Raw genomic sequence first — 144,179 nt, forward strand, 5'->3', positions numbered from 1 at the left:
CCTTTCTTGCATTGCCCAAACTGCAAAATGGTACTTAACTGGGAGTTCTAGGAAGTGGGTCTTGCTGCCCCAGATCTAGAAGAGAGGTCTATGCCTAGGAAAGTCGTGTCAGTTTTGTGAAAGTTTTAACGAGGGAACTTTGTAACATGCTGCAAAGGAAGATGGCATATCATATACATGAGCACACACAGCATTACACGTGTGAAAGCAGAAAATAATTATTCCTGGAAGATATTAACAATGAATTGGCAGCTCCAGGGTGACTACTTTATGCAAAATGCAGAACTTCAAGGCATAAGTCAGTGACGTGGAAAGCCACAGAAGGAATTACTGGTGCCATAGGATACTTATCACCAGATAACAGAATGGGCCATGTTGTGTTGCCCAAATACCTGCTGTTGTGGGACAGGTGGAAAAAGTAAACACATTAGAAATGTCCTGCTAGGTCAGACCTATATTCTGTTAAACCCAGTATTTTCTCACTGCCTGGTAGTGGAGACACTATTTAGTGAAAGCATGTGAGCTGGCCACTTCTGTGGGTGACTTCCTTAACTTCCGAAGTTGTTGTAGTAAGGATGCTGAAGGATTTGTCCTTCCTTATTCCTTTTGGTATCTGCTTTTATGGCTGTTCATGAAAGTATATAATCCCTTTTTGAACCCGTTAATACTGTTGCCTCCACTGTGATACTGTCTGCCTGCATGGCTGGTGACAGCCAAGTTCCAAAGTTCCCTATCCACTTTGTAAAGCTGTACTCTCTTTTAACTAGTTTAAACTCTTTATTTTAAAATACTCTCCCAGTAGTGTCATCAAGTTCCCCCTGTGTCTAGTGGTGTTGGATATGGTGAATAGCAGTTCTACATTTACCTTATCCATTACCTTCTTGATTTTGTTATTCTTCATCATACAACCTCTTCAAGTAAGGAGTCCCAGCCTTTTTGTAGCACCTCATAAGGCAACTGTTTTATTTCATGTTCTTTTCTCTGTATGTCTCTTAATTCCTGTAGATCCTCCTTGAAATGCACAGACCTGGACTGCCTACAGGTGGCTGCACCAAGGCGTTTACATAGCAGCAAAATTATGATGTCCTCTGTTCTTCTTGTTCTGACTATCTTTGCTGATGACACCCAGCATCTTGCTGCCTTTTTTGGCCAGTGCATTGATCCAATGATTTCAGGAAACTGTCAGTGACAACTCTAAGATCCTTTTCTTGGCTCATAACTGCCAGTTTTGAGTTCAGCATCATGTAGACATGGTTTAGATTTTTTTCCTTAGGTGCACTGCATTATATTTGTCTAAAGGGAAGCTTATCTGGCAGCCTTTTACCCATTCAGTTTTGTGAGCTCCTTCTGGAATTTGGTGCCATTAGCAAGGCATTTAACTACTTGAAAGAGCATAATGTCATCTGCACACTTTAAGAGATTTCACTGCAAACTTCGTTCTGCAGGGGATTGATAAAGGTGTTCAATAAAACTAGTCCCAGCACCACTTTCTGGGAGGACCCACTTTGGACACTTCTTCATCCTGAGAAATGTTAGCTAAGCCCTACCACTTGTTTCTTATCTTTTAACAAGCTTTAAATCCATAAAGGACCTCTCCTCCAGTCCATGGCAACTTATTTTCTATATTAACCCTTGGTGTAGGACATTGTCAATGGCTTTTTGAAAATCTAAATATATTGCATCCACTGGTTTCCTTACTAGTGCACTTACAGAAGTCCAGCAGGTCCATGAGGCAGGTTTTCGCTTTGCAGAAACTGTCAGCTCCTTTGCAATACCCTGCGTTTGTCCATGTGCTGAATGGGTTTCTGCTATTATCTTACCACGGCAGGAAGTCAGAATTGCTGCTCTGTAGTTTCCAGTATCTCCCCCAGCACCCTTTTACCCTTCCAGTACTGTCTCTCGTGTTCACAGCTGAGCTTTTATCTGGAGAGTGCTTTACCTACCAGACTAAAGTATACTGTGAAAAGTCATGATTTGAAAGGAAAGAAGGAACAAGCAAAGCTTGACTCTGTAATTTATTGATTACAGCTCTGAAATAGAAGAGCCACTTTGGGTTGGCAGTAAACAAAGTCCTGCCCGGGCTCCTGGAATTATTTTCACAATTTTAAAACTCTTCTCTATATTTTTAGCAGATGATGCATTTTTTGACAGTGGTGGATTTTCATGGTAGTTTGGTTGTTGCTAAACTGTGAAAGTCCTAGTGCAGTTTGACAAAGACATTAATTGACAGGAAGGTCAATATTTGCTGGAGTAGCTTTTGAGGGATTTTATTTCAGTAGGAGTCAGTATTACAAACGTAGGATTCAGTATTACAAACGTAGGATTCACTATTACAGACGTCAAATGTTCAAAATCATGAGTTGGGCCCTTTTAAGACTGACTTAAAAAAAATAATTTGGAGCTCTTTTTCTTTGCTTTGTGGTCCTTTATGTTTTTAGACAGCAATGAGGGCTGGAAATGTATTTTAAGACAATGTAAGCAAAATTCTCCTAATTCTGACTCTAGGAGTTTGCAATACAATACTTAGTACTACAAGAGTTGGCAGCACTGCTGGTTTGCAAAGGAAAAGCTCAGGCCCTGGCCAGATGCCACGTAGCGTTTGCTTCATGCAAGCAGAGAGCAGCCACATAGCTGGTGGATGTGGCCCTGGAAGATCTCACCTGACTCATCTGAATTCTGAATTAGTTCAGAGATTTTGAGGCAAATCATCAGCCCACCAGGAGGAAACACAAGGAAGAAAAGTGCAGTGCTCATGCTTTGTTTGTACTCTGCGGGGCTCTGTAACTTGTTGGCAGGTTAAAGCAGCTGAGTCGGGGAACTGGCCTGGGCCAGACTCTGTCTTAGGAGAAAGGAAATTTAAAAAGTCTTCTATGTTCCTCTCTTTGTCAGATATGCCAAATGCTCTTTGGCCACAGCTGACAGCCTGGATGATACTGTTTCCATTAGGTGTTAATCAACGGTTCCTGTAGAAAAACTAACATTTGGCCTGCCTCTCAAGTCCCTTCAAAATGCATTATGTCAATGTACTGTCCATATGCATCAACAGGCACAAGGTTTGGCAGGTATAGATTCCAAGTGTGCAAATCTGGCATTTTCATAGCACCTTGGGGGACATCAGATTACCAAGAGAAAGCCCCTTCAAAGAGAAACAATTGAGACTGGAAGAGAGATTAGTAACTGTGTGAAACTCCACTGTGTAAGCAATTAGTGTTAGCAAATTAGCCCATACACCACCATTCCCTCAGTATCTAAAAGAATGTTTCAGGAACTGTGGCACACATTCTCGCCAAGACACCTTCATCTTGCCTGAGAGATGCTCAGATAAAGCACGGACGAATGAACACACACATGAAAGAATCAATATAAGAATGAAGGTGTTCGCAGCTGAACTTCTTTAAGGTTGTGCTGAACAGAGGACAAAATGAATGAGTATATTCTTTATGTGAATAAATTGGATTATAATAATAATAACATTCTGCAGCTGAAGCAAACATTAAGTGTTGTGCTCAACTGTTCATCGGAGGATTTAACTTAATTTTTTTAATTGGAGGGAAAATGTTACTTGTAAAAAACATTTGCCACACGATGGCAGCATAATCCAAGCAGACAAAAATTTTGGCTGTCATTGCTGGGAAACACTGCAGTTTTTAGGAGGCTGATTGTTACAGAACCACAGTACATCTGAAAATGAAGTGTTGGCAGCATCTGAATAGCTCTTTTGCACTGTGGAGGCTAAGTGGCACAGTGGGTTAGTACTGTAGTCTTTTTCTTCTGGAGACTCGGCCTTACATCCTGGCTTAGCCCGTAAATGAAAGCAAGTTGGGTGGTCTTGTCCCAGTCCCCATTTGTGCATATCACAAAACCACCAGGCAATTTGGCATGGCCAGGAGTTGCTGCCTGGGAGAGGAGCAGGATTCGAATAGGAGAGGAACTGCAGGTCATGAGCAAGGTGAACCGGCAGATCTGTGAAGGGAGGTTTGTGTAGCACCTGCACAGACTGAGTGACAGTCACCATCTGTTATCAGTGCTAATTTTATTCTGAATATATTTGCACTGTAGTTTGTTCTCTGTGCGTGAAATCCAAGTCATATCTTTATTTTATCCTTCTCCGTATTGCTATTCATGGGAGTTTTGCCAGTGAAAGGAGCCAGCAAGCACCACAGGATTTGGCCTGGTTTTATGCACAATTACGATGAACAAATTCGTTTAAGTTTTGTTTTGAAGAGAAGGTGGTATAAATTCTTAAATACACCTTAAGTATCTACAGCACAGGAGATAATAGTACAAAGGTACTATGCACTACGAGCAAATCCTCAGGGTTTGGATGGTGCACGAGACATGACCCAGGTGTGTGTGTCAGCTCCATTTTATGGGCTCTCCACAATCTTCATTTCTCTGGAAAAGACCCTGGTGCTAGGGCAACGCTATTGTCCCCATTTCATTGGTGGGGAACCAGAACACAGAAAGGCTGAGTTGTGTCTAGGTTTATGAAGGAGACCAGGAATACTATTGAGACCTGAATCTGGGTTTATGAAGACCTGCTGCAGTGGAGTTCTTGGAGGAGAAGCTGTAACAATGAAGAGTAAAGCCAAGAGAGAAAGTGGGATAGATGGAGAGAGGAATATGGTACTGCAGAAAATGGGAAACTGGTTCAGGCATTGAAAAAAACCACGATGCAGGAAATGAACACAAGTTTAGGAGCAAGAGTAATAGCAACAACAGTGGAAAAATATGGGGAAGAGTTGGGTTTTATCAAATATCAAATATCAGGAGTTTTAAAAAGCTCTTAAAAAGCCAATAGTACAATGAAGAAAAAATCTAAACAATCTGGAAAAGCAGAAAAATGTGCAATGTCTGGAGAAAGGAAGTTGTAAAGAGCAAAGAAAAAGCATTAATATAAAAATATACTGCTGAAAAATGCAGTTTTGAGGCACGTACTTGTGAGGCTGTGCCAACTTCTGTAAATACAATTGGCTTTAAAGTGATGAGATATTATAGAAAAGCGGAAATATTTCATTTTGACATTTTCCTAGCAAAATGGTTCAATGTTTTATTTCTGAGTTACAGTTCATTTTACAGCTGAGTTTGTTTTAATTTAAAATAGAGTAAAAGTGATCTAGAAGTGAGATAGGATGTTTCAAGAAGTAGAGAATGAAACATTTCATTATACCTGAAAGAGACTCTTCTTTTTTTTTAGGCAATAAAAAAAATTGTTTCATGATGCCCTGGAAGAATTATTCTCCCCAGTTTTTCAGTTCTCTCACTGAAGTGAAAAATCAATTATTTGTGCAGCCCTAGTTGTGTAATGAGGCATGTTGAAGAAAAACTTTGGTTAGAGATGCAAGTGCTCCTGTACTAAAATTTTGGAATTTTAGATACCTCTGGGTATCTTAGAGACATCTGAGGAGCCAGGTGGGGGAAGAGGGGAAAGGAGAGGGCTCACCATGCAGGATTATATCATCTGACTACAGCTGTCTTTGTTATCAGAAGGAATCTTGCTGCCTCACTGATGTTGCAAGTCTGGGTTTTCAGTTTGGCATGGAGGTATACAAGTCTTTCTCCATCTTCCAAGAGTCTTTCTCCATCTTACTCTATGCTTCCAGTGTAAGCTGATCTCTTTAGAAAGATGACACAGAAATCCCAACAGAGAGTGATCTATCAGTTCATCTCAGATTTTTTATGCTGTTCTGGGAAATGGTTGATCACACCAGAAGCAAGTTGATCACACACTGTTGATCACAACTAGCACAACTAGCACACTGTTGATCACACTAGAAGCAAGATACACTCTTCTGTACCATTTCCACTGTAACTTTATTAAACCAAGCACATGTTACAGGGCTAGTTGAAAAAAAATGCCCTAATTTTCTTATCAGTTGTGCCTGCATTGGAACACAAATTTCACTTGTGCAAATTCAGTCCTTCAGAAGGGAAGACAGAAATACTTTCCTGTGCCAGTAGTTGATTTTCCACATGCATGATCACTTTGCTTTATACTGGCCACACACTGTTACAGAGACATAAATTCTTGCCTAAGAATGGCATGGCTGTTTTGTACCCCAACTTCCAAATGAAAACACTGCTGAAAAATTAGGGAATACCAGAGATATTTATTCTGCATGGGGGCACAGAAGAGTAAGCAAGGCCACTGTGCCAGTAATATCTCCAAGTGATACACGTAACCCTCTTTCTTTAGCTCTTCCCATCATGATACTAATTCTAGAAACACAAAGATATTTACCTGGATTCAGTGAATGAATGTGTAGATAACTAGAAGAAAATTGGGAAAGTTATGCTCATGCACTTTAGAACACCTCTGAAATTTTTTTTACAAAACTGATTGCATTATATATTGTTTTCACTCAAAATACCACAGACAAATTCATAGAGGTCATTGTCCAGTGGTTTGTTGGTGGTTCAGGAAGGCAGGACTTCTCCCTGCTGCCTCCATCTGCTCCAACCAACACAACTTTCTAGATGCAAGTGATTCAGCTCATGTCTTTTATACCTTCCCCGTCCTTCTGACAAGACATTCACTTCCATTAAATGATAACTGCTAGCTGAAGTTGTTGCCGAAATGAACCTGACACCATCACAAACCACTTCTGTGAGAAAAACAGTGGATTGTCTAGGATGGCTGTAACATTACGACGCTGTAATACCCCAGTCAGTGGGGGGTTTGGACCATCTAATTGTACATCCAAAACGAACTGGCAGCTTTGCAGTAGCTGAATAAATGAAAATGTAAATATTTATTTTTTTAGTATTTTGCAGATATCAGAATGAATTAATATACTTGAATTTGAATGAACTTAAGTAGGATGAACATTGGTTCTTTTAGTTTTTAATGTTCCTCCCTCCTCCCCTTTACTTACTTATTTTTAATCATGAAACTGTAAGCAGGTATTTGAAGTGAGGAAGCCCTGCTATATCAAAGCCCTGCTGCATAAAATGGCCTGGAATTCCTGAAATCCCATATTATGAGTTTGTCAGCTCTGAGTTTGTGCGAAGCTTCTATTACAGAGCCTTTGAAAGAAATTCTAAATCACAAAAAAGCAGTAATGTAAAACTATTTTTATTGAAAATACATCTACAAAGTAATGTTTCTCAATCCACCCTGGGTGCATACCAATGCAGAACCAGTAAGGGATGGGGAAAGGAATCTTTCTGTAATACCTGATTTCCATAAGAAACAAAGTTAGTATAAAAAAAGATCACATTCTTTGTGACACAATTCATTTTTCTCAGCTGATGTCATAGAAAGACAGCCATTTACATTGTCTTTGCAATGTATTTCCAAACAAAATCTTAACAAAAAATTAAATTGTTATGCCATAAATTCTACAGTTAATGTTTATACACACATTCTGAATACAGTATCTATATAAAAATATCTCTAATTACATATCAGAAAATGCCTGTCTGTATCCTAAATTTGCATTCTGTTAGCAAAAAAAACCCCCAATATTTGTTTTCTTTCAGTCAGAGATTCATTTAGAGCTTTGTTGGTTTGACTGCTCAATACTCTGTATTAAACACTGCTCACTACATTCACTGGAGGGTTCCTGCTCATATTGTCTGGGTCACTCAACTGGAGAAGATGGGCAGGAGTTTTCAGTCCTAAAAAAACCGGTCTTGCCTGGGAAAAGATGTGCCTTCAACCAGCATGCTGACATTTTCACTACAGTTACTTGTACACCGTATTTATGTCCTTTTGGTGACAGAAGCAACATCTTGAATGTTTTTTGAGTGGCAACTGGGACATTGCAAGGGAATCCTTCACTTCCATCATCAGAATTTTTTGGTAGGGGGAGGCAGAAAGAAGACAACCGAACATTTTAATAAAACAGATCACTCAATGCTATTGTGCCTGTCGATTAATATTTTTTTGTTCCCCCAACTGTAACTGCATTATAAGACGTTCCAGTTTAACCTCTATAATAATACAAGGCAGAAAGGAAAAAAATACATAATTTATATTTCTAGGAAAGGGTTTCATCAGGGGATAATCTTGAAAAGAACAAAAAAAAGCCACAGGATTACAAGTGCATTGTCTCCCTTTTTTCATTCTTTCCTTATCTATTCCCTGAAAGAAACCTACAATATTGCGCTTTAAAATCCTTTCTAATTAAATTTTCAACATTTATTATAGTATTTACTATTTTGCAATTTATATATTTTTCCTAGTAAAAAGTAAAAAAGCACCCATTAGTTTTACTTTCTAAAGGGGTTGGGGTTTTTTTTTTGAGATGCTACTGATAAACACACAAGGATTTCAAAATTTCACATTGAGATAGGGAGCCTTCTTCTCCAGATGGAAAAATGTAAATCCAGCTAATAGCTCTATAATTTATCAGTGGGATGACCAAGCATTTGGGAGGTTTCTAATCAGAACACCTCCTGTTGGTCTCAGGGATTCAGATTTAGAATCCAGCCCCTTTAGGATCTGAGCATCTCACCCTTCTGCACCTTCTGCAGAAGGCTGGCACTGCCTTCTATTCTTATTATTGCTTATTAAGTAAATAATTGGCATACCCAGAGCATGCTGGTTTTTTCCCAAACAGAGATGAAGATACATATTCTGTCCCAGAGTCAATACAGCCTAGGGCCTTGCTCTTACAAACACTTACACGCATAGAGTGTTGAACTGGGTTGTGATGTTGAAATTAAGGGGGCAAATCCAGATTGGAGGTACATACATACATATATAAATGTTTGCAAGTCAGTAGGAGCTGACTAGGCTCAGTTTTTGTCAAGATCAGCTGAGGCTAGTGGGAAAAACTGTGTCTAGATAAAATAACTTTCTCAGAAATATTTCAACTCAGCTGATAAAAGTGCTGATTTGGGGTATTTTTTTTTTCTTTATTTATATATCTTCCCCCTTTTTATCCTTTCAATTAATGTCCTTCTTTTTATTGTCCTGCTAGTATTTGAACAATGATATAACACTAGAGGAAAAAAAATCAGATAAAAACCAAAAATCCTGTTAATTTACTCAGCTGGATACAGTTATCAAGTTAGAAGTATTGATTGTGTGTTTATAGATGTTAGGAATTTTGCAACAGGTATTTAAAAAAATAAAACCATTTTCAGGCTCTCTTATCTGTTTTTACCTTCCAGTTGATAAAAAAAAAAAAAAAAAGGGTTCACAGGACTGAGTAACATATACACTGATTTTGTTTTTATTTAATTGATAATCTCTCTTTTTTTATCCTCAGTTAGCACATGTCTAGCAGGACCAGTGTTGTTGCCTGTTAATTTTTTTTTAAGTGGGAAGCCAACATATACCATGATCACTGCTAATTTGGAATATATTTTCTTTTTTTTTTCCAGTGCTAGCCTAAAGGGAGGAATCAAGGAATAAGTGAACTTGGTGAATTCAAGATATAAATGGCTGGAAAAAGTGTGTGTTTTTGACACTTGTAGTGTTGGACTCATGCTTTCTTTACCCTACATCTTGGTTTCACTATCTAATGGTTTCTCACTCTCATTTTCTTGTGAGATCAGTTGGTATGGTTTCTTCATTTCATTCTCTTCTATCACAGAATTGCCCATTTCAGCATCCCTGTTCTTCAGCTCATGCCGTGATAAATGTTCAACAATTCCTGCTCCAATGGAGTCTCCCAAGACATTGGTAGTGGTACGGAGACGATCCCTAAGGAGAAATAGTACGTTAGCCTTGATTTCACCACTTGTTCAAGGAAGCATGCAGACTAGCTGTTAAAATGGCCTTTAAGTAGCTATTAGATGATTCAGCTATTTTATGTATATTCATTTATCTGAACTGTTAATGCCATGATTTCTTCTACAGAATTTAACAAACATACCAGGATTTGGAGTCACGAAATGCGTTAATATTCTTGGCAACTTCACAGCAAGAAACAGCTGTATGGTGAGGTCAACAAAGTGAGCATATGGCAGATGCTTCTTGGAGGCATTTCTATACTCTGGTGGTTTGGGTTTATATCCTCTGAACATGTAAGCCAATGAGAATCTACCTTGTTAGGGTCATTTCTCTCCTGACCATAAAGTATGGTCAGTAATTTAGGGTGGAATTGTGCTGAAATAATTCAAAATAAACTACACAGTTCAGCCCTCTTAGAGGGCTCTGCCCAGAAGATGTAGGAGGCAGCTTGACGAGGAGTGACTGGCACTGTTACTTGATAAGCGTCCACCTACGTAAGGCTGTCAGCATGTGGTTAGATAATCATTTGAAGACATTATGTTCTGATAACAACATGGGCAACTTCTTGCAGGGATCACTTGAGAAGACTGAAGGGTAAAAGCCTCTGGAAACTATAACTGATAGGTGTTAGACAAAATAGAGGTCAGAGGAAACCTTCTGCCTTTGATTTAGTTCCTGGACCTAAGGGATTTCCCCATATACCTACAGGTGTCAGTCTTCTACAGACAAAGGAATGGGAAAACTGAGGGGCAATACATAGTGGTGGCTGGATAAGAGTTACACATGTTTTTCATTTCTGTGTCCATGGGGTAGACATATAAACCTTTCCTAGATTAGGAAGTCTAGTTGCAGGGCTGCAATGAACTGGGTCAGATCAGAGCCAGCTCTGAGCTTGATTGATGGAAAGGTTTTCATTGCCATCCTACAAAAACTAGAAGACTAAAGCAATTCTTTGCTAATTTATTTACAGTATGTCTGAAAGTTTTTGTAGTACCCTAAAGATCCAGGTTTCTAAGTAACCCTTTTGCATGCAAGAGGAACCATCATTAAGCAACACCCCTCACCATCTGCTCTAAGAAAATATCTTAATTGCAAGAAATTGTGATTCTTTTCAACACTTCTTTGTGTTGCCTTCCACAGCAAAAGAAGTACACCACTGATTGCAGTATTGCCAGAATGTCCCTGGCTATTGCACTTCTAAATATGGTCTAAGCCCTTACTGACTCCATAAAAGTACTTACAAGAACCAGTCCACTGCAATGATAAGAGTGATATCATCTGTAGGCAAACCTACTGATGTAAGCACAATGACCATGGTGACCAGTCCAGCTTGAGGAATGCCTGCAGCCCCAATACTGGCAGCTGTAGCTGTGATGCTGTGCAAAGAGATGGCAAGAGCAATTAATTGACTTCCCTAATAAACTCTCCTTATCATCTGGCAAACATTAAAAACAGATGTGAAGCAAGAAGGCATTTGCTCGGTAGTAAATAAAAAGATGAGCCCAGTCCCTTATCTGACCACTGCATAGCTGCAGGGGAGTGTGGATCTTAATCCAAGATGTTTACACTAAACCTTTATCCAGAACCCTCAAAACATGATTTTGTTAGGTGGTAAATCCCCTACTAGATGCTAAGGGCCAGACAAAACCATTATAGCTACATGTTCCCACCCACTGAACAAACTCACTCCACGAGCTCAAACATGTTAAAAGAAAAGCTGAGGAGGTAATTTTGTCCTGGCAGTTCTAATGCAAGAACTTTTATTCTCTGTCCATCTCACTATAACTTCATGCCAGGTGAAGTATCTGTCCTCCAGCAGTTGGCATTGTGCCATCAGAAAACAGAAAGCTGCCAGAAACCCTGAATCATACAGTCTAGTAAGTTGATAGAAATATGCTTGTTCACACCTGGTTTAGGAAGAATTTGTTCTGTCGGGTGATTTGGCAGGGAGCAGCTCTAGTACTAATGAATGTGGAACTATTGCCTCAGAGTGTGAGGGCAGAGTTTTGCCTTCTGTTGATGAATACTGAATTAAGCTGGTGGTTTTTATGGAGAGAAGCACTTCTGCTTGAAAATCTTCTACATTCCCAGTTCACCATATCTGAACCTTCAGTGTTCCTGAGTGATAAATAGTTGTCTCTCTGTCCTGCAGTGTCCCTCTCTCCCCTTGCTGACATTTCTTTCTTCTGCACATGTACCCATCACCCTTTTCTCTTAAACTGTTTGAGTAACGTAATGAAATGAATGCAGATTGCTTATCCTCGAGTGCTACTCAGTGGGTTGTTTGCTGTTCTATTTCAAACATGAAGGCTTGTGTGCTTGAAAACGTACCTATCTTCTCCACCTCTATCAGCTGGTGTAATAAAAGGTATTACTGCTCCTTACACAGCTTGCTCTACTTGTATCCTGAGATCATCAGGACTACGAAAACACTACCTCTCCTAGCATTAGCATTGTGATGCTTTTATGCTACTGCTTTGTACGCGCATTATAAACAACCTGGTACTGATTGTAAGTCTATAGCTCCCAACAGCTGCATAAGTCCTTAAGAAAGAAAATTTAAAAGTCATTAAAAACTGTTCTTGTTGAATCTACTAAATGCAGTGATAGGTGTGTCATGTTACAGTTTTTTAAAGGTTTACCTAATGGAGAGTATGTGCTGGGGGGCCTCTTCTGTGCAGAAGATGTAAATCATTACAGTTATTCAGCTACTGTAGCAGTTCTTGTTTTTAGCTCTAGACGCTTTTGTTTAATCCCACATATAACAGCAAGAAGGAGTCATCACAAAGGTGCTTTTATTAGATGTAGGTAATAATGGCTTCTGTACCTGATTGTGATAATCTGCCCAAAGTTCAGATCAAAGTTGTTAACCTGTGCAATGAAAATTGCAGCCAAAGCCTCATATAAAGCAGTTCCATCCATATTAATTGTAGCACCAACTGGGAGTACAAATCTTGTAACTCGTTTGTCCACTCCATTTATTTCTTCTAGACACTTAAATGTAACAGGTAGTGTTGCAGAACTGAAACAAAAAGAAAGAAGGTAATACATGATGTAAATTCTACAAAGAGGGAATGAAGTGTGTCATGCATTGTGATGACAAGAGAGATTGTTCTGTCTGTCTTAATTTTTATGTGATCTACCAGAATATTTTTTTTTTTAAATGAAAGGCTGGATTTAAACACTTCTAATGATGGAGGTTCTCCTAATGCTCTTGGAAACTTTTTCCAATGGTTAATTACTGTCACCCTCTATATAGTCCCTAGTCTGAATGTGTCTAACTTGAGTATTTTGTCACGAGATTCTTCTGCTAGGCAGAGGAGTCTATTTAAAAATTCCCGCTTCTCATTTTTTATGTCATGGAATTATGATTGAATCATCCCTAAGCATTGTTTTCCTAAATTTATACAAATTGAGCTATTCAAGCCTTCCGTAAACAGCATGTTTTCTCTTATTTATTTGCTGGCTCCCTTGGAAAGGGCATTTTGATTGACAGTTACATTACTTAACCACTTGTGGGTTAACACCACTAAGCAGCTGAGTACCACACAGCCACTTGCTTACTTGCCCCCACACCCTGAGTGGGACACGCAAAGAGGAAAGGAACAGTAAAAGCAAGAAAACACAGGGGTTGAGATTAAAAAAAAAAAAAAAATTAATAAGTGAAGGATAAGTGGAAGAAGAGAGAAAGAAAACAAAACAAAACAAGTGATGCAAAGGCAATCACTCACCACCTCCCACAGGCAGACCAATGGCCAGCCAGTTCCCAAGTAAAAGATGGCTAGCCTTGCTAAAATCCCATCTTTTCCTTTTTATTGCTGTGCATGATGCATATGGCATGGAATATCTCTTTGGTTAGTTCTGCCTGGTCGTGTGCCCTCCCAACCTATTGCGCACCCCTCAATCTACTCACTGGGGGGGCAGAGTGAGAAACAGAGAAGGCCTTGACACTGTGCAAATATTGTTCAGCAATAGCTAGAACATCAGTGCGTGATCAGTGTTGCTTTGGTCACAAATCTAAAACACAGCACCATACGAGCTGCTATGAAGAAAGTTGACTCTGTCCCAGCCAGGCCCTGTACACCACTTAATCTTATTCCCCTGCTGCTACATCCAAATATGATATAAATGATAATTTCATTTAAAGACCAACCCAACTGAACATTTTGGCTTCGTATGCTACAGGAGCGCCATTCAGCCCACATGACGCCAAGTTCCTTTTCAGAGACACTGCCTCAGAAGGAAGGATAAGGCGGCCATTTTATAAGAGCTGCCTGGGCCATTTGTTCTTAAAGATGGATCTCTACATCTGATCACACCAAAGTAAAGAGGTTTTTCAAGACCCAGCAATTCAGATTACTCTGTCTCAGTGACCTCTTCATTGCTAACTACTTAACAGACTTTCATGTCTTTGAAAACTTTGTCAATATTGATAGAATAAAATAATGATGAAATGTGAAGTAAAGAAGGGCTGTGGAAGATTGTGCTAGAAAAATCTCTTTGACGACAGTCAACTTACAGTTGAATTTTAAACAGCTTTTAAACCCACTCGCAGTATAGTATGTTCTCTTGCATCGATCTAGGTTCTTACTGAGAATCTTGAGCAGTGCCAAGTGGAATGTCTCACAGAAGCTGGAACATATTCTCTTAACACTATTATTGTTACCCACCAAAATTGTAGTTTCATTTTATTGTCTCTTAAACTATGTTGACTGGCATTAGTTTTATTATCTTCTTTTAAAAATCATTATTAATCAAATTCCCTCTTAAGCATTCCATAAATTTGCAAGGATTGACATCAAAATGTCAAATGTGAAATTAGTAATTGTCCCTCTCTACCCATTAATATACTGTCGTAATTTTTTTAAGTCCTCAAGAGCTTTTTCAGTGATACAAAATTTAATCAGATTCTACATTAATGGTCACAACAGCTTCTCATCCAGATCTTCAAAATAATCCCAAACACCAGGAACCTGAATGTAGTAATACAGAACTAAAACTGACTTAAAACATCTGTCTTTAGGAGACACTTTTAAATTCTATTAAAATGAAAGGTGTTTTATGAAAGGTCATATGGTATAGAAACATATATTTGATTACAATAATGTTTCCTTTCATCATAGATGCAAACAGGTTTTTTAGTCATATGATGTACCTATGACTTCATCAACAATGAGCAAAAGCGGCATTTCTGTTGCAGGTTGTATATCCATCACTGGCTATCAGGATTTTGAGCACAGAATGTCAGCTGCCAATAAGGGCTCTCAAGCTCTCTCAGAATCCCCTCTGAACTTTCCTGTTTGCTGCTCCATTTTTCTGTGTATATCCTTTGCCAGCTGCATCCTTTACCGGCAAGCCATTACAAACTAATTAAAAATCTCAAACACCAATGCTAATCAAAGTCACAAGGGTTTTGGCCATACAGTTTGCATCACCAAAGAGACTAATTTCATCTCTGTTCAGGGATTCTTATAGAAAATAGAGTTCAAGTCAATATAATGATAATAATTGTCTCTACCGGAGAGCAGCGGAACTGAAATAAAGTGCCCAAGTGAATACTTGAGTACAGAGTTAACAAATTACATTAGGCAAAATTGTTTCTCAAACCAGTAATATTATAAAAACAATATGGCCTTAAAATACTGTATTATACCTGGAAGACGTTCCCAAAGCTGTGACTAATGCCTGGATTAAGCCTCCAATAAATACCCAAGGGTTCTTACGAGTGATCAGGAAGTAGAGAAGAGGTAGGACAATGACAGCATGAATTAGCAAACCGATGATAACTGTTACAGTATACATAGCAAGCTGACCACCAATCACACCCATATCTTCCATCTCAACAATTTTTCCAGCAATCAAGAAGAGGATTCCAAGTGGAGCATACCTGCAAATAAGAAATCAAATCAGTATTGTACTGAACGAAGTAGAAATTCACTCCCCCATCCATACCTTTTGTGTTTATATGCATGCATGAATGTAGGATTTCACTGTTAGGATGACTGTAATTATTCAGAAGCAGTTCAAGAGTTTAACTCTTGAGCTCGTAACAGTTCAACCTGGATTAAACCACAGCAGTGAATGTTTCTGATAGGCTCCATTGGATTCAGGATCTGGTAAGGATTTCCAGATGTATAGCATGCCTTTCAAACATGTAAGGAGATGAGCCCCCTTTGGAATTCAAGTGTCATTTAAAAGCTAGTTTAGCCAATTCTGTTATAATTCTGTCTGTATGAACGGAGGCTCAGCCGACGCAGTTGTAGACTATGCCAAGCGCCCAGTTCTATTATATCACCAGTGCTGTTTCCCATGTTGTTAGGGAAGGAACCCACGCAGAAGGCTGATAACTTCTGATGATTTCAAGCTGCTTCTGGCCATGCCCCATTTTATCCAGTGGGGCGCTGCATAAATACTTTAGCATGAAGCCATCTGTATGATGGAGGTTAGCTGCATTGTGGGGCAGCAACAAAGGTGGTATGATCTGCTTTTTCCTATCAGTAAGCACAGCTACAGATGAAGAAAGAGCTAGTGCTGAGCATAAAATTATAACGTAATTCTGCTGCAGCTGGACTTTTGGTACAGCCTTATTTCTATAAATGTCAACTTGTCTTTTCACACTAAGTTACCACAGAAAAAAATTTATCTAGCATATCTCAATTGCACTTTAAGCCACCAAATCCATGTAGAAATTTCTCAGAAGTATCAATTCTCTTCCACTGCTTTATCATCTTAAGCGTGCTTGTAAAGAAGGAGAAAAGATTTTTGCTTTGTATAGATTTTTCCTGGCAGAATTTTAGTTACTGGAAAAAAAATATATATTTTTAGTTTTGTATCTAGTACTGAACATATGTGTGTGTGCTCTTAGGTAGGCTTTTGGAGCTGATTTGTTTGTTTGTTTGTTTGTTTGTTTTCTGTAGTAAAGAAGGCAACAAGACGTAATTTTTTTTCAAACTTAACCTTCTACCTGACAAATAATGAATCTTCATTGTTGAAAAGACTTCATACCTAAAGTTTGAGGGAAAAGGTATTGGTTTTATTTACCTATTGAACACAATAAAGAAAGTAGGAAAATTATGTGTATGTGTAAGCAGTGCAGCTACAATGCAAGGACATACGTATACACTACACAACTGCAGGAAGCAGTTGTGTTGGAAACTAATGATAACAAGGTCTTGCTATGTATAAATAAGATTATGGGAGAGGTTTGGCGGTTTCCTTTAGTGAAATCAGATTAGGATATAAGGAAACTTTGATAGCATACTGTTGTGATTGCTATCTTTATGAAGACGTAGAATGGCTCTGTATAAGCTTAGCAAGTTCTGCCATACACCCTGATTTTTCTCATGTCAAAAGCTAAACACACTGAAAGAGTAGGTATGTTTGGGCAAATTATTGACATACAGAATTACAGTTCTTGGGTTCATTTATGAAAAAAACTACAAGGTAGTTAAGTTCTTATTGTCTGACTTCCTGCCAAACAGACTCTTGCTATCCAGTGCCTGACTGTGATGAAAAAATATTGTTAGTAACTTAAAATGGAATTTATCAAAGAGGTACTTACCACATGATTAGAGCTACCAATCTCATGATAGCCTCATTAAGGCTATCAAAGAAGTCTTTTAATGCCTGACCTTGCTCCTTCATGCTTCCAATCACCAGGCCAAAGCTTATTGAGAAAACCACCAAGCCAAGGGCATTCACTCCATTTACAGAACCTGGAACAGGAACTATTTCCTCTTTCATTTGGGTGAGGGTTTCCATTGCTTCTGACACATTGCTTATTATGGAAGCCACTGTGGATGTGTCATTGGATGGAATATCTACTTTAAACATTCTCTTTTCATAGTTAGTTTTGAACTGTTAAAACAAAAATAAAAGAAAGATAGGAATTCTGTGAATTATAGCAAACAAAGGTAAAAATCACACATTAAATTATTAATTACTATTGTAGGACATTTGAATTCTTTGTGTAATACTTGATGGTAAAATGTACTGTGATGAAAACCTGGCTCTCCTGAAAGCAACAAAACCCCATATTAACTTCAAGAGCTAAATCTTCACCTTTAGCTTCCAAAGCTCATTTTCTCATAAATATGTGAAAATCAAAGTCGCAGATTTGTCATGCTCATGAGTTTTGTGACAAAACTCTTGATTCTTAGTTTGCATTTTTATAAATTGCTATTTTTCCCAACATATTTCCAACTGTTAAATAAGTAGGCTTTTTTGGCTAGTGAAAATATTTTCATGTGCTCTGGAGTTTCCTTACTTTTTCATCTTTTTGAATTATTAGAAAAAATTAGACTGAATGTAACTTAAATATAACATACCTCTTTTTTCTTTGCTATGGCAAAGCCATTGGTTTTCTATGCTTTGCAGTAACAAATCACCGCTTTTCTTAATTAAGAAAAGGGTTCTACCTTAAAAGGTTCCATTATGGAATGGGCAAATCAATTTCAAAACCTCGATATGCTCCTAAACGTCTACTCTGAAAACCAGTCTTTCACCACCTAATGCTTTTCCAAAGAGTATATGAATATTTGTGTCTGGGATCAAAAAGCGCTGCAGCCCTGTCCTCATTAAATTCTGCTGAACACAAAGAGTACTAAATATCACTAGTAAAATGTTTCTAATATATCTCAGGATGCTAAATACCCTATTAAAGCAATGGGATGCTGGTGTCAAGGTTATTCAGCAGCTTTGGATTTTTATTCCTTTGGGCCTGCCAACAAAAGACAAATATTAAGTTCAGGAGCTGTAGTATTATTAGTAATATCTGGAGACTGTTTGGCACTCCAAAAGTATTTGAGTGAAATGGAGTACTTATGACTAAGATGGGAAACCTGAATATCAGCATCTATCAACACTGACCTAATTTTCTGTTATTTTCCACACCTGAATAGTTTTATGCACTCTTTCCACATATTTGCTGTATCCCCCTGAAGGCTTTAAGTCTTTCAGAATTTCAAATAAAACTTGCTTACAGGAGATTTATGGAAAGTTTCTGGATAAGATGTAGCAGAACAAATCTCCATGGAGGTCAGATACTCTTGAGTTTTAAAGGAAATTTGCTAAAACATTTTAAGATTTGGGCTGTGGTTAGAGGAGACAGCTGAGCTGTTCAAACAGTTGGCTGAAATGGAAAAGCCCAGTTCCACTCCCTCATCCACTCACATCCAAGCTGTCATAATTTCTTCTCTGTGTCGGTTCTAGTCTGATCTCTCAGTGAGCCAATTCTACTTTTTAAATTGGCAGAAAACGTACCAAGCAAAAAAAGTGGCCATTTTCGGTTAAAGGCTATGGAGGTGAATCAGCTCACTGACTGATGAATGCCAGAGAGGGCAAACCACTGAGACTGGAACTACACAGCCAGGGAAGGAGGGATAGGATTGCCTCTTTAAGTGACAGAGAGGTATTAGAGTGGAAATGGAAAATTTCTAGAAGTTCTCACTAAAAGGTTTTTAATTCAGTCCTGACAGCAATGTTAAAATACTGCCTAACATTGTACATCAAACATTTCTAATTCTTTTTTTTTTTTTAACATGTACAGGTATGATAATTGTGTCATATGTATATTTTTATTACTGTTTTTCAGTATAAAAAAAATTTAGGTAAAAATTTCTTAATGCAAATATCTGAAGGGTGTAATTATGCTGGACTTGTGGGCATACAGATTAGACAAACATAAAAAAGAAAGTTGTTTAATGAGGACTGGAATTAAAGCCTAATTTCCTCCCAAATTTCCTATTCATTTCCTTCTTTCCCTAGACACATCATAACTGACTTTGTCCTGATTCTCCTCCATTACCCTCAGGTCCTTCTTTCATTCCTACCTATTTGACTAGGTCAAAAGCAACACGTGATACGGCTGTTAGACAGTGTTAGATGTGTGCTACCTGGCTGGTTGGCTGCTGCCTGTTGGAACAGGCAGCTAAGTCATAGACTGCTTTTCTTTCAGTGGCAGCACAGTCTTGATTAGTCTGAGAATTGCCCGCCTCATGTCAAATTAGGTTGGAATTGGCCATTGGGCTTAAAAATTACAACGGCAGCTACAGGGGAGAAAGCACAATCACATGAAGTTTCTTGCCTTTAAAAACCCCGGTTAGAAATCATTTTAGGTTGTAATAAGCATATTTCTTTTTTGTGCTGATTCTGGAATTATGTCCCAGCAGGAAGATGCCTTTAATTCTTTATTAGTTAACTCTCTTTAAGGGTATAATATGGATTTTAAGACCTCACTTAGCAAAGTCTGTTTCCATTTCAGCTACTAGACTGCTGCTCAGAGATGTAGATCTTATCTGTTGAGTCACCCTGTTGGTCAGACTTAAGTATTCAGAAATGTTACTAGGGAGAATAGTCTTTCTAGAACCCCTTCCAAAGCAGTGGAGAAATGGTTTAGAGTAAGATTCAAAATGGGAATCTGAGCAACAGGAATCAGAGCAACTTTATTTGCTCTGGGACAGTCACTTGAGCTAGCCTTTCTTTCATTATTGCTAAATGAGGTTAAGGATAACTCTGTGAATATGTCTGTCTTCTTATGCCCAAAGTTGTCTATCAAAGGTCACGAGAAGTTTTCTGGTGAAGCAAAAGAAATTAAGGAAAACCAAATAAAGGAAATGAAACGAAGATATCTACTAAGGGAAAAGTGTAGGTTGAGCTTTATTCTTGTTAGTGCTTTTTCAGATGACACTAAAGGGAGAATGCAAGATTGCATGACCACCACAAAACAAGTTTTCTGTGTGTGGAACAGTGAAAAAGCCAACTGTTTATAGGAAGTGACAGGATGAAAGACCACCTTCAAGATGACAGAAAATGTCAAAGGCTTTGAAATAGATGAGGTAATAGCAGAGTTGACTATTACTGCTCTGCAGAGAAACTGGTGATAAGAGATCATTTTGTGAGCTTTTATGAGATTCCTACTTTCAGGCAGATCTCTGTCTTGGTGGGAATCAGAGCTATCAGCTGTTCATGTAGCTCAAACTGACATTTTAATATCACACTGTGATTCTGCAGATCCTTGTTCTTTTGCAACATTCAGTAATGGAAGAAATTAGACAAAGAAAAACTGCTTATATAACGGATTGTAGGCTTAAGGGTCTCAGAAGAGCTGGTTATGTTTTACTAGAAGTCCACACACCTACACTCATAATCTGTGATGGGCTCGACAACATCACTGAAGTCCTGTCGTTTCTGAGGATGTTCGGTGCATTTTATCTCCAGGCAGAGGTGTTTTTGCCTGGTAAGATTTTAGATGCAAGATACTCATAATTTTACCTTAAGTTCATGTATAGAGAACAAATTAGGAGCAAGGTAAATATGTTTGGAACATATTAATACTAATCACTTTCTATGAACAACCTTATCTGCAAGTGAAATATAAAAATAATGGCATTTCTGGACTTTTCTACAAGACATGGTGCTAATGAACAGCTTTAAAATGAATTTTAATTATCTCATTATGAAATAGACAATGTAATTACTTTATTGCAAAATAGAATTAATTAGTTGTTTACACTTTTATTATTATTTTGTTTTCATTAGTGGTACAAATGCCCACAGTCATTTGACTTGTATATATTGCATGGCTTTTTGAGAAGCAACATTATAACACGGCAATAGCACATTCCAGTGGTTAACTTGCAGACAAGATAATTGCATGGGTAACTGCTCTGAAAACTCATAATTTACTGTCAGTACTCTGAGATAGTATAATTAGCACTGTCTGTGCTAAGTCTGTATGATGATGTAGTTTTTAGTGGATGATGATTTTAAAAGCAACAAGTTTGCTTAAATGCAAGCCGAAAAAAATGAAAATAAATGAAAATAAGGCAATGAGATCCCATCTTCCTAATTAATTTTTGCTTTCCTTTCCATATGGGCATGTGTGAAAGCATTCTAAATTGTCTGCAGAAGAGCTGATGACACAGGTTAAAATATATCTTAACTAGCCAAAATTATCATGAGGACTAGACAGCATATATTAGTTAGTATTCATGTCTGGATGTGTGATTAACACTTCCAATACCCTTGATAAGGATGAGTTCAGGAAAGAATATTTAATTAAAAATAGCTCAGAAGAAGTGCAGTTATCAGATTCACCTTTCCAGTTCTTTAAGCTTCAGCTGGCATCAAATTCCACCTATTCACAACAGAATGACCCCCCCCAAATTGTTAGACTGATTCTGTTTCTCTTGATGTCCCAAGTTCACTTGTGTTTCTTTTGTCTTTTGATATATCCCCAGAGCACAGCACAAAGAACAAGCAGTTAAAAAGCAGTATCTACTTAACAAGCAGACTACTTACAACTGCTTAGCCCCAGGCTAGATAGCATTTTTGAATTTAGCAAAGAAAGAGAAATGAAGAGATAATGGCCAGAGCTGAAAGATAAATCCAAAGATTTCTTTAGATATCCCTAAACTGGGGGTGAATATAGTGGTATAGAGAAAATACTGAACAAAGTAATCTAGTTTTAGGTAAGTGTGGAATATTTATCTGCAGTCAGTCTTTTCAGATTCTCCTGTTACTGATAAAAATCACAAAAGCCCCCAAATGATCACTGCATAGTGAAAGTAGCAACATATGTCATATGGAAATAACCAGCATCAGAAAGTATGCTGTTTGGATTAACAATCTGCTGTTTCCAGTGATCCCTACCTGCCACTGATTTAATTGGAGGAGGTCCTGATAGAGACAGGGTGCCAACAGGACTTTGGTCTTTCACAGGGAAAGAGGGAGTAACTAGTGAAGAACAGAGCAAAGCTAAAGCCCAACATTTCCAGATTATTTTTCTTAACTTGACCTGCTAGGCAAGGGTGGCTCTTTGTCCTCATAGACTTTCCTGGGGCATGGGGCTGAATGCCACCAGCTAAGCCTGAAATGGTTCTGCCAATTCTCAGCTGGAAGGTTTGAATGAAAGGATTTCCTTAGCTTTCCTGTGGGCTCTCTTTCTCTCCTACAGGGACTCCTCCTGGCTTCTGGGATCCACAATGGGGCGTCCTTTTTGGAGGGGAAGGGGCATTTTGTTCCACCACTCTTCCTGTTTCTGGGGAAGAAAATGTGCAAAGAAGGAGGAGGAGAAGAAGCAGCAGGAGGAGGCAGCTTTGTTTGCCTCACAGACTTGCTGGGAAAGAACAGGAAAGGGAATCCAAAGGACCAGAAGACTGAATGAGGAACAGTAGAAAATTTAGGAAGATCCTTCCTAAATAAGTCCTAAGGTCCCAGTCTTCCTTCATGACTTCTTCTCCCAGCAGCCATCCTATAAAAGCTTTTCCAACTCCATCTAGAAGCCCTCCCCACCTTGGTTACCCTTTCCACACAGCTCCATTTCATTTTGCAGGAGAGCAATTCCACATCCAGAAAACTAGCTTTACTTCACTAAAATTAATTATGCAAAGGAAAGTACAATTTTCCACGTCTTGGTGTCACAAAATTTTAGTAATAGTTGATCTTTTGAGGTTAAAAACTTTGGAAATGATAGCTGGTCCTGTGTGTTAGTGGAGCTGCTTTGGGAAATGCTTGCTATTGATGGGGAAAGTAACAGGTTCAAAACTTGCTGTGAGTACTAACACAGTCATTAGAGGACCTGTCTGCTGGCCATGGTGAAGAAGAAAGAAAAACTTTCCAGTGGGTTCCACTGCAGGTCTCTGTCAGGAAAGAAACCTGCCTAAGGACGCTATAAGACAGAAAGTGAGCACCTAATGTATCAAAAGATGTGATCTGAATGTGGAGTGCATATGCCAGTGATGGTTTCCAGGTGTGCAAAGCTGTGGATCAGTATTACGCCTTTGAGTGTGGACGACTATGAGTAGTAGTAGTCTGTCTTGTGTTTCGGCCAGCAAACACAGTGTTACAGACTGAGATTAGTGCCAGATGGATCATCCTTCTTCATAAATCTTCTGAGAAATGTATGAAAAACCTGACGTAAACTTTTGAAAAGAAAGTTATGGAGTCAGATGTACAAAGTCATCTGGATACCTATGAATCTCACACATACTTGTTTCTCCTGTAAAATGTTTTTAGTTTAACAAATCTGCTACAACAAAATAACATACCTAAAAATCTAGATTTTGGTACCTGATTCAAAAGGTAATAGTATCAGTACAACAGATTTAAAATCCTGGTGCTTCAGTAAGCATAGGTGCTGCTGAAAGTCAGAAAAAAACTTTCATTAAACATTTCCTGTTTTTTGAACCATTTTTCAGAAATCCCTTTAAGCTGTAAAGCACAGGAGAAATAAAATATACTTAATGTAAACAGAATCTACAGGTCAACTTTAATTAAGAACATAGATTTAGCACTGCCCGTCACTGAGTCAAGTTTCCTGTTGCTGTAGGACACTTTATTGAAAGAATTTTTCAAGCTATATCTTAGAATTGATGAAGTTGTTTGTTCCCACGACTCCTCATTGAAGATTTTTCCAGGACCTCACCTTTTAGGTAATGAAGGTTAAAAACCTTACTAATTCCCACTTTAAATAGTGATTTCCATTTCTTCTTGTAAACATTTTTCTTTATCATATACAGCTCTGTTCCCACTTTGGGTTTCGTACCTGAATAGTTTTTAAATCAAGCTTCTTTTTGCTTTATACATTGTGTTCCTTTGTTAATCCCAGCAACTCCTCTCTCATTGTGCATGAATCTTCCTATGAATGTAATGACCCGAATATACTCTGTATTCCAGACAGTCACATTCCTCTGGCTTTATTTCTTCTCATGGAGTTATGTTACCAAATATATCCTAGAGCTGAATTAGAGGGGTTTTAATTTTTTTTTCTTTCTGATGATAACTTTCCATCTCAAAGCAGAAATTACTGTTAATTTCTAAATGTTTATTTCACATGGGATGAAGAGCTACAAGGAGATAACCGAACATGCCAATGTCTGCAAGAGCCAATTCACTTTGTTGTTGTGGCTTTATAGTATTACAGTGTGCCAGGCACATACCACCTTCTTTGGCATTTGTTAGATACCTCGATACAAAGTGCTTGGACTTTCTTGTCATCTGTAAATTTCATTGTGTGCATCTAATGGCAATGTCATTCATAAAAATATCAACTGAGGTATGCCCAGTCCTTCAGCAACTTCCCTTGTTATCTCCACAAATTTTACAACTCTTACAATAATCTTATCCTCTGCTCAACTATTTCACTTCCCTCATAGTAAAAACTTTGTTTTACAGAAGTCCAAAGAGATTAGATCCATTGCACTTCTGTGGCACCAAAAAAAAAAAAAAAAAAAAAAGAAGAAAATGAGCAATCTTGTAGAATAAAGATGAAAGGTTATTCTGGTACAATCTATGTTTCAGAAACCTGTGTTATTCTTTGTCTTTTTTTTTTTTTTCATGTATTTTTCATTTTCATTTATTACCAAGTCTTTTCTCTTTCCTTCAGGGTACTTATATCCTTCACTACAACCGAGATCAAGCTAATGGGTTATTAACTGCTTGAATCAACTCCCAAATCTTTTTGAAATTGCAATTTGAAAGGCACTATGATTGTTTTCACCAGTTATAGATAATAACTTCCCAACTTGAGAGATTTATTAAAAATACTTGCTGCTAGATCTGTAACTTTATGCCCTAATTCTTTCATTATTTTGAGATAAAGATGATATAATTCCCTGACTTTATTACATTAAATTCTTTGAATTTTGTTTCTAGATTAGATATAGACTTTTGTAGTTCCATACTGCTCTTCTGCATCACTGTCCTGAGTTCATCATCATCCTTACTGAAAACAGAGGCATAGCATTTGTTGGTTTTGGAGCTGCGTCTAGTTTATCTTTAATCTTGACCAAATCTTTAATCCAGAAAGTCACTACTTTTTATTGGTCTCTGTTTATATAACTAAAGAAAATGTTACTGTTTCTTTTCAATTCTTCTGCAAGATGTAACTCAGCTGGACTTTGGAAAATTTCTGCTTTATCCTCTTGCTTCTTGACCTCCATATTTCAGCTTTTTTTTATTGCTACAGCAATAACTAGTAAATAGTATCAGTTCAAGATTGTCTGTGGGGTCAATATGAAGCAATTAGATTATGGAAATACACATTACAGGTTTCACTGAATCTATAACATCCTCCTTTTAAAAAAGGAATGTAACAACTTACTATTATTTTCTCTGTAGAACAGTTAAGGTTAAGACCAGGCTAATGATAGACAAATTTGGGAAGCAACATAGAAAGAACATTCCTATGCACTCCTACCATAGGTGACAGGAAGTCCCCTAGTTTGATTTTGTTATTGATGTCCACAAAATTGTTTCCTCTGTTTCGAACCTATGCACATTTCTCACATGAGATTCTTGAACATCTTCCAGTCTTTGTACAGATGGTGCATATCTCAGTATCTCCCAATTTAACATAACACTCTTTTTGAAAAGTAAATCTGTATTGACTTTAATGAAGCTTGCTGTAGACTTATGAATTTGACATTTTGAAAAAACTTATTTTTTGATTTGCTGTGCCAGGTGTGTTTTCTTCACTTCTCGTAGCAAATACTGAGACAACAATATGATTGAAAACAAACCACAGATCTTGTTGGTTTAGTTTGGGGTTTTTTGACAGCTGGCAGCATACATAAGATTTGTTTCTGCTGTAAGTACGAGTACGTGATATTCCTAAAGAAAATGCTATTACATTTCAATTGCTTACTTTGTTATGTTTTAGTTGGAAGTAACTAAACATTTTTACCTGTTTAAAGCAAGCTTCCACCAGATTTGGAGGGAACATATTTCTGTGAAAAAGAAAGAAAATAACATTAGAAGTAATAAGACTCTAGTAATATCTTAAGTAGGGGCACAGCTAATAAAAGAATTGACCAGCTAATTTTCAAAGGAATCCTAAGACAAATATGTAATTATGTATACAGTGAGTAGAGCTTTGCATATAGCATTGGCCTGGTTAGCTTTATCAGGACAAAATGTAGTAGGGTTGGACAGATCCTGGCAATTGCAATCTCTATATCCAATATTGTATAGCAGGTCTGGTTATGGAGCAGAACATTAGCTAAATTACCAAATGAACAAAGCTCTGTGGGTCAGTGCTGACTTTTAATTTTTTATTTATTAATGCTTTCTGAATCCAGATTAATAAAGAAGTTATTAATATTTAATGCATTTCCACTTCTCAAACAATTTTTGCAGTCACGTAGCCTAGTACATCATGACATTTATCACTCGATTTAGAGTCTTGCTGTGATTAAGAAATAAATATTTCTGAAGTTTGAGTATTCTTTAATAAAAACACATACACATATAATTTTATATGTGTGTGTATACTTGTTACATACGGGGGTTTGTTTCTTTGCTTTCCAGAATGGTGATATTTCTGAGGGAATTAGAAGCAGCCTAACTGAATAAATCTTGAGGAATCTGAGTGCAAACCTCTTCATGGGTCTTTCTGAAGTCCCCCTTCCTGGCAGCATGACTCTTGGAGGCCTTTCTCCATGTCTCTGGCTTCTCCAAATGGGTTAGTGGAACAGAAAATTTTGGTGGCTTTACCTGTGGAAAAGCTCCCGAGTTCAAAACCTCAGCTTCCCTACTCCCTGGAATACATCTGTGACATATTAGCTCTATAAAAGAGGCATTGCAGAGTCTCTAAGCAAGGAGAAAACAAGATTTTATATCTGTGCCCCTCTATTTCAAGCATTTTACTTGCCTGTTCCTGGAATTTATTTCCCATCCATACAATTTAACAGGTTGAGTAGATGCACCCAGATTGACAGCTACAATTCAAAATTAAGATGAATAGCTAAATCAGGGATTCAAGTGAAGTGAGAAAACTGTCGAAAGTTGGAAGTAAAGAAAAGCAGAGGAATTTGGTAATAAGGATTGTGCTATGGAAGGAGGGGAAAAGACCCATGCAGATAGCAGAACAGAAATCTTTCTTTTGTGTGTGAAAGAAAGAATCTTTCTTTGAATATTAAAAGCAGTTTCTTCCCTTGCAACAGCTTGATTTGAAAATAAATCCATGTATTCTTTTGTAGTGTTGTAGAGGTTAGAGATACTGGTGTCACATAGTTGAAAGAAATTTGGCTAGTTTATGCAGTCAAAGTCTAAAATTCTCTACTTTTGTTCTCATGTGAATCTCAGTATTACTGTCATTGCTATTGATACAGAAAATGTGCAATATTGTAGCCATACCTGATTAAATCAAGAAAGGCATCTGCTGCTGTCACTTGCACAATTTTGCCTTCTCTGTGCATGTTTTCTTTAGTACCTTTCCCAGGGTGGATGATGACCACAATGATTATACCAATCAGTACAGCAATGATCGTAGTACTCATGTAGTAGACTACTGCTCGGACTCCCATCTTCCCTGATGCTTTACTATCCAGGGCAGCAATTCCTAGTAAATTTAAGCACAAGGACATTCACCTCATATGGTTGTGAGTCAAGAGTGTAAACTCAGCATGATGAAAATGGTTTTGTGGGAAGAGTTTTGATGACCAGCACATTTAAAGCTACCCACGGTAAGTTGGCCCTCTTTCACAGCTCTTACTGCTACTGTCTTCCCATCCCACCCCCAATGCTTGTTATTACATAATTTTCTATTACAAGAGTTACAGCTTTCTGTGCTTCGTTAACACTTTGTTAAAAGCAAAGATTATTAGTCTGATGCAGTGTGCCACTCCCTGTATTCCAGTGAGCCAATTCATGTTTTTTGATTAGCATAGTCACCATAGTCTGAAAAATGTGCCCTAGAAATGTGCTGCACCTAATTTGTAATAGTAAGAAAGAAAACAGAGTACTCTCAAGTAATGTTGATAATGTTTGCTACAATTAATGTGTATGAAGAGTCTTCTTCAATCCGTAACGGAATGACCTCGGTTTACCTCTGTTCCAAGCCGTGGGAGTTTAAAACAGATTAAATGCTGTTAGCTTGTTTCAGAAAATCCTTACTATTGTATGAATAAGCATTTAGAGTCTTTTATAAGCTTTGCAAAACTTGCCACATTGATCCTAATTCTTGGCTCGTCTTAAAGCATCTGATCTAATGTGAATACTAGGGTGCTCACTATGGCATCTGCTAAAGTGTTTGTTCATCAGATTGCACCAACAGGGCTGCACTGTGTTTTTTAAATGAAGGTGCAGTTCTGCCAGGGAAGGAGCTCTGAATCTCTGAGAAGGAGTGTCTCATGAGGACTGTCAGAAATGGAAATGCTCTTTCTCTTTCCAAGCAGGTGCAGTTAGTGTTCTTCTCCTTAAAATGCCCCTTTGCTCCTTCTCCTTAAAATTTCAAGTAGTCAATAGCTTCCCCATACTTCATCTGGAGGGCTACACCATCTGTCTCAAAACAGTGCTGATGCTTCTTGTTGGAATCAAGCTTTCAAAGTGCAGAATGAAAAAAGAGGTTAGGAAAGGGTATCTTTGCTTTATTATCTCCTCCTATGGACACCTACATGGCACTTTCTAATCCAGACTTCCGTGAACTGCCCACACGTTTATCTAGATGCCATCTTTGAACATATAAAATATAATGAAAGTTGAACCACCTTCTGCTCTGGGTACCTGTCTCAGAGGAGAAAGCATTTAAAATAAGGCAACATGTCTGCATGAATATAAGTAATATGGAAACATAAAACTAGAATCATGACCTGGCAAAACTAAATGTTTTCTCAAATCATTGTAGATATATCGTACTTCCATCTGCTTTCTAAAGGAGAAAATATGTGCTACTGGAGTTACAGTGAAAGTACTCTAGTCACTGATGTAACTGAGATCAAGGCTATGTTCCAGGCTCTGATCAAATCTTCAAAGTATAAAACCAATCACATGCTTCATACTTACCCTTTCATTTCAGCTAGTGTTTGCCTGTCCTTTCGGCAAAAGCCGTTAGAGCCAGTAAGATCTGGACCCACAAAATGAATTGCAAAGGGAGATCACTAGATTTGCACCCTGTACATGTGCCACTGTAGTGCAAGAAGAAAGTGTTACTGGCACAGTAAGAACCTGAAAATGGAAATCCAACATTTGAAGCACTTGATCCTTCATTTCTCTGCACAGCTTTTCCATCTGTTAAACTGGATGATAATGCTTGTGGTAAGTTTACATTTATGTTTTTAAATTCTGTGAAGAAAATGGTAAATACTACCAAGTAATAAATAGTTTTCTTATCTTTACAAACAGGAAGTAAGTCCTGTAGCCCTCTTGTCAGTGGATGGAGGAGTGATTATTTTTTTAGAGTCCTCAAAATAATGCAAATGCAAAATAATGCAAATATAATTAACCAATGCATAAAAATAAAGTTAATAATTTTTGGAGAATTTCAGATCTGCTACTGAGTTGCACAATGTTTATATCAGACAGCATTTGTTACAAATTTTATTTTTAAAGTTTCAGTATATAACTTAAAGTGTAATTTTAAAAGTGAAAAATGAATGCATGTGTACTAGTCCAGTCAACTTTATCTTTGTATATTTTAATTGCTGCTTTATGTTCTTACTTGCTATTTCTAGAGTAGCAGCAATAGGCTGTGTATTTTTTCATTTTAGCTAAGATCAGCTTTAAACTTGGTTTACATCCTGAGCATGAAAAGGTTAACCTATATAGTTTGGTAGGAAGGTTTGGAAATGCACAGATTTTAAATCAGTCAGTTCCCAGTATCCTGCCCTTGCCAGGTAATAGATTCAGGACCAGACGCTGAGCACTGTCAGTCTAGAGCGTTTGCAGGCATACATGCTTACTGCTTTAACCAAGCCTGATTTTCTTTGTACTCCACAGTTGATACTAGGTTGAGTCTCCTACACTCCAAAAATAACTAGGAGTCAGTGTAGGGCATATCTTACCACTAAAGATTGCTGTGTTGAAGGATTAGAGCTCATGATCCTATTTCTTTCTTGGACTGATTCTGGGATTAAGTGGTGAACCATGTGCAAGCGATATGTCAGGAAGCAAAAGTCATGCTCTTTTCTTTATAAGCTGCTTTCGAGCTTGGTTTCCTATTATGCACTCTGGCTGTGACTACATGGACCCTTATTTTAGGTTGCTCAGTCTCATTCCTGCTCTTGCTATCATATAAATGACTACTCAGCTTGAAAGTAGGGAATAGCAATTCCTCTCTTCTTGAGCTCTAACCGCTTGTGGCATGTATAGCAGCAAGCATTCAAAGCAGAGGGATGACAGGCCTAAGTATGAACAAAAGCTATATGAGGAGGAAGCAAGTTCTCACCTCAGAGAGCCCTTACTGGGGAGCTGCTGGGCAGCTTTCCCTCCCACTGAAGTTAATAGGAACTGAGGGAACTCAGAAGAGGGACACTCGGTAATGTCTGGGGCCGAAACTGCAAAAGCTTCCAGCATACCAACAACAAGAATTATCTAAAAAGATATTTAAAATCTGTTTTTAAAACATGAGAAAATGAAGGGGTTTGTTTTCTTTACATTTTAAGATGTTGACAAGATTTCTTAGAGCTGAATGGGACTCTGGAAGGGTCCTTAATGGAGAAGCAATAAAGTTCACTCCAAAGCTTTCATGTGTCACAGACCATTGTATCCTCAGTGTGTCCTTTCACAGCCAGCCAGCAAAACTCCCATTGTCCCGCGGGAGATGTATGTGCCCCTTTCATCCTGCTTGCTGCTCTCCTCCACACGGCTGCTGGCTCCAGCACCTCTGCCTCCTCTCTTTCTCTCCCCTCCCCTTCCCCAGGGGGCCTGGGAAACTTTGCTGTGCCACCGGTCCCCACACACAGGGATGCCTTGAAGTTGTCAAGGCAACCTGGAGCAGAGCGCTTGTAATTTCTCCCAGCGTGTGCATGCACACAACGTGAATGGGAATGATTTTTTAAGTATTGATGGGGAGGGAGGGAGGCAGCGAGGGAGGAAGGGAACAGAAGAAAGAAGGGGGCAGGCGTAAGTCTGTAAAACTGCAAACAAACCCAAGCCCTTACCCCTGTCCTCTGCCTTCACCTACTCTTTCCCTGTCTTGAGAAGTAAGTGAGGAATCAGTCACACTGTGGGTGAAATAAAGGCATGACAAGGAGTTATCCAGAGTGTCAGGGCAAAAAGCAAAGCACTACATTGTTCTTTAACAAAGGTCTTAGGGAAGAAATGAAAATATTTTAGGATGTAGGAAAGGCAGCAAGCAAGTAAGTATGTAATTGCAAAAGAAGGAGAAAGAGAGAGAAAGGATGCAGGGAAAAGGAGAAAAAATCTAGTTAGGACAACCTGTTAAAAATTCTGAATTGTTAATCTGATAGTTCTGGTTGTTCACCTGACTTGATCATGGTTCTGCAAGTTAGCATGAACTAATGATGCAGTAACTTTCCTGAATAGCTACTATACTATGACTATACTTTTTTGTGTCAATTGTATTTTTTCATATTGTACTTATGATTCTAGATTATACAGAATTCTAGAATTTACAAATCCAGAGTTCCTTCTATTGTTTTTAATTTTCTTGACATTGAAAGCATGCTGCACATAATCTATGTGTAATCTTGGATTATACTAGGGCACACTAACGCAGAGGATGGTACTGTACTCCTCAGTAAGATCAAAGGTAAAATACACCGAGCATGTTTTCTTTAGATAACATTTAAGCCAATAATAGCTTAGAATCTTCTTGTTCAAAAATAAATTCCAAGGAATTATTTTAAAAGCCAAAAAGCAGAGCCTATGCTAAAAAGTTCTACAATTTCAGAACACTTTCTCCCTTTAATTAGCACAACTGCATCAACTCATTTTATGCAGAACAGTCCAATGTCCTCAAGTCGTAAGTTATGAGCTATTTCAGTCTGAGATTTGAGTTAAAGCACACACCTCATTTTCCTGTTACAGTACCTAAGAGTTTCTGCCTGTGGATTTTTTTAGAAAGAAGGAATACACATATTTACACAATTAGATGGAACATGTATATTTACCACAGTGATAACTTGGGTGGTATGACTGAGGCCCTATTTCTGCATGTAAACTCCTAGTCAGCAAAGCATTCATGGACTTACATTTGTCCTTAACGTTAATCACTAACTAACGTGGTTTGCCAAATCAGGGCCCATAACTAGCAGTTTTTAAATGGGATCTTTTTCTTTACACACAACAGTAAATAGTGCGCCACTGAAGAACTGGGCAAGTAGCAAGATTCATTTTCTTTTGCTTTTCCTAAAAAAACCCAGTCACTGCTTAGGACTGATCCTAGTACCTTCAGTGATTTTTTCATTTGTCAGAGCAAGCGAGACTCTGTCGCTGGGGGGAGGGGGTGTGCATGTGACTCTATGCATATATGCATGTGTATAATTTCAGTTTGAAAACAGTTAAAATGCTGAGCTACTGCTTTTCATGTTGAAAGTCCCTGTTTCTGAAATCTTTTTGCTGCCCTTTAAAAACTTTTGGAAAAAATAAGAAGTTTATGTGTTTGCTTTCCTATCCTAAAATTCTTGTAACAAGAGGATCAAACATTTTGCCCACATTATTTTTAACTTTTGGTTTCTTTAAAATTACTTTTTATGCATAATGATGAAAATTTTAAGTATAGAATAGAATATTTCAGTTGGAAGGGACCTACAATGATCATCTAGTCCCACTGCCTGAGCGCTTCAGGGCTGACCAAAAGTTAAAGCAAATTATTAAGGGCGTTGTCCAAATGCCTCTTAAACACTGACAGGCTTGGGGCATTGACCACCTCTCTAGGAAGCCTGTTCCAGTATCTGACCACCCTCTCGGTAAAGAAATGCTTCCTCATGTCCAGTCTAAACCTCCCCTGGCACAGCTTTGAGCCATTCCCACGTGTCTTGTCACTGGATCCCAGGGAGAAGAGACCAGCACCTCCCTCTCCACCTCCCCTCCTCAGGAAGCTGTAGAGAGCAATGAGGTCGCCCCTCAGCCTCCTGTTCTCCAAACTAGACAAGCCCAAAGTCCTTAGTTGCTTCTCACAGGATAGTAGTAATCCTGATCAGTACGAGAGGAACCACAGGTTCAGAGCCCTGGTGCGGGCACTTGGCTGAGGAGCCACTGGTGCGAGGCTACCATCTGTGGGCGCGTGACTGAAAGCCTCTAAGTCGGAATTCTGCTGCGACGTAGCGATATGTTGTTGCAAATATATAAAAAGATGAACCAGTTCTGAATGGGTTTGTAGAACAAACTGTGCATTCTGGTCCTCATACATATTGACTACTGGAAATAAAAACGAGGGGATTTCTATGATCATGATGAATTCTTTCCTTATTCAATGTATTAGAACTGAATTGATGGCACTTCCTTGCTAACATAGATTTTTATATAAATTTCCTTTAGATGTTTTGGACTCAGTCTTTAAAAACAAAACATTATGAACAGAGCATCTTTTTATTGCTAACTATTTTCCTGTTTATTTTTTACAGTCTCTTCATTAGGAAATTGCAGTTGCTTGTTAAGGACTCCTATGGTGGAACAGCAATAAAGGCAACTGTTGACTCAGGAGCGTTGTCCTAATTTTGTTTCTTTAAGGTTGTCTTTCACTCCTCTAATGAAGCAGTCTACTACTGACCCCCTACATCGACTAAGCAACTGTGTGATGAGTAAACTCTCAGTGTGAGACCATGAGAACAATCCCTTTTCTGTATGTTGATGAGGATTTGTGGAAATGAACAACACTGTGCAAGGTCACGGTAAAATATGCTGACAGTAAAATTGTAAGGAAAAGCAATAGTTAGATAAAGACAGTGGAAGTATTGCCCAGCTTTAATTAATGTGATTAAGCTCTAGAGCTTTATTCTGATAGCTGCTGAGCATGTCCTGACTGGTGCTGAGCATTCGCAGAAAACAAAAGTTAAATAATATTTAAAGCTTTGAAATTGAGCCCTTCAGAAGATCAGCTCCAAAATTAGTCCAAACTCTAGATTATTATTTTTAATAGCAGTAGCAGTAAAAGAATAAAATTGCAAAGACAAAAGTTAAATAACATTTTCAAAGAACTATATGTATTGCTGAAGTTAATTAATATTAAATCAATACAGTTAATGACTTCCTGAAGCCACATAAAATACATGTCTGAAATATAGCTCTGTATGCCTTTTTGCATGAATTGATGGGATAAGCTCCCCCAAATCTCAGTTCAACTTATTTGAATATGGAAATTTAAATAATGAAGTTAGATATTTTATTTATTTTTCCAGGTCCGTTAAGAACACTGGGAAAATATCTTATAGGAAATTAGCAGTTGTATTTGGTCCAAAATTACGTGACTGTGTTTAAGCCAAGCTGACTAATGAAACCAATGGCTGGGATATAGTAATGCAATTCAATGAGCCAATTAAATGGCTAAGAGTGGCTCCTAAAGGAATGGACCTGCCCCACAGCTTTGTAGTCCTGCCCCATCCCTTGCCACCAGAAAACAATTAACTTTGGGTTTTGTAGGGTTAGTTTTTCTTTTGGTTTGTCATTCTGAATCATCTCAGAATCGTGTCATGTGAACACCAGAACTTTTACAAGGGAAGCAGGAGAGCACATCTGGGGGCAGAAAACTAGCATTTTGGCAGCAGTTTGCCATTACTTCAAGTTGGCTGTATGGTTGAACTGCATCCTTTGCTCTTTGGTGGCAGTGCTGCTAAAGCAAGTTCAGCATTCCTTACTTCCCCCTGCTTATCTTTAAGCTCGCTCTGTTCTCACCAGGTAGCTGAGCAAACACCATCCACCATTTGATGATAAGGAGAGAACAAGGGTGTGTGAAAGAGCACCTGGGTGCAGGAGAGCTCTGGAGGGCCACAGCTACTCAAACCACCACTACCTTAAAAAAAAAAATCAGCATAAAAATACACTCTTATGAAGATACACACATGTTCCTGTTACATGTAAGAAAAAATCTCACTGCACAAGTGAATCAGAGAAATCTCAGACTTTAACAGAAAGGTGGGACTTAACAACATGTAGAAGAATCCACATAAGCACTTAAAGAAAGTGATCTACCCTTCTTTGTGGATTCTCCACTATCACAGTGAGGAGAAAGGTTGTTTATGATGAAAAAAGACCTTTTCTAGAGGATGCTAATGTAACCCTGCCATATATACTTATTTCTGATATTCATAGAGTGCTTGTTTTGAAATATCCTAAATGTGGATGCTGGATACATCTCAATGATTCTGAAAGCTTTTGCATGTGCAGAAGCGATGCAAACTGAACTTTGTACTCTTTCTGTTGGTCCCATACTTCTTGATGGAAACAGCATAAAAATATGCTAGCTCATAGGTGTAATGTGTGCTAGCTTCAAATATATCTCCTCCATCCCTTTCTAACTCTTGCTAAGGGAAAATACTTTGTAACTGACCACGTTTTTTCATCCTTCATCCTTTTGGCTGCACACACATGCTCTTCTAGCCACAGTTTATTCATTGGAAGGAAAATGTTTGTGAAACCATGGTAAGATAATGTCAGAACATCACTGAGTGGTGTAAATGGTAGAGGCCCAAATAATCTCTAGTGGCTTTACAGTGATTTTTACCTTTCAGTTAACCATGAATAATGAAGGACCATTTTGTTGTTATTCATCACTGATACTGCTCTTTCAGTGGAATAACTGCACTTCATGAAACTCTGCTTGGTTTCTGTGCATCAAGATTAGTTGTTATCTTATAAAAAAATATGACAGTTATCTATGCTGGAAAGTATTTCCTGGGCCATCAAGTACAGCATTCTGATACAGCAGGCAAATATATTATACAGTCTTGGTTAGAAATTTATTGAGCTTGAGGTTCAAATCAGTTGCTATTTTTACCCTAACTGTTTTCATGGTAGGGTATTCCACAGCCTTGCTCACTTCTTAGCTTGCTTTTTTCCATGCACAAATAACTTGACTGGTCAACAGTTCAATGTCCAGATGGAGATCAGTGACGAGTGGTGTCCCTCAGGGGTCTGTGTTGGGACCAGTACTGTTTAATGTCTTCATCAATGACATACACAGTGGAATCGAGTGCACCCTCAGCAAGTTTGCAGGCAACACCAAGCTGAGTGGTGCAGTTGACACACCTGAGGGATGGGATGCCATCCAGAGGGACCTGGACAAGCTCCAGAAGTGGGCCCATGTGAACTTCATGAGGTTCAACAAGGTCAAGTGTAAGGTCCTGCACTTGGGTTAGGGCAACCCCCGGTGTCAATAACAGCTGGGGGATGAAGGGATTGAGAGCAGCCCTGCCGAGAAGGACTTGGGGGTACTGGTGGATGAAAAGCTGGACATGAGACAGCAATGTGTGCTTGCAGCCCAGAAAGCCAACGGTACCCTGGGCTGCATCAAAAGAAGCGTGGCTAGCAGGTTGAGGGAGGTGATTCTGCCCATCTAGTCCACTCTCATGAGACCCCACCTGGAGTACTGCCTCCAGCTCTGGAGTCCTCAGCACAGGAAAGACATGGACCTGTTGGAGTGGGTCCAGAGGAGGGCCACAAAAATGATCAGAGGGATGGAACACCTCTCCTATGAGGACAGGCTGAGAGAGTTGGGGTTGCTCAGGCTGGAGAAGGCTCTGGGGAGACATTATTGTGGCCTTTCAGTACTTAAAGAGGGCTTATAAGAAAGATGGGGACAAACTTTTTACCAGGGCCTGTAGCGACAGGACAAGGGGTAATGGTTTTAAACTAAAAGAGGGTAGATTCAGACGAGATATAAGGAAGAAATTTTTTACAATGAGGGTTGTGAAACACTGGAACAGATTGCCCAGAGAGGCGGTAGATGCCCCATCCCTGGAAACATTCCAGGTCAGGTTGGACAGGCGTCTGAGCACCCTGATCTAGTTGCAGATGTCCCTGCTGATTGCAGGGGGGTTGGACTAGATGACCTTTAAAGGTCCCTTCCAACCCAAACTATTCTATGATTCTATGATTATTCCTTTAAAATGCTTCTCTGTGTCAGGACAGTGTCAGTCAGTGAGGGCAGGGAAGAATTCCATAAACCTCCCCAGACTGTGCTTGTTGTTGCTAAATAATTTATGGACACCAAAGTATTACACCTCCCAGTAAAATGAAATATGTAAATATGGTACACTTAGATGCTGCATTTATTGCGTGTCAGTGATATTAGCGTTACTACAAGAAAGCTTGCAGGAATATGCTCTACTGTTCTGAAAAGTATAGTTGATTTACTTTTTTGGTTTGCAATATAACAGAATACATTTGGAGAACCAGTAGGAAAGTACATTTCCTGAAACTCACATCTGCCTGAGAAGAACCCTGCTGTGGGGCTGTTTAGATACCCATTTAACTCTTCGCATTATTCCATCTTTTGCTCACAGTATTGGAATGTGCCAAACAATATGCTTTTTGAAGGGAAACTGGGGAGTAATTTATCTTCTTTATGTGTGCTAAGCAGAGCAGGAGGGAGAGGCAAGCATGGATTCACAGCAAGCCATGGAGCAGTGATTAGTAACAGCTGACAGTCTCAAACCAAGACTCTCTTTCTTTGGTTACCTCATTGTAATAACAGAGTACAAAGGACTGACTGTCTTCAAGCCAAGAATCAGAGACCCAGGAACACAGAAAATAGCAGCTCACAATTTTTTTGGTAACAAAACACTGCTGCTACCTGCACAGTGCAATTCTAAAAAGACATCCTTTTATGTCCAGACATTTGGACTAAGGTTTCCTGGAAATGGGATTCTTCTGTTGGGTAGAAAACTGCTTATTTCCTGTATCAGAAGTGAAAAAATGAGCACATTTGCTTAAGAAAAAGCATAATGTAACATGGTAAATTATTTCAGTTTAATTAGGAAAAAAGTTAATTGTGGTAGCTGATAAGCCAAAGCACATTAAATTAGCTTGAATCCTACAGGACATGTTGTTACAAGACTGAAATAAATACGCTAGTAGTTGTAAGACTTCTACCCTATTCCCCAAGGATGAAAATATTAATTTTCACTTATTCTGAACATGTTGCCAAAAAATATCTACTTGAAACATGAAATGCACTGCATCCTGGCAAGATACCACTGATAAAGATACCTTTGGCTTCTGGATGGTGTTAAGCACATTACTTAGTGCTCCATGAAAATCCATAATGCAATTTCTTAAAATACACATGGAAGCTTTTAATCTGCTAAAATGCTGGTCTGAGTTTTGGCAGACTGTGCCTGGAGTCCTTCACAGACATGTTTTTGTATGTGCAGCACTTATTAAACAACATTCCACAAATGTACAGTGCTTCTGTTATCTGACTGGCTGTATACCATGTGATGACGCTGTAAACTCTTTACTGTGCTAAATCACTCCTGATCCTGCTGCTACTGAAAAAAAAAAAAAAAAGACATACTTGGGAATACAGATGTGAGATTAGAGGTATCTGTAAAGGAACAGTAGCTAGTAATGCAGTCTAATGTAAAAATGCATTTGCTTTTACATCTTCAGTATGTAACAGATGTCTGAAGAGACATTTCTGTTGAATTGCTAGAAGAATGACGTGAACATAATTCTAGTCAGAGAGGTGCAAGATTTAAGGAATGGAAAATTAAGGTTGCCTGTCTAAAAAACCATAGAGACATATCTCTATCTGTGTGCAAAATGATATGGGATTTGGGGTTTGGGATTGTACTGATCTGTAACTTGTCACAGCTCTATGCTGGAGACATCACCTTCTCACTCAAAATGTGATCCGGTATTGTTGGCCAGCCAGTTCTTCGCTTCTTCACTAAAATTTCCAATAATAGACTCTATTGCAGTGATAGTGTCTTTTATTTGGATGATTGTCCACTAGGATCTGACACTAGTTAAGTTAATTTTATAGAGTTCATGCAGCAGCCATCATTTGGAAAGAAGCTTTGCCCAGTTGGATGTGACTCAACTAAGATTTGAACTAATGGTAGTGTGTTACTAATGCATCTGGTAACAACCTGGCCTTTGGATTTCTGCTTGGAATTTTAATTTTAGCACAATTTTTAAAACGCTGAGATCATCTTTGTTTGCTGATTCAGTAATATTAAGGTTATTTGGAAAAGAATGGTGTGACATTGGCTTTTGATATGTTCAACAAGACTTGACTTTTTTGAGTAATCTGAAGTTACTCTTATAACTGCCCACTTACTAAAGAATCCTGCATATTTTTTGTTGTTGCAGTAGCTAATATCTATTCTTGTACCAGGTTTACTAATAATCAAAATTGCTCTGTCTTTTTTTTTTTAGAAATCTTGTCAGTGACACAACACTGATTGGTGCATCTGTGTCCCACTTAAAAGTGGTAAATTTTCATTTTGCTTTCAAGCTAGCAGTTCATTCATCTGCTGATGTTTTATCCATTGATATTTCAGAGAATTTATCTGAGCTGCTCATGGAGCTGTCACTTTCCTTTTTGTCTATGTTACACACACCCTGCTGGTGTTTACATGTTCTTGTAATCCTTTTAGTTTATTACATTCCTTTCCATGTGCCACGCATTTTTTCAGTTTGTACTATTTTGCAACAGTATGTATGCTTCCATGGGCTGTTCTTGATGGATTCACACTTTGTTTGCTGACTTTTCTCCTCTCACACCTCAAGTATAATTTTAATTTCCGCCAAGTTGTAGTGCTATTTGCATTCATGTGCAACAACATAAATCACTTTGAATGGAGCTCCATGCTGCTGTTGCTATCCTGCTCCACATGTTAATATAAAATTAGCTCAGTTATCTGTCTATGACAGTGAAGTCAGCAATGTCGAGATAACATCTTCTCAATCTGGGGAAGTTTGTCGTGAAAGACATTACCCCCAGTACTGTACTGAATTTGGTGCAGGACTTCGTATAGTGGGGCCTCAGTCACTCTGATAGTTCAGGTACAAATAAGATGCGCCACTACATAGTATTATCTATCCGTGTCAACAGGAAATGCATGGAGCTCTTTCATGTCTCTAAGTCATTATTTGCATTAGACATTGCAGAACAGTAACTAATTTGACAATACAGAATACTTTTAGATTCTCATTTTTCAAAGAATCACATTAACTTGGATTTGATAAGAAAAATTCTGCATATAAAGTTTTATATGGCATCAAAAAATTATTCTTGTATTAATAAAGAATCTAGAAATAATCTGAGACTTCCTTTATCAAGTATAGCAAAGTCTATTTAAAGACTATGGGATCTGATGCAGACATAATTTGAAAAAAATTGCATAGACTTTTTTAAATTTAGGAACTAGCAGCATTTTAAAACACCACTTATAATCCATAAGTTAATATCTTAATAATAAATAAGAACATCCTAATGCATAACATCATAAGCATTTTTCCATTTTTTTCATGGACCATAGGAGTAAATCATAATTTAATTACACCCTAAATCCTCCCCAAGAATTTAATGGGTAACAATCAAATCAACTTTAGGGAAAAAATACTTCCTATTTGTGAATTTCAGGTCCTTTGGTAATATGCCATATGAATACTAAGGAGTCATTACTTTAGCTGCAACTAGTCTATTACGTTTTAAATTGTCGTTATAATTTGGGGTTTTTTCCACAATTCAGTAATGATGTTAAGGCTGTTCTGAGAACTCATTACAAAAGTGTGGAATTGGAGTTTCATGTGAACAGGCTTTTGTTTTTCTTCATTCCTCTCCTTTGTTTCAGTGACCTCTTGAACTTTGGGTCACTGATTCAGTTACAGCCTTGCAACATCAAAGCCGTACATTTTTTGCTTTGTCTTTCTCCACCTTACAGACTTGTAGGAGGCAATGGAAAGAAGTTAAGACTTCCTCTGGAATGCCTGACAGTAGCAATCAGTGCTTTTTAATAATATTATTTAGCTCTTTTCCAGGATGTTACAGTGCTAAGTACAGCTGAAAAATAGGTTTTGGCTTCCACAATTCAAGTGTTACACAGTTGCCATCTGGGCATCACCTGCTTGCAGGCAGGATTGAGGATATGAATTTCGATGAGAGGTCTGAGGTACCAAAGAAAATATCAGCTGATTTTAAACTAAACAGATGAAAGAGAAGACTGGTTTTTTTAGATCACTGTTATTATTGGACTGTGGTGTTCTGCAGAACAGAAGAGAAGCCCATTTACTTTTTAACAAACTATTAAGCATCCTATCTTGAATTTGAAATCTTTATTTCCTTTATGGATGTGGGCCCTTTGCACAGTTTCATTAGCCTTGAGACAAATATTAGCCAGGCTTAGTAAGCTAATGTTCTCTAACTTTGTTTTCAGGGTTTGGGGCGTTAAGACATACTGCAATTGTAAATATTGGACAAAGCTGATTTTCAGTGCAAGAATGTATTCCTTAATGAAGTAGCCATTCATTAGGTGAACTCTTGACCAAAACCTATTTTTTCTCCAGCTCTGAAAAGAAACTATATTCACTGGAGAATCTCTGATATTATCTAAGTATTCAGATCTAAGTTAGAAGTGGGTGGTGAAATGTCAGAATAAAGTAAGTATTTAGCTTTGCATACGAGTAGAGAGAAAATAAGAGAGCTGTTTGTGGAGGAAAGAATCAGCATCAGTATGTTAATTCTAGTGCAAATAGTGTACTTCCAGTACTATGCTGTACTTTTCTTTTTCTTATCTACCACCAGTAAGGAGCTAGCAGTATAGTTGTCTGAGGATGAAAAGGTGTAATTATCTGAAAAAAAGTTAAATCGGTTTAAGTATATAATTATTACAAACAAGCCTGATCCTGAAAACATGCTTAACTGAGGCATCTAAATAAATGTTTGTGTTAATGTACTTAGTCCAAAAAACTCTTCACAGCTTGTGATACACTTGAAGCCCTTCAAACTTTTCAGTGAAGTAGATACGATGAATATTGCTCAAAGATTAGTACCAGATCTGATAACTGTAACTACTCAGGAACTACAAGTCATGCTCTCCAAATACTGGAATACTCTAAAATCCAACATTTTTTCAAATAAGTGCTCTTTGTTGTGTGACTCTTAAGTTTTCAGAACATAGTCAGGATCTATTTTTGAACTTTTCTTCACAACCAAGGGGCCAGGAATTTAATTTGCGTCGATACTTGACTTCCAGAGATGATGGGTCTTTAAGAATAACATTAAGATCTGAAAGCTTCTATTGGCATGAGAGTTGAGCACTCGACTGTTTTCTTTATTTGAATGTTTCTTACTCAGTATTAAAACTGAATTGCTATTCAATTGTGTGAAACTGTAAAGAATTTTATCTTTTCATTCCCACATGATATGGCCCCATAAATAATGAGACTTTTTTTTGCACAAGTCTTTCTGTATCCTAGTAGTTTTTACTTCTCTTTGTAGATCAACATTGGTATATCTGGTTTTGATGGACTCCTGCAGAGAAAAAGGTCCTTTCAAGATACAATCAATTGAAGGAATACATGGAACTTTTGTACCTGATGAGCCAAGGAACCAAAATTTAAGAGCTTGCCATCCCAAGTGCTTTTCTTGCCATTTTGCTAGACATAACTGTCTTCACAGTAGCAGGAACTGAAAGTTTGTGGTGTACTAAACTGCCCTGTTTTGCTAAGTGTACAAAACTCTGAGGAATCTGTGTTTGTACTGATTGCACGTGTCCTTCTTTCAGATGAAAACACCGTGCTTTACAATGATGAACACTTGGCCAGGATCAAAAATGCTAAATATACAAACTTTGTTGACCTGAGAAACACTGAAACAGGTGACTCAAGAAAGGCCAACCTTCAGAACAGGTAGGGGCCTGTAGGAATTTCTTTTTCCCCATTTCTGGAATTCAGATGGTACTTGCTACCTTCCAGAGACACACAGATGGGCCTTTAGGTAAATTGAATTAACTTTGCTGTGGTATGTATCAGTGGCATCACTCAGTCAAACCTGGGAAGATCAAGTCCTAGAGAGAATCAAAGGAAAAAGGCCTTGAGTAAATGGGGAAAAGTGTCATCAGGGTGGCCCAAGTAAAATATCTGAGGCAGTGCATAGAAGTGGCAGAGTATGCCCAGACCTAGCCAAAACTGATGCTTTCTAGAATAAGCCATCACCACAAAACCCAGTCATTTCTGGGACTGGTGGTATGTTACAAGAGTTTTACATCAAACTTCAGCAGTATAACAGCACTCTGGACTCACTTGCATGAAGAAAACCAGATCTGACTGTGTGAGCCTGAAAAAGTTCACATCGAGAGACTTTCCACCCAATTAAAAAAGGCTGGCAATTCTGTAAGGAGATTCTAGGTTTCAGCAGACATTTTGCTGTGTTCATGGCTGCCTCAGGCACTCATCTGGAGACAACATTGCAACAAAGGAATAAGGAGAAGGTATTTTACCCTGTGCCAGCGACATCTCTGCAAAAAGTTATCAACTATGAAAAAGAACTATGACACAACTGGAAAGCAATTCCTAGCAACCAGGCAAGCTCTTAAATATTTGCAGTGATATCTTTTGAGACACTCTTCGTGCCGTTGTTTATAGTTTGTTGCATTAATTTCTCAAGGTCTGAACTGGAGGATACAGAATATATTCAGACACAGCCTGGAAGAGAAAGTAAAGAAAAAGTACGCACTGACAGGAGTGTCTGGATGAAAGGAATTGTAGCTGATGTAGGATCTGCTTTGTGACTCTCTAACATGCAGCTCAAATCCCAGATGTTGCTGATCCTTAGTTATATCTGTAGTCTCAACAAATCATTAGAGATTTTTGTCCTGAGTGTCTCTGTTTTCTCCTTCTTATCCTCCATCACCAGTGAGAGCTGTGTCATGCGTCCAGACACCAGGATGAACAATTAGGTGGGCAGCCTTCCACCTCTTCCAGACAATCCAACATCTTACTGGAACCCAGACCCAAGGCTTCAGTCCTGTAGCTCTTGTGGTGCACAGTGACTTTCTTTGTTCTCCATTGCTCAGAACTCAGGTGCGGTATCCAGCAGTGCTATCAAGAGACAAGTATTCAGTATGTCTGCCTCCAGTAACGATGATAATGATCGATCTGCCTTATAGGAGTTTATACTCCAAATACACGGCTGAAGGACAGCATGTAGGAAATCCAGCAATTAATTTTGAGAATTAAATGGAAATAATATATTATAAGTCAACACCTGCCCATTATCAAAACATGGAAAGAAATCAGGCGTGAAAACAAGGGTAGAGGACCTAATGATAGCATTACAATTTCCTGTTTCTGAAAGATGACAACCTTCTGCGTGTGGTTTGGTCTGCAGTTGGCCCTTCTGCAATGATCTGTGTAGCTGATGCAGTGATTCAGAAAGTAGTTTGTGTCTGTTAGATTTTACAGCACTGATGAAAGTGTTACTTCTGCTGGTGTGCAAGTACTCCCAGTAATGTTCCTGGTGTCCCCAAAATGCAGCCTCAGGAACTTTCTTGATTAGATTCTTCGGGTCTTCATGAGCAGTTATAGCAAAGACAAACTGACAAGGAAGCAAATACAATGGAGTTGTGCTACATTCACATGTAGGAAATGGGGATGCAGATCACAGCGTTCAGGCTGGAGGTAAAGAGGTGAAAGGAGTAGGAAAGTGAAAGCTGTTAAAGCCTGAATGAAGCCTCTGTGTACCTAACTATCTCTGGGTGTAACTCTTCACAAGTTTTCAGGCTGTTTTTTGTCATACTTTGATAATGGCTCTTACACTTATTTGTGAACTTCCCAAGAGTGGCATAATTAAGAGCTGCTGATATTGTTGTGCATAGTTCTTTCCTTCTTTCTTGACATATGGTTTGCCATATCTCTTTTATTTTTAAGTCTAACTTCGTGTCAATGGAGTGAGTTTACATTTGTTGAAGGTGAGATGATTCTCAGATTCTGCAAGAGTTTTTCCTTGGTTTTGAACTGGCTCTCAAAAGAGCTATGTGTGTCAGAAAGCTGAAACTGTTAACAGTAGTCATTGCCTTAGAGCATGAGAAATCTTAACAGGTGAAAACAGAGAGACCCCTTCAATCTGATATGAAATTCTATGGAATGCAACAATAACATAAACCTATGGGAAATTAGTTAGTCCGATGGTCAGCTGACCCATTTCTTTGTCTTCAGCTCTACCTGACAACAGATTCTTACTGAAAGACTATGAGAAACAGAAAAAGATAGTGTTCACTGCCCTTGCTTGCCCTCCCTGCATCTAGCCACCAGTGGGGGCTAGGGCCTTCCTAAATTGCTAGTTCCCCAAATTTAATAGTCAATGATGACTGTATCTGTGAACTCTCTAGTTTCAATTTGAAACTATTAACTTCTGGCTTGTGGCACTGTACAACACAATTTAATTGTGTGCTGTGTGAAAAAGTACTTCCTTTTCAGGTGCTCCCTAGTTATTTCATTGGACACCCCATATTTCCTTTATTATGAAAAATAACTGTGAGATATAATAATAAATAGTTACTCCATCTAAGCCTCTACAAATGATTCATGATTTCTGTGGAGTTTTGTGGTGATCTTCTATGGTTGCATCTTTTTCAAGCCAAAAAGTTGTAGTCTGTTTAATCCCTCCTTGCATTTCACTAGAAATCCATTCCACTAATAAGCCCGGTCACCTTCTTGGGACTGTTCACAGTCTGAGAACTCTTGCCTGTGTACTAAGGCCATCCGAGAGCTTTTGATTAAGTGTAGTATAGGTGTAGCATGTTCCCCTTTCCTGGGTGTATTACTTCGCACTTCTCACCATTCATCTGTCACATTATCACAGAGTCATTCATTATTGAAAACACCATTCTTTACAGTTTCAATCTTCAATATCCTGAATAAAATGTTTGCTCTCAGTGTCCTAATTCCCAAAATGCTGAGGAGACTTGGTTTTGCATTTTGGACATTTTGCTGTACAAAATACAAACCCAAGTCTTTTCCATTTACAATCTAATGTAGCTGATTTTACATTTCATAATATTTTTGAGGTTTTTAATTTTCAGGTGTGCTGTTTTTCTGTAACCAATTCATATTTGTTTGTATTAAACTAAAAAAATTCTTTTGAGTTGTCCCTAAGATATTTTTAGTCCTTCTGCCTTTGATTGAAATAGAAATGTTAATAAAGAGACAGTGTGGATTTACAATAGTCCCTCAGTGCTCAGGCGAGATCCTTTAACTGTTACTTGTTCTTCCAAGTAGTTTTTGCTTTTTGTTTTGCCAGTGACTTGCCTGTCAGCAAGTAAAATCTTGATGTTATGCATTTGAACTAAGATAAAAAATCAACACTAAGTCTTTGTAGATGGGAGGTTGTTATCTATTATCAACTTAGTTGGAATCCCATGCAGAATGCAAACTGAATAAAAGTGTGTAACAACCTGTTATTCAATACTTTGTGAAACAACTAAAAGTAGCCGTCCACTAAGAAAAGCTATATTTTGCAATGAAATTTAAATCAGCCTTTAATTAAGGGGTTCTAGGAAACTTGAATGACTTTAGAGGGTTTTTTTGGTTTTGCTGTCTTTCATTATTGCAGACTTTGTTCTGGAACACCCTTGCTGTTTGTGCATTACTGCTTGCAGAGACTAACACTTCAAAAACTACGCTGCTGTGTACTTTCTGCTTTTGGATGCTGTATATCATGCTTAGGTTTTCTTTTTTAGGGTATAATCAAATTTTATTTTATACAGCGTGTCATTATATGCAGGAATTTAATCTCTGCTCTTACTGCATTTTAATTTTTAGTGGGATCTGTGTTCACTTAGAATTGTTCTCTCAGGCTTTTGTGAAGATAGATTGCTGTGTATTTCCTATTGCAAAATTGTTTCAGAAATGGTTCAGAAGTGAGTTATATTTTCATTTTATGATCCTTTCTGTAGCTGCTTGGTTTTAGTATTTGCATAGATTAAGATATATAGCATTTTCTGAGTAAGAGGTTTCACCCAAAGATGTATTTGTTGTACAAATATGTATGACATTTCATTATGATTTTCTAACATCCATGCCTTGCACAATGCTTTCTGATTTCCAACTGGGTATAGTTTGTTTCGTCACGGCGCACTTCCTGTGTGAAAACTTGTTCAGGAAACATATTCAGGAAATCATAGTCAAACTGATTGCCAACACACACTGAATCTGCACATAGTTCTTTTTGTGTTTCAACTTGAAAATTGATGTTTCTAGGTGCTGAATAGTTTCCTACCTTTTTTTCTTATTCATTTTTCAAAATGTAGCTGTCTGCTATTTAAACTCATTTTTTAACTTTTAAAAGCTTTGTCCAAAATATTTTAGAATTACATGACATAATTATTAAACTTATCCTGTCCACGTTCCCTTAAAGACTGTGGAGGGGAACAGTATAAGAAGGTTCCAATTTTTTCATCTTTGAGTGCCTAATTAATGATTATTAGAGGCTATATGCCAGACTTGATAGACATTTGTTTTATACAGTAATATGGGCACTGAAGAGCAGGTGTTTAAAGTAATTAAGTGTATAAACATTCATGTTTGTATATTTTTAGCTGCTGTTGGCCCCAATCTACCATAAAGATACCAGCTTGAGATGAAATTGTTACAGAACATGGATCAACATTAGTAATATTTCTTCAATTGTTTCTTTATCCCTACAAGAAATCCCATTTACAAGATGATTGGATCTTTACAAACTTAGTAACTTGCATGCCCACATTTTTAGCCAGTCTTGGTTTTGGACACATACAAATCAAAGCATGAATTTTCCTTTATTTGTTTGTGGAAAAAAGTATTTGGATGTTCAAATTAAATAGCACTGTCTTCCAGTTATGCAAATTGCATATGTAAATACCTATATGAATGCATAAACTGATGTGTGCATGTCCAATGAAATTAAAGCTGCCATGCAATTCAGCTTTTACAGTGTTGACATGCTTATATAGTATTGGGTGGGGGAGAAAGAGGGAAGACTTGCCTGAAAAAGAAGGTAAGTTACTTTCTTAGTAACATTTTATGTATTAAAAGAAAGGCATAAGTAAAAAAATAACACACTCCTAGGATGTTCCTACGGATTGGTTACTCATAGCAGGCTTACTACTGTAGGAGATATCTACAGAGTTCCTCTGTAGAAAGCTTCCAATACAAATATACAGGCAGCTCAGATACACTGGCAATCCAAAAGGTGCTTCACTCATAGAGAATCTGTCAGTTCTCTTCTTTTGCCTGTAACTAGAGTCAACTGAGATTAGTATAAAACTTTCATTGATTTAATGGATTTTGATTATTTTAACTTCTAAAATAATTTCTTTAGGACATGCAAAAATAGAGAATTTTGGGGAAATCAGAAAATTTCCAATTTTTAGAATTTGGAAAATGGGTTCATTGCTCTGGTGACCAGCTAAATTGAGCAAACACTGCATAATTGTTTCTCAATTTTCATGTATGAACTATATGTACTGAATCAGGAATGCTTTATTTCTTAAACTGAAACACAGAAGAGTAAGATTGATTTTTGTTAATATCTTTGGCTTTCAACTTTACTGTGAGTACCTGTTGCACAGGCACTGGTTATAGATCTGTTCTGCCAGATTGAATTAAAGGGAACTACTGCTAGGCCCCTCCTTTTTTTTCCTGGGAGAAGGACAATGTTGGCTCCACAGCGTTTGTTCCCCTCTCTGGAATCCTGCTGAATGAGAGACTTTACATCAGTTGAAATTACCATAAACATTTGTGGCTGATATGAGACAGCACCTGCGACCTTGTAGTACGTGATAGCCTTTTTTCCACAATAGACTTGTCAGCAAGTAGACAGGAGAACACTGGAACTACTTAGAGCCTTCATGAAGTATGGCTCCTGCTTCCACAAACCTAGACACAGGATGAATTCCCAGCCTCTTTTTTGAAGAGGAGATGCACAGGTCTCTTTCTGAGACCTTCCTATTGTATGCTCTGTTGTGAGGGATTAGGATGAGCAAATTCAAAATTCTGGCCCTTTATGTTTACTGCTATTAATTTAATATGTTAATAAAGGACATTACAGTTGTCAAAATGAAAAATGCTAATAATTTACTAGAGGACAGGTGTTTTGATCAGATTTAATAGCATTTGCATCCAGCTACACTTGATGCATCATTTACTGCCTCATTCCAAATATCAGAAAGGCAAATATGAACCCTAATTTCTTAAATTTAATAACATGAGACTGTAGTATTTTCTAGAATTATGTCTTTACAGAAGGCTGGATACAGCTGCTATCTGGATGTGGGAGTCTGTGCCATTGTATCACAGTTGCCTGTCATACAACCTAGTTTAGGTCCACCACACCATATGCTAACTTCAGGAGAATTTTTTTTTTTACTTCATGGCTAACACATTCCTGTTAAACAGTTGTATCTAGTGAAATATGGTCCATTTATGCATATCTTATTATTGGTGATATCATCATAGCTAGCTGCAAGCAGTCACTAGGTAACTTTGGGTGTACTATTTCTACAGCAACTGTCTCAGTGGTGGCCCCATATACTATTGTGCTGTAATTATTTGCTTATTTCCATCTCTACAGAAATATAACTAAAATAGCTATATACTTCGTGTCTGGTGAGCTCTGAAAACTCAATCTACATGTCTGCATTAAAATTTCCATCATATACAGTCATCTTCTTTTCTGCCTAGTAGCTATAAAAAAACTTCACCAGCACTACACCTGAAAGGAGAAAGCAAGCAGAGATACAAAAGGGAAACATGATTTGCCTAAGGGTATGCAACATGTCACAGCATTAATTTTCCACATTTTACATCCATAAGTTGCTTTGGGCAAAATCTGGCTTTTCAGCAGTTGAATCTGTTCATATCCAGATGCTGCGTTTTTCCTGACTTACGTAAGGGAGTGGCTTGGAGACTATTTCAAGTTCAGTTGTTTCTTTGAATATTATCCTTGTTTCATTATAGGTAATTTCAAGCAACTGCTTCTGTAACTTGGCTGTTAATTGTGATCTCTACTTGTGGTTTTTTTTATTACTTGAGTCACTTTGTGTTCCTTTGTTTTTATCTCAGTGAGGGGATAGACCATATTCCTTACTACTTGTTTTTAACATTGTCACCATTCAGTGCACTCCTTTGATAGCTGAAATCAAAAGCATCATATGTACATCCGAGGTTAGTTAAGAGGCATCCACACATGGAAATTCCAGCTTTCTGCATTTTGTCAACACTTTCTGTAGTTTTTGTAGTGGTAAATACTATGAACATGTTGAAAAAGCCTGGGGACAAAACCTTGTGTCTCTGAGTCTACCCAAAGGAAAGTCACTTGTGTCTCCTGCACTTGTCAATGTTTTAGTCTGTTACTGAAAGGCTGCATCAGAGGCAGGGAAGTTTCTGCATCTTCCAGAATCCATGAAAGACAGTCATGTCATTATTTGAATTAGAACGGGGAGTGAATATAGACAAAGACATACTACAAACTACATACTACGATGTTTTTCTTCTTTGAGGTAAACCTTCCATACTCAGTCTTCTGAACTGTTTTACTATACAGCCTTCTTTTGTGTAAGAAGATTCACAGTTTTTGTGTTTGTACAGAATCTTGCACACAAAATCCCGGTGTGTGACCAGGATTCATTTGTACCATATTAATGTTACTCCCATTAACAGTTTGGACAAGCATTATCATCTAATGCACATTGCATTTTACTGGTATCCATGATTGGGATCTTGGCTTGATTCTATTACTGATGACCTGCTATATGATCTTTGGTGAGCCAGCAGACCTTGCTGTTTCACTGTTTCTACATTCCCTTTCTCTCTCGCCAGCTTGATTTATGTTAGTAAACAAACTATTTTCTTACTGTTTCTGCAATGCACAGCAAAAATTAGTCTCAGATCTTGACTGGGCTTTTTATGCTTTGCTTAAGAACAAAAATCTAGTAAAGTATCTTTACCAGACAAAGATATTTGAAAGAAATGCACAGAATTTAATCCTAGTTTACTTGTATTTAAAAGCAATGGTCCCTGTACAACTAAATTCCAAGCTTCCAAAATTTTGGGGAAGGAGAAGCAGCCTGTCTATTAAACTGAGCTATAACCAGAATTGTGCAAAATATTTGCAAATAACCCTTATAAAATTTCTCTAGCTTTAATATTTGTCACAAATGTTATGCTCCAACTATGCTTTTTATAAAGACTGGTCATGAATCATTTTCATGAATGTGATTTCAGGAAATGCATAGTTTGGTTAAGAAAAGGTACCTCGTTCTGATGCCCTTATATTCAGTGAATAACTGAAACACGCAAATAAAACTTGTGGGCCAGTTTTAAGGGCAGGAATTTCAATTTCATTATGATCTTGCTCTAACAGCTCAAAAAATATTAATGCATAGTGCTCTTAACGCTGGTGCAAATCTTGCAGTCTTTGCCTATTTCATAATGAGTTGAATTGTTATCATATGCATATATATTTATTTTATACACCTTTTAGGGACAATGCATATTTTAAAATAGTTATGTGAAGCAATTTGTTTATGTCAAATTCTTCAAGTTACAATGAAATAAGAAGGTATAAAATATTTTGAACTCCTATAACTGCAGCTAATTCAAAACAGAAAAGGAGCAAAATTGTCAGCCCTGTGTTTGTATAAGAATTCAGGTCAGATTTGGCCATAAAATAATCCAAATGGGAATTTAATCTATTTCTTTGGTTATTTATGCTGCTTCCCATATACTGTGCTTTAATTTTGCCTTTGACTTTGTAAGAGATACTGATTGGGAATGCTGACTTAGGAGTTCTCCCATTTGAAAGACTGTAGAGAATAAAGACCAGCACAGTCTGCAGTTGGATTTGTGTCTAAACCACAATAGATAAAGAATACAGATATTCGTATAATCATATTTTCCTATAAACAGTAAAAGATAGTGAAAGGTATGCAAATAACCTCTGTTTTCTCCCAAGCAGATGTTAGTACATGCCTGGTAACATACACATCAGAAGATAGAATCTCATGGAGAAAACTGCATACCTGTAAGTCATAAGGCAAATGTGAGTAAAAACCTCTGAATGTGATTCTGCATTGTTTCTTTCATGAAAGTACCAAAACAGGCTATAGAGTAATGCGACTGGGTTGACTTCACCATTTACAGTTTATTTTCCCAAGAGTCTGTGAATAACTGTCAGAACTGTTTACCTGTACAGCAGAAGTCTTCAGTTTCTCGATTTATCTTTCACTTACATAACAGCCCATAGCTTCTCTAATTATTACTTTGTTTTTATTGTTCCAATTTCTTTGACATTCACAAAATCTGTGAAGGAATGTAATCATCCCCAGCCTATTTGTAATACCTCAGAGATCATATGTTCTGATATTGTCATAATCAGTTATATTGAGCACACTTACATAAATACAAATGGGAACCCAGAACATCATATCTGGGAGACACTGTCATGCCTGCAAACATCAAAGATATTTATTCAGATCATTTACAATCAGAAGAAGCAATTACATTATCAGCATGCAAGACCCTGGAGGAATCTTTCTGAGGTTAGTTAAGAGGCATCCACTTTGCTTTGCCAAACAAAATACAGGAAATAAGAGATTTGGCTCATGGATGCCAAGAGTGGTCTTAAGACTGACTTGAGAAGCATAAGACTTTTATCCAATGAATTATCCTATAATGTGTAAAAAAAGAAACCAATAGCATCTATAAAATTGCACAGTAGTACATCCGTAAAGGTTATAGTTCATTATTACTTAGATATTCAATAACACCTGTGTATTTACTTGAGTATGAGAGTTCTGCAGCAAATATGTAAGACCATCTTTTTTTAAAAAAACAATCTGTACGCTAAATGAGGTATTGTCCAGTGTAGAAAACAGTTTTTCCACAGTTTTTAGCAATAAACTGGGAAATGTCATTGAATCCCATGAAAAAAGACATAGTCCTGTTGTATTTAACGATTTTTTAAAAAGAATGAAATCTGTCATTTGTGAATTGCATTGAGTTTTCTCAGATTGTTCCCTGCCCGACTAAAGAATTGTAAAATGTTATTCACCTTGAAAATTACTGTCTCTACTTCAAAGGGAAATTCTAGGAATAATCCAATTAATATTACAAGGCACTTGTATGATAATAAGACAAAACTCATAGATAGATAATATTTCTCTTTGCCAAAAGCCTTTATATAATAAAGGAAATGATTGTTATGAAAAAAGGGCATAAAAAAGGATAAAGGGCTCTAAAGAATTTAAAGGAAAAAAAGCCATCAAAAAGAAGTGTATTGTTTGAATCCAGAGATTGAAGATTCTTTTCAGAATAGAATTAGTTGGAAACTCATTGTTCTGGTATTTCACAGAATCTCTACTGAGACCTGGTGATACAGCAAATAAGCTTGTTTTATCACAAGGCCAGCTACTTGTGATGCTTGTGACTCTCTGAGGCAGATTTGCTGATCTTTACCTGAACAAAGTGTTTCTACTTAGAATTTTGAAAGTTAATTCAAATCCTTGTATAGGATGATCTACCCAATTTCCTCTTTTACCTTGAGCTCTCTCAGAGAACCAGTATGGACACAGTTACAAGGAGCTGAGCAGGTAAATTCTCCTGCAATAACTCATCCTACAAAATGGAGCAGTAGTGCCAGCCTCAGCTGACACTGAAAAAGGGTAAATGTCTCTCCTTTTCTACTTTTAATGGTTCTTCCATCAGTGTCCAGCCAACATGGGGAGTTCTACAGGTGAAAGGAACAAGAAGACAGCAAGAAGATATGACATGTAACAGATTTCTACACTGGTTGGGAAAAACCTGTCATTGTTTCCCCTATAAGATTTATAAATTTCTCTCTAGTTTCAGTGGTCATTAAGCTTTCAATATCCATATAATATGTGTGTATAGAAACAAGCATTACTTTCTCCTTGCAATATGTGAAGGCAAATGATTTTATAACTGTGAATACCCTAGTTTTCTGCTGTTGTATTAACAGCTTATATACATACATACTATCTTCGGTATCTGTGAAGATGGAGTCTATGCTCATTTGCATTTGTAAGAGGAGATCTTAATAGTAAAATATTTGAAAAGCAATGAAACAGAGAACAGCTTATAGTCTCTGGATCCTCTCACAATTAAGGTAGTGTATTAGATGTTTAGATCCTACAGCTGCACAGTGGGCAGCTTTGATTAAGTTCTGCAAGCTGTACCACTGATTTGCTGATAGACCAAAGTCCATTTCTTCAGATAATTAATAGGATAAATACATCACAGGTACATCCTGAACTTTCGTAAAATATCTGAGAGCTCTTCCATGAAACTTAGGTGGAATGACAAGGCATACATCATCGTAAGAAATTAATTATTATATCTCTAGCTCAAGGAACAACTTAATAAAGAGGGCTTGAAGCTTCATGGAGTTACTGACCAGAAGACAGGAAACCAGAAGTGATGGAATGAAGTTTCTTCCAAACTATCCAGTCTGTCCCATCTGTCACCTATTTTTTCTAATCGGTTGCTAAAAGATTAGGAGGTAGACAGATATTTTACAGATCTGGGTTTACAGGCATGGGTTATTGCCCATGATGGATAGTTTAAACTTTCTTGGGTCTTGGAACTATTTTTCTGAGATACATTATCTTTGATAACAATAGGACATTGTGGAGGAAATATCTGTTCAGAAAGTAAGAGAAGAAAGTGGAGTACAGAGTCAGCTTCATAGCAGCTACATATAGTAACTTGTACAGTTAGATTGTCTTGGAATTGGGAAAAGCATCTTTTAGTTTGTATATTAATTCAAACCTATTGTTACATTGTCTCTAAAATAGCCATAGCGAAGGTATCTCTGCAGGTTATATTATCTGCAGGTTATAACACTTCTAGGACATGGAATGTTCATTTTTTATGATTTGGTGTGTGCATCTTTATAAAATTATTTAAAAGAACAAAAAAAATGTTTCTTTTTTTTACCTGTGACTAAACTGGATACAATTAGTGGCAGGACCAGCATTTGCAGCATTCTCATGAGTAGTTCTCCTGGAAATGAAAAGTACTTGACTTCCCGATAGCTCATCTTATATGATCGGAGAGAAAATCCAAGGATTACACCTGAAGAGAGGGAAAAGATATTATGACTTACTCTTCTAAAGTAGTCGTAACATCTGAACATGAATATCTGTATAGTACTTACTTGACATATCTGATTGTAACATGCAGTTTTTATTATGCCCCAGATTGCACTCCTGATTTACTCTCTCAAATATCAACTACTATTATGAGTAGTCCTACTGAAGCCATTAAATTGTTTTCCACTGTAACAGATTCAGAAGGTTATTCGTGCTGCTATTTTTTAAAATCTGGATTAATGTAAAAGGTACATCTTGAATGAAAAGGAAACAGTCCCTGCTACTGCAACCAAGTGCTTTGAATTCTGGGATTTTAAGTGTAATCATATATGAAATGCATAAACATACTAGCTACCAACCTTCAGAAGTCTTGTCCATACCTGTTTACTCTGTGGGGCCTGATCCTGTAGATGTGTGTCAGATTGGATGAGATAACAGGACAGACGTATTTGAGAATCCCCTTGTGGTTAGGTCTTTACACAGCAAAACAGCATCAGGAGGTAAATAGCTTTACACATGCCTACCTTCAGAAACACAGGCACTTGTAAAAAAGCAGCTAATCGGGGTTGGAACGTCTTACTGGATGATTAAGCGGTGGGTTTCAATGCCTGAGGGAGTGGAGTAAGGGAGTGCCTGGATCTGTTTATCTTACCGGGAACAGATAAATGGTGCTTGAGATACATTTACAAATGGAAGCCATAGACGGGCTGACATGTGGCAACCTAAACTTCTCAACTAGAACTTTGTAGATTTTGTCCTGTACTTGGCACCAACTGCTTTATTTGCTTATTTGGTTAATTATTTGGTTAGTTGACATAACTAGTTACAATTTACGGAATGTTAAATGGTTTGGTGCCTAAATATAGGTCTTCTATATCCAGCCAGGCAACACATGGCTTTCTCTGGAATACCTTAACCATACAGATGGTGAAACTCAACTATCCCTCCTTCCCATTCCTAACTCCATGTTCTTCCCCACTGTCTAGTACTGGCATTTGTGCTAATTGTGGCTGTATAGAAAGTTGGATCAGAGAATTGATCCTGCTACAAAAAAGAATTTATTTTACTGGGTTAATTTTCAGCCAGGTCAATTCCCTGAGGTAATTTGTTTGCATAGCTGCACAAGTGTTGGTACCTTCACAAGGGAATAGGTAGAAATGTGCCTTAGAGAAGAGCGGGACTGCCCTTTTTGGCAGATAGGCAGACAGGTTTCCTAAGACTTTTCATGAAACTGCATCCTCAGTGATGTTAGGCAGCAGAGCATTCAAGCTCACTTCTAGATCATGTTAGAACTTGGGTACGTCCTGAAAATGCTGTTAACATTGAACAGTTCTGGGAACTGCTAGTTCCAATTCTTAATCACTTTCTTGTTTTGCTTTTTTTTAATCAGATTTTAGATGATTGGTACATCCATACAGCAGATAATATCTTCATGCCAGATTTTACTAGCTAAAATATGTTGTTATGCCTCCTACACTAGCTTATTGCCATCTGCTGATGTAAGGAAACAGCTGTAACTTTCATGTTAGTGACCTCTGTCTGTCTGATCATGCTGTTAGGGACTTCAGCAGGTTGGTTAAGTTAGAGGAGTCCAGAAATGTCTTGTGTAGGACAGAAAATCTCAGTGTTACAGGATGGGAGAAAAGTGATTAGAGCACAATTGGAACCAAACATGGAGTTCACGCTATGGAAGAGAGTGGTGGGACTAGAAGGCATTTGTTTTACTCTCATTCATGTTCTATAGACTCAGGTAGTCAAAGTACATTTTGCATAAATGATTTTTTAAGGTAAAAGTAGATCATAAAATGCATGGAGGAAGGGCCTCTGAATTACTCTTTATTAGAAGACTTGCCTTAGAGTTTCCGTTCTTTTCAATAAGGTTTTAAATTCCACTGCAGTGTTACTCATCATTTTCTTTCTATATGGGAAACACATTTCTCAAATATAAAGAATCCATCTGGACCCTTTGTTTCTGCACTTAATGAGTACTACATTTTGACAACTGGATAACAAGCAAATAGAGCTAGACCAGTTTCTTACTTAGGCTACAGTCCTGCAATTAGTTCCACATGAATTAATCTCTGCACTAGTACAAAGCCTCACTGAAGTTAGTAAGGGTTTCTGAGGCTGCTATAAGAACTAGTCCTTATGCTATATTATAAGGGCTCAATTATCTGGTCCATTACTGTCCAAGCAGTACAAGGTGGCCTAAGAGAGAATCAGGGCCTGAGTAGATGGCTGTTTGAATGAATATTATTTGTAGTGAGAGTAAGTTTCTGAAGTTCCATGTAAACCTGTTGAGCCAAAAATTATTGCTTTTTTGTCCTAAAGTGCTCTGGGCATAATTACAGGGTTGCCTATCACTGCAGTTTACAAAAATAATTTCTGCGATGCGGAAAAAATGTGCCCTGGTAGTGTATTCTGGTGAACTAGGTCAACACCCAATAGTTACTAATTCTTCAGCCTTAATCTTAGCACTGCTATTAATTTACATGCAGTCACGCCTAAGCCATAAGAACCTTTCTCTGACTCAATTTCCCTACTTGTAAAATAGGTATAGTAGTAGTTGCTTCACAGATGTTTCTGAAAATTGTGTTCCTATAGTGATCTTAGCAGTGCAAGAAGGAATTTAAGCAAATTATTTCCTCATTGTAGTGTGTGATAATGAAAGCAGAACAGCATGATTTTATCAGTCTCTCTTGATTTTAGAATATATGGAGATGAAACTTTATTTTCCATTCTGAGTTTAAATACCTAGATACTGGGTATTACATCCTGTCAGACAAAGTTTTATTAACAAAAATTATGAACTCAAAAGAGAAAAGTCAAATCTGGCAAGGTAGCTTTGACTTCTTTGAATTCACTTCTCAAAACCAACATTCACAGGTTTTAAATAGTGAGAGAAGAGCATACAATGATGATTTAAAGACAGATAGAATGACAAAGTATCAAAATAAAATTGGGAAGCAAGACCTGGTAGGAGGTACTAAACCTTTGGAAGGTGTGCAGCATTTCAACAACCATCCATGTCTTTGTGTGTGGTAAGAGTTGCAGTGCTTAGCACCCTCCACGATCAAGACTGAGAAGATTAAATACTGGAGCTGGCCTTTCTCAGTAAAAGTTTCAAGTTTCTGATTAATTCTGAAAATTGTAATGAAACAAAGCTTTGTGTGAAACAAGCTCCCACAACCTGTTGTGCAGGTTTCTGTCTACCCTTTGTAACAGAACAACTAATCAACTCTATCAGAGCCTGACTTCTCAAATGGTAAGTGGTGTACCACTTCTGCACTGCAGGGAAGAGTAGATTTCTCGACAGAATTTGTTAGGCTTTTTCTGGACAAAAATCTGTAGTGCCTGTTTAAGTTAAGGAGCTGAGTTCTATACACGTGTATAGTTGTATAACAGAACCATATTGCTGAATAATTTATACAGTTCATAATGAAGAAGCAAATCAGATTAGAGTTATAAAAAGATTTTTAAGGTGTTCTTGTCAGTGATGTAGTCAAATTTATGGAAAACTTGATTTGCAGATAATCCTGATGACAATCAGAACAATCCTTAAACTAAACCATTTTATTGCATTTTTATACCAATGTAGATGTTCAAAATAAATTTCAATCTGTATGAATACAGTGAAGAGAGGATTTAAAACTTGAAAGGAGCAGAAGGTGAAAATAATTCTTACAGTGATAGGAATGGGATGGAAATGGCAAAAATGGTAGATATCATTTGGGATTCCTTATTCCTAAGATAGGAAGACATTGATGAATGGCCTAGTGTTTTCACTTCTAGATGCTGCAGTACCAGAAAGGAAACAATAAAGTCTTCATGTCAGGCTTTAAAAACTATGGGTATACCTGTAATTGTTAAGAAACGTACAACCTTCTATATAAAATTTCTTAAATGGAGTAACATCGAAGTGTGATAAAGTAAGCATTAAAATCAGGGTCTGAAGCAGCAAGACAAACTTTAATACTTTTGTAATACTCAGGTTTTTAGGAATAGATTTGTTATGGAGATGGTTCTTCTTTTTTGTTGGGTTGTTTTTTACAAAAAAAAATTGTTGTAGTGATCTACCAGAGTATCATCAACTTATGTATACTTTCCTAAATTGAATTTGCAAATGAACTTTAAAATCCTCAACGGAGAAAATGAAGTCTTAATTGTATTACAAAATGCCTTGGTCTCACAATGGTAGAGAGCTGTTTCACATTATTATGTTGCATAGGTGAAACAGGTTGCACACCTACACATAGGTTTAAAAAAACACATCAGCAAAAAAAAAAAGAACCATAACTCTTACAAGATGAGAGATGGGGCTTTACGTAGATCTAAATGCTCATTCAAGAACTTTAGTGAAGCTTAAGTCTATCCTCCTCCTTGGCCCACTTGGAAGAATGAGATATAAAAAATTAATAAAGAGAGAGGATTGTTTTTTTCACTACTTCAAATAATTCATAATTTTAAGAGAATAAGGAAGCTCCTAATTGGCATGATGTTTTTAAGTGAACGATAGCAGCAGTTTTGCTAAATAAGTGAAGTCTCAGTTTTTACAATGAATCTTTATCAGCTTCTGGTCTCTATCTTATTTCAGAAACACACAGGAATTAAGACCATACCATTATTTGGAGTTAATATTTTTTACAATGTCCATGGTCTCTGCTGTATTTTCGTGCAGAAAGTAGAAAATCTAGCAGTTTTACTTTTTAATTGATCAAAAATCACTCAAGCATATTTCAAGAGGAAATTACAAGGTGGTATATTAATGACAGTGGAAAGCTGCCTTTTCTGTATCAGTGCTTGCCAGTTCAAACACACCAGCTTGCCAGAACACACCAATAAGAGTTACATACACTTCTGCTTTTTACCAGTTCATCTCAAAACATTGTTAAATGAGGTCCGTATCAATATCCTTTTCTTTAATAGATGAGGTACCAACTTACTTTTTCTTTTCCAGCAGGAAATAGAAAACTTCATAATAACTGGAAAAGAATACCTTAAACTACATAGAACGGTGCACGAAAGTAACAGCTGTTAATAGTGCTCTTCCAGAAAACCTTGTAACCAGCAAGCAAATAACATTCTGTTCTATAACAGAAATTGGGCTAGAGCCAGTAAGAGAATCAGGCTCCTACCAGTTTAATGGGAGATTGTATATTTTTGTTAGCTGCACAGCCATTTCATTCTTATGTTCCTGCAGAGCTCTGGAATGAATGCTTTTGTTCTTTGGGTCATTTGTTTCTGCTTAATTTACCATTTTGTTCTGACACCTTTTCTTCCAACAACCAGTTTCAGATAAGGCCGCAACTGTATTTACTTGAGACAAACAGGTAAATAACTTCTCTAGTGATAAGAAATACTTCAAGTTGCCGACAAAATCACAATTGTTCTTAATCTCTTTCTTTGCTTGCCACAAGAACCACAGACTCACCAATTCACTTGCATGCTTTTGATTTTCATCTTTTTTTTTCCATAATTTTATATTGAACCGTCCCCCCACCCTCACCCCCCTTGTGTATCACCCACTCCTTCCTTACTTTCTGGTTTTCCTTATGCAGGTGGGGAGGTATGTTCCCTTTGAAACCATTTTGTTGAACCTAAATACTAGGTACCTAACCTAAATATTCAATACCTAAATACTGCAGCAGTCGTCTTTTGTGATTTTTTGTTACTTTTACTGATTTTATCTTAAAAATTAGCTCTTATTATGCTGATTATTGTTTGGTAGCTAACTAGTTAGTTTTTTTACTCAATTCATTTAATTTAGGACTGCAGCAGAGCTACTGCTTTTAATCATTTGAGAATTACTTCTTGTATTATAGAGTCATCAGTGTTGCCTTATTACAGCTCTGACCATTTTTATCCTAAAGGTGTAAGATTATGACCCTCTTTAAAGGTCCTTCACACAAAGTATATTTGATGGGATAACCTAAAAAGCACTTTATGAGTCTTCATTCCAAAAAAGGAGAAATGCCCTTGGTTCAGGAGAGACAGTTACAGGCTCTTTTGTCCAAGTCCTGTGGCAGGCAAATAACTAATGGGCATGTATGGCATCAAACTGAGAGGAATAATGCTGTGGAGAGCACCAAATTGCTACAGCCAGGAAGAGACTACAATTTAAGCTGATCTTTTTCATAGAACAGAACAGAACAGAACAGAACAGAACAGAATAGAATAGAATAGAATAGAATAGAATATTTCAGTTGGAAGGAACCTACAATGATCATCTAGTCCAACTGCCTGACCACTTCAGGGCTGACCAAAAGTTAAAGCATGTTGTTAAGGGCATTGTCCAGATGCCTCTTAAACACTGACAGGCTTGGGGCATCGACCACCTCTCTAGGAAGCCTGTTCCAGCATTTGAGCACCCTCTCGGTAAAGAAATGCTTCCTAATGTCCAGTCTAAACCTCCCCTGATGCAGCTTTGAACCATTCCCACATACCCTGTCACTGGATACCAGGGAGAAGAGACCAGCACCTCCCTCTCCACTTCCCCTCCTCAGGAAGCTGTAGAGAGCAGTGAGATTGCCCCTCAGTCTCCTTTTGTCCAAACTAGACAAACCCAGAGTCCTTACTTCAATGCACTGGTCAGATACTGAGATGAGCTCATTTGGGGGCTAAATCAGGGAGGAACTACTTTTTACTGGGTTAGTTTTCTGCCAGATTAGTTCCCTGGACAGATTTACTGCTGTGCTAGATGATGGTGGTGCTGGTGTGATGGCAAGGGAGGAAAACAAACATTTGGGGGTCGAAATAGGCAGCCAGGGACAGAGGTAGGACTGGCTTAGTCAATCACAGAAACATACCCTTAAGCAACCTTATCAGTTACTCTTCCTATGGCAATCCAGAATTGGAGTTAATAGGTAGCTTAAAATGCCTTTAATTCTCTTCTTCTGAGGCTGAATTTAGAGCAAATGTTTTCCATGTGAACTTGCTTCTCTGTTTCAGACCTGAAGAAGACCAGGTATCAATTGGCTTAATAAACTAGCTGTTATTCCTCTACAGCTCTCATCTGACAGAGACCCAGCAGAGAATCTTACCTGTGTAGCTGTATATATTTTCGTGTGATATGTTCCTTCTCTTTTACCTGGATGATGCCAGTGCAGTAGAGAGCTTAAGGATTTGTCCTCCAAGTAGCTCTTACAGGTGGCTATATTGAAGTGGAATATGGGTTAATTTGGACACAGATAGCTACCTCTCCTCTTCTTGAGAGATATCATGACAGGAATCATGGGAGAAGTACCATAAAAGAGCTAGATATCCTAGACATGACTGGAATCCAGAAGATCCCACTGATACAATATATTGTGGTATGGGATGGTTCTAGCAGCGAACTTGTTGACAATTCTGTTGGGAAGAATGAACTACATGGTTTATCTGTATATAAAACACATATCTACTTTAGTCAGGATGCAGTATACTTACTGTGCACAAATGGACTACCTGTGGTAGTTCTGGATGGCACATACTGATTTGTGGCAGACCTGATACTTTCTGGGAGTGCTAAAGTCATTGCCCACATGCTACAGAGTCTACTGTGCACACATACATGCACCCTGGGGCTCTCTGAGACTTCCAGACACCAAGCAATTTGGCTGAAATTCCTACCTCAATTAAGCTGTGAAAGATCAGAAAATATCAGGCAAAAAAGCCTCCAATTCCACCTGGACAGAATTCCAAGGCTGTAAAAAGAGATGTCCAGAGAAAAGCAAATGTATAGTGAAGTAAGAGCTACATTGATGTCAAAGAGTTGTTTCCTGCATCAGAAGAGAAGTTAGTGTGTTACCTTTGCTCAGGGGTCACGAGAGTGCCATAATGCTCTCAGCTATACTGAAGAGAGATGGAGCTGCAGTGCTGCAGTCACTGTGTGTCAGGAACACCTGCCTCCGGAACTTGACCCTGAAGATTTGCTTTATCCAGTGAGAGCTATTACCTTCCAAAAAAATCACACCGGACTTCTAACATCACTATTCAGTTACAAATTGCAAAGATCCAGAGGCATTTTATAATATTAATGTCTTTTATGGGCATTTAGAGCTAGATTAACATAGATGCATAGGCACTTAATTCGCAGCTCAAAATGAAGACACTCAAAACCTCTGCCTGCCACTGCCTAACTCTGGAGGTGCCTGAACTCCTGAAACACCTTTATAGCTATGGCTGGGCACTTGCACATTGTCTTTAGTTGCAGACACAGCAGTTCCTCCTTGGATTTTGCAGACAGAAGGCATACGATTGGAATGGGGAGTCTGAAGCTGTAAAGAAGAACTCATGTAACTAAGGAATGAGTAAAATCACTGTTTTACGAGGTACTGCCTAAACCAGGATGCTTCTTATACCAATCTGAGGCTACAACAGCCTCTGAGTGCTGTTAAAAAGTTTTTTAAAAAATCACTGAAATCTGTCCTTTGCTACTTTACTTCTTGGTTCCAGTGTTACACTCATACATTTTTTCCCTTCTCTCTCTAGTTATTTGGTTCATTTGCCCTTCTTCCCCAATTAGGAGGTAATTTTCTTCCTTTGAGAACATGTCCAAAAGATCGTTCTCTTTTTATCCAACTTCTGCTTCTCTGTTTGCTTTCAAATTTTTTCTTAATGTTCTTCCTTGTTTTCCTTGAACTGTTTCTGTATTTATTTCTCATCTTTGATTTCACTTTTGTTGTTATTTATAAGACAAGCAATTGCAGGGCATTTGTAGAGGATTTGGAATGAAGAAGAGTTTTCACTGCTGGCACTGAAACAGACTGCTCTTTATGGAATAGGGACATTATTCCTGATTTCATCCTCAGACAAAAGACTTTATTGAAAGACAAACTACTCCTAGTTTATGTACTCTTATTAGTTTCTAAGCTATAGAAAAAATACTTTTGTTGCAACAAATAACAAATAATTCCATCAAAATTCAGGAATTCTCTCTTACTATGCATATAAAAAAGATCAGGCATTCACAATACCTGCCATATCATACTTTGTGAAGTATTATTTAGAATTATGGTACTACTCAGTGCTTTACAAAGTTACTGTAATAACTGGTTTTTTCATGCCTGGGTTTACTTTGCTGCTTCACCTTCTTGCTAATATTAATGTTTTTACTTCCATAAAGAATAGTTCTCAACAGATAAGAAAGCTGTTCTCTTGAAGTTTACATAGTTCCTTTCTTGCCTTTACATTGCTTGCTTTCCTGTTTTGCCTCAACTGGAAGCTGACATAGTCCTTAGCAGCACCGAATTCTGTTTTTCTCTACTACAGTTTCAGCTGCCCATCCGTATTATTTTGTCTTTTTTTACAGTATAGTAACACTGAGGAATCACAGTCAATGAGACTGAGATCCCTCAGTGCCAAGAACTTTGTGCAAACACGCTCAGAAAACAGAGCTCTACTCTGAAGAACTTCTAGTGTAGTTTAACAGAGAGCCTGAGGTTAGACCTTGATAGTTGTCTTTATTGGTTTTTTAATTCCACCTTAGACATACACTACAAAACAGTTCATTGTAGGCTTGGCTTCCTTGGTATGCAGTTTTACACCATCATTTGTGGGACATTCAATTTACACATTCATATCTCTGTGGAGCTAGCCCAACTTTTCATTCTTACAAAACCACCTGTTAATTTAGCTTAGTGCTGATAGTCTAAATCTGTAACTGAGATGTTTGCCAATGAGGAGTAAGTATTTTGTTGAATCAAGATATGCCTATGTCAGAACTGTTTGGGTCATGGAACATAACTCACATGGCAGACTTTGTTAAAAGACTTGAAAGAATCTTTTTTATCCAGTATTTTGCTGACACATCCACACAACCTTGATAGACTGAGAAGAAGCATTTCCTGTTGTAGAATACAAGACTTTTGCCATATCAGGTGTAAGCATTACCGGAATCCTTTATTTATGTTTGATTTATCGTTCAGTGAATTCTTTCGATAAGGAAATCAGGTTCATGACTGAAATTCATGGAATCATGTTACCACCTTTTTAAGAAGATAGCTAGGATGCTTTCAGTCCCTAGCTGTTTGATTTTGTTAGTTGAGCCACTTCATCCCTAAAAACCGCAATATGACTATGAAACTATTCATAACTAGAACCTTCCATGTATTTAGTTTACTGGTGAACAGACTCTTTCAACACATGAATTTCCAAAACTGTTTTGTTTCAGTTGATTAAAGAGGTCTCATGCCTAACTTCTTGTGAGTTAACTCATTTGAAGGATATGTTGTAGCATAGAGGACTAATTTAGATGTAGCCTCCATATGGGTTACGATACCTCTCTTCTCTCTGTTAGGTGTTATTCAGAATGGCAGAATTTCCGTTATCTTAAAGGTCACAAAAATGGCAAAGGGAAACTGGCACCTGGAACAATACTTAGTTACATAGTAAGTACCTGAGTCCAAATTGTGACCTTCGAAGTCCCTCTAGATAAAACACCTTAATTCTGAAAATCTATAAAGTTAATGGGCACTTCTCCAGTTGTTTTGGAAGACCACTCACTTCTCACCGTTCTGCTTGTGGTTTTCTCAGAATTGCCATGACCTAAACATCTATTTGCCTAATTCCAGACTAAGTCCTGGGGATCTAGAAACTGAACACAACCGACACATGTATGCAGAGAACCACCTGGATTTGAGATGCCCTCTATTCCTATCCTTGCTCAAAGGATTACTTCACAGCCTGGGGCTCCCTGTTATAGATGAGTGTTTTAGCCATTAGGTTAAAACATCATGCCGCCTTTTGCTCTCTTGGCATATGTATTTGCCTTTAGAAGTCTTGCATTTCCTTCTGCCTGATGACACAACTTTGAAAGGAATGGTGGAATTGCATCCTCCTGTAACTTGCCTTTTGAAAGGAAAAGAGTGAGCCAGTTCCTCAAGCGCTGCTGACACCATTCCCAAGGTGAGGGCTCTTGTGCTTCTGGATCTTGACTGGGTGAAAATATCTGGCATGGTCCTGACTGACTCAGAAAGGAGTGGGAGTAGGAATGCAAACCTGTTTGTTTGTTTGTTTGTTTGTTTGTTTTTCTCCTGGCAAGTTTTAGGCAGTTATATGCTTAGCTTGCGGACTTGTGGGGTTGCCCTTTTGAGTCTCCTAGCTCTCGCTCATGCACTAAAAAGACACCCAGGTCTGAGATTTGGATTCCATATGCACCTTCCTTTGCTTACGTTTTAGGCTTTGAAGGACTAGATTGTACCCATGTTTGTTTAATGTATGTATTTCCAAGTCAAAATTATTTTAAAAGACATCAAAATATATGCAGTAGCCTTATTTATCAACTGCCTTTGGTTAGTACTCCCAGGAATGCCCTGATTAATGGTCCTTTTATATATACATACAAAGGCAATTTTATTCTTTTTTTTATGTAGTCCTTGTGAATGGTAAAACCAGAGCATTTACTGGAGCCAGTTTGAGGACCAACTTATGTTTCAGAGTAAATAATGCTCAACACTTAAGCCCCATCTTCTATAGACTTTTTTTGAATAAATGAATTTTCAGTTATGCCAAGTTACAGTAAATTATGAAAACCAACCACACACTTTGTAACTGTCAAGCTGATTTCCATTTATGATCTTCTGTCCATGCCAATAGAAAATACATAGACATGTCAAATTTCAAGCAAGAAAATGCATTTCTTCAATGCACAGAATTGAACAAGAATTCAAAAGGCGAATATAACTGCTCCTAAAAGAAAGGACATGGGAGAACAACCAGAAAATATGAGTAACAGTAACACTTTGTTATGCTCCTGATTTTCCTGTTATCCTCGTTTTCTTTGCCTCTTTTCCTGCTTTTAACTGTTTTCCTTTTCACTGTTGTACAGTTCACTGGACCTATTATTTTCCTCTTTTGTTAAAAAATGCCTTATAAAATCTATTATTAAAAAAATTTCCTTTGTATGGATTTTAAAAAGTTAAATACCTGGTGGTTTCATCCTGTTGATTAAAAGTACAGTGTCAGTACAACTTCAAGTCTGATGAATTGACATAATAAATGGAATAATCCAGCTCTTAGCAAAATTTCTCTGGAATAATTTCCATTTGTTCTTTCCCTATTTTCCATAGTTTCTTCGCTATTCCATACCATCTATTTTTGTTGTATCAATGACTAATTTAAAACTCCTTAGTCAGGAGCCTAGTTGTTTTCTAATATACATTGTAGACACCATAGCATATTCTGTGAACAACACAGTTGGAGAAATTAGTATGGGAGGAAGAAATCTCTTAGCTCCTTACTGTTTTTTCTTATTTATCACTTGCATTGCCTTATTACTCCAAAGCTCCAGGTTGAACAGAGCTGTAATATGCTGAGAAAAAAATATACAACAAAATATACTAAATCCGAAAGAATCATAGAATCATAGAATCATTAGGTTGGAAAAGACCTTTATGATATCGAGTCCAACCATAAACCTAACACTGCCAAGTCCACCACTAAACCATGTCCCCAAGTGCCACATTTACACGTCTTTTAAATACCTCCAGGGACGGTGACTCAACCACTTCCCTGGGCAGCCTGTTCCAATGCTTGATAACCTTTTCGGTGAATAAATTTTTCCTGATACCAATCTAAACCTCCCCTGGCACAACTTAAGGCCATTTCCTCTTGTCCTATTGCTTGTTACTTGGGAGAAGAGACCGACACCCACCTCGCTACAGCCTCCTTTCAGGCAGTTGTGGAGAGCGATAAGGTCTCCCCTCAGCCTCCTTTTCTCCAGGCTAAACAACCCCAGTTCCCTCAGCCGCTCCTCATGAGACTTGTTCTCTAGACCCTTCACCAGCTTCGTTGCCCTTCTTTGGACACACTCCAGCACCTCAATGGCTGTCTTGTAGTGAGGGGATTACTGAGTTGTAATCTGAAACTGAATGAAATACAAAGTTTGAAGGGAATGGACAGTAAACCGAATTGGGAGGATGGACAGAGGATATACATAACTAATGTGACTGCATGGATTATTTTATGCAGTTGGTGGTTCCAGAACATCTGATTTTTTTAACACGGTGTGAAAAAATAAAAAAGTCAGTATCTCTCAGCTGCTGATATAAAGTCAATGCTACAGTACCAATTATCACAATGCCTGCATTTATATCTTACTTTTTTAGCAGCCTTATTAACATCCAGAAGATCTAATTTCTTTACCTCTCTTTAATATTGGATTTGTTTGTATAGTTTTTCAAATGCACTTTATCTTGATTCACCTAAAAAGATAAGTATTTTATAAAAATATTTTTTCTTCAGTATCATGAAATCCCTGGAAACTTTTAGATGCCTGGTTATTTCAAGAAATTGTGTGAGAAATTTAAGCCACATGAATGAAAGTTTCAGGAATTCATAAACAACTAAACATGCCATCTTCAGCTACACCTTCATTGAGGCCAACTCAAAAGCATTCCAGTGCAGATGACAACTCATTCTAGCTTTACAATAGCTAGGGTGCTAGTAAGGATCTAACAACGTTAAACATTTACTCAGCGTACAAATCATTGGCACCTTGCTTATGATTTTTTACTGCTTTACAATCACCATAGTGACTATAGTGCACACCTACTGAAAAGTGGAAAGGACTGGCAAGCCCTAATACTAGTTCATTTGATGCTCAACACAAAATTCTTTTTTACAGTCTTTGAGATGACCACTGTTTCTGTTGTAACATATCTTTTGATAGCATGATTGCCATATTCTACTGGCATTCAGAGAGTTTTCTTGTAAAATCTCTGAGAAACCACATAAACATCCTAAATGGCTCATGCAGTTACTGTCCTGAATTTCACCCAGGATAGCCTTGAAATATGCTTTGCAAGAAGTGGTATTACGTAAATAAATTTAAATTTAATTTCTAGAAAGAATTTTGAGAATCTCACTTTCCTTTTCACAAGCTGTATGAAGAGTGCAGTGAATGTATGCTTCTCTGGATTGTTCTATGACCACTCAGACATACTACTTTTGAGCACCACTTTGCAAGTCCACTGATTTGACAATTTAAAGCAAATAAGAAGGTAGTAAGTCTATATTTAGCACGTTTTGTATCTTTACTGTGCATATATGCACAGCTGCTGTCTCCAGAATGCACAGTGATTCAGAGTAGCCAAGTTTATTGTTGTTATTCTGTGCCACTTAAGGCAGTCCAACAACCAGTGCTGTTTCATTTCAGTAACACCAGAGTGTACAGTAAGAAATTATAAGATTGTGATAATAAATTAACCTAATTCTATTTTGCAAGTAACTGCTAAACTAGCATACTGTTCATATTTCGCAGTCTGACTTCTATTACTGACTACTTAATAGCAGCATTAAAGTTCTTTGTATTTCTATACTTTTTCTCCCTTTTGAAAAGGATCATCTCTTTTGAATTTTTAAGTGTTACTCTGGATCTTATGGTGTCTGTTTATGTTTTTTTCAAAAAATTATAACTATTTTTTAACTTCACAAAGAATTAAGGTTTTACTTGGCAATTTTTTTCAGAATTTCACTTAGGAAGGTCTTGTCACTCACTGAGAAAGCAGTTGTGCTGGGCAGGTTCTTTATGAGAGCACTGCGACAGAGGCAGCCTCTGAGTTCAGCATAAATAGAATTAATTTCTCCTTAGCTGTCCCCAAACTATCTTGATTTTCTTGTATACATCTTAATCTTTTCTCTGGTATCACATTTCTCTCTTTATGTTTTAACATACTCTCTCACCTCGGACTCACCTCCCACAGCTGTTTCTCCTATAGTGATGGATCTTTGCTTTGGTCTTATGCAAATTTTACCAAGGCTGCCTTAGGCACTGTCATCGTGTTCATTGTCAGTGTGTAATGGGGTCAAATACCCTTCTCTGGGTATGTCAGCCTCAGTCTTCAGTGGATACAGAGGATCTGCCAGTAGCGGAAAAGACGTTGCTTTAACACACAAGAGACTGTCTTTTTTGTGGGCGTTATCCAGGATTCTGTGTACCAGTGTATTACAGACTTGTACCTCTTAGGACTCATTTTAAACTATTGTTCAGACCAGGAGTGTGTTGAAATAGGAGAATCTGCTACTCTGCACAGCTTTTCACTGTTCAGGTATTTTAGGGGGTTTGTTGGTTTTTTTGCCTTCTGTTTTATGAAGGATCATCTGCAGGTTTTATTTAACTCTTCGCTTTTTTCAGGGACGTAGGGACATTGGCAATGCCTTCATCTCTCCTGTCTTCTTCCTGTACTTTTAACTAGGTTTTTTTATGAAGATGTTGGAAAGTTTTGGAATGTTACATATGGTGCATGCTGTTGTAGAACAGATGTTTTATGGGTCTATCTACATTTCACATCTATTGTGAGATTGCCTGCAATTACAGAAGACTGGGTTCAATGACACAGCCAGTCCTGTACTCCCTTCGGTGGACAGGTAGCCAGAAAACAAAAGTGGATCCATTTCCATCCCCCTTGAGTGTCCTAGTGGACAACTGCAGCGTATAACTTTGGCACTGTGAAGAGATTTTAGCTAACGATTTGGAGCTATAATGGCTTCATAACTACGCAGAAACTTTTTATAGTACTTGCTCCACAACCTCCCTCTACTTCGCTGAGCCCCTCAATTAAAACAGTATTTCTCTGTGAACAGCTTCTCAGGATCTCTGCTCAGCAGCTCAGTGTCTCGATCTTTCCTTCAGTACAAGTTCAGAATCCACAGGAGATTCTTTGGCATTTAGGAGTCCTGCCAGAGTAAAGTCTGGACTCCTGTGGCATTTTTGGAAAATGGGAGGTAAGTAGCAGAGAATCAAGACAGTCTGCTGAAGGAAGAGTATCTGAAAGGAAGGCGTTTTGGGGACAGGATGATGGAGCTAAGTAGCGTGGGAGAGAAGGCACTGCCTGAGATTTTGTCAGTAATTTGGCTAGCACTTCAAAGTTTGTAAGACTTCCTGCAGATTTTCTGTGAGCCACTATGACCCCTAGCCTACCTTAAATTGCTCCCGGTCATCGTGACACTCTGAATTTACCAGTGGTCAGCTTCCCAAATTGGCCTCACATAATTGTTCTCATCTATTTCTCTTGCCAAGATCCACTGCAGAAAACTAATTTAATATTTCTAGGTGTACCAGAAGAATCTGAAAAACTGCATCATAACTCACGTACTGACCATGCTTTTCCCGAAGTTTCTCAAAGGGCTTGAAAGCAGTTTAACTTTCACTAAAAATAGCAACAACAATGATAATGACGATGTGCTAGACAGACCCTACCTATGCAGAATGGGAAGTCAGAAGGACCTTTCATGAAGGGAAATGGAGAATAGTGCCATGTAATTCTCAACATGCATTATAACTTTTCACATCTTCATCATTAGATTTTTAAAGATTAATTGGTTTTGTATTGTAGCAGGTAGTGAATTCAGTTTAGAATTCAGTTCAGAATCAGAGAAACAGCAGAGGTTAGGGTAAATGGCTGTATTTCTCCTTATCACGTGAATGCCAGAAAATCTCTACCCTGTCTGCAAAATATCAGTATGCAACACAAACAAATGCATGTTGCAGCTACCCACTTCATAACAAAGTGCATGTTTCCACAGTCAAATTCAAGTGCCTATTATAAACTGTAGTCCTGAAACTGGGCTAAGACATATGATCCTATCCACTTAGCCTCTACCAACATCAGTCCTGCTCAGCAAAGAAATTGGAAATGCTCTATTAAATAGGCTTTTTCATGTCAGTCTCTTGACAAAGAGGCCTGAAAGAAACGTTTCTGAAGAAATGCTGCTCTCTTTAAAGCTAAAATTTTGCTTTTCCTGACTTTACTCTTTATGAAAATTGCTGGACTGACAGCCCTAAAAACTGATGTCATCTGTCTGTTTTGATTACTGAGAACTTTAAGCATCATTTCTTGTAAACGATTCAACCGTGGCCTGAGTATAGTTTGGTTTCCACCTACACTCACGTCCAAGCATCTCTGATGAGACAGCCAGTGGTGCTAATTGGTGGGTTAATTTCACAATGTTGATTACTGTCTGCTAGGAAAGGGATCAAGCCCACCATCTGATTTTCCACAGATCACCAAACAACAGAGAGATGACAACAATTTAGTCCTTGCCAAACTAGACAGATGGAGTTCAACCACTGAGTGTTTTCCAAACTCTTTAGCCAACTGTTCCCTACTTCTGAATATTTCCACAACAGCAAAAAACTCTCCAAAAACCCAAATCTTACCTTTTTATGAGCTATCAAGTGTGAACTTACTGTTCTCATCATATACGTGTATTGTCAAAATTACACCACAAATAACAAATGTGAGAAAATTTTGGAGTATTCCATCATAGTAATGAGAAGACTTTTTTCCACATATTACACCAGATATGTCTATAGCTTCATGAGCAGAATTGGAGCAGCTGGCTCATCTTTGGCTGCACATTTTCATCAGTTTTCCAACTTGTGTTCCAGCCTTACTGGTACTCTGCCATTGCTGTAGGTGGTAGTGGAGCTGTGGGCAGACGTTTGTCACTAGTCATGTAAAGCTAACTGGAACATGCCATAACAGTAAAAACACTTGTCCAGCCTACATTTCTGTTCCCACATTGCCAAATTTATGGGAGTCACACTGGAGCTAGATGACAGTGAAAAAATTGCAAGAGCACATTGGTCTTGTGCAGTATAGACAGGTGACAATCTAAGAACTGCATTCCTTTGAGGATGGACAGTGTTTCAAAACTGGCTTAATTTGTTCTGCCTTTCCTGACCATTGTAGACAAAATGCCTGAATTTTTTACCCCTGATATTAATGGGGTTTTTGCATTGAACAAATGCTTACTTAGGCATTAAAAGCACTTGTGATTAAATACTGTTGATAAATATGAGACACTGGCATTTCTGTTATAGCAACGAAGTACTTTATTGTACCAATATGCAAATTAATATAATTGTCTCCCAGAAAAAGACCATCAAACCTGAAATTAATTTAGAATAACTCTGCAGATGTGGTATCAAGCAACAATAATGGTAAAGCCCTAAAATTTCAATTCCTAAAAATGTTGTAGAAACATAGCAAACAGATTTATACAGAACAGCATTATCAAGGACATTAGGGCCTACATAGGTGTAGGATATATACCCTTATCTTTAAGTGCTAACATTTGGGTGTTCATGAGCAGATTCACAGTTTTATATTTTAAACTAATTAGAAAATAAAAATGAAAGTAGTACAGTAAAGCCATAATGTTCTTGTTCACACTATAAAGAATGGTATTTCATGAAACATATGGTGTCATTTAGAAAATCTGTAGTTAAAGGAGAATTACCAAAAGTGATCACGTAATTATATAAAGGAAAATGTGTTTAAAAAATTGTATGTTTTTCTCAGAAGATTATCTTCCTAATGTAAATTCTAAATGTGTAGCAATATTTTAAATTTACGTTTTGGTGCATTCCAAATCTAAATGCTGTTTGATGTTCTGGATTCCTCTCCATATACTCTAAAAAGGCATTTAATCAGGTCATATCTTGCAGTCCTTTGAATAAGTACCATTGCCATTGTTGCACCAATTGCAGCTGAAAGATGCATGTGTAAGATTGTGAGTGACTGAGAGAGCATAAGCTTGTACTTAGGTTTGATTGTTTTGCATTTATCAAGGGAAAACTGAAAAGATGGAGGCTCTAATATATACCTTTGCTTAGAAATGTCACTTCATTTCATTCATCGAGGACTTCTGTTTGTCATTGCAAGGTGTTATTTTTTGATAGATTAGGTAAATAAAAGTTACATCCGGAGCATTTTGCTGCAGCTGGCTTTGGTAGAAAAAGATTTCATTGCAAACATTCAATTCAGTTATTGTATCTGAGTCTTTAAGAGAAGAATCCATAAAACGGCTGATTTTTTTCACCCAAATTCTCCTTAGAAACACTAGAATAATTAAAATGGCTCTTCCCTAAACTTCAACATGCAGCTATCAAAGCTAAAACTCTCCAAGCCAGAACATTCTTATCAGTGCAGAAGAATTTGGGATCTCATTTGTAATGCAAATCGCCCAGGCAAATCGTCATTGTCAAATGCACTGGAGAACAGAATATTCCTGTTGAACAAATTACTCACCAAGAATCACAGCAACAACAGTGAAGAGCACGAAGGCATTCCTCAATAAATAACTTTTAACATCATCCTTTGTTATGCTCTGCACTTTTTTTTTTGCCAAAAGTGTACGTTTCCGGACTCCTTGTTGAATGCGTTCCATCCTACTTCCAGTTTTTGGATCTTCCCCGTTACCTTTAGTCATCTATCTTGCAGAAAGTTTTCTTTTATAATTAACTTCTGTCAATATCCCTTCAGAAAAGTGGAAGATTCTTTTCCATGGGAGGTACTGGAGAAACCTGCAAGACAAGAAATATCAAATATTGCAATAAGATTTTAGAGGAATGATTAGCCATATGTTTACATGGAAGCAAATATTCTTCCTGTTTCAGTAAAACTTGTATTATTTGTAATATCTAAATTGCTGATTGCAGTTTTTGATGCTTAGCCTCAATGACCGTTAAAGAACTCTTTGAAAGAAGGATTATATGGACTGATCAGATATGTGTCCTGTGTTTTCAGAAATTAAGCTGAATTGCTGTCATGCTGTAAAACCCAGGAGTAACATTTTTTTTGCAGTTGCTAGAGATACACTAATGTAAAATTAGTACAATTCATAGAAGCATAAGGTGCTATAATGTTTAAAACCATGTCAGACTTGCTTTTCCTCTGTTTAGCAGGCCCATATTACCTGAAAAAAATTCTAGCTCATCTTCACATTAACCATTGGAGAGAAATATTTTGCTTGAACTGGTGCGTTCAAAATGTTCTGCATTTCAGTTGTTTTTAAATGGTTGAATGCATTGGCTGAATTCCTCCTTTTCACGTGGCAAAACGCAGCAGGAATAGTTTATTTATCCCTCAACCACTATTTAGAAGATATGCCTTTGACAGTTTTATGTTGATAACATTAATCTTTGAAATGTATGAACTATTCAGAGCACATCTGTAAAACATCAGAAGATATATCCCACTTAGCTTGTCGCTTCAGACTGTAATACACGTTCATATTGCAAAGTAATGCTTAGCTTGGCCTGACAGCAATTATGGGGATATAATCTGATTTTAAGAAATCACACACTGAATCAACCTTAAAATGTTTTAATATTAATAGTCCTTCATTAGGACATTATTTTTCATCTTAAAATGAATTTTTTTGTGGCTGCTTGGTACAAATTTATTTAATAATGGAGCCTGCACAAAGGTATTTTCCAGACTGAGAATCCCATTTTCTGAAGTCTTAGTTAATACACTGGCATGTTTTTATGAAGAAATTCGAAATTAATAAATGGATAGAGTTAGTTGCTTCCATTGAAATCTCTCTCCATTTATACACAGTCCAACTCTAACATCTTACTTTTATTAAATCTGGTGCCTAAATACCTTTTTTTAAGAAGCACTTAGAATATAAATACACAAGGTTTTCAAACAGCATGTTTTAGAGGAAATACCACGTTGTAACAAATTTATTTTGATGGTATTTGATCGCTGCTTCTACCATATGTTTCAAGATTGGCACTTTAGTGCAGTGTCCTCTCTGAATTTTAACAGAATGCTATATGCTTTGCTTCTTTAGAGAATGCAAACATCCCGAGACTGAGCTAGATATTTAAATTAGTAAGTATTCTAGCTTGGACACGACTACTGTGTGCAAGCAGGATTTTTTTCAGAACAACTGATTTCATTATTTTGTAAAAAAAAAGATTCGTTCACAGTGCCTTTTCTTTCCAAGATGATTAATGCAGCTAATCTCTCCTTTATAACTTACATTAAGATCAAGAAAGAACATGGGTACAGCCAAAATGAGCATTACGTTAAGTAACACACAAAGGCAGAGTGAAAAATTAAGACTTTGTACTCAAAACCCCACCAAATGAAACGATCGGCTCACCTTTTCAGATCTTCAGTACTCTAGGAACACGGTGGTGGCAGATAAGGTAGGGGTTTCCCAACAAATACAGCAGAGCTGCAGAGCTGAGCGAGCGGGAGACAGAGAAAACTGACAATCTGCATGTGCTCTGGAGTACAGCAATTTACTATCACTGTAACTTAAGGAAAGGGGAGGAGACTGTTAGCCCAACTCTGAAAAAAATAAAAACGCATCAGAAGAGAGGGGAAAGCTGAGCTTCTGGCATATTGATTAGCCTTGGCACAGTGAAAGCAGGGTCACTTTCTTTGTTTTTCCTTTTAGACCACTTTCACGCTTTGTCAGTTCAGCTTCGTTAGAAATGCAAAATCAGAACCCAGGAAGAATTGAAGGATTGCACACACACACAGAGAGCAGGGGAGGCTGGAGCGCTTCTTCATTAGACATTCCAGACTGGAAATCTGAAAAGCCTAAACATAATTATATAACACTATTCCTGTGCTTTTTAAAATAAATGGTAAAATATGTGAGCATGCTGGTTTGTTCTGAAAAGAGAGATGGTGTGAGGCTATCGCGTATTTTCTAATTCATAAAGACAGTTATTCATGATCTACTCTTCCCAGGGTGGGGAACCAGACATATCTTTCAGAAGCAACTGGAGCATTATCAAGAATAGAGAAAAACGTAATCAGCTATAATTCTTTGTATGTTTCTTGTAGATATTCAAAACACATGATGAGACTTGCCTCTTGTATAGCAGTTTAAACTCACTGGTACTAAGCCCCATTCAGCCTGTTTCAATAGCATGGAATGAATGATGAAGGGAAAAGCATAAAACATCCACTTTTGAGAAATAAGTGGCCTTCAGTTTTTTTAGCATTTAAAAGTTTGTACTATTGAAAAGATATTTGCAGAGGAGAGTCAGGGGAATTCCCAAAGACCTTCTTTCACTTTTCAGAGGAACACTTTTGTTTTAAGTGTTGGTAAAATATTCAATAATTATATTTCAGTGCATCTTTCTTGAGATTTTTAAGTGTATTTCCTTATAAAATGAGCAAATACTGTAAATAGAAATTTATATAAATTTATGCTAAACATATAATATGAGAAGTTTCTTTATAGATGATGTGGCTTTTAATGTTTTTTTTCTGGAAAGTCATTTTAAGTGTACAGAAATAATCTTATTATTCCAAAATAGCTAGGTACAAAATAAATACATACAAAAACCAGTTAGGTACGAAATAAAATTAATAGCAGTGTTACTTCCACACAGTCACAGTAATGATTTTGCTGAAGTGTTCGCTAATTTAAATGTGCTTCAAATAATGATGTCTAATGTAGAGAAAAATAAACTTACAGTATAATGCAAACTTGCTCATGATTAATGTAGGTTTGAGATTGAACTGTGTACCACGGAATCTTGATCTTAGGTATCTAACCTAAGAAAGAAAGTATCTAAATTAACTTATTAATTAACTTAAAAAGCAGGAAAAATTGTTGACAGTTTGTGTTGCAAAGATAGAAACACATGCTGTATTTTCATATACCTGGCAGCTTAAAGATCTGTCTCATTCTTATTTTTCATGGTGCAGTTTTTAAATACTTTCACCATTTTGCCTGGAGATGGGAACTGACCTCTTAACTGACCTTTGGCCTTCAGTGATCTGCTTGTTTGATCTTTCTTTTTGGAGTATGGCATGCTTTCCATGAAACGTCCCAGATAAGGAGTTCATTCCGCCCTCTGTTCATATGAATAGTAATGTTCCAGTTGCCTTAATGGGACAAGGGTCAGGCCTCAAATGAGGTGATCCAGAAGTATGTCATAATTTAATACTTTCATTAATAGTGGAGTCTATGAGAAATGAGGATAATCCGGTGAGAGAATTAGCTATTCAGTGAGACAAAACGAAAATAGACAATAAGCAGTCGTACAGCTTAGCTTAACTTCAGCAGTGATACTTTTATTAGCTCTCAATGAGCAACAGATATTGTTACACAGTGCTTAGAAAAACAGAATATTAAGAGCTTTTTGGCAACATGTTTAAAATTTTCTTTCTATCTTTTTCCCTCTGTCTTTCATTTCCTGACACCCATTTCTTTTATTGATTTTAACTTTGATGGTGAAATAAGGAAACTATACTATATCAAGAGTATTATCCTTTGTATTACAATAAACATGTATTTTAGATATCCCTGGATAGCAATAAATGAGTCACAGTTCATAGTACAGTGTCACCCTGCAATACATGAAATTACAATGGACTGGAATTTCCTTTTACATATACAATAGATGTAACAGATTTAGTATACAGTATTTAATATTAGGACTAGGACAAATTTAAAATGTTACTGGTTAAGTGCCTCTATCTGTAATTTTCAGTAGTACTATTAGTTTCTAGGAAGAGCAACTTAAAACATAAAAGTTACAACAAACATGATTGACTTTAGATTGGATCAGCCAACACTAAGAATATACAAAAGCATTGGTATGTTTTCTAGAGTAACACAGAGCAGCAGTTGTTGGTGTTACCACCAATTTTACATTGACAAAATAATTTCTACATGCATCAGGGTTTTTTCCATAAAAATCGACAAGGAATGACCTTGATGAGCCTGTCGGTGTTGTCATATTAGCTCAGCACTCTAATTTGTGCTTTGGGTTTCAGTTTTAGCCCTTCTTTGACAATGCACCAGGTGGCTTGCAAAGCAGGGAAATGCAAGTGTAAGGTAAGGACTGGCTTTAACTTGAACCTTGTCCTCACAGGCAGTGTGGATTCAGCCAGCTGAAATCACGTGTTGTGGTAAACTCAAGCCCTGTTTGGTTGTGGCTAACAGAATCAGTCAGTAAATGTACTTTGCATGTCAGCAAAGTATCTGAGTGCCTTTGTAAAATAAGTAAAGGTGTTAGAGTGGAAGCTGCTACTCAGACATAAAGTATCGTTATTTTCAGCTGACTCCAGCTATCAAACAAAAACCCAGGGAAGTCAGTTGTAGCAAATGCAAGAAGTGGAAATAAAGCAACAAATTGTACAACCATTTCATTTCCCAGATAGTAATAAATCCAGTATGAGACTGCACGGATCCCGGCTGAAATAAGCTTTTTAACATTCAAAGTAACCCAGTCCTCACATTAATAAATCAGCACTATAAATTAGTACTGGCTGAATCTTTGAAGTTTTGGAGTTTTAGGTAGAAGCTCAGTGAAGTACTGTTGAAAGCACAATGGCAAAATTGGAATAAAATTCTTGTGAAAGAATATGTTTATTCATGGTAAATGGTATGTCGGTATGTCCCCAGTCTTCAATTAAGTTGGACAAAATAAGAATATATATGACTCCCTTGCAAGCTCCAATTCAGCTTAGAACTGTTAATTACCATTATACCCTGTTGTACCAATGAAGAAACTGAGTCTCTAAGAGGTCAAATTTAATCCATACAAGTTAGCAAATAGTTGGCAGAGCTAAGACACAGCCTTAGGCTCCTGAATATTTCCACAGGACCATGGCATGGTTTTTTTCCTGAGAAAAAACTTGGTTGGCTCTTGCTTTTTTGAGCATGCTAAAGTGAGTATAAGAAATTGAGGTTTGGTGTTTGTTTCTTTTCAGATCTATTTATCAGAGTGGGATTTGACAAATAGCTCAGTTTTGGCCAGCCAAATGTGAAAAATGTACTTTATTTTTTATTAAGATTTAATGCAATGGAAGTTATCACCTTGCTTTATTGAAGACAGTGGGAAGAGGTAGTGTGCTGTAGTTTATATACTTGCATGTCCTCTATGCTCTACACACATCAAAAAAGACATAGGTTTTGTTCTGTTAGCAAATACAAACAGCTGCAGGAAAAGATCTGTAGATCCATAGCTAATATTGAGGCCGTGACATTTGCAGTGTACGCACTGCAGGAGTGTTACTTTGGATTAGTTCTAACCTTGTTTTGTGGCCCAAACACCCGTTAATGCTTGGACTGTATGATCTGGTTTTGTTTCTCCTAAAGGAATCCAGTTCACACCTTGTAAGACCACTCCATGGTATGAATCAAAGCACGTTGCTGTTGGTCACTTTTAGTAGGAAACTTCCTCTACGGATTACGCTGAACTTGAGTTTATCTTTGATACATTGCAAATCATTCATTGGTCAAGCTCAATTATCAATAAAAATTATGTTGTAAAATGTTCTGTTGATGGTAAAGATTAAATGACTACTATAAAATGCTACTGTTCCATCAAAAGAACATTTCAAAAGCAGTGTTTTACCTGAGATTAGGCAGAATGCTTAGTAGTAATGGCCAATCTAATCAGCAGGACTCAGATTTTCAGTGATCTGTTTCTACATTTCTATTTAGTGTCCCATTACAGTCTTAACATTGCTCACTCAAGCCAGCCAACAAATCCTCTTGGTCATTTTTTTCCTACATTTTGAGGTCTTGTGCCATGAGAATAATTGTGATTTTATACTTTCAAGCTCTGTCAGTTGTCAGTCCAAAGTAGTACAACAAAAACGTGGCATTCCTTTTCTGCTCTGTGAAAATTCCCAGTAGAGAAACACGAACCTCTAGTATCTCCATTCAGCATCATGGGCTGTCTGGGCCTTAACACATACTGTATATCTGACTGCAGCTGAATAGACAACCTTGTTTCCTTTCAACACAGGGAGTCAGATCACCCACTCACTCTTGGGAGAAGGGGGAAGGGAAATGAAGTTATACCAGCTGAGGATGTGGCTCTTGAACTTTTCCCCTGACTGTCTTACCAAGAATGTGAATGTCTGTATGTACAATGGAGCAATTCTCACCAAAGAATAGGCAAAGTTGTCTAGGAATGATGGGAGATAGGATGGGATTGTGTCATTGTAAGAAATCTAATGGGATCCAATCAATAGCTGATAATGTTTCAGATCCAAACTGCTGTATAGTACGGCTTCGCTGGCTTTCCCACAGCTAGTGGCAACCACTTAAATGGGCGCCGAAAGACAGACAGGTTCATTTGAAAAGTTCATACAGCATTGTTGCTAGTTACAAAAGAGTGTGGCAGTGGAGCCAGAAACTTGCTACCCTCTTTCTCTCAGGTCCCTCTCTGTTTCCTCTTCCTGATTTCTTTTTTTTAAAACCTTTTCTCTGATCAGCTGTAAACTTCAGTAGCTTGTGAATCAACTGACCTACTGAGAGTCCCCTGGGGAAGCTCTGGCTGGAAGTACACACTGTCATGGGTATTCTAAATCGTGACCTCCAGTCCCTGCTGGTCACGGTAGCAACAGAGCAATGATCCCACATAGGTCCTGTTTTGGGATAACAGCACCGTCGGTGGGCGTCCCATTGGCTGAACTGTTTGCTGTCTTTATTCCCTACCAGACTGGTTGTTGAAGAAGCCCATTTCTTGGATCCTGTCATGCTCTTTATATTGGATGTTCCTTACACAGTGTGCAAGCTTATCACTAGTACATGTGCTGGCCTGTACAACAGACATGATCTCAGGTTCCTTTTTCTTTTTTCATCGCTTTATTTTCTTGACATGATCTCCTCAAACAAAGCAAGGGCAGATAGGTGAGAAACAAGACTAAAGAGAAATGCGCATTTCTGAATTAGAATCTGGTATTATCTGCATGAAACACATTTCATATAAAATATTAGTTTTCATTTGACATAGTTATTTTTATAATGAAACAATGGTTTATCAGCTGTTTAATACATCCTAGCATGTTGTTAGCATAGCAAGCAAGATAAATACAAAGAAAACCACTCATTTCTATGATGTTCCTTTAAGGAACCTCGTTTATTTGGAGCAGTAAGCTAATGTGACTTTTCAAATACACATTTACTACTGTGGAATCATAATTACTGCAATCAAGACATCTAAAAATCTTTTATAAAAATAATTATAATTTAAAAGCACACAGCTCAAAGTTGCTGTTATAATAATGACTATAATAGCAACTGTTTAGCATTTGGACATTTTTTTGGCAGGAGGGCTTTGCATTGTTTATTGTGAGAAAGAAACAGGCTCTGAGAAAACATGCAAATTTTCAGCAAGGGAAAAAGCAGCATCAGGTTTGGAAAACAGAATGGCAGAAAGTTGCCTTTGTTTCTATCTTTCCAGTCCACGTAGGCTGAGATGATTTAAAGTCATTAGGTTCTTCTGGATGATCTCTGTTTAATATTCCATGGAAGATGTCAAAATATTTCTGTTTCATATTATCCCTGGCATCCAGACACTCGGGCTGTGTGGTGGTCAGCATTTATTTTCTTGCTGTGTTTTTCATTCTGAAATTTCATTCTCTGTTGGGATACAGGGCCCACGGAACTCATTGGTAATCTGCGATTTACTTAAAAGAAAGTAGGAACAGTCCTTCAATATTTATTGCTCATTGTTTTTCTTGAAACGTGATCAAATGCCTGTCATCAGATCTATAGAAAAAGTAAGCGTTAGATAGCAGGGTGAACAAGTATGTTTCAAAGGAAAGGTGACATATAACTGGTGTGATATATTAGCTCAATTTGTTCTTTTCAGGAGGACTAGGTTCTTCAATCAGTGTCTAAGAGGATATGAATATTACTGTTGTACAAAAGAAATTCAGAAAATTGTAATTAAAAATTATGAAAAATCAAGAAACAAAAATGTCTTGAGTCCACATTTTAAAACTGTCTTTTCTGTAGCAACACAAAGGATTGACACACTGTACATTGTTTTTATTTAGATTTATTTGGTATACAATGAAGGCTCTTCTGACATACATTATAAATGCATCTGTAGAAAGAACACAAACAGTAGTCTTTTCATTCAGACCAGAAATTGTTAAATGAAAGTTATAAATCAAATATTTCAGCCATAGTATAGTATGCTATCCTTCATTTACAGATTTGCTATATAATATATATCAGGTTTGCTTTTTCATGCAGTCACTTACTCCATCCCTTCTGCTCCCTTCTGAACTTCTACCCCAAGAGAGCGCTACCTTCCCCTCTTGTCCTCTTTTCCTTGGCAGAGCAACTACTCCCCATGTTTTTGCAGGTTCATTGCTCTCCTTCTCCCTTTGCTTCCATTAAGTCTGTAGCCCACCACTACCTTCGAGTCAGAGAAAAATGATTAAGGACAGGTCTTGTTTTCATTTGAATCAGTGAGTCCAAGTTTTGAGAGAAGCTTAGATCTTGGCCCTATTTGGTTCTTATACACCTATTCCAAATGATCCCTTATTTTATGCTCCTGTGTGTAGTCTGTAATACTCCTTTTCTCTTTGTTCTTTCGTGTTCTCTTTTTCCTGTAGGCTTTCTTGTCCCGCTATTTTGTTCTTTTTCTTTACTTCATTCTATCTCCTTTTTCACCTTTAGCTTTTCCCTGTGTTCTGCTTATACCAACTCTCAGTTGTGTTGGGAAATGGGATTGAAGGTCTCACTCATACTGATGTGTTCATGGAGGAGTTTGTATCACAAATGTATATCTGGGAGTGTCTCTATGGATCAGTGGATATGCACTTACATAGCAGCATGCTGAGAACTGGTTAGTTAGAAATCTCTTCCTCATCCAACTAAACAACGATAGAGGGTATGGACAGCGGAACAGATTTCCGTTTTCAGCTGCAAGGATGTCAACTGTTCCCCTCCAAACAGGGATGTCTCTTCTGCCTACAGACTGCATGCAAAAAGGAAATTATTTTAATTGATTTGTTAAACCAAAGGGAATGTCAGAGTGAACAGCGAGATACCTTTCAAAACAAGGGGGAAATAACAGACAATACATTTGAAGTCCTGCTTTATACAAGTCTTTCACATGGCTCCAAAAATGTCTGTATTTCTTCCAGTTTTGTCTACCACCTAGTGTTAACTTCAAAATGGTGATGTATTGGGTGCTTTACTTTTAGCTACTCTGTGAATGGCTCCCATTCACTAGAAGTCCCAGCTCACTCCATATGCAGGCAAAACTCCCAGTGAAGACAATGGGAGTCCAGGTCTCCTGACTCACATTTTGCTCAGGCAAAACCCCCATTGTCCAGTGATTGCTTTGCTCAATGAGCAGTGATTCAGAAGTGCTGAATAGGAGCCCAGTCAGCTGTGCTTTGATATTAATTTCCTGATGATTCATTAATTCTGTAAAATCACTATCAGATTTTTCGTAGAATTAGCCAGGAATTTTGCTTTAGCCTAAACATTAAAAACACCTCACCTATGAGAATGTATCATCTTGGGAAAAGTATCCCTAAAGCAGTATTTCCTCTGAGATCTAATACTTCTTGAAAAGTATTTGCTACTCTTGACTTCCTCTAAGCCCAGGAATATGAAAGCATTTAATTCTTTGATCAGGTTCCTGGGAAGTTATTAAAGATTCAGTGACTCAAAATAGGAGAATAAAATGAGAGATGAATGAAATGAGACGATCGCATTCAGCTGCTTTTGTCATGCTGTATTCAAACAGCTTAAAACAAGATATGTGAACTTTGTATAGTCACAAGCTATTAAAGTCTACAATGGTACAGTAACAAATGAAACTCAGAATTCCTGTTTGCACACAAAATGTAGTTAGAACAGTTGAAATCTTGTTTGAACTGTGGGAATAATATTTTACTTTGATGGGCATATATGAATACCATGAAAATCAAACATGCTTTGCCTCAGATTAAAATTTTATATTTTGTATTTGCCCCATTTTATTAGGGATGTGTGAACAGCTTCATTCCTTTTTTTCCTCTGATAGCTAAAGGTTCTCTAAATGTAGTGCAAAAGAAGTGTAAAATGCTACCAATTTCACTTCCCACTAATTCCACTGATGTGAATGCTTGTGTAGGTTGTGTGTATTTAATGTTTATTCTGTAAACATTTTGATAAGAGGCTCTTTTTTACACATTCACAATGTACTACAAAATTATACTTTAAATAGATATGAAGCATAACCCTTAATATATTTAATTTGCATTACCAGAAACTCCAGGAACCATCTGTAACAATGAGTCCCATCTTCCACAGATAACACTGCTCTGTAAGGTGTGGGAGCAGTGATCCAGAAAGTGCAGCTCTCTGCCTACCACAGAATTTCCCTTGGATTACATTAAAAACGTAGATGCTTAGTACAAGCCCCTCAAAGCCTCAAAAATGACACCACAGTGTAGGAGTCATGAAGCACGTTGTTTGTGTATCAGATGAATGTGTTAGCAGGGAATTTATTAAATAGGAATCTTTAGATAATCCTGGAAATGCACTTCGCCCAGTATTCTGGGATGGACATCAGCTAGGTATCAGACTTCCATCGTCAGTAATCAATCAGGATTTTGCTTTCATTGGGATTCTGGTTCTTTCCTTTTCACCATTAGGTATCCTATCATCCTCTTGTATAAGATAATTTTTAGACTTAGCATTCATATAGAATATTCTAACACTTCTCATCCTTCAAGAGAAAGCTCTCTGCTGATGGTTCTTTTCCTTGTAGGGTTTTTACTTACTTTTAATGGCTTTTTGAAGTTTTTTTTTTTTTTCTACAGAGGTAACCTTTTCCTACCAGACTATGATGTTAGCTATTGTGGTTGATACAGGGTAATCACAGGCCTTCTTCCCATCCCAAATACTGGGCCTCTCAAGGTTCTTCCAGTAAACATCACAAACTAATCTCCATAAAAGCCAAAATTTCCATACAATCTTGACAGGTACGTATAAACACAGGTTTGGGGTTTTTTTTATTTCTGTGTCAGACAGTTTCCTGAACTGTTTTCATCTGAAATCACATTGGTAAATGTAAAAGGACCTATCACATCTCTTTTCATAAGTTATCAGTATGTTCTAACCTTTAAATTACTTTCTTTTTTCATTGTGATTATGTAGATTACAATAAGAAAGCTGTTTGAAGAGGCTTACAAGAGATCTTTTAGCTTCCTGTTGACTTTTTAATTTTTTAAAAATTCATTACTAAACTGCTTTCCAGAGGGAGGTTTCAGCTCTGGACTCCTAAGCACTGTTAGAACAATTTACAGTTCTGTTCATTTTCTGAGTGCTTCAGATAAGAGCTCTGGAGAAGGGACATATTCAGTTCCCACAGTAGGTCATCAGCACGTGATAACAGCCTCTCCCAGTATCAAGATCTCAGAACTATTCTCTTCATTCTGGTACTTTTAACACAGTACAATATAACAGGATTTTCAGAGTCCTCGTACATCACTACAGCTGAAGTCTCAGCACCCAGGATGCATAGCAATCTTCAAGGAGCAAGTTCATTTCTGTTACAATCTGTCTCTCTCTCTCTTTTTTTTTTCCCTCCCCCAGATTGCACACTTCAGTTCTTATTCAGCAGAACAGCTCTATAAAGAAAACTGGTTTTAGAGCATGTTATGTTTGTTTGGTTTCCTTGACATGCTCATGCTCTCTGAAAATAAATATATACACATATATAAAACTTGTTTGTAAGTAAGAGTACGAATGTGTATAGTGTGTGTGTAAAATAGAACCCCAGCAGTCATTTTGAAAATACTATTTGTAACAGACTATAAATGTTATTGTATATTATGGTACATCAGAGTATAGCAAAATGAACATAAATTTTCTGTTATTTTTTCATGATTTTTTATTTTTATTTGCTACAGACATTATAAGCAATAGTAATAATATTTTACTAAAAGTTAGTTTTAAATTTTAAAAAATGAAATTGCCATTTATGGCACTTTGCAATCTTTCGCTCTTAGCAAAACAGCATGTACACTTCACAGCTATCCATAGTAAAGTTGTCTATAAAATAGTCAGGTACATTTTGTCATAGTAGATCATTCTTGAAGACAGAGTAACATTCAGTAGGCTTTAGGTCTCATAATATATGTAAGTAAATATTATTGCCACAAAAGGAGCCCAACATGGGAAAATGGGTGTTTTTTTGGTTGATATTTTGTGCAATAGAACTATGAAAGTGCTATTAAAATTATAATGAACTGTGTGTTTCTTGGTGTTTTCTTTTTTCAGGTTTGAACCTTAAAACCTGTAGCAAGTTATGGCAGTTTGAGTTTAATAAAATAATGACTTTTAGAGTAATTACTGTAATAAAATAATGACTTTAGAGTAACTTCTAAAAAAGAAAACCAGTATAAAATTTCTGCTTAAGGTGATTAAAATCAAATAGTAAGATGAAATCTCGATTTACTGTGGAATTTTGGCAATGATATTCTATATATGATGCAACTGTTGTTCTTTACATGGAGAATGTTGTATGAACCAACCACACAGGTGTAATTCTGTCTGAATAATCATGCTCAGTCTGAAAATTCAAAGTAAGTTATCCATATATGCCACTATTTTGACAAGTTTCTGAACAAGAAGACATGAGACATACTCAACCAGGGGGCTAACTATTGAAACTGTTTAAACTATTTGTATGTATATTATTCAGCTCTTACACGGTATGAACTTTTCCTTTTTAAATGTAAAATGAGAGAAATTATTCTAGTGAATTCCACCAGATGCTAAATTAACTATGAGAGTTAGAAAGTTTTGAGGTAATTTTTAAGCATCATGAAAAATAGCAGAAACTGTCTATTCTTCCTAGTATAGATGAATCAACATCTTCCTACACTGTAATGTTAAGATCCCTTGTAGAGAAAAGCTTATGATTTTAGTTGGCATTAGTATAAGTCAGTATCTTTGACTGTGCTGAAGGCTAGATGTTTTGAAAAGGTGTCACTGTGGAGGATCCTGTGAAACTTCGGTTTAGGAGTTGAATTTTATCTTGTTCAGAAGATATTCTTCAGTCTGAGATAACATGTAAAGGTATCCACCAATTGCTTTGGATATTTCTGAAGAAAAGATCTTTAAAAAAGACCATCACCCTCATGAATATTCTATAGGTGGCCGTTTGATCACATTACTTGCTAGGAACAGTCCACAGAAGAGAAGACTTTTCTGACATCTGTATTTGCCTTTCATGAGCCTGCAAAATTTGCAATTTTATATTAAGAGCTATATGTGGCTTTTGAATGAATCCTTGACCAACAAGTGAGATTACTGGGATATAACCTGGGCTACAAAGTAATCTACAAATTGTTTAGGAACTTTCCTATTTCAAACCTCCTTATTTCCTTGTAACTTTGTAATGTGATTTGTAACCACATCACTAAAGGATCCAACAAGCATCAGAGCCAGGTAAGAATAAAAGACAGGAGAGTGCAGCTGGGAATAGAAAGGTGGGCAGAGTTGAGGGAAGATGACCCTTTGGAAGAGCTGTGGTCTTTGATGGTCTCACCCATCTTATGAAATTAACTGGCATAGGATATGCAAATATTTCCAGGGAAGCAAAGGAGCATGTTTAAGCATATGTTGTGTTTACTGACACTCACAGCACTGTTTTCCCATTGTTTATTCATTGTTTATTTGTGTATCAGTCCTTGACTACAATACTAAATGCTTTCATGCCAAAGACTTACCCTTAACAGTTCTCAAATGTCATTCATGTAATTTTTGAAATGCCTTTTTGTTCATTTCAAAAACAACTTTGGTGTCATGCATAAAGCAAATTCAATATATCTTTCAGAAAGCTGTAAACAGTTGATTATATGTATAAGTATTCCTTTATTATTTAATATCCTTAGCTAGTACAGGTTTTTATCATTTGGGCTGAAACTACAATGTTTGTAAATGCCAAGTGCTGACTTTTTTTTTGTCACAGACAAAATAATGTCTGTGTTTGCTATGATAATAATAGAAAATTTTAATGTCATAGATCTTGTTTTTTAAAAAGATGGTAAATGAAGGAATAGTCAGATTCTCCTTTATGAACCAACAGGAATTGCAGCCCAAAGCAATAGCTGAGATGGAAGAGCCAATGAGAAGCTACGTCGCATGGGCTGGCGCGTTACAAACACAAAGCTGCAGGATTGACAGGCTGTAGTTGTTGATGTGTGTGTTTGCCAGAAGCAGAGAGTAAGAGAATGCACAAACAGCAGTGGTGAGCACAATCCTATTAGGCAGCTGAGAGTCAGAGCTTCTTTGGAAAATGGTTGGCACTAGAAATGTATGCTTTTCTGAACAACTTGGAAATGACCTATTAGCTAATATGCTTAATACTTAGTGAAACAGGATCTTGCGCACATTTTTGAAAATAAAGAGGTACCTGGCTATCATCTTACTAGTCAACAATCCACTTCTGCTCCTGAAACTGGCTAAATGCTGAGGGCTCTACCTCTTTACTTACCCCTCTTTACCATTATCAACAGATCAAATAGCTCTTGAGTGAGAGAAATACTCAGTGAAATCTGGATGCTGCCATAGAGTGAATATGAACGCTGCGATTCTAAACCTAGGCTTGAATATTTAAATAAGCTATATGTTAATCTAAAAACTATTCTTCTCATGCTAAGATCTTTCACTCTCTGGACAGGAATGTTAGTTCTACCACAGGGCAGAGAAAGTAGACACAGTTTTACTTGGAATTCATAAGAGCAGCCAGACCTGAGTAGTTTATATCCTGCCTACCTTGCTGTCCTAATAATATCTTTCTCTTCCTGAATTTGATCACAAACAGCCTGGCCTTTCCTAAACAAACAAGCAAAAAGAGCCTCCTCCTTGCCAATAATGCTTTCTCCCTTTCTAACAATATATGTAAGATAATCCCCTGGCTTTTTTCTGTATTCGTACATGTGAAAGTCAGTACATGCATTGACTTTTGAATCCCAGGAGTTCTGTGCAAACTGCACAACTGGTCACCAAATATGCAAATAGAAAAGTTCTGGACTGATCGATTTGGGACAGAAAAGTCTTAAAAGGGATCCTCAAAGAATAAATGCATTAGGACCAGCTTTATATACTGTTTCTGTAGTTTTACTGCCACTATAGCTTATTCTGTTAAACTGACTTGATCATGTAATTTGGAAAATGTTTTTTACAGTATTTTGGGGGCACCAGTATAGCATTCTGTAGTATATTTGAACAAGAGTCTTGCAGACAGGAAAACATTAACTTCCTTCTCCCTGTAGGCACTTCTGCATTTTCTCATTGTAAATTCTACCAAGATTAAAACAAGAATGTTATTAGAAAAGTTTACTACTGCCATATTTTTGCCATAGGTGCTCTCAGAAAATTTTGAGGGAGACTGCTCCAAATAGCTATAGCATCACTTTTAAACCAGACATTCTTCTGGGTTCAGAAAAGCTTCCAAACCTCTCACTTCCAGCATGTTAATCTGTCACTGGTTATGTTACACACATATGAAACTTGAGGGACAAATCTCTTAGCTACATTTTTGCAACCTCATTAACACCATTCTGCCTTTCCTCTTTATGCCTGCCTCTCCCTTTTGTTCACAAATGTGGTAATGAGTGAAATCTTCTTGGTATGAATGTACAATGACTTTGTATAGTTGAAGTGGTTTCGTTTTCCTGTTCGTCATTGTTTTCTTGATAAATCTGCACTTTGATCTTGAAGCTGCCTTACCCCTGGCACAGCTCTTGTTCCGGTGGTGCTTGTGGATTCTTTGTGAATGAAGAGTAAAAAGTAGAGTCTCCAAGCACATGAGAATGTGAGAGTTGTGATTCAGATGAAGTATAGAAGTTTGCTGTTTTGTTTTCAGAAAAACATGCAGTCTCTGGGCAAACTCAGACAAAAAAAATGTCATTTCACATAGCTTACAGTAAGAGCTATGAATTCGTTCCCAGAGCTACTGTGAGAAGAGACAATTCAAATGATTAAAATTTCTTTTGTCACCGATGGTTTATCTGAAATTCTGTTCCTACAGTATGCACCTTCTCCGTAACCTGCTCAACTGCAGGAAGCTGGTGACTGAAGAGGCTGGGAGAGCTCTTGTCCTTAAACACTGCATTACAAGGGTACTGTTTGGATACACTTCAATAACTGACAGTGGTTTGAGATACACCGTAGTGAGAAAATAAAAACTGAAAAGGCAGTAAGAAAAAAAATAGACATTCTTAAACTAGATTTCTCGACGTAGGATCTTTTTCAAGTTCAAAAGTATTCTCATCAGCTGTTGTGGATTTAGAAATGTCTGATTTTGAAGGAGAATGACAGTGGAACCCCCACAAAGACCTTTTTATTCAGAGCATATACACTAGAATAATAAATACAGCACGTACCACTGGCATGATATAGTCTTGCTGCTTCTTATTTTTCATTCCATATTTGTGTTTACAAAGGTTGATATGTTGGCACAGTGGGAATCCTATGTTTGTGCTCTAGCCATATACACTTCTGTGTGATACAGGCAGCCACACTGGGAGCTCACTGGTACCCTGACAAAAACCTCAACCCTGCGTTCAAAAGCATTATTTTCTTCATGGACAAGAGGTGATTCAGTCTCTGCGCCTGTTCAGTTTGGGCCTAGCATGATGAGCAGTTTAGAAAACACCTTTTGTATTTGCATGGTGATTTCATAACTCCATATGGACAGCGGAGTCAAAATGCTTGCAGGGATTTGTGTTCCATGTACTTACCACTGTGACTATTGCATCTGCAATTTTTGCATGTTCAAAAATCCATATTTCAATGTGTGTATTGGGAGGTTTGGTTTCTGACTGTTGGGTCAGCTCATATTAGGCTGCATGCAACTACAGGGTCCTGTGTGCAGTAAATTGTGAGCACAGATTCAGAGATTGTAAGGGATGGTTTAATCGTGCTTAGGCCGACGTACAGAGAGAATAAGGACAAGGAGTCTTTTTAAAAGAAGAAGAAGAAATGTACATTCGTTTGTATGTGGATTTAATGTCTGATGACAAATGTAGAAGAGCCTCAGCAGTCTGAGCCCGCTGTCTTGTAGGGATGGCCTGATAATGGAGGGAGATCAAAGCACCTGGTAGAATCCAGATACCATCCAGGTTCCCAGTGAGGGTTGGGCCTTTTGTGTCCTTTAAGCACAGAAAAGAGACAGACTGTGCCCTGGAGGGCTTTCTGTCTGAAGACACAGAATAAGGTCAGGTTGTACCAAACAAATCAATTTGTTGGGGAATTGGCCCTGCTGTCAGAGTTGTATGGAATGCACTCTGTTTCTTTTGCTTTTCTTCTGAGTCTGGAGATTGGGAAGGAAGTAGCATTAAAAGGAATACAGGGATGGGAAACAGCCACAAAATCTTTATAGCTGGAAATTTGTCAGGAGCTTGAGGCCTTATGGAGGGATTTGATGGAAGATGAAGTAAATTCCAATTATTTATTGGAATTTTAAGAGGAAGGTTTTCCAAAGCACAATATCATGATAGAAGTAATTTTAATCGTGCTTACGATTTTGGTGATAAAAGGGAAAAAGAAGAGAATGTAAGGTTCTTATAACAATAGGTATTATTTATGGTGTCATGACTTTGTGTATTTTATTTACTATAAATTTGCCTGGACCCATGCTGCTTTGAACTGTTAGGCTTTATTTAGGAACTAGACATACATGTAAGATTCCCACTGAATCCTGTGAACTTGACTCAGTTGGACTGAAATGTTTTAGGAGGTGCTTGCAGAGAAACTCTGCTGGCAGGACAGAAAGCGTGCTAAACACTGCAAGGGGCGCATCAGTGAGTAGCCAGGGATGAATAAGAGTTGTAGCTGTTTGAGCTGGCACAGCCGCAGCCAGAAAGGACGCATACCCTATGTGTGCCCTAAAATACTCATATTCTGCTGCTGTACGAGTAGGTGTCTCCAGTGGAATGTGCCAGGTCAGCAGGGAACTTGAGGAAAAAGCAGCAGCAAAAGAGCAGAACAGTCTCATCGCCTGCCCAGGAGTACGAATGACGTAATTCAGCTCAGATGTAAACTGATCCTGTCTGTACGTTTTCCAGGCAGGGTTCAACATCTTCATATAGCCATACTGACTAAAAAGCTGGGAGGATCTGGCTGGCATTTGTACTGTCTGAGAATTTAAGATCATGTGGCTGTACTGCTGGGGTTCAAAATTAAATCTGTTTTCTGGATTCTGCTATGTTAAACACATAGAATAACGAACACCCCCCCCCCCCCCCCCCCCGTTTTGTGGAGTGACATATTTCAAATACAGTTTATTAATGGCTGTATAAAAGACTCAACAGAGTGGGAGATAAACGGAGTGCTAACAATTTTTTTGAATTCTCTGGAATTTTGATGTCTTTTTTGTGCTATGGAAAACTTACTTTTGTACAGTACTTTTGATATTGACTTTTATTTTTAGTAGTAAAGATAATTTAATTTCCTTTTGTTTGGTTCCTGCTATGCAATCACAGTAACTTTTACATGCCTGTTAATGGTGGTGGCTCTAAGAAATGAATGTAAACCATCCTCATCTTTGTTAAGCAGTTACAGTTGAGTGTCACAATTGTTTCTTTTTTTCGCACTGCCATGACTTTTGGACAGCTGCAGAGCATTTTGTGGCTCCATTGACAGGTTTGCACAGCATCTCCACCTGCATTAGCCTTCAGGGCTGACTGTAAAATGCTTATATATGGCAATAGAGCAGACAGGGCATGCAAAAGCCTCAATAATAAACTCCGCTGACCTTTCTGGACAGTGCATCTTTGATCATTTTATCTTCATTTTCTCAACAGCTCTTTTTCTCTGAGTTGTTTTTTCTTGGCTCTTGGCAGAACAGCTGCTTTTCTCTGGCCACTGGGTATAGCCTTATTTTATTTATTCTTGTCTTTAACTTTTGTAGGGCAGCCAGATACATGGGGATGGATGTTATATAACAAATAAAATAAATAAATAAAGCCCTGTTTGCAAAGTTTTTGCTGTCCACAGTGAAAGCTGTGGTCATGGAGAAAGCAGTTCATTACACAAAAATGCCCTGTTTGATCCTGTTGGGGCAAATGGCTAAAAAATAGGCGGGGTAGTTTGAACACAAAGTTTGAAAGCTGAAAAGTGAAATTAACAGAAAATCAGCTGTTTTAGGGACAACTGCTAGACTTGTTGAGTGTTTTCATTAAAAAATAAAATTGAAGCATAAAATGTCCCTTTAGGCCAAACAAGTCACTGGATTTAGATTTAAATTCTTAATCCTTCCAAATTTAAAATGGTTGAAACTCAGGTTGCTACTGGCACTGGCCATTGAGAAGCAATGCCAGAGTCTCAGTGTACTGCAGAAAGTTGATTATGCAGAGCCAAAAGACTGATCAAGGATTCACGTACTGCAAGCAGTCAGTGAGTTTATTTGAAACACTAGGATAGATTTTTATGCGTTTAGAACTTTAAAAGGGTTTGAAAGAGGAGATGAGCAGGGTCTGGTTTTGCAGTAGGCTCTAGAGCTTGAGAAGGCCTTTGCTAGTGTTGCCAGACTTTCCAGATGCTTATAAAGGCTAAAGACTATTTCTTCCCTACCTTTCAGCTCTACAATAATTCTCTTGCCTTTTCCCCTGCCTATTCCCATTTTACCCTTTCATTAGTCCCTCTTCCTTTCTTCCCATGCCACCACTCCTCCTTGCTGCTTCTCATTACGTCTCTACCCTTAAACCAATTCTTTTATTGCACTCTGTCGTCATTGGGATCAAATATCATTTGTATTATTTTTCCCTTAGGGGCTAAGGAGTAAGTTGCCATCTTGAATGGAGAATGCCTCCTAAGCTGGACAGTAAAGTATAAGAGATGCATAACTGTTTTGTTTGAAATTTGAATAAGAAAGGCCTGATGATACATTTAAGCATACAATCAAAACAGAACCTTTGTTTTTACTGGCCTTGTAACTCAGTGTCAGTGCATATGTATCTTCATCTCTGTTAGGAGTAACGTATTTTCACAGATATGTTAGTGTGCCCTTGCAGAAGGCCAGCCACATTAACACGATGACTTTCAGAGTGAAGCCACTAGGTCAAGGGAACTTGTTTTTCCCCTCTACTTGGCACTAGTGATAACTCAATCAGACTACTGCATCAAAACGTGGGCTCCCCAGTACAAGAAATACATTGACACGCTGGAGTGAGTCCAGCAGAGAGCTATGAAGCTGGTCATGGGGTTGGAGTATATGACATATGAGGAGAGAACTGGGATTATTCTGCCTTTAAAAGAGAAGACAAAAGCAGGCAGATCTTACTGCTGTCTTCAAATATTTCAAATATGGGAGGGTGTAGAGAAGATGGATACAGACTCTTCTCAGAGGTGCACAGTGGAAGGACAAGAGGGTAATGGACGCAAGCTGGAACAAGGGGAATTCTGACTTCATATGACTATTTTTTTTTACCACAAAGGTGATAGACTTTAGAACAGGGGACCAGAGAGATGGTGGACTCCTCTCCATCAGTGGAGATATTAAAAATCTGACTGGACAAAGCCCTGAGCAGCAAGGCCTTAAATCACACAAATCTGCCATTCTGTTGACATACTGTTGACCTTGCACAGTGTCATTGTGTTGAGGGCATTACCCTGAAAGACATAGTAGGATGTAATTTGGGCAGCAACATGCTACAGATCAAGACCATAAGCCAGCTCAAAAGAGTCACGGGGATCGAAACTGTCTTGAGCTACTGAATTTATTTATATTTTGCTGAAGTGAATGTAATGTTATTTAAACTTAGCTTGAGATGTGCATCACCATAAAACAGACTCAAAGTCTACTTCCATTCTCTTGCTTTTGAATTCCAGCAGGGCAGACTGAGGCATCAGGGCGTAGCCCACAGGGGATGTATTTGTGCTGGAAGTGAATTTCTCACACTGCCACACAGTCCTTTTGGAAAATGTAAAGAGTGACATACAAGAGAAAAAATACTCAGATCTTGTAGGGCACTGGTGTTTTTCTTCTTGCATTCCAGATGTTCATTTCTCCATCAATATAACTGTATCTCAATCACTATAACAGTATCTATTCACAATGCTAGTAAACTTAAAGCAATGCAAGTATGTGATGAAGGAAAAAAGTGAGTCAGTTTGGTTCTGAAATAACAAAAAAGATTTAATAACAGAGATACAGTATATCCAGTGAAACTTGCCTTTAGTAATCATCCCAGTTGCATAGATTTAAATTGACCTGGAACGTTTTTTCTCAATGAAAGCTTGTGCAAAGCTAAATTGAAGTATAAGGTGTGATTTGAAGTGAGTAGTAATAGAGGTTTCTCTCTATTTACTTGTAGAGAATATTAGAGGAGCATCACATGTGCAAGAAAATTTCTCTGATACCGGTCGTGATGCCATCATGAATGACATTAGAAATTATTTTATACATTTCTGTTTTTTTCTCAAAGGAAAGAATTGAAATGCTTTTCTGCATCTTTATATGTTTATTGTCATAGTGCAACAGAGGCTCCTTAAATTTGCCTCCATAAATGATGCAGTAACAAGTTTTCGTCATTGTTATACTAAGTCAATACACAGTCTTTAAGTGCTAGGAACATCTCCCCCATATTTGGATTTCTATTTTTGCCTAGAACTTAATAATATAAATTACTGCATTAGTATCACAACATCTGTATTAATAAATGGAGCAGGGCCATAGTACGAGTTACAGAACTGATCTGTAGCTGTTCATTCTGCTTAACTGAAACATGCTACCTGGTGTTGTTTTGGCTATGGACCAGCTAATGCTTTTCCATATATTGTGGCTGGGCAAAGGTCAGGATGCAAAACTTGCTAGGGACTGTTATACTGCCCTGTTTTAGGAGGGATATACGTTTAGTCATGTAGATGAGAGTTGTGCTGTGTCACTATACGGCCTTTATGCCGTATTTTCCTCTTCTTCCTCTTCCCCAGGTTTCATGCAGTCTTTCAGAGCTTTTTCCATTATCATAAGTCTGGAAAAATAAAAAAAAATCAGGGTAAAATTTTAGGATTGTAATGAAAAACTGCGCTGGTCAAAGTAGTGAGTCAATGGAGACAGCAGTTAGATAACATTGGCCTTTATTGCCTCTGCCACTATATAGCAAATTAGATTCTATCTCTTTATGTCTCTTCTGTTGGCAGTTTACAAAAGATTTTTGCAGAGCCTGGAATGAGGGGGTGTGCTGGCTACTTCCCTCCTACAGAATATGCTATGGACAGTGTATGCTAGCTGCCTGTACACTAAGAAGTTCTGTACAGGTATAAAATCTATACTCTCCCATCTTTTCATGAGTTATGTGAAACTGTGCAGCTAGGGGTTGTTTAATAAAATTCATATTCAACAGGTTACCTGTTCAGTTTCAAGCTGTAAATAACAACTTTGGCCGAGGACCCGCGTAAGATTTCCTCCCCGTAAGGTAGGTCTGTGACTGAACCTAGGACTTGGAAAACTCAAGGGAAATTACCGGCTTCATCTGGCTCCTACTAGAACACGGGTTGAGTGTTCCTTTTGGGGGGAAATGCACATAATTTCTTGGTCTGAATGACCAAAGGACTGGAAGGCCTTTTGTGGTTACTAGTCTCATAATTTAAGTACAGATTCTCTGTATGACGCCTCCCTGAGAGTCCTACATTTCACCACTAATATTTGCCATGTAGGGTTGAACACCCTGAAAATTCCCTGGCTTGCTTAAAAAACAAACCCTGCTCATGGTGCAGCCTTAGGGTATTCTGGTTTTAGCGTAATCCTTTAAGACATCCTTGGAGCAACTATAAGGCAGTAACACTGGGTGAGTACGTGGGGAAGTTACTGTGTGCTTGCTCTGTTCTTTGATGTTTATTCTGTCCTTATACTCTTCCCTAAGGATCCTCTTTTTGGCCACTACTGGAAACAAAATATTGTGCTAGAGAGATCTTCAGTCTGACCCAGCACAGCCATTGTTATATTCTAACAATGAATTAGAACTAGAGGAGGGGGGGATTTTTCAGCTCTCTTGTGAAAGACAGAGGAAACTGTGTAATGTGTGAAATATCTATATACAGTTTTGTGTCTTTGTTTCCTTACCACTTTTGGGGTTTGGGAAAACATCCATTCAGTGTTTAATATTCACAAAGACTTCACCCCTTGCTCTAGGCTTCTTCCTTAGATTATAGTGTTTTCTTTGCTATTTGTGCATATTTCCTTTCACTGTCAACTGGTAAGGCAGTCTAAAAATTTTCTTTTTTTTCAGGTGGCATGTCCCCTTCGTTCTCAAACTCTTAGATCTCAGTTTTTAAAACTACTGTGAACACCTTGGTTCTTTGCTCTGTTCTTCCATGTTAGACACATCTGTCAGATCTTAACTATTAAATGCTAACAACTTCTTTGGTTGATTGGTAACTTCTTTCAGTGTGTTAGGTGGCTGGGTCCTTTTCAGCCATTTGTGCATGAAGGTTTGCAGTAGTACATGTAATTCATAAACATCAGAATTGGGTTTGCATAATTTATAGAAATAAAATTTAAAAATTTGTACAGAGACAGATCTAAATATATACAAAATTGATGCTCTGAACAAGTCAAGTTTCAATAGGATTTAATTAGAAAACTTTTGCCACTGTATTTCCTTTAAGGTTCCTGGAGAATATTAGTTTTTAGGAGACGGAATTAGAGAGGGTGTTCTATTCTGTCTTTGTATTTTTGTAAACTTATATTTTATCATGGAACAACTTAGGAAAAGTCTGATCTTGTGAATAAAGGAGGCTAGGAAACTAGTCATGCCAGCTACAGGAATAATTTAGTGCTAAGATATCCTAATTCAGTGGTCTAGAAGGAATTCAAATTACTGGGCCAAATTTGGAGAAGATAAGAATAAGATAATTTACACCTACTTCTGTGCTGCATAAACCCTCAGGACAAATTCTTCCCTTCACTCAGAATTTCCATCTCAGGGCAAATATTAGCTTCATTCTTTCTAGTGCAGAGCACACTTCCCCCCGCCCCTTTCTGAGGACATAGACACAGGGATGTCTTGCTGTGGGTTCCAGGTGGCCTCAGGTGAGAGCTGGATAGCTGACAGTGCATCTGGAATGCAGAGTATGTCAAGTTTAGACAGGTAAAAAGTTTTGGCTTAAAACATTTGATACTGTAGATGTTGCTTGTCACAAACATAAGCTTTTAAATTCTGCACAAATTACACTTCGAGTGCCTAAATTCTACTTTTGATTTTGCTGAACATGGGGACTAAGAAGGGAAGAGGTTTAAATATGTTTTACTAGCCCTCCCCAACATTGTTAAGACTATAATCCTTTTTCTGCAACCACACTTAGAGTCATAAGAGATGCAAAAAAGAAAACCAGGCTTATTTAATTAATGTTTGAAATGTATTCCTACTCTGCTTCTTCTTCTGAATGGGTAAAATGCTAAACCATAGAAGGTGTGACTTTGGTATCTGCATAACATGATTAAAGCATTAGCAATGACTACACACTATAATTTTACTTACACATAAATTGTTTCAGTTGAGGGATATGTGTGAAAATGCAGGAAACGCCATTACTAGAACTCAATTACTAGAACTCAGGTTTTCAATGAAGTTTAGAGAATCTTGAACAAATATTTCTTTTCCTGCTTTTCCTTTGGTCTGAAGTTTTCCTCTGGCAACATGAAAAACAGGTTCTTTTATTTTGCATTTGTTAGCACTTGGATGTCTATAAAGACTCCTAACAATAAGTAGGCAATGGGCTGAATGCCTTAAAACCTGGAGAAACGTTTTTAGGGCTAACTAATGTTGCATATTAAGTTGCAAAACTGAGGGGAAGTGAAAAAAGAGATGCTATTTTGTACTCACTATTCAGGGATTTGTGTATCCAAACTAAAGCAAGAGCCCAAAGAACAGGAAGATAAGGTCGTAGCTGTACTACATGGAGTGGACAGAATCCAAAAAAATCTGCTTAAATGTATCTGTTCCTGTATTGGGAAAGACTGTACTTCTAGACAGAACAAACATTAAAACATTATAGAAAGCACAATGCAAAGTGAATTCATTTTATAGAGGGAGCTTTGACCTTTACAGAATTAACTGCGTATACATTTAAAAAATCTCATTTCTGGTTCCCACATGATTCTGTAGTTACCTCATTTACCTTCTGATGAACAGTAGAATGCTTTACTCAGATATCTTTACTGACTCTACAAAGACCAAAATACTCCAAAATAAACATTTCATGTGCTCTTGTTTCACTTTTGTATTTCATGTGTGATGTAAGACCAAAACAAAAAAAAAAGCCCAATCACTGAAAATCTCACAGGGGAGACTGAACACGACCAACATTTTCTAAGGGCAATGCCAAGGAAATTGCTCAGATCACTAGACTGCCATGTTAAAGGTAAAACTACCAGTCCCTACTTATATTCTTTTACATTGTTAGGAGAAAACAGTGATCTGTGTGCCAGTACTCAAATGCATGACTTTTTGCTTTTTGCTGTCGACAGCTGAAGTGATTTAACATCTACATCAAACAGTTCTGACTGCTGTAGCAGTTAGTCCAGCCTGTCTCCACTTTGTTCCCTGTGTGTCCTGCTCTCACCTCACCTCTCTGACCCTCATCGCACTCCTCAGTGTTTTGCATGGTATTGAAGTAGATGTGGAGACAGTGGTGAGATCTGATGGGAATGCAACATTTTCCCCTCCATATGTTAGTTTAAGTCAGTTTAGCTTCCTGACCCAGATCACTGAAGTGTCAAAGAAGCACCATTGTTAATGCAAGGGAAGGAGTAGAAACAGGGACCAAGGGGAGAGCTGTTCTGTTCTGCCCAATAGCAGTATTCAGCTATTAGATGCATTTAGCTGTACCATTATACCATATCCTTAAGCTGCAGTTTCTTGACTTCTTTAAGCCTTTGCTCAAGCTGCTGCCCGAAGTCTTATTTGCCAGAATGAATTCTGGCCAAGCTAAACAGTTGACCAGTTTTGGGGACTGATCTGGCTGAGGATTCACTTTGTGACATCAATAACAAAATTGCAAGTTTTCAGCTCAATTACCTCCTTGATTTGGAAGTGGCTCCCCAGGCAAATGCGTAAGTGCCATCGGTAACATGTGTCCAAGGCCCCTGAGCTCTGAAGTTTCACAACTGCAGCTTTCAGACAGGCAAGGGACAGCATTCCAGACCACTTTTTTCCTCAGCTTTTCCTGCCACCTGGATTAGGTATTGCCTCCTCCTTACACTGGCTGTGGTCTAGATATGTAACTCCCTCCCAGTCACTATATAGGGAACTTATCAGCACCTTGGATTTTAACGTTTAGGCACTGGAGCATTAAGCATCTCAATACCAAACTCATTTTTTGGATCTCACCCAATGAATGAGATTAGACGACAGCTCAGGAAAGATGACAGAAAGTATTCCAAAGCTTTAGTGACTCATTTTATTGGGGGAAGGGGGTGTGGAGAAAAGGAATGGAATATTTCTGTGTTATTACTTTTGTCTGTAAAGAAGTTCAGGTAATTTGTATCATGCCAGCTCAGACCTGACATCAAAAGATGTTTTTCAGAGAATAGTTCTTGAAATAAGCCTATGGTTTGGAACAATGCTAACTGATACCAGTATGTGGCATCATCTGATATAACACAGTAATTATATATAATATATAAAAAATATAATATCATCTGATTTTCCTTACTGAATATATTACTTTGTCAACTAGGTTTTGGTTGGTTTGTTTGTTTGTTTGCTAACAACATATTATAAATGTACGTGGAATAAATGGCTTCCCTGAGTCTTACATGTAAATCCTGAGTTTAGACTCCTGTTTACAAAGATACTAATATAAAAATTACCCTCTTGGTCACAATGCTTTGAAAAAAATGTGAATTTTATTTAATTAATTAAGTTGCACCTGCATTGTATGTAAATTAAGCATTCTGAAAACCTGTGTATAAAGAGCTGGATTTTCCCTCTTATACCAGTACCCCTTGGAAAGACCTCTTTTTGATGTGAAGATGAAAGATTTGCTGCTGTATTTGCCACTGATAGTTCTTGATATGAAATGATATAGGCATAACAGCTGTTCAGAGGCAGAAGGTGCAGAGTAACAACTGTCTTCTCTGTCTGCCTCTTACACTGTCTTGGAACCAATTCTGCCACAGGTACCTTCCCAATTTCAGTTGTTGTTTTGCCCTCTGATGTGTTGTCTTCCTGGGGTAAATGTCAAGTATTACCTAACAAAATGTCCTTTTATTTTATGAGAGCTTCTTAAAGGCAAAAAGTACCTGGCATTATGCTGGAAAGACACAAGCTTTCCTTCGAGAATGTTGGAGTGTGTGTGTTTAGTGGTGGTGGTTATCCTACTAATGCAGCTAGGATATATGCAAGTAGTATGTTTTTGTTTAAGAAAGTGATGAACATAAAGCATTTAAAGAATTTGATAGGAACCAGCACTGAATAAGGCATAATGTGCAAGCTGGGGAGAACAGCTAGAAATAACTCTAAAAGACGAGATGCAGGAGAGAGACTTTTTGCCTAAATGATCCCCTTACAAAAGAAGGTGGCCGAATGGGAGAGTCTGAGTAAGAATGTGCACAGGTGAAACATCCTTCTTTTGGGACTGTAGGGGAGGGATGCTCCCTAGTAGAAAAAACTGAGAACAGTGCCTATTCCCCTAACATGGTAGGTATCCAAGGACAGACAGAAGACTCAATGGAGACTGCATGACTCTGTGTGCCCCACACCTCCAGTTGAGTTCCAGAGAGCACACGAGGCGCAGGAGTCATTCTGGCTGATAGATCTGCTCCACAAAGGACCCCCACTTTTATAGCTTTAGAAATTCTCTACAAAATGGAAAGAGATGATGTGGATTTCATTTATTGCTCTTTCTTTATTCTGCCTTTTTACTGCTTTCTCATGTATACTGAGCAGGCAGAGGGAAGGATCTAGGTCAGTCTCCTACAGTGTATTATTTAGTATTTTGTTTCAGTTACTTTCTCTCTGCAAGAGACCATAATGATAGCAAAGTTACATTCATGAAGCTTTTTTCTTTTCCCTATAATGTCCTTTCATGACCATAAAATAATGTCGCTCTCCTTCATAAATCATGAAGAAAATGTCTGTTTGGGCAGTGCGATTTGACGTCCTGGAGAAATACTGGGGAACTCAGAGAGTACTGCATTTGCAAGCAATTCTGTGACTCCTTATATTTTATAATTCCTCTGCTAACTGTTGTTAATTGTGATTGTGAGTTGTAAAATCGATTCTTTCTTTAGTTTATAATTGTATCTTCTTTCCAAGTCTGATGACTGAGACCTACTAAATAATACACTAACAAAACAGGTATTCTTGACAGTTGCATACACTACTTCTAGAAATAGCTTTGTGTGATACTCCTGTGCTGCTTATTCTGCAAGCCAGATAAAGATTTCTTGAAAATGGTTATGAGAAGAAAAAAAGTTGCCATTTCTTGGTTTTCTGCTTGGCAGATTAAAAACCCCACTGTTTTTGTATCCAAGAGAGATCATACATTGCAAACTTTCTGGGAGAGACTTTCGGAGTTTAGGTACTTTCCCTGCTGTCACGCTGATGTCAAAGAACCTCTAGTCTACTCAGCTAAAGATCTCCCTTTCACGCATTACAGCCTCCAGACTTGCCCATGCAGGTAGCTGAAGTATCCTGTTACCTCCTGGACACCCTTAAGATTTTCTCTGAGATACTGGGTGCACTCAGAAGGGTCCTGCCTTCCAGTTTTCAAAGCTCATAAGAATATGGTGCCCTGTCCTCAGTCTGCCTTCTTACTCAGACTTAATCCGCACTCTTCTCTTAGGATTTCTGTGAACATAACTTAATAAGGATGTTGACACTTTTTGGGAGGGTTTACCACTTCTATATAATGTATAAAAACCCTAAAGCCAGCAGTGCCTATTTAGGTTGAAAAGTCTTCTGCCCAAGCAACAGACACAACCTGCTAAGAACTATCAATTTTTAAAATGAGAACAGTCTTTTCCGCCCTGTGAGCTGGAGTTTAATTTGAAACTTAAAGTTTAAATTGGAACTTAGAACTTTCATAAATATGGCCATACCAGTAACTGTTTATTATATGAACAAAAATAACATATACAGGTTGTTTTAAGCCTTCTGGGATTGAACACGTTAGTGATGAAGTATTCTTGCAAGACATTTGGGTTCCATGACTTTTAACTTAGGGATTAAGATACCATGATGTCTGTCATATAGCATTTCTGAACTGTAAGGTAATGCATTTAATTCATGTTTGCCATGGCTAGGAGCATGCATAAAGTGGTATTGTGCCTTTGCTGTCGACTGCAATTCATTACACTGTGTGCACTCAGCCAAGTGTCTGATACTTTACTCTTTCTGTATCTCAGACTTGCCTCTGCAAAATGCTTGTCCAGCTCACTGGAGTGTTTGTACAGGAGTTTTTTTGAAACTAAATACACTAAGAATTGTCTGGTGCTTATGTACTTGTATGATCCATGAAACTTGTAAAAACAGTGATAATGGCTGATTTTAAACTAAGGTCTATTAAAAGAAGTTTTTTCAGTCAGCACTATTGTGAGAGTTAAAAAGAGCTCTGTGGAAGTGGGAAACTTAAGCTTGTGGGGTAAATTCGGATAGTCTCATTCTTTCTGCTAGCTTTTTTCTTCATAATCAGTCCTGTGCCTTAACTCACTGAGTGAGAAAGGGGAATGGAATCTGGTCCTGCAGCAAGTAAGCTGAAGATAAAAATATTTTATCTTCCTGCAGTTTAGTGCAAGATGTGGTTTTTTTGATTCTTTTTCTCTTTTTTTCTCTCTTTTTCTTTTTCTTTTTTCTTTTTCTTTTTTTTCTTTTTCTTTTTTCTTTTTCTTTTTTTCTTTTTCTTTTTTTTTTTTTTTTTTTTTTCTTTTTCTTTTTTTCTTTTTTCTTTTTCTTTTTTTTTTTTTTTTTTTTTTCTTTTTTCTTTTTTCTTTTTTCTTTTTCTTTTTTCTTTTTCTTTTTTCTTTTTCTTTTTTCTTTTTCTTTTTTCTTTTTCTTTTTTCTTTTTTTTCTTTTTTTCTTTTTTTTTTTCTTTTTCTTTTTTCTTTTTCTTTTTTTTTTTTTTTTTTTTTTTTTTTCTTTTTCTTTTTCTTTTCTCTTTTTCTTCTCTTCTTTTCTCCTCTCCTCTCCTCTCCTTTCCCCTTTCCCTTTTTTTCCTTTCCCTTTTTTCCTTTCCCTTTTTTCCTTTCCCTTTTTTCCTTTCCCTTTTTTCCTTTCCCTTTTTTCCTTTCCCTTCCCTTCCCTTCCCTTCCCTTCCCTTCCCTTCCCTTCCCTTCCCTTCCCTTCCCTTCTTTTTTTTTCTTTTCTCTTTCCTTTTCTTTTCTCTTTTCTAGTGGCAGTTTATTAAGAGTTGCCATAGCAGTCATCGTTGCCATAGTAATTGTAAACAAATGAATTATGTGACCAAAAGTTGGACGTGGTAGAGCACACAAACAGCAGCCCTGTGGGCAGTTCCTGTCACTACCAGAGAGTGCAGGAAGCATTTTTTTTTAAAAATGAGTACTCACCATCCTTAAGTGGCACATAAAAATGAATAGAGGTTCCCTGGGGCATTGTGAGTAACAGGATTCAGTTACAGGTGATGTGTCTCACTTTATTGCAGTATAGTCAAAACTGCAGTCATTGTACAAAAAAATCACACTTTCTGCTATTGCATTTTTCTGGAATTACCATTCAAGCCTGTTTGTAATGTACCAGCGCACAGAGAAAAATAATAGTTATTAGAATCTGCCTCATGATTTTGCTCTTCATTTTTGCTGTGTGACAGGGTAGCATAGGCCCATATGCTACCATGAATGATTCTTCCATTTTTTCCTCTTCCTAGGGATTCTGAAGTTCACATTCAGAAGTTGCAATTTTTATCAATACAAAAACCAACTAAAAAGGTCGGGCATTTTCTTGGTAATTTAGCTGCATTTCATGCTCAGGGTTTTATTATATCAAAGATGTAATGTGGTATAATAGCCTTCAGTATGAAACAATCAGTGTTCAGCTGAATCTGGGGGGCGGGGAGGGGGAAATCAGTTACAAGGGATCACAACTGCACCTGAAAACATTTAGACACAATGCATCCTCCCTCAGCTTCCTGACTTGCTGGGGCTGGAAGAGAGCTGTGTAGCTGCTCAGTTTGGATAGCCTCTGTGGAATGGAAGAGATGTGTGAACCAGGCACCTTAATTCCTCTTTGTGGATTCTTGTGCAGTCAGGTATGACTGCATGGAAGTGTATTTTAAAAGGAACAACAAATCATTATAGTATGCCAGGAACAAGGGCTACCACTCTCAGAATTAAACTCCATCAAAAAAAGGGAAGCTGACCCTATCTTTTGCACTAATCTGAATATTAATATCTAGTGCTAGTGCTACATATGGAGATTGGTTCTGTCCCAGTTTTTTTCATGTTGCTGAAATGAAAATCTTACATACAAAATTATTAAAGAGATCAGTCATAAGGCTGACATTGCAGGGAAATTTGCAGAATACTGCAATGAAATTACAATTGAAAAAGTCAGGACATAAATGGGAGACATGCTCTGACTTGCTAGTACTTATGGTTTTATAAAGAGAAATCTGGAAGGTTCAAACATGGGCAAAACTTTCCACATGTCTTATTCTATCATCTGAGGCACTTTTGGAACCTTAATGGATTTAATTTTGAAACCAAGATCTCAGGAAAAGCCCAGTTATCTAAAAGAGAAACTGCAAGGGGAAAATCATCAAATTTAGTAGGGTGAAACAGATATAGTTCTATAAAAATAATTTCAAAATAAGTAAACACAAAGTAACAAAGGATAACACTTGTCTGTTTTTTCCAACTTTATCAGTTGGTCTAATTTCCAGCTTTATCAGTTGGTCTAATAAAGACCAATTTCCTCTTCATATATACCTGGCTTGCCCATTTTTGCATCCATTTATATCCATCGTTTCAAGGCCTCCTACAGGAATATAAAATTCTGTAAAACTTTTCTATCAGAGAGGTGCCCAAAACCCACATGAGTGACTTACTTACACTTAATATAATGCATAAAAAAGTAATCTCTGACTACCTGGATAACTAATAGGCAGTAGGTGTAAATTAGTGATTTTACATTGCTGGAAAAAAATTAGTGATTTTGTATTGCTGGAGGACACAAATTCTGCTAACACTTGTCACTATTGTTCATTTACTAAACTGTTAGTGCAGCAAAGTTTACTGGAGGACATCCCCACCCTTCTGTTGGTATTTGTTGTACTTCAGAGCACATAAGGAAGTTATATACCTGTCTCATTTTCCTCTTTAATTCTGCCCACCTTTTATGGTTTTTCAGTCATGTTTAGAAGCTGCAGGCACCCCAGCTTCATTGGCTGAATTCCTGCAGTAATTTTATATAATATGTGTTGGTGTGCCATAGGGCAGCTTCAGACAGTATGTCGCTGTGCTCTGTTTAGGTTTGTTTCCATCCTTTGCTAGCACAGTCTACTAGTAAACTAGATGGCAGGGAAGTAATATATTTCTATGAAGCCTAGCATGAAGCAAATATCACAAAATATGCAGCAGGTAATATATTGAAGGTTGGTTTTGATATCTGTCATGAAGTACTGTTTACTTGGACAGGCACATGAATTGTATTTTTGCTTTGTTCATCAGAAAATTTCTGGAAGAAAGACAGTAATGAGAAGATTCAGTTTAGTTTTTCCCCAGTGTATGTCCCAGAATATTCATGAAGCTTGCTAAAAGCATTTCTGTAGAATAGATATCCATCCAGAAATGATTCAATGTGAGTTTGTGTACCAGCCAATAATAAAAATCGTTCTAGGGAAGAAATATTAGAAGCATGCGGAAAATCAGTTTGAAATCTGTAATTTTATGAATAACCGAGCAGTTAATATCAGAAACAACAATCTGTTAATATCTTATCATTCACAGATAATTCTTAGCAGGGAATATTTAAATTGCATTGTGTTTTTTGCTGTAGGTTCTTCACCTAGCTACTCAGAAATACTGCCTTCTCAAATGGAAAAAAATCTTCTTGATCTTCAGAAAGAACAAAGCATGAACTGTTATGTTAATCAAAAGCATTTCATTAAATAAATCTAAATTTAACTGCAATCTGAATCTGCAATTAAATCTGAATCTGGGATGAGGTGTATGTTATTTATAATTTCTTATTTAATTTAGAGAGAACAGTTTATGTGCATTCAGACAAAAGTATGTTCAGCAAATTTATAGAATGGTACAAAAAATGCTTAAGGCAAGGGTAGTGGTTTTGACATCTTTAGAGAGATGGAATGGAGGAAACCTAGCGATCAAATTACAATATTTTGATTTATATTTTGGTTTCAGATGTGACCCTGAGGCAGCATACCTGCACAGTAGCCAACTACTTGAAACTTGTAACAAAGTCACAGTTGCATCTTCACAAAATTTATAGCTTCCAGTTCCAGTAAAAGGTATGGATTGGTTTCTGGTTTATTCACTAGGTTGATAGGCCACACTTTCATGTGCACCGTCCATGGGTTAGTGTCAACCTGGTGGAAAGAATTAGGCAAGAGAATGGACTGCAAATTACTTATGACCCAACTGATTACTACATGTCTTTTGTCCAGATATGTAAAAGCAAGACACCAAAGCAAAAAACAAAACCCCTAAGAAAATGTATTATGGAAGATATTCACAACTTGAAGAATGACAATATTTTAAAATTAACTAACATTCATAAATTAACATTTATATGAAAAGATACTACAGTTTTGTTTTATATTCTGCTCTAGAGGTCAGTATTACTCATTTCAGTGCTATAGCATGTAGTATTTTATTCTGTAGGTCAGACATGAAAACACAGATTGCTTCTAGTGAAAGGTAGGTTGAACTAAATAAAGAGTTTTGATATCTGAACAAAGGAAAAAGACATAAAAAGAGTTTTCCTGGAATGTCGTAAGTACAGTTAAACCCATGGCTACTAGAAGGCAGCATTATCTATGGAAATCTGGAAACTTTTATTAGGCCTTCATTTTCAATGCTTAAGGTAAACAGTGATGTCAGGGGACATGTGTACAGTGAAAAAGTATACATATATTGCATGTATTATCCAGATTATTGTTAACATTTTCCTAAGGTTTCAAATTTTCAGGCATGTCTTTTCAGACTGTCTAATGTCTTTCATCACACATCCAGAATCCTGTCTCCTGTTAGAGTTTGAAAGAATGCTGCTGTAAGCTCAGTTTGTCAAATACTCACTTACTGTGTAGCTGCTTGGACAGGTTATGCTGTGAAAGGAGATATTAAAGTAAATGTGTATTTGCATTTACCTGCATCTCTGTAGGGTGCCTAAATTAGCAAAACTTCTGTGTGTAAGCTAGTCTCCCAAAATGTAGATTTTACTCAGTATTACTAACATTAGTTATAATAAAAAATAATACGTAGTTCTCATGTAATGCTTCGCATCTGCAGATTTGAAAGTATTTCACAAAGTAACTCAGTATCTTTTACTCATTTTACAGATGGAGAAACCATAGTGAAGGGAGGAGAAAGGACTTGCGGTTGGTTATTTCTTAGCATTTCTTTATGTTCTCTAGCATAGGTGGCTTCATTTATTTTATGTCACAAAGACAGTTTTTGCTGTGTAAACAGAAGAACAAGTTTCAACTTAGCAAATAACCTATCACAAATAGTATTTACACGGAGGGAATAATTATGTAAATGAGGCATTCCCCTTTTAAAATTATGACTTCAGTAAATAGAGAGCAACAGGGAGTGTACGCTTACAGTGCTGGTAAGCTAGCTTTGGTGCTAAATTGAGTAAAAAGTTAGATGTATGGATAGGGTAGTGAATGGGCGGGACTGAAACAGAGATCTCTAGAGAGCTTAGCTCCCTTCTTGTTCCTTGTAAACTGTGTTTATCTGAGTTACACTGCAAACATTTTGGGGATCTCTGGACTGATAATGAACAGAAGTTAAATCCCATGACATAAATCCCATGACAGCAAAACTTTTGAATATGTGGTCTAACTAGAATTTAAAATGTAAATTTTTGTTAAATAAAGATGGTTTGCTTGAGTTGCAGCCATTTAACCAGAATAATCAAAGAACCACACAGATACAGAAGGGACTAGATATCTGTGGCATTTTTAGCACCTGCAGCTGTTGTAACCCAGAACTTAATGGACTTTTTTGAATGAATCTTCTTGAGTTGTTCCTGCCGAGTAAAGACACCCCTACAGAATTTCAGAGTTGTAGTACTGAGGTACAGGCTTTTAAACAGGAGAAACAGCGTATTTCATAGCTTTTACACTATAATGTTCTTGCACGTCAATAAGCAGCTTAGTTTGTTCTGAAAGGGAAGCCATAGCTATAATACAAATAAGTATATAGCTTAGGATCCAACAGGACCCTAATAAACTTACATTTCATCTCTGCAGTCTTAATTTTATTTATTTCTCCTTTGTTTAGCAATTATATAAAGTTATTCCTCACTCTCGCGTTCTATTTAGATGACCAGTATCTAATATATCTCTTTATACTTAAATAGACAGAGACAGATAAAGCCAGTGTTTATGTTTCTGCACTTTCTTCTCTCTTTCTCCCTCTTCCATGTGTCGACAAATGCATGATTCCCACTGAAATCTACCAGTGCTGGTTGGGTAAACTAGAGAGTACATTTTCCATTGTAAATTCTCTTACTCAATAAGAATCTCTTTATTTCTTTCTGTGAGATATGGACCAACCCCAACCACATAAATCACTTCAGGCATATTTTGACCTAAGCTGCCTGCATGTGGGTCTCACTAACATAAATAGCAGCCATATGCTTTCCTGTTAAACTTATTTCAGGCCACTTTCAAACACACTATTAAACTTACCATATTCATAGACTTGGCTTTATCGCTGGGCTTGAAAAAGGAGACGTGAAAGGTTATCCTCTAGTAAATAACTAGTAAGAATTAGAACTTCAGAAGTGGGTTTATAGATTCAGAAAAATATACTTTCTGTTCTTCTGTTTGACTCCTTAAACTAGTTTTTTCATGAAAAGCCCCTTCACTCAATCTGTTCAGCAGTAAAATGCCAAAGTCATAATGGAAAGGAGTGACTCCTTCTGCGAAAGCAGCTGGGCTGCATACGTCAAGTGCATTGCTGACCACCACAGAGCAAATTTAAAAGCTCTTTGAGAGCAATAAACAGGCAGTATAGAAGAATTCTGGGGCTGGAATCATACTCAGAAGAGTTATGTTCTGATCCTGAATATTTCACAGCACTCCTACGTACTTTTTGAGATAACTGTGTAGCTCCAAATTTTCAAAAGTGCCCACCCTTTTTATACATTATTTGAGAGAGCTACTTTTTTCATTTTCAAAAGGACTGAGCATCTACAGTTACCACTCAAACAAAGCAATGAGATAGAGGCTCAGCATCAGGTTCTCACTATAAATATTTCAAGTGAGTTTTCTGAAAAATGAACCATTCACAGCTATTTGGGAAAGTTTTGAAAATCCAGTCTTTCTGTGCCTTATTCTTTAACAAAATAAAAGTGAAAAGTCTTCCTCACCTTAGCTCACAAATCTTCGAAAAGCACTTAGTTCTATTCCAATGGGAAGTGCCACATAAATGTGTATTACTCTAGATTGTAAAGACAGAAATCTCTTCCACATAACTTAGACACATGAAGTATTAGCAAGTAATCCAAACACTAGCTGAGTTTCTTCTAAGGTTTTCACAGTGAAAGTAAGGAACACAGAATAGGAAAAGTGACAACGCTGTCAAAATGTAAATATGTATATGTATATCTGCCAGAATGACAATGTAACCTTTTTCCCAAATCTGTAGAACAGGCTGACAAAGGGTACAATTCTTGACATACGATGTACAGACACAATATATGGATATGACCTTTAAAATTAAGCACTCATAAAATAAATGTATCTTTCAATCTTAGCAGGTTGAATCACTGTATCCCTGTTCCAGGCTTTTTTCCTCATTTCTGTTTACACACAATACACTTTAAACATATGGGAAAGAATCATAATTTGGTGTTTACAACTTAATTCAACTCTAGATACCAACAAAAGAATGACTGTGCACAAAGTAGAGCTCTGCCAAGCCTCTGTCACATGACAGTATCAAATTTCTAAAGACAAATAACCAAGAATCTTGAAAACTTAAAGTTCAGTAAAGTTTCAGTACTCTGTTTACATTTGTCAGGGTTTATAAATAATGATGGTTTAATTCTTCTTGCTTTGAAAGTGGAGTAGCAGCAAGAATGATTAATAACTTTTTTCCAGCCTAACGCTGATCTTCCAATAACACAGTTTAAAATGTCCCCTTGCAGCTGCTCAACCCTTTCTCATTGGAGAAAATGTTGTAGGTGTTACATAGACTAACCAAATCCTATGTCAGTCTGTAATCTAAACAGGTCTCTCAAATTATTCTGATAGGTTCAATAGTTGTATGTCATAGCTTGGAAAAAGTGTTGCTGCTGTTGCTACCACGTTAGTGTTTCAGCTCGTAGTAGTGTCTCTGTGCTAGGTATTATCTTACATACTGTCTCAGCAATGTTATAGCACAATAGCTGCTGGTACCACTTGAAATGAAGTATGAAATCGAGCACTTGCCCTCATCTGAATAGTGAAAATATTTACAGCACTGTTCTTAAAAGTAGGGTTATTACCTTCGTGTCTTTGCCAAGGTTAAAAGGAAAAAAGAGAAGAAAATCCAGCCTGGTTACTATCTGTTGAATTAACCCTACAATTTTTTCCCACTCTTCGCTGAGTTGCTGCATGGCATAAAACAACTACTGCGTGCCTCTTCACACGGCGGGGGCTGAGGGGGGAGGTCTGCATTTCAGCAGAGGGTGCATTCATTCAAGTAAATTACAGAGATTCCAATGCCTTCAGGGAGGATTTAAGTTCTGGGAGTTAAAAAACAGAGTATACTTGAGCTTATATATTCCCCAGAGAATTTTAAATCTACTGCTTATCACATATTAAAAATTCATCAAATGTTTACAGGTTTCAAACCGGTTTAATGTTTTTAAGAATTTCATTAAAATATCCTTCTAAAGTATTTTGTAATGAATTTATAATTTTACAAGTGGCACTTACAACCAGGATTTTACTTTTATGATGTGAGTTTGAGATACAATTTGGGTTTAGTATTTTTTTTCTCAGCATTAAATTTTATGTTTATATTTTCATTTTGTTCATTCTTTTATTCCGAGCACTTTAAACTGCTTCATTGCTGTTAGAAGCATCACAGGCTATTCCGTGGCTGGCAACATGAGGACCATGTTTCACAGGATGGAAACACAAGTGTTTGACATTCTGATAGCAGAAGGACTCAAGCTTGCTTGGCAAGGTTGAGTACAGAGGAACCCAAATAACTACTCATACATAACCAAGAGTTGACTATATGGCTGCCGTAGTTCTTGCTACATTTTTCTGACCTTGCAGTCCCATAACATTAGAAATTATAGTTTCACTATGGGCAACTGCACATTTGGTAAACACAGAGAAATACAAAAACTCTGTCAGCTCTGACTGGACAGTATTTTGAAGTGGAAAAATGAAGCCAGGCCCTGGAAGAGCAGGCATGCAGTCTTGCACTCTGTAGAGTGGATCTTGTTTCTGAGTTATGTGTGGACCCCTGTATTTTGTGTAGGTCAAGATGACCCTCAGTTTTTACTGCAAAATGATGGTCTTGTTATTGGAAGCACAGGATAGAAATGAGAGAGTGAGCATCTGCTTCCAGCTTGGCAAGGGGTGCTTAGTGTGACCCAGGATAAGTTACTTACAATCTTTAAACTTGAGGGTTTTTTCATCTACAAAAATGGGCTAATAGAGACATCTCTTTCTAGATCTGTAAAATGTTCTGCGCTCCGGGGAGAGAAGCTATCTATTATTATTTCATGGTGTCTTTCAGTAAGACAGATCCCAAACTATTTGGCAAGCCATGTAGTTTAAATTCACTTCCTCCAAGTGGAAATTACTTCTTAGAAGGTATGGACTAGACTGTACCAGAATAATATCCAGATCTGTGGTCAGGCATGGTGGACTCCATGTTCCCTGCCAGTCCTCAGCTCTGTCCCACAGCCACCAGCACAAGATATACTTTAAACTACAAACTGAAGCCATGTGGTGACTTTTTAAATAAGACAGATTTTCCAAAATGGAATTTGTCGGAACACTTGGGCCTGTTTTTGCAAGAAGTGCTAAGAGGGGAGATTCTCAAATATCTGAGGCTTCATTTTGCAATGACGCAGATATGCCTGTGGTTGAATTATTGCAACTTTTGAAAATGCTTTCTTACACCATCATCCCATCTCTAGTACATACTTATAAGCTTTCCTAAGCAAATAATGATAAGCTTAAGCCATTAACATAACTAAAATACCACAAGGTAATTTTCTATGAGAAAGCCTGAAGGTTCTGAGCATAAATCAAATTCTCTGATAAAATAAACAGTTTTTTTAAAAATAACCGTACTTCATGAAAGTGCTGTGTTTAGAGTCCCAATTGCTGTTTGATTTTGTGCTAGCAATTTAAAGTACAATTAGCAGTAAAATAACCAGTTGTTAAGGCCACCAATAAATTAAAGCCAGAAAACAATGGTGACTTGTGCTTAGTATGCAGATCATATAAACCCCAACTGCAGAGCCGAGCATTAGGATTCTGGACACCTGGTCTGCTCTGGTGGTGAATAAAGAGCAGGGCTGAATGTTGGGCTTCAGTCGTACACTTCTAGTAGTTAATCCTCTTTGTAACGGTCGATTTACATGTTAGAATATCTAAAAGACAGGAAGTACAGTGTCTGGCTTTGAGTCTTGGTCGAGAGCCTTCTGTTCACCTTCCTATGGCAGGAATTGGAATTTATTACCCACTATTTTGTAGCTTGTTTTGAAAGATTTTCATATATTACACAGTAATATAGCAATTGAAAAGCATGAGTACAGTTCAGACTCCGTATGTTGTATTTTCTACAGCTGAAAATAAGGCTGTTCATAATATATATTAAATACCGAAATTATCTAAAAAGTGTAACAGCATTATTGAATATGACTCAAATATGGAAAAAAATGTTCAGGTGGATGTGTGTCCAGGTGGATCTCAGGCCACCTCATCCATAATATACTGCATACGTTAATGCAGTTATTCTTTTTTTTAAATTGTGGTAAATATTACTAAACTAGTCATAAAACAGCTTGAAACATTGCAGTCAGTCACCACAGGTCAGACAACAGGCAGTAATTTGCTGAGGTAACCCAAACCCATGAATGTACCCTCCGTGTCACAGAGGGTCCACACTCCTTAAATGAAGCCTGTGAGCAAAAAAGCACAGACCCCAGCCGCCCCGCAATCACTCACATTGCCCGCTCTAACTAGGCTGCCCTCGGCGGAGCCCTTGCCGACATGTGGAGAACCTTCCAGAAGGGCAGGCAGCGAGCATGGCAACAGCCAATCGGCAGGCGATGCGGGAATTTGAGCCAATCAGAACCAGACATTCTCCATCCTGTCTGTGGTTGCCAGGGCGCCTCAGCAGAGACCCCTGAGCGCCTGAGGGCTAATGGCAGCGAGGGAACACTGCAGCCCCGTCTGCTTTGTGTGCACGGCCAGCTGGGACCACTGCGCTGGCCCGCCTGGACTTTTCTTCTGGATCACACTGTGCCCTGCTGAAGGACAGGGAGGTCATGTGAGAAACCGTTATGCTGACCGGCCCAGCTTCTCTCCCAGGCTGCGCCGTGGCTACTGCACAACAGGCAACTTGTGGCTCTTGTTAACATTCAGCAACATGTCTGTGGCTGAACGTGCTGTGGTATCCAAGCCCGTTCAGTCTCAACGATGTCAGTTCAGTCTCAAATATCAGTTTGGTCTCAGACTCGAACAGACTGGTGCTTCTGTTTCAGTGGTCACTCGTTTTCTCCCCAGATGTTCTGTGCCCTTCTGGGTCTCCCTGTCTCACAGCAAGTTCTTTTGCCCGGGCAAGCAATTTAATTACTTAGATCAGCTTGAGTTTGCGTTTCTGTCAGGTATTTCCTGTGACTTTTATCTCTTCCAACACAGTCAAATATGCAGATGGGATTTTGCTTTTAGCTCATTAGTGAAAAAATATAGTATGTTATGCTAGATGTTGAATGGTTGCTAGTAAGTGTATCTTTGATCTAGGGAAGTTTCAGGCTTCACTCAAGCTGACAGGTACGTTAGCTGCCGCCCATTCAGTTGAAACGTGGAAACAAGTACATTTATTGTTCTTTGACTGATGGCTAAAACAGAGCGAGACATCATCCAAATACAAAACCTGGGGAATGATTTGGATTCATCTGTAAACAAGGCCACTCTGGTTTCCCCAATTAGGAGAGAAAAGTTTGCCAGAAATTTTTGAAGCATAAATGCTGTTAACATATGATACAGACTCCAGCTTCCCGTGCTGTTTCTCAGTGATGCTGAGCTTTGCAATGTGAGCTATTTATTGGGCAGATGAAGGATGATGACTGAGCGTCCTTTTAGTATCGAAAGGCTACGTTGTTTGTAGATCACTATCAGATTTTGGGTACTTGCTGTGTCTTGTACAATATCTATGAAAGGGAAGGTGAGGATGAAGGTATGTGTATGTATTAAAAATATCTAAAGAGCAGAGAGATGGAGGAAACTTATACATACTGTCATACAAGCAAGAGCATAAGAGATTTTTTTCTGCGTGCTGGCTGGAAAGACAATCTTGGACTCATGAGCAAGGAATTGCTTGATGTAGTTTGATCTTACCACATTCAACAAAACGAGACTTCTTAGAAATTCTGTTTAAAAAATAAAAAATAAAAAAACCCAGCAACATTAGAAGTGTCTCATTCCATCAAGGTTTTTTTTCAATAGGAATTCAAAAGAATCCAGACAGTGTTTATACCCTGGCCACAATGGATAACAGTACTTTCTCTGTTAATAGAGTGTAATGCACATGAATACTTCTGTCACTTTCAGAGGAAAAAGATTGGACTAGCTTAAATCACGTTTTATTTTTCGATCAAGTTCATGCCCAACAGCATTACAAGGACAGAGCTTTTGTTTTTGTCACAAAAAAAATTTAGTTCAGTTCAGTAGTTCTGGCTACTTTTCAGAACCAATGCCTGCTGCTATTGATCTTTGTTAGCTTTCTTCATTCATCATACATTTCTCAGAGATACACAGAACCAAGGTAATCAGTGTAACAAAAGTTTTAACAGTAATTTGGTATATTTGAAGATTTTCTTGTTTTCTTTTGCTGTTTTGGACGGCATCTACTACATTTATCACTGCTTACAGGTGAACAAAATGCTTAAAGCTGCAAAAGAAATTACTGATTAACATTTTTCCAAATACAATTCATTTAAATCCATAAATTTTCAAATAATCGCAATCAATCAGCTTAACCAAGACTTAAAACATAAGTGAACAAATGGACAGAGGTGGGGAAAAATTAGAAAATAAAATGTCATCTGAAAAAGTAATATCTCAGGTGAAACTTGTCCAACTCCACAAGTCATTTCAGGGACTTTGAAAACAAAATACAGATTTTTATAAGTGTATTTCATATTTTTGTTATTGTTTTGAAATACCTCACTTTTCTACATTTAATTGAAAAAAGGTAAAACACCTGAAAGCAAGGGGTAGCATTTTATTTTAGCCAACAAATCATTCTGATCCATCCAAAATGGTCTCTTTTCTGTTTGTCCAGTGAACTGAAGGATCAGTTGTTCACTCAGTTCCACGGATTGACTTTATGCCATGCTGGTGTAAAACTCTGCCAGACCGGTAAAGGAAAAAAAATTCCAGGAGTGAAAACAATTTGGCAAAGATTTTCAAAATCAGTCAATATTGGCCTTACTTTACTTTGCTTCCACTTGTGTCATCCAAAGCATTAGAGATCTGTCAGTGGAATCCTCCCTTCATTTATACCTATACAAAAAATGTTGTCATTGGTGTCTAGTTTCCATAAACTCAGTCTATAAGGATGAACAAACTTTACTAGCAACAAGGCCAAAAAAGAGGTAACCTTTCACGTAGCTAGGCTGGTTTTCCAGATCATATTGAAGGTCAGCTATTAAAAATTGGAGGAAGGTCTGGTTTTAAAGAGGTCTAAAAGCAAAATTCTTGCTGTCTTAGTATCCCATGTAAATTGCTTTAAGCTAGACTTCTTTAGTAGTAAAACAAGCCTTCTGAGTACATATACTGTAACCCTTTACAGCTTTCAAAGCAATTAATGAAATCTTTCTAGGTCACTGTCTGACTGCATTACTTACCTTTTGGAATAACGTCATTAGCTAACTTCTGCCCATCATCTTCTTGTCCTTGCATTTGAGACCCTTCATAATTTCATAATTATGAAAACTCCCTGTTTGTCTGCACAGACTTATATCATATTGTCCCATTAGAATCTTGACTGATTCTAATCAGTCAAGATAATCTTGACTCTACTGTGAATTTCACTGTTTCTTAAAGCATCATGGTAGGGGTTTTTTTGTGTGCATACACTGCCTAAACTAATTCCTGTGGAATTATTTTCTCCTATCAGATAATTCTGTGAGACCCACTTCCTTGAACTTGCAACAAATAGGCTGTAACTTGTATAAACTTGCAGGAAAACACACAACCCTGTAGCTGTAATGTATACAACAATAATTATAGGTAGGGCTGGTAGCACTTTCTTTTATGAAAGCTGCACTGACATTTTTATTAAGAATCTAGCTTTGGTTGCTTATAACTTTTTCAAGCTTTTACTCACATTTCAGACTGCATGTCTGTCATAAATTGAATATTTGGAGGAATGTTTTTGTATGTAACACTTCCATTCAGATGGAAGAAACCTTTTCTCTTTCAAATTAAAAAAGATATCTATCAGCCTTTTCTTTGAAAAGCCCTGCCATCTCTTTACTATGGTATTTGCAGTTTGGCAGAGTGTGCTTATAGCTATTCCTCTGGAGCTCCACCCATACATAGCCAAGTTACGCTTTGAATTATCTCACTTGGAATGTGCTCCAAGACTTCTTAAGAGTTCAGCACCTTAATCTGAAGATTGATGGAGACGGCCTCTCTCAGTTGTCGATGCTGGCCAGCCTGTACACGTCACTCCGAAAACACAGCTGTACGTGCTGTGTAGTAGCCGAGGCACAAAACCTCTCTCGGCATAGTTACTCCCAGCTGCTTGTGGGCCAGCTCAGTTCCAGGCAAGCAAATGCTAGGAGCAGCGGAGTCTCTCCTGCACTCAGTTGTGCAGACAGGGCAGGGGCAGGAGAGACCTGACTGGTGTGCAGTGGAGACAATGATTAAACCAGGGGCAGCATGGGGAGCTGAGTGTTGACTTGGACGGGCCGGATGGGCAAGGGGAATGGAGTTCCGAACTGGGGGCGGAGTGTGGGACACACACACATGACACAACATTATGAGCAGGGAACTGATAAGAGATGAGGCTGGAAAATGCTGAGGTAGACATACACAAACAAGATTTAGGCTGCAGTTCTTTATGAGAGTGAGCAAACCGAGATGGAGATCATCTGTGCCGCACCCCTTAATCCACACTCCCTTCCGGCTCCTCCCTCTTCCCCTTCTTGCATTAGGTACATTATCCTATTCCTTGCCTTGACACTGATAATGCTACCCTTAGCTGCCTTAATACACTATATTCAGCAGAAACCTACCCAGCTTTTTCTACTCAGTTTGTCTTAAGCAACATTAGGAGTCTAAAGTGACCATTCAAGGGGTTCAACAAGTGCCAATTCCAACATGAAGTAAGAGGAAGGAGGATGTAGCCCGTAGCACAGAGAGGAGGAGAATGAATGAAGTGCAGTCATTGAGAAAGTCTCCCTTTTCATGGCAGTGTGTTCAGTGTGTTTCGTGGAACTGAGTTCACAGAGGGAATTGATGGATGTCTAAAAATGGCTGATCAAAGGTATGGGTAATGGTGGGGGCATGGGCTGCAGGTCAAGAGAGAGAAATCTGACAAGGTTTAGTATGGAAGCAAGATGGGTTTGACTGGAACAAAAAGACAAGTGATAAGGTCTGAAAAGGCAATGGGATTTGACTGATACTTAGGAATTTTGCTGGTAATGGTAAAGTGAATGGTAAACCAAGAGGGTGAATTTACTTCCTTTTGGGTTTTATCACTGTATACTTAGGGACTATAAGTCAAAACATGGAGAAAATGAAAAGGAGAGAACAAAAGATAACCCCATTCAATTTGTGGTAGACTGGGTAAGCAAGGGGAATGGGACTGAAATTCAGAAGATATCAGTATGTCTTCAAAACTGTTTCCCCCCAAAGGGTGGATGCAATATAGATTGATTAACAATTTTTGGAAGACCTGTGAGTGTCAATACATGACACATTCTTCACAGCATTCAGTTAGCACCCTTTAGCATAATGCAGTATGGAGAAAACAGGAGAAGATATGAATAAGAGTACATTAAAGATCTTTCATGTCCAGGTTTTCTGTGTTTCACTGTTCCTCTCTTAACAAGTATCTATGCATCTGGCCAAGTAGCAGTTTGTCTTGGTACCTCCCAGGGCCTTATTAAGGACAGCAACTGCTAATGATGTGAGTTGCTCCTTTAGCACAGTTGCTGTGCCATAAGTCTAAAATTCTTGTTCTCTTGGTTTAAAAAACGTGAAAGAACAAACTAACAAAAAAAAAAAGGAGGAAAGGAAAAAACAAAAAGGGAAACCCCGTGGTGAAACTTGGAGGGTTGTGTTGTTTGTTTGTTGTTTCTCATTTGCTTTCAGGGAAAGCCTAGGAAATAATGCATGCCTCAGAATAATTGCCTAGAACTAGTAAGTATCTACTCAACCATGTTATTGTATCTGTAAAGTGATACATCCCCCTTCATTTCACATGAGTGTTGTAAAAGTTAAATTAACAAAAATGAACAACTTAGATATTATATTAATAAATGCCAGAGAAAGGAAAGTCATAATTCTTGTTGTCAGACAGGATTTTAATAGTATGTGCTAAATAATTTCTAGAACCACTACTAAGTGAGCAACATTCCCATTATTATTTGAATGAGCAGAAAAAATATTTGTGATATGTAAGCAATGCAAGATAATGCTTTTATGTGACAAATGTTTATTGCAAATAAAATTGTTACCATTGATATCATTAAGAAGAAGGAAAAAATACCCAGTTTGTCATGTCAGTGATGGTGTTAGGGACTGGTTGGCTTAGCATTATTCCCACCCACAAAGCACTGCTTTGCAGTTTAGGCCTTGGCCTGAGACCTTAGTGATGTGGGATCATGTCTTGGCTTAGTTACAGACATGCTGTACGACACTATAGTTAACTCATGTAGACTCAGTGGCCTTAGTTTTCATCCAGTTTCTCATATAATTTCTTTTCTGTTTTCCATAATAATTTCAGACCATAAACTCAAGGCAAGAACCTCTGTAATGCCTGTATGCGCTGCCATAACATTGGGAGGCACCTGATGTTAATTACGGTCATACAGAAAGATTTGAATGGCCTTGAGACTGGAGTAACAGAAATGTGATAGTATGAAGTATAAGGTAATGTATTTCTAGATCATCGAAAACATTTCTAGGAGCTTAACAGCTGGAAAAAGCTGTTTCCAACAGATGAAAAAGGATTTAATGTGCTACTCAGACAAGTGTGGCGAATCCAGTATTACAGGCATGGTTGCAACAGAACTGTACAGAGTGTAGATAGTACTTTTTTGATTAATGTCAGCTTACTTGGGTATAAGCACATCAAAAAGTATTGGGTTTTTAGCCCTATCTCTTTGCATACTCATAGCTTATTTCCTATCTGTTATCTGATTTGGCCGTGTTGCCACTTTTTCTCATTCCTCTTTAGGTATATGCTGCATTTATACTTTGTGTGTATAGGACTATGTTTACATGTGTTTCTGTGTGTTTGTATAGAAGGTATATAACAATGTATGTGTGTGAGATGCTGAATCACTTCCACAGTGGATTAGCTTTTATTTTCCCCAAATAGATCTTGTTTTGTTATTTTGTGTTTATACTTCTGTTTTGTCAGTGTCCCTGTCCTTTGTTTCCTTGCCACCTTTGATATTTGGATTTCTTGCAAAGTACAGTGTCCCAGTTGGTACGGTTCCTCTGTAGGTTAGTAACCTTTGGTGAGGGGCACTCTGCTCCCCTCTTTACGTGAGACTGGGTGGGGCATTTAAGCTTCAAAATATTAGTTTTGGATTGCTTTCTGTTCTAGCTTTGGACACAAATAGCCACATTGCCATTGTTCAGTAAACCACATTAATAAAGATATGCATTAGAAAGTAATGGGATGAGTATATTGTACAGGAAAATGCAGAAATAATGAGATACTTGTTTTCTGATCAGTTATTGATGCATTTTTAACAAATGTACACATTCAAGTACACATTTGTGCAAATAATGCACAAATCAAATAGGCAGAACTTCTATTGTCTAGATAAAGGAGTTATTTTGATTATATTACTCCAGTTTTATGTTAACATTAAACAGAAAGAAAGTACAGTCCACTGACATATTAGTTACCAAATTAGCTAAAACCCCCTCAGAAATTATTGTAAAACTCTGCTGTTTAGTCTTCATGTTTTATGTCCCCGTTTTTCACTCTGCAATTTTGTAAAAGACAAGTACTTTCATTACTATAGCAACCACAGAAACAAGTGATACTGTACGTATGAAACATCTTTTAAGAAAGTACAGAGCACTATGGGAACTGAGCTGTTGACTCTTGGGGGCAGCAAATGCTTACAATAAAAGCAGTTCAAATACATCATTCAAACAAATGATAAAAGTCTCACACTAGTGATGCAAGACAAAGACTGAGGATCTGTGCTACTGTAGGACCCTTCAGATATTTCCTCTTATTGCTTGTGGGCTGGAAGTTTTACGCATACTAGTCAGGAGGTGGAACACTATGCTCCTTTTGCACTGGAAAATGTTTTCCTAAACCCACGAGTAATCCAGGCATTGTGAATATATTCCTTTCACGATACTTACCTTTCTAAAACGTCCAATGGTCTTACTGTTTCCAATGTTATGCTCTTTAATATACTTTTATTAAAAATCTCTGATTTGGACAGCATTTAATATGTTATTGCAGCTAACTTTGTATGTCTACAGATGCATCTTAACTTTATTCCAATGACTATGTAGATGAATGGAGCAAATATCTCAGAATTCTTTTTAGAAAAAGGTGGGTATGCAAGCCATGTGTTCAGGAACTTTTCAGATCTTTTTACTCAGGATTAATTTGCAATTCTCCCTTCTTTAATTATAGCTATTTTCCTACCTTATGCTCAGTTGTGCAGCAAAAGTACATTGCTAAAATGACACTGCAAGGAGCAGATACAATAAATCAACACTCCTCTGTGTAGTACAGACTTTTTTACTTCTAGGTTGTGTAGAGAGACATAAACTCATGTTCCCATAGCAAGTTAGGTTTGACACATGGAATTACAGTAGAAGCAACCACTAGCTGGACCTCTGTTTTTATGATAATGTCATTAATTGATTTAAGCCTTCCACATATATAATCTGCATTTTTGCAGACCAGGATTTGAGAGTAGTGTAAGTTAACACAGCTAAGGCAACATCAAATGTCTGAGCTGAATCAAAGATTAGCATATTGCAGTGCAGTTTCCATCTGCTAAACTGCACCTAATCACATCAATCATTCTTTGTTCCTGAACAGGAAGGATCACCACATCAGAATATGAGAATGGCCATTCTGTGTCACACCAAAAGTGTCCATCAAACTCTTGTCTCCAGCAGTGGTCATAGATGAAAGCCAGGAGAATGGAAGGAGCAGGCGGATGTGCTCTCTACCACCACTCAGCTCTTCTCAGCTGCAAGACTTGCTGTGCCTGTTGTGGTGTTAGGAGTGCAGTTGAAGAGAAATATTTGTAGATAAGAGTTCTATTGATAAAATGAAGTGTTTCTTTTCCTCAAAAATGTGCTTAGTGGGTAAAGTAAGTCTTGTGGTCTAAAGGAATGGTGTGTGTATTCATTCACCAAAACAGGGGCAAAATTCTAAATAATAGAATATGAACTTCAATTGTACTTATTCAATCTGTAAATGCACACTAGAGCTACCTTTATAAACAACTAGAGTTGTTACCAGAGTGAATAGCTGGTCTCACTGAATCAATTGATTTTGCAGGAACTGTGGTTCGACCTCAAAAAAACTATTTCCTTCCTTTTTAGATGGATTACTTAAATTGCCTCCTTTCTTTGCCAGCCTCATCATCTGGTATTTTGTAAGACCTTTTGAACCATGTGGCACAGAAATGTAACACTGCAGCATCCCAGTTACCTGTAAATAAATCTTACATCTATTATTTAATCCATCTAGCCTGCTGAAGGTGGATTAGGGAGTGTCCATCCTCAGGGGACTGCCTGCATTGATGCTGAGATGGGGAATAGGAGCCCTGCAGGGTCACTCTGAGGACAGAAATATGACCAGCACACTGGAACTAGTGCTGTTACTGTGATCCTCCTGGATTAAACTTCAAATGAGCCCTGCTATTCTCTTCAATTACTGTTGACTAGAAATGGCTACAGCTTGTTCTCATGTCTGAAGGAGAACAAGATCTTATTTTATCAGGACCTGCTTAGTAGCAGATAATGTGATTTTACCCTTTTCTTAGGCAATCAGTAAATGTGTCCTTAAAAAAATCAGTAGAGCATACAGTAACTGCCATCCCTTTTGCACCAAATGCAAATTAGAGACCCCCAAAACAAGGGAGAGAGCATAAGCCTTCAGTTAGTTGCAAGATGTAGCATTGCTAGGGTACTTGCAAGTGATTCACCATGAAAGAGAGAACAGCATTCTGAGAAAGAAAGCACATTGAAATGGAGAAGAAAAGATAGTACAATCCTTCACAAAAAATGTGAACACTGCATTATGCAGATCGCTGCATGATAGAAGTACCACTGGTCTAAATTGAAAACAAATAGATTATAACATATCCGATGAGAACGTGTGTCACCACAAAAATCAAGTTGCCTGTATGTTACCTACAGAACAAGTTTATGTTAGGGATACTTGATGGATATTTTTAAAATTACGAATTATACCTTTGCCTATTTTAGTAGTATTGTAACCGCCAGAATGGCACAAAGTTTCTCTACTATTTTTGCCAATCTGGAAAAGTTGAATATGTCTGTCTGTGCCTGCAGCTGTGTGTGTGTGTTAATAAATTTACCTCACATTTCTGTTAAAACTTTATCAAATCTTCTTCTTCAATGCTCAGAATTTTTCCCAACTTTAAGTATCTTGGGCTGGAATTTCCTGTAGGAGTGTCAGCTTAGCTGTTGCCAAAATGACACTAGAAGAAGCTGTCTTTTCCTCACATCATATTACAAAAACTCAAAAACTTTTTGGGTCAGGAACGTGCCATTTGTTGGAGCAGGATATCTGCGAGGATATTCAATGTGAAAATACTGTGAACTTGTAAAAGCAAAGGTTGCAGAGGGGATTTCCTAATTCTTCTGTGCTTGAGTTTTGCAACGTTAATCAAGTTTTCATAGCTATTTCCTAAATACGGAACTACTGCATCTAACCTATTAGCTTGTTCTTTAGGTATTTTCTGTAAGTATTTAAAGCCCCTTGTCCTCAAGAACACAACAATATGCACTTATGCAATAAACAGGACTCTATCATGCTCCTGTACCTATATGATTACACTCATGTGTACCTGCCCTTATATGTGCTCTTGCACTTGTATATTGTGAGAGGCTGAATTTTTACTATTTACTGGTGACAGCAGAAAAAGTAGCAGTTTATATAATATCTGAAATCTCAAATTCTTCTGTAGCACCTGGTTGGATATCTGTTAACTAACCCTTCAAAATGTGGTAGCAGAGGAGATCTGAGAATCTCAGTTTCTTATCAGGACAATAAATAAGTAATAGTTAAAAAAAAAAAAAATCTTCTAAACAGTTTCCAAATCTGTTTCAGATTTTAGGATTGGCATTTTAAGGAGGGAAGATTTTAGCCTCAGTGGGCAAAAGACAGTATGAGTTATTCTGTATTAATTCTCTTGCCGACTTTATGAAGTATGAACCATTTCCGACCATAGTATTTCGAAGCAGTAATGAATCTCAGTTTCTTTCCAAGAATTCTTTCTGTGCATCCACTGTATAATGTATTGATGACTGTGTCTTTGTCAGTCTAACTGTTTTGGAAACTAAAGTAATTCAGCTCTCATGGTTCCGAGAGTGATATCTCTCGGACCTGGATTTCTCTCTCATTCCCTTGTGAAAAAAACCCACAAACACCACTAAGAATTATTTCTAACAAGAGATTCAATGGGATTTGCACACTGAGATACAAAAGGGGGGTTAGCCTTCAACCTTAAGATGTGTTTTGTTTTGCACAGGTGAGCTACTTAACTAGGTGTTTTGCTGGAGTTATTTTAATGCCTTGTAAAACACCTTGAGAAGAACTAACGAAAAGTATACTGTAAAAGCAGCTCATCTTGTACTGTAAAGTGCTTTATATTTGCGTGAAACCTTAGTGTTCAGTGTCTTTGGCCAGTGGATAAACCTGATTTCAAAAAACTGTAAATTGAGATAGCCACAAATTTTCCATTATCACAATCAGTCACATTTCAAGGTGAAATTTAAGCATGAGAATTTTTGTAGTTGGTCTGCTGTGAATTTTCCCCATTTTTCACTTCTGTTTTAGTTGCATAGGCTTAATTGTGAAAGCGGATCTTGCAGAGTAATCAGGAAACCAGCACTCCTATTTTTTTCGGAGATGTTTCAAGAGAGCTTTCCAAGTATGTGTAAGAGAGGTTATTAAAGGTACCTAGCTGGCATTTTTGGTGGCTACTGTGTAGGGGAGAGGAACATGAAAGAAAGCTAGGAAGAAGAGCAGTACTAAGTTTTGGGTGATGCGTTGTCTTAAAAGGAAAGTGAAGAAGCATTAAATAAATATGAAGAATTTGGGAGCAATATTTGTATACGTATTACACTTTATTTTGGCTGAGGAACGTGACAGTTCTGAGTTGGAGCTGAGTATGAAGGTATGAGTGGTATATAGTATAATATTTTCGTTATGGTAACGAAAGCATAAACACAACTTTAATTTGTCTTCTACAACACTTTTTTAATGTCTGATGGGAACCATAGGAATGTGTCTAAGATTTGGGAATTATAGTGCATAGGTACACAGACAAATGGTCCATCAGCTGATGGCAGTTGCATGCACGTGTAGAGAAAAACATTCTCTTTTTCTTTACAGTAACGTTTATATTCTTAACTATTATCACACTCCTCTTCAGTCTTCTTTTGGTTATGTTTTATTTAGGTTATGTTTTCTAGAAGTCTGAAAATCCTGTTGCTCTCTGTTAGAGTCTGCCCAGTGAATTTAAGTCTTTCTTGAAGGGCAGTGCCCCAAACTGGATACCCTATTCTGCATATCCTGTGGTTTTATCAGTGCTGTTCAGACTAGACAGATTACTTCACTTGTTTTGTGATATATATTCTGTTTATACAACCTAGTCTGAGCTTTGCTTCTTTTGTAACAGCAAGCCAATCCCGGGTCACATTCAGCTTGTGGTTTACCCCTAGTTCCTCCTTAGCCAGCTGTTCCATGTATGGTATTTATACAATTGGTTGATTACTCCTGCTTTTGTGTAGTACTTTTATGCATGCCTGCTGAGCTTCCTTCAAATCATGGCACCACTCAATACTTCCTTCCATTTTGACAGCTAAATATAAATAAATACACTCTGGGTATGATATTCCAGCAAATTGTGCACCCATTCTATGTTTGGAGAGTCAAGAAAAAGCTTTCTTAAGCTGTTCATGAGGATGTCACATGGGACAGTTGTCAAAAGCCTTACTAGTGTCTGGAAACATGGCATTATCTGCTGTGTCCTCAGTTGCAAGTCCTGTTACTATATAGTAAAAGACTTGACATGATTTCATAGAATCATAGAATCACAGACTATCTCGAGTTGGAAGGGACCCATAAGGATCATCGAGTCCAACTCCCTGCTCCTTGCAGGACTACCTAAAACATTGTTTTTGACAATGTTTGCAAGTTATTTATTAGTTAGTGGGATTTTTTCAGTAATTGAACATTTAATTCTTCTTTCCATCTCCCTCCTTTCCCATTAAAGTTGTGTATTGCATTTTCCCTCTGTAGAGTCTTCTTGTCTCTCAGTTTTCTTTCAGAAGTACTCAGAGAACTGCTTATGCCCTGAGGTTATATCAGGCATTTTGCTAAGTAAATTTTGATAGTGGATCAAATTGATATGAAAATTATTTTAGGCTGCTTTCATTTATAACATATTTAAAAATTGTCTAGCTTGTTCTTTCCTTATTTTAAGCTAAAGTCATGTGTTTTATCACTCAATGAAGTGTGTTAGCTTCCTGTTCACAAATGATCTCTTTAGTGAATTCTGAAGCCCTGTAACTTTTCATCTCTCCTGTGGAGCAAAGCTCTATTATCCTTCCTCTTCTTATTGTTACTAATGGAATTATTACTTATATATTTCTTTCTTGTTACTCTTGGTCTTCCTCGCTAATTGCAGCTGTTTGTACCTTTGGCCTGAGTTTTGTGTCTTCTGAAAAATACTTGTCCCTAGCAGTCTAACCTAATTTCCACTTTCTCTTCCTGTGTTTGGGGCTAATAACAAGCTCATGACTTAGCCAGATTGGTCTCTTTCTACATTTTCCATCCTTCCTCTGCATTGGGCCAGTTTGTACTTGTGCCTCAATACGATTTCTTTGAGGAATTGCCAGGTCTCTTTAACTCCTTTTGCCCATGAACTTGCCTGCCATAAATTCTTAACTCATGTTTCCCTGAGTTTACTGGAATCTACCTTCCTGAAGTTTATTGGTTTTATTTTGCCTTCCTCTCTTTGGTTTCACTGATCTTTACTGTTATTCTCATAACAGATTTCTCTGTGGTAAGTAGTTCTGATACTCCAGGGAAGCAGTGGAAGGTTTCTGAATGTTTAAAAGTGCACAAAATCACATCCAGCATCCAAGATTTGTCAAAGAACTCTCCCAGTTCTCTTAGAGCACTGCATGGTCACTTCAGTTTTATTTGCTGAGACTGTGTCATGGGAAAGTATTTAATACATCTTTTTAGTGTCTTTTATTTCTGTTTAAAAGGTTACAGCCAGCACCATGTGACAAGCCAGCTCTCTGTGGATGACTGCAAACAATAGTTTGAGAACTACTGATTTAGAGTACAGCAGTTGCTCTACTGGAGGAGGTCCTTGGTCCATTCAAAACAAGGTGGAAAAAAACCTTTAATGACTTAGAATGCAATGCAAGCATGTGAAGATTACTCAGGATAAAGTTTAAGAAAGAGTTACAGGGAGACCATAATTGCAGAAAATATTCTAAAGATTGACTCAGTCCTTAAAATTCAAGCACTTCATTTTCCAGTCTGATCCAAATTTTATAACCAAAAGAAAATTAACATTCCCACTGACAGCACTTAACATTATTAGAATAGGCAGGTTTTCTTTTCTCAGCTTTCAAACTTTTCTTAGAATTAGCTTTGTTTCATTTTCTCTCCAAGCATATGACTTCTCTGAAAATCCTTTTCTCCTCAAAGAAGTCTCCCGCATCAAACCTTCTGTTTTTTTTAAAAAGGTTAATCCATTTTGTCTGAGCTCGAATTATAATTTCAGAAAAACCTGTAACTTTGCCTGTCCTGATTAACCAGTCATTTCTCTCTTTTAACTCCATGTTAATCTTTGTTACCTCTGAAGAAAACATCTTACATATTAGGTTAGAGAATGAACCTATTTTTTCAATATGTAGTGCTTTTCAATACTGAAGTATTGTGTAAAAGATGATGCACATACAACAGTGATCTTTTAGAAGAAATCCTTGAATATATGTGTGCATATGTCACCAGTGTTTCATAAGTATTAGGATTTTTCTTAGAGATTTTTGTATAAATCCTCTAACTCCTTTGCCATGACAACTTTTTCTCAAAAACTTTCATTACTTTGTATGCAGTAAGAAAGTGTTGTCAAATTTCTTTTCAGTGTACTGTAAATTTCCACTGCTTTCATGCAAAACCTCAGATGTTTCTGCAGTAGAATCAAGTGTTTGACACGCATGTTGGTGAGGTTTGTGCTGATTTCTTTAAGACATGGAGTTAATGCTGTAGCAGCAACCCTTCAGCTTGGTCCTTAACATTTTGGGGCGGGGGGGGGGGGGGGGGGGGGGAGGCGGGGCGGAAATAACAAGAAGTACTGAAGTGATTAATTAAGAGGATTAAGAGGATTATGTTAGTTAATGTATGCAGAGTGCTTGAAGATGAAAAAGAACCATAAGAGTACTAGGCAAATGTAGTGTTACTAGAAGTTAAAAGTCAGTCAAAAATATATAAAACACCATGTAAACATACGAAGTAGGTGTTTGGCAAACTGGGGTCCAGAACTGTCCAACACAGGGTAGTCTTGTAACCTTCATGATGCTGCTGCGTGGATGTATAGCGCTAACAAGCCTCTCAGAACTATGGATGAAAGAATCCTGCAAAAGATTTATAGTTAAAGAAAGAACAGGATGTATATTAATGTTTTAATCTGTTTTGTCTACTGAGGGTACATTAGGATGGAAAAGCCCTTATTTTGTGAAATACTGCATTTTATTTAAGGGGGAGGTTGTGATTTTGGTTTAGTCAGCAGTCTGTGTGTACACTTGCAAAAATCAAGATCTGTGGTTCAGACCTTTCCTTAGAAAGGACCCCAATATGCCTCCACATATGAGGCAGCAAGTCCTCAGCTCTGTGTGGGCTGAGTAGCTCCACTTCCAGTATAGACATGCCTTTGCTCCTGTTGCGTTTAACAATTCTGCAATAACCATCCCACAATGCTTTATGCCAGCCTCTCGGCCAGAGGTTTCAGCTCTGCTGGCTGAGGTGTGGCTGACAGAAGCTACCCTTAGAAGCCTTGAATAAAAAGTGCATTTCTGCCAGTCCAAGTTTTTAAAGAGGAACAAATGCTACAATCCCGTTATGTTGGTAGATCAAGTAGCTGTGAGGAAAGGGCAGTGACCATGCAGGCCACACTTCCTGGGAAACTCCGGGAAAGAAATACCTACAGTCTGTTATTGAAGGACTTTCAGGCACCAGGTGGAAGGGTGGGATGAGAGGCAGTGCTACATCCCTGCCAGAGATACTGGAGTGACTCCGTGAAACAAGAAGTATTTCAGTGAGCACTGGACCTAGTGAAGCCTGGTTTCCTGTATGCACTGGTTGAGTAACTGTTCACCTGCATCATGCTGAGGTTATGCTTTCAGCTCAGCCCTTATCAGACATCAGAAAATGAGAGAAAAATACTAGGAATGTCTGTGCTGTGGGAAAAGGTTCAATTGAAATTTGTATTGTGTGAGATACCAGAGAGCCTAAACAGAGGAGAATCCTTGGCTCACAAAGACCTATATAAAGAGAGTGTGATCTCTTGTGAGCCATCTTTCCTCAAGAAATCAGGCAAAAAAATCTGGAGCAGCTGTTGAGACTGGCTCCTTCTGTAGGGAGCCTTATGTTGTTCTTTCAAGGGGGGCAAACACTGCACAGTTGCAACTGTGCAAGATACCATTTCTGAGCTCCATGGAGAAGAGGTGAAAGAGAAGGAAAAGAACCTCCTAACAAGGAAGGGGCAAGGTCTAGGTAGATGTAATTCAGACTTTAAGTCATTTAAGCTCTACCAAAAGAGGTAGGGTTAGTTCCAGGAAACAAACTAAAGTGAGGACAACTCTGGTAGATGTAATTTTTCTTCCTCATAGAGCATATTCCTTTTGTCCTTTGGCCTTCTACCAAACCAGGTTTGAAAATAACTTCCTTCATTGTTCATGCATATACAACAAATAATACAGGGTTGGAAATGCTCTTTATTTTGCAGACACTCACTCCTTTTGCAGCTCAGAGATCTGAGTCCACTGCCACATAATGCCCAATTCCTCTCAATGGGATTGATGCCTACTCAGTTGGTAACAAAGCAGTGGGGATAAGAAGCAAAAAAGTGCTGTCTATCTCTGTAGTTTTCTGCTGTCCTACCACAGATTGAGATAGTGCATTTGAGTTGTCTGAGGATATTTTTCTTTTCTTATTTTTTCCTGTAAAGGACCAAATGTGGTCCAGCTGCTAGCACCCTGGGTGAAAGTACTGTATCCACACTCACTGGAGTAAAGAAAATGGGAGTTTCTAACTGAAAAAATCTACCTATAGCTGTTTTTAGTATCTTCAAGAAAACGGAACCTTGACTGCATTTTTCTGTAAATAGGTCTGCAGACTACCTGGCTCAGATTGCCCATTCCTGATCCTAATGGAAACAACCCATCAGGGCCCTGAATTTTGGCTAAATTTTCAGCCCAGCAGTGTGACGATACGTAGTGGTGTGAAGATGATAGGCTCTGTCAAGAAAGCAGATAGTTAGTATAATAAACATCCAAACTTGAATACTGAAATTATTCAGCCACACTGGATTTCCTGTTTCCCTTTGGTTGTAATTCTGATTTTTTTTTTTTTTTTTTTTAAGCTTTAGATTAATTCAGGTTCACAGAATAACGGTCACATCATGGAGCAAAAGATACAGACAGACACTACCCTACCAAGACTGGAGAGGTATCTGCCTGATTCATCACAGAGTTACTGTCCAATCTGTAAACTCAACTAAATGCCCTTACCCAGTAGAGAACTTGAGCAAGACACAGAGGTCTGCAGTGAAGGCTACATGCTTACGGAGCAACAACCAGGGCATATGGCCAGGAAAAACAGTGGTGACTGTAGCACTGCTATGCATCATGCCACTTTAGATACCAGAATAGTTTGGGTATCTCTGGAGACGCTGTGCTCTGGGCTAGCAGCAAATCTGTGGAGGCACAGGTGTAACAGAAGAGCAGTGTTGGAAATCAGTGAACGAGACCATTTGTTTAAGGCAGAGTTTCAGACCAAGACAGGTGGTTTTCAAGAACTTAGGGGAGGATACAATCCTCACCTCTCCAAATCAGCTTTAAAAATAGAACTTCTGAAATTCTAAATATTAGATACCAAAGCCTCTAAAATAATTTCTGTGTTCCTGTAGAAGGAAATATACTGCACAAATGAAAATGTTGTTGTTTAAAAGAAATTGGTTTCTTTACAGATTCTTGTTATACCCAGACACCTCACAGTTTAATTTCAAAAAAAAACCTTTTAAGCTAATTTTTGAGAATATATTTTTATCTTCACTTTTTGGCTTTAAGAAACATTTTCTTAATCCAAAATAGGAAAAATCAGTTATCAAAACTGCAGCTTCTCATCAGGTATTTAGTAACACAAACTTAAATAATCCATAGTTACAACATCTTACATGTTCTCTTCTTGTAAAAAAAAATTATAAATTATGTCTCATTGTTTTGTGCATGAACTAATACTTGACAGCACTAAAAACCTATTTCACTGTCAGTCTGCACGTAAAATGAGATGAAAGCCCAGTTTAAAAAACTTGGAAAAGTCATCTCCTGTGGAAGAAAGATATTGGTTCTTTATCTTGACAGTTCAGTCAATCTTTTCAAAACGAAGCACAGAAATCATAAATGATTGTTTTATTTTTTGTTCTACCGTGTGGGGAACGTGCCTGAAATTGGAGGACTGTGACATCGTTTTTATTTAGTGGCACATAAGCACCACCTTCTGGTAAAAGCTAGTATTTCTCAGTGATTATAGGGATAGAGGGGATGCCATTTGTTTATTACTGAAAGTCTGTATTTGAATTTATTACTCTATGATATTGTCAGTTTTTACACTGTAGCAAGATAAATGGCTTAAATAAATGTCTTGATAGTAATAATAATAATAAGTTGTAATAACTATTATTACCTAATTACTCACATTATCTCATAGAGCAATAACAGCATTACTTTAATGCCAATAAGCCTCATTCATGGACCAGGAGTTCCCAGGTGTGATTTTTTTGTAAAAAATCTAACAATATAGAACAAGTGACGTTAGTTACCATCAGACAAGTTGTCGTGGGTTAACCCCCGTCAGCAGCCAAGCACCAGGCAGCCGCTCCCTCCCCCCCGCCCCCGGCTCCCAGTGGGATGAGGCGGAGAATCAGGAAAAAAGGTAAAACTCGTGGGTTGAGATAAGAACGGTTTACTAACTAAAGTAAAATATAATACTAACAATAATAACAGTGAAATATAATAATAATAATAATAATAATAATAATGAAAAGGAATATTTAAAAAAAAAAAAGAAGAGGGGGAAAAAAAGGAAAAAAAGGGAAAAAAACCCCAGTGATGGAGGACGCAATTGCTCACCACCCGCTGACTGATGCCCCAGCAGCAATCCGCCTCTCCCGGCCAACTACCCCCGTTTATATACTGGGCATGATGTTCTATGGTATGGAATACCCCTTTGGCTAGTTGGGGTCAGCTGTCCTGGCCATGCTCCCTCCCAGCTTCTTGCACACCTGCTTGCTGGCAGAGCATGGGAAACTGAAAATCCTTAACTTAGGATAAGCGCTACTTAGCAACAACTAAAACATCAGTGTGTTATCAATGTTATTGTCACACTAAATCCAAAACGCAGCACTGTACCAGCTCCTAAGAAGAAAATTAACTCTATCCCAGCCGAAACCAGAACACAAGTACAAGGGGACATTGAGATACCGTTGGTCATTATGATAAGCAAACTACAAACTGAATAATCATGCTTTTGTAGGCAGTCCAGTGAAAACTGTTTTAGACTGTTGTTTATAAGCATCAGGGATATTTCAGGAAAAGATAGTTGATGGAATACTGAAGTCAATATCTCAGTAAAAATGGGAAATAGTAGATAGGACTGTGGGCCCAAAAGAGTCTTCGAGATGGGGAAAGAGGACAATGGCTTGTATTTTCTAGAGAAGAAGAAAAAAGTGTCAGTGAAAAGCTGCCCAGAAGATTGCATCAGGGCCAAAATAACAAGTTGAAAAAAGTTTTCTTGTTCATACATATGAGTGGGGGAACATACCATCTGTCAAAGGCAGAAAAGCCCTGATAGAAATGTGATAATAAAGCTTGAAGAGTTTTGCTATGCAAGTGAATAGGGATTTCTGCTTCTCAGAAAAAAATCAGTGGCAGTCAAGCATAGCCTCAGTGTAAGATTGTGGAACCTTCTTGAACAAAGTCTGAGTCCAAGGCAATGCCCAGATTCCATAGTAATTCAGGTGTGCTGAACTTGCCACCAGCAGGGGCTGCAGAGGGAGGAATGAATGGGCTTTTCAACCTCTTGTTCCATCCCAGGGAAGGGGCAAAATGATTGTTCATTATATTGCTCCAGTCTATAGCTCTGCGTGCAGGTGGTAATTGCTTATGGGAGAAGGCTACACTGGTCCTGAGTTTTCTAGATGATAAGGGAAGTGATTTCATGAACACAAGAAGCTGCTGTTTCTGTACCACCAAATAACCCATACGGCGAAAAGGAAATGTGCCATATTAGGCATGAAAGACTATCAATGAGTTAAAGGCAGGCCCATGTGTTTCTGTGATACATTTTCTGAGAAATATCTGGCACACTCAGGGCAAGATAAAATAATAAACAATGATAATTGTGTCATAAAAATGCTGTGCCTTGCATGGCTTGTCTTTGAACTGTGAGCAAGGAGAGTAATGCTGGCAAGACAAAACAGACTTCAGGAACTTCAGTAAACAGCTGCACAACAGGGAGTAGTTTTAAAAGGCACCAGCCATGAAAGAATTGGGCAACTTGTCAGACTGCTTCAAGATTATAGTGATATACAGCATTTTTATTAGAAAGCTTTCAATTTGTTTTTTCAGATTTGCTCACAAAAAGCAGATGTTTTAAATTATTGGGTGTTGTTTATTCAGTTAACGTTTTGCAGGTGGTAATAATTCTTCATCCTTTGAATAAAAACATATCAGAGAAAGTAGAAGACCCTTCCTTTCCAAGTGTCCCGCTAGGGAAACATGACAGAAAGTGTCTAGATCCGTTCAGAGTGTAATTGAATCAGTCATTGGAATTTTCTGTAGATTGTCACATTATGCTTTATTAATATACAAGAGAGTAAGGTACCTGTTTAGAGGAATTTATGACATGAATTAAATGATAGAATCATTGAATAGTTGAGGTTGGAAGGGACCTCTAGAGATTGTCTAGTCCGACGTCCCCACTCAGAGCAGGGTCAGCTAGGGCAGGCTGCCCAGGACTGGGTCCATTCGGGTTTGGAATGTCGCCAAGGATGGAGACTCTACAACCTCTCTGGGCAACCTGTTTTGCTGTTCAATCAGCCATGCAGTAAAAAAGTTTTTTTCTTTTGTTTAAACAGCATTTCCTGTGTTTCAGCTTCTTCCCATTGCCTCTTGTCCTGTCAATGGGCACCACTTATAAGAGTCTGACTCCATCTTTAGTCTATCATCCCCGCCCCCAGTATTTGTACACATTGATGACATCCCACTGAGCTTTTTCTTCTCCAGGCTGAACAGTCCCAGCTTGCTCAGCCTCTCCTTGTATTCAGGCACTCCGATCCCTTAATTGTCTTCATGGTCCCTCAGTGGACTCACTCCAGTATTGGTGCCAGTACTGACCCGTAGGGCCAAGTGACTGGCTTCCAGCTGGATTTGTGCCACTTAGGACGTCGGTTTGAGCCTGGCAGTTCAGTCAGCTTTCCGCTCATCTCTCTGTCTGCTTACCTAGTCTGTACTTCATCAGTTTGTCTATCAGGATGTTTTGGGAGGTAGTGTCAAAATCCTTACTGAAATTGAAATAAACACCACCCACTGCTCTCCCCTCATCCACCAAGCCCTCCAGTTGTGTAGTAAACAATAATACATGCAAAGTGAATAATACGTGAGAGATGGTCATAGTCACAGCATGTATTGAATTAACAAAAAGATGATACTACCAAGCTGCCTTTCTTTTATAGGAAGGGTTAGAACATGTTTGATTTGAGGATGTGTGATCAGATCAGAAATGAAGAATATCAATTCTACTGATATAAACCTTGAACAATCGCTACAGTGAGGTCAGGGTCAGATTCTAAGGTATTTGAGCACCTTTTGTAAGGTAAATTTCAGGTAAATCAGATGCTTGTATCCTTTTAAAAACAGTGAGTCTCAGGTGTATACTTTTAAGGCATTTTTGTAATAACTTATTTTAAGTCTCTAAAAGATTCAAAAAATCTAATCCAAAGTAGCCATATTTGTCTCCAAGTGTATCAGCTGGATATTACTTTTTTTCATTACCACAAGTAGCATAGTGCTTCTAAGGTGCCCTAGCTCCAGATATCCTGTCTGCCTCTGGCCTTTTGATAAAAAGGTTGGCGTGAACTAGAATCTGTCACTGCACATCTGTTAAGATCTGCATTTTTATAATTAATTTAAAACTTTGTTTCTGAGAGGAACTTTTTTCCTGATTGTTAATTACATCTTTCCTTAAAAGTATTTGCCATGATCTTAGTTATATTTATTATAGTAAGAGGTGTTTTTAAAGAATCTTATCAGTTCAGAAGAAGATATTGTAAAGGATTGAACGCCTCACATTCACATTCAAGGTGAAAGGTGCAATGTGTCCAAAGCTTCCAAACGCCAGCAACTCATAACAAATTCTTCGTTCTTGTCTCAATTTCCAAAACATTGAAGGGTCAGTTTTAGGTAAATGTAGCTGATTATATCAACAAAGTTACTTTTCAAAATAATTCCAGTCTCTTCTTCAGACATCAGAAGTATGACGTGAAATCCGGTGTTGTGTTCTGACCTTTGTTTTCATCAGTTTACAAAAGTTTTTATGATTTAGTAGTAGCGTTCATCATTAAAACATATTTCTTACTTCTTACTACATTTCTGCCTTATTTTTCTTGACATAACTGAATTTTAAGTGACCTGAAGAAGGGTTGAAATCTCATTAGCAGAAGCAGAAGGCTTAATGTGTTATTTTAGAAAATGTTTGCTAAACTCTTCATGAGCCACAGGTACACAGTTTTCTTAAGAAATCTGCTGGTGGCATTGTTGTCTCTCAGCAGAAACCTTGCTGTGTTTGGATAGTTCTGTCTGGAAAAGCATGTAGTATAGCATCATATGATGCAGCACTTGCAAGGGGAAGAACTTGCATGAGCCGTGGAGTACCAGCACTTAGAACCTCCACTTTACTTGCTGCTTTGTTTCTTCATTGTGGCAATTTATTCCATACCATGTGGCTAACCAAGCTTACTACCAATTCTGTTAGAGAATGGAAATATGCTCCCCTATCTCCTATTCACAGAACTAAAGCCAAGCAGAAGATTTACACCTTTTTCAAGTTAGATAGTTATCTGACCAATTTCCTTTGAAATTTGATTGCAGCAGAGAGCTCGTTTGGTCTATTTATGTCCTGACTGTGTGTCTTGGGTGTGATTGTTGCATGATTTTAATTTCTTCCAGGCCAAATTATAGGCATGCTGTGTCTTACTTCGCTCTTTTTCACATATAGATGTATGTCGTCTGGGATGACAAGTCAGGTCAGGGACACATGAGACCACACAAGGAACATCACTCTTTGTGACCATTTTATTTTCTGCCCCAGAAGCGTGATCTTTTGTTCATTCAGCGATGGCAGCTTCATGGTCCCATATTGTGTTGGGATTTTGTATACTTTTCCTTTTGAACTCTGCTTTGATTATAGTAAACTTTCTATTTCTTAGCCTTTATTTAAAATGAAAGGTGACAAACCAGATTTCGTTAGCGCTGTCCCTGATTTAACAATACTAAGGATGGATAAGGGTCTGACTCCTCATCATTAATGAGTAGTTTATTTATCACTTTAATGTTGTTTTCCGTAGCCATCAGTATCTTCAATACATCTGCTTAAATGGCACTGAAAGTCATTTGGATTGAAATCAGTACAAGTTGTTTAAATGCATACCCAGGAGCTTTTTGTTAGATGCAGGCTATAGGGTATCTAGCAAAAATAGCTGTGCTGTTTTGCTACTGTAACATTCTTAAGAATGCTTGTTTAAAATCTGTGCATGATCCTTTGAAGACCCTTTCAATCAAGTCTATGCCTGCCTTGCTCCAAGAAGCCAGTTCTTCCTTTAACACTGGTCTGGGCATTTCTGCTTGGCTTGGCTTATAATATTGGCATCTTGATCAAGACTTCATAATTTGTTGCTACTGACACAAAGACAGTATAAAACATTTCTCACCATTCCATTAGATTTTTTAAATCTCAAAATAAGTGAGACTTATAGCTCCTTTTAACATATTAGGCATCTTTATGTAACACAGGGAATCACTAATGCCTATAAACATAATTCCACAGAGGAATGATATCTCCCTCTCAAACACATACTTGGAGCCTTATCCACTTGATATTACTTGACATCCTGAGTTATTGCTTTAGCTATCACAGTCCATGCTGCTTCTATGACCAAACCAGATTTTTATCAAGAGGATACCATCTAGCGGTAGACTTCACTTCTCTATATTTTTGCAGAATGATAGATTCTCTCTAGTTTTGCAACAGTGGTAATGGTTGGGCCTGTGTTCCACACCTCCTTTTAGCCTAGGTGGAAGGATTGTGCTGGAGGATGAAAGCTCCATGGCAAAGTAGATTTGAAACCTGTGAATCCTGTCTCAAGTCAGTATTCTAAGGATACCAGCTGTTGTGAAGCGTGGTTATAGCTGTAGTTCCCTTTTCAATTAGAAAGGTGTTTGGAAGGTCTGGTATTCTTGATCTGATATCTGGCAATTTGCAGAATTAATTTGACAAGTTTGACAGTTTATTTCCGCTGTGTTTAAAGTTACAGGGTGAATTTTGGTTTTTAAAATCTCTGTTCAGAACATTTTTTCCAAATTAACTTTTTTAAACATAGATGTAAAAATTGTTACAATACATTTGGGCCAAATTCAAAATCTCCTGTGAAACAGAGTTTCTGAGCTCTGTGTGGCTTCAGCTAAATGACCTCTATATTCTATAAAGATGAAGAGTTCACAAAACAGCAAAACAAATCAAGGTAGGAACTGGCTGAAACAGTAACCAAACTTTATTTTTTCTTTATATCTTCACCTAAAAATACCTGATCATCATAAAAAGCAATGAATAATTCACACACTGCATAGTAAGGTATACAGTAATAACAACTACGTACTTACAGTAATAACAACTTCATACCACAGTTCCTTAGAGTTGCAAATTATTGTGAATACTCTGAGATAAATTTCAGCAGAGATGTCCAAACTGAAGCAGTGCACATCAAACACTATTTCCCTTTCTGAAGCATAGCTGTGACACATAAGCTTTGTAAATCGATGATAGAAAATGGACTTACAACTTACAATGGGCAGTAACAGGGGTTGGTGATCATCCCTAAGGAAAGATGCAACTCTCTTTGGAACAGATGGTGATTAATTCACAACAGGCTTACGACAGAATGCCAGCAAATGCATCTAAATGCCTTCTTTAATTTTAGAACACTTTTTATTCAAAATATATCCCAAGACATGAGAAAACAGGAAAATCATAATTTTTAATTTGGAGCCACTTGTTATTTATCGTAAGTTATCAAACATGCAGAAATTCTGACATTGGAGAAGAAATCACATGAAAATGTTGCGTGGATTACTGCATTCTGCTTGACTTATCTCCTTAAAGAAGCAAAAAAAGTTTTCATTGGCACACATTAAGTCTCAAATTTAAAGAATATTGAAAAGCTTCATAAGAAAAAAAATCAAACCTTTTTTTTTATTAAAGCAAGCCATGTTGTTTGCTTACATTTTGTAATTTCTTTTGCCTAAAATTATTCAAATGTGTAAATATATATCCTGAGAGCTAATTAGAGATGCATGTATGGTTAACTATTTTTGTTTTTCGTCTTTCATTTTGAGAAATGAGCTTACTCATATTGAATTGATGTTCATTCTATAAACTGCATGACCAAATGTTGTATGAAAATCTGAAATAACTATCTTTATATTGTACTAGGTCAGTCCAAAAGTCCATCTAGCCCAGAATCCTGTCCTTATAATGGCTAAAAGCAGCTGCTTAGGGGAAGAGTTTGCAAGCAAGACAGGAATATAGTGGTGTTTCATTTCATGTGCCCTTCCAGCTTCAGGCAATAAGTGACTTGTGACTGGAATTTATAAATGTGTCTTTGTGTTTAGAGGCTTTTATTTGGTTTTTTTTTCTTCCATTATTTTGTCTAATTGCTTTTCAAATTCCATTTATAGTGTTTATGTTGAGAGAATCCTGTGGCAGTCAGTTCCATCGTTTAATTATTCACTGTATGTAATTTTGTCTGTGTAAAGACTTCTGTCTGATAATTTAATTTGATCCCTTGCAATTTTTTTTTGTAATAGAAGAAATTTTGAGCAGTCATTCCATGTTCATCTTCCACATACCATTCATGATTTCATAGCCCTTAATCATACCCCTCTTATCTTAGCTGTCATTTTTCCAAGTTTCGTCACCCATTTAATCTCCAGTTCTGTGGTAGCTGTCTCATCATCTGTGTTGAACGCACCAAAATTGTCTAGTTCCATTATGTTATTTTCAAGGCAGAGGAACAAGAACGTCAATTTGTATAATGGTTACCATATTCATAAACTGCACAATTTTGTTATACAAGCTGTCCCTTTGCTACTTGGCCATTCAGCCTGGACTCAAAATCAGTATAATACTGATTTCTTTTTTTTCATAGGTGCAAAAGGTTGGTTTTCAAAGAGCTTTTGAAAGCTTACCAGCAGTAACAAGACAGAATCTACAGCACTAGTTGAACTGTTGAATTTTAAGCCACATGCTGTGGCTATGACCCTGCCAGAGTAATTTCTTGGATTCTCAATCCTGTAGTTTGATTTTATTAAATCAAAGTCCCTAAAAATTCTGTAAAATAATTACTACAAAAAGAAAAAATAAAACTTCAAAAAATACAAACGTATTACATTTAACTTATATGTGGTCTAAGCCTACTTTATCATTTCCACTCCTTGATCTGTAATGATACTTTCATTGATGTTTCCTTTCAGAATACACAAAGGTGGTTCTTTATACACTCCTGTAGATCTGGTTAGACATAGAAACCACCAGGATAATTATTAACCATTACTAACCATAAAGTGATACAGACAGCTCAGATGGGAGTTTTAAAATCAGTCACTCAGCATTCATTTAACTGTGCTCTTACTGACACCATCGGTAAAATCCTTTTGTTGTAAGATGAATAGAGCTAGATTAGTATTAAATGTTTTTAAAATCTCTCTCCTTTTGCATATTTTACACTATTAGCATTTCTTTGGGAATTCTCAATATGTGACAAATACAATAGAATAGAATATTTCAGTTGGAAGGGACCTACAATGATCACGTAGTCCAACTGCCTGACCGCTTCAGGGATGACCAAAAGTTAAAGCATGTTGTTAAGGGCATTGTCCAAATGCCTCTTAAACACTGACAGCCTTGGGGCATCGACCACCTCTCTCAGAAAGCCTGTTCCAGTGTTTGACCACCCTCTCGGTAAAGAAATATTTCTTAATATCTAGTCTAAACCTCCCCTGATGCAGCTTTGAACCATTCCCACACGTCCTGTCACTGGATCCCAGGGAGAAGAGACCAGCACCTCCCTCTCCACGTCCCCTCCTCAGGAAGCTGTAGAGAGCAATGAGGTCGCCCCTCAGCGTCCTGTTCTCCAAACTGGACAAGCCCAAAGTCCTCAGCCGCTCCTCACAGGACATTCCTTCCAGCCCTTTCACCAGCTTTGCTGCCCTCCTCTGGACGCATTTGAGGATGCATTCACATCCTTCTGAAATTGTGGGGCCCAGAACTGCACACAGCACTCAAGGTGAGGCCACACCAGCGCTGAATACAGCAGGACAATCACCTCTTCTGACGGGCTGGTCATGCTGTGTTTGATGCACCCCGGGATGCGGTTTGCCCTCTTGGCTGCCAGGGCACGCTGCTGACTCAATACTGAGCCTGCTGGCGACCAGCACCCCCAGATCCCTTTCTGCAGGGCTGCTCTCCAGCCACTCCTCTCCCAGTCTATACTTGTGCCCGGCATTACTCCGTCCCAGGTGCAGAATCCAGCATTTGGACTCGTTAAATTTCATCCCATTAATGATTGCCCAATGCTCCAATCTATCTAGATGCCTCTGCAAGGCATCTTGCCACTCAAGAGAGTCAACAGCATCTCTCGGTTTGGTATCATCAGCAAACTTGCTAACACTGCATTCAACTCCTGCATCCAGATTGTTGATAAAAGTATCGAACAGAACTGGCCCTAGAACAGAGCCCTGAGGAACGCCACTGGTGACCAGTCTCCAGCCAAACGTTGCCCCATTCGCTACAACCCTTTGAGCCCTGCTGTTCAGCCACCTATGTTACGAATGTCTTGGTTTCACAGTTTTTACGTGTTGGTATCAGGTTATTGTTAAACGTGGTGTTGTATGCTTAGTGTCAGGAACATTTATTTATTATGCTAGGACATCCCAAAGGTTTGTCTCATCTCAGAGACTGCCTCCTACAGTGGTTCCACAGCAGCTGCTTAGGGAAGACTCAATGAGAGAAAGAATGCCTTCTGCTTGGGCATCCTCTGTCTAAGTATTTCCTGAGTCAGAAGCTGCAGAGCTTCACTGCTGCTCATTGGATTCACTGCATTTTGTCACTTTTGAATCCCTTAAAATACTGACTACCACAACACTTTACAGCAAGAAATACCTCAGTGAACTGTGTTAGGCTGAAAAAATACTTTCTCTTGAGATTATCAAATCTGCTAGTGAGTGATTTCATTGGTGCTCTCTAGTGTTTAAATTGAGATAAATATTTAATAAGTATTTTCTTAAGCCAGGTAATAGCCCTACCAGAAGGAATGTGTTACTGGACCTGTTGGTCACCAATTCAAGTGAGCTGATCAGAGACACCAAGATTGGAGGCAGCCTGGGCTGCAGTGATCACGCACTGGTGGAGTTCGCAGTCCTGAGGGATATGGGACAGGTGAAGAGATCCTGAATTTTAGGAAAGCAAAATTCCAGCTGTTGGAATAGTTAGCCAATGGGACCCCCTGGGAAACTGCCCTCTGGGACAAGGGAGCACAACAGAGCTAGCAGATCTTTAAGGATGTTTTCTTAAAGAAAAACTCTTTCACAGAGCGCAAGAGCTCTCGATCCCCAGGTGTAAGAAATCAGGAAAGGAAGTCAAGAGACCGGCATGACTGAGTCAAGACCTGCTGGTCAAACTAAAGGGCAAGAAGGAAATGCAGTGGAAGCAGGGACAGGTACCCTGGGAAGAGTATAGGGACGCTGCCCAGTTGTGTTGGGATGGG

The 144,179-nt window shown here is 37.8% G+C and overlaps 1 protein-coding gene across 4 annotated transcripts; it reads right to left on the reverse strand.

Moving 5' to 3' along the window:
- Nucleotides 1-9,432: 9,432 nt before the first annotated feature.
- Nucleotides 9,433-74,655, reverse strand: SLC1A3 (solute carrier family 1 member 3). Of its 4 annotated transcripts, XM_050912887.1 has the most exons (9): nt 74,475-74,655; nt 55,307-55,444; nt 27,821-28,025; nt 26,370-26,412; nt 17,247-17,542; nt 15,339-15,572; nt 12,513-12,707; nt 10,927-11,061; nt 9,433-9,655 (listed from the first exon to the last, which is right to left on the reverse strand). In XM_050912887.1, the coding sequence occupies exons 1-9, from the start codon at nt 74,653-74,655 to the stop codon at nt 9,451-9,453; spliced, it is 1,632 nt and encodes a 543-aa protein (XP_050768844.1). In that variant the 3' UTR covers nt 9,433-9,450. The 4 variants fall into 4 exon arrangements, with proteins under 4 accessions (XP_050768844.1, XP_050768846.1, XP_050768845.1 ...); XM_050912889.1 differs by lacking the exon at nt 55,307-55,444; XM_050912888.1 differs by lacking the exon at nt 10,927-11,061.
- Between the last annotated feature and the right edge of the window lie 69,524 nt (nt 74,656-144,179).

This window comes from Gymnogyps californianus, chromosome Z (genome assembly GCF_018139145.2).
Source record: "Gymnogyps californianus isolate 813 chromosome Z, ASM1813914v2, whole genome shotgun sequence".
NCBI lineage: Eukaryota > Metazoa > Chordata > Aves > Accipitriformes > Cathartidae > Gymnogyps > Gymnogyps californianus.

What these genes read in the sequence shown, in the direction of transcription:
- SLC1A3 (XM_050912887.1), bottom strand. Translation starts at nt 74,655, where the DNA reads ATGACTAAAGGTAACGGGGAAGATCCAAAAACTGGAAGTAGGATGGAA. An exon ending in TGGAAGCTTGCTTTAAACAG is followed by an intron (nt 17,543 to 26,369) that starts GTAAAAATGTTT and finishes TTGTTTTAACAG; the next exon opens with TTCAAAACTAACTATGAAAA. An exon ending in GGGCAGATTATCACAATCAG is followed by an intron (nt 11,062 to 12,512) that starts GTACAGAAGCCA and finishes CTCTTTGCACAG; the next exon opens with CATCACAGCTACAGCTGCCA.